At 37.5% G+C, this 129,890-nt stretch overlaps 1 protein-coding gene across 10 annotated transcripts; it reads right to left on the bottom strand.

Moving 5' to 3' along the window:
• Positions 1-11,195: 11,195 nt before the first annotated feature.
• CCDC150 (coiled-coil domain containing 150) lies at positions 11,196-109,400 on the bottom strand. Of its 10 annotated transcripts, XM_082467003.1 has the most exons (28): positions 109,294-109,400; positions 101,919-102,082; positions 100,571-100,791; positions 100,271-100,449; positions 98,595-98,663; positions 93,111-93,227; positions 91,940-92,069; positions 89,115-89,158; positions 87,518-87,610; positions 85,244-85,351; positions 83,083-83,207; positions 82,653-82,830; positions 82,023-82,091; positions 67,816-67,941; positions 60,711-60,794; positions 34,954-35,061; positions 33,560-33,703; positions 29,969-30,097; positions 28,903-29,072; positions 27,758-27,851; positions 26,795-26,964; positions 25,757-25,883; positions 22,242-22,436; positions 21,728-21,796; positions 21,474-21,635; positions 20,662-20,748; positions 11,899-12,009; positions 11,196-11,613 (listed from the first exon to the last, which is right to left on the bottom strand). In XM_082467003.1, exons 1-28 carry the CDS (start codon positions 109,303-109,305, stop codon positions 11,488-11,490), a joined length of 3,411 nt encoding a protein of 1,136 aa, XP_082323129.1. In that variant the 5' UTR covers positions 109,306-109,400; the 3' UTR covers positions 11,196-11,487. The 10 variants fall into 10 exon arrangements, with proteins under 10 accessions (XP_082323129.1, XP_082323120.1, XP_082323122.1 ...); XM_082466994.1 differs by lacking the exon at positions 33,560-33,703; XM_082466996.1 differs by lacking the exon at positions 33,560-33,703 and having other exon boundaries at positions 100,328-100,449.
• Positions 109,401-129,890: the final 20,490 nt, after the last annotated feature.

The raw sequence follows: 129,890 nt of genomic DNA, 5'->3' as shown, positions 1-129,890 counted from the left end.
CCAGGGCTTGAACCCATGTCCCCTGCATTGGCAGGCAGATTCTCAACCACTGCGCCACCAGGGAAGCCCTGATCTGATCTTTATGATTTTTTTCCTTCTGCTAACTTTCGGCTTTTTTTGTTCTTCTTTCTCTAATTGCTTTAGGTGCAAGGTTAGGTTGTTTATTTGAGATGTTTCCTGTTTCTTAAGGTAGGATTGTATTGCTATAAACTTCCCTCTTAGCACTGCTTTTGCTGCATCCCATAGGTTTTGGGTCGTCGTGTCTCCATTGTCATTTGTTTCTAGGTATTTTTTGATTTCCCCTTTGATTTCTTCAGTGATCACTTCGTTATTAAGTAGTGTATTGTGTAGCCTCCATGTGTTTGTATTTTTTACAGATCTTTTCCTGTAATTGATATCTAGTCTCATAGCATTGTGGTTGGAAAAGATACTTGATACGATTTCAATTTTCTTAAATTTACCAAGGCTTGATTTGTGACCCAAGATATGATCTATCCTGGAGAATGTTCCATGAGCACTTGAGAAAAATGTGTATTCTCTTGTTTTTGGATGGAATGTCCTATAAATACCAATTAAGTCCATCTTGTTTAATGTATCATTTAAAGCTTGTGTTTCCTTATTTATTTTCATTTTGGATGATCTGTCCATTTGTGAAAGTGGGGTGTTAAAGGCCCCTACTATGATTGTGTTACTGTCAATTTCCCCTTTTATGGCTGTTAGCATTTGCCTTATGTATTGAGGTGCTCCTATGTTGGGTGCATAAATATTTACAATTGTTATACCTTCCTCTTGGATTGATCCTTTGATCATTATATAGTGTCCTTCTTTGTCTCTTGTAATAGTCTTTATTTTAAAGTCTATTTTGTCTGATATGAGAATTGCTACTCCAGCTTTCTTTTGATTTCCATTTGCATGGAATATCTTTTTCCATCCCCTCACTTTCAGTCTGTATGTGTCTCTAGGTCTGAAGTGGGTCTCTTGTAGACAGCATATATATGGGTCTTGTTTTTGTATCCATTCAGCCAGCCTGTGTCTTTTGGTGGGAGCATTTAATCCATTTACATTTAAGGTAATTATCGATATGTATGTTCCTATTCCCATTTTCTTAAATATTTTGGGTTTATTATTGTAGTTGTCTTCCTTCTCTTGTGTTTCTTGCCTAGAGAGGTTCCTTTAGCATTCGTTGTAAAGCTGGTTTGGTGGTGCTGAACTCTCTCAGCATTTGCTTGTCTGTAAAGGTTTTGATTTCTCCATCAAATCTGAATGAGATCCTTGCTGGGTAGAGTAACCTTGGTTGTAGGTTTTTCTCCTTCATCACTTTAAGTATATCCTGCCACTCCCTTCTGGCTTGCAGAGTTTCTGCTGAAAGATCAGCTGTTAACCTTATGGGGATTCCCTTGTGTGTTATTTGTTGTTTTTCCCTTGCTGCTTTTAATATGTTTTCTTTATATTTAATTTTTGATAGTTTGATTAATATGTGTCTTGGTGTGTTTCTCCTTGGATTTATCCTGTATGGGACTCTCTGTGCTTCCAGGACTTGATTAACTATTTCCTTTCCCATATTAGGGAAGTTTTCAACTATAATCTCTTCAAATATTTTCTCAGTCCCTTTCTTTTTCTCTTCTTCTTCTGGGACCCCTATAATTCGAATGTTGGTGCATTTAATGTTGTCCCCGAGGTCTCTGAGACTGTCCTCAGTTCTTTTCATTCTTTTTTCTTTATTCTTCTCTGCAGTAGTTATTTCCACTATTTTATCTTCCAGGTCACTTATCCGTTCTTCTGCCTCAGTTATTCTGCTATTGATCCCGTCTAGAGTATTTTTAATTTCATTTATTGTGTTTTTCATCGTTGCTTGGTTCCTCTTTAGTTCTTCTACGTCCTTGTTAAATGTTTCTTGCATTTTGTCTATTCTATTTCCAAGATTTTGGATCATCTTTACTATCATTATTCTGAATTCTTTTTCAGGTAGACTGCCTCTTTCCTCTTCATTTGTTAGGTCTGGTGTGTTTTGACCCTGCTCCTTCACCTGCTGTGTGTTTTTTTGTCTTCTCATTTTGCTTATCTTACTGTGTTTGGGGTCTCCTTTTCACAGGCTGCAGGTTCGTAGTTCCCGTTGTTTTTGGTATCTGTCCCCAGTGGCTAAGGTTGGTTCAGTGGGTTGTGCAGGCTTCCTGGTGGAGGGGACTAGTGCCTGTGTTCTGGTGGATGATGTTGGATCTTGTCTTTCTGGTGGGCATGTCCACGTCTGGTGATGTGTTTTGGGGTGTCTGTGGCCTTATTATGATTTTAGGCAGCCTGTCTGCTAATGGATGGGGCCTGTGTTCCTGTCTTGCTAGTTGTTTGGCATAGGGTGTCCAGCACTGTAGCTTGCTGGTCGTTGAGTGAAGCTGTGTCTTGGTGTTGAGATGGAGATCTCTGGGAGATTTTCGCTGTTTGGTATTACGTGGAGCTGGGAGGTCTCTTGTGGACCAGTGTCCTGAAGTTGGCTCTCCCACCTCAGAGGCACAGCCCTGATGCCTGGCTGGAGCACCAAGAGCCTTTCATCCACATGGCTCAGAATAAAAGTGAGAAAAAAATAGAAAGAAAGAAAAAAGAGGATAAAATAAAATAAAATAAAGCTATTATAATAAAAAATAAGAACAAAATTAAATTTATTAAGAAAAAATTTTTTTTAATTTTTAAAGATAGATTTATTAATTTTTATAATAAAAAAATTAGAAAAAAATTAAGAAAAATTTTATTAAGAAAAAAATTTTTTAGTTGTTTAAAATAAAAAATATGAAAAAACTTATTAAAATCATTTTTTAATTTTTAAAAATAGAAAAGAAGGAAAAAATTATTAAGAAAACATTTATTACGGAAAAACAATTTAAGTAAAAAAAAAAAACAAAAAAAACCAGACGGACCTAACCCTAGGACTAATGGTGAAGGCAAAGCTATACAGACAAAATCTCACCCAGAAGCATACACATATACACTCACAAAAAAGGAAAAGGGGAAAAATTAATATATCCTGCTCCCAAAGTCCACCTCCTGAATTTGGGATGATTCGTTGTCTATTCAGGTATTCAACAGATGCAGGCACATCAAATTGTTTGTGGAGATTTAATCTGCTGCTTCTGAGGCTGCTGGGAGAGATTTCCCTTTCTCTTCTTTGTTCGTACAGCTCCCGGGGTTCAGCTTTGGATTTGGACCCGCCTCTGCATGTGGGTCGCCTGAGGGCGTCTGTTCCCCGCCCAGACAGAATGGGGTTAAAGGAGCAGCTGCTTTGGGGGCTCTGGCTCACTAGGCCGGGGGGAGGGAGGAGTATGGATGCGGGGTGAGCCTGCGGCAGCAGAGGCTGGCGTGACGTTGCAGCAGCCTGAGGCGCGCCGTGCATTCTCCCGGGGAAGTTGTCCCTGGATCACGGGACCGTGGCAGTGGCGGGCTGCAGCGGCTCCCGGGAGGGGCGGTGTAGATAGTGACCTGTGCTCTCTCACAGGCTTCTTGGTGGCAGCAGCAGCAGCCTTAGCGTCTCCTGCCCGTCTCTGGGGTCCGCGCTGATAACCATGGCTCGCGCCCGTCTCTGGGGTCCGCGCTGATAGCCGCGGCTCACGCCCGCCTCTGGGGTCCGCGCTGATAGCTGCGGCTCACGCCCGTCTCTGGAGTTTGTTTAGGTGGCGCTCTGAGTCCCCTCTCCTTGCGCGCCACGAAACAAAGAGGCAAGGAAAAGTCTCTTGCCTCTTCGGCAGCTGCAGACTTTTTCTCGGGCTCCCTCCTGGCTAGCTGTGGTGCGCTAACCCCTTCAGGCTGTGTTCACGCCACCAACCCCAGTCCTCTCCCTGGGATCCGACCGAAGCCGAGCCTCAGCTCCCAGCCCCGCCCGCCCCGGCGGGTGAGCAGACAAGCCTCTCGGGCTGGTGAGTGCTGCTCGGCACCGAGCCTCTGTGCGGGAATCTCTCCGTTTTTCCCTCCGTACCCCTGTGGCTGTGCTCTCCTCCGTGGCTCCGAAGCTTCCCCCCTCTGCCACCCGCAGTCTCCGCCCGCGAAGGGGCTTCCTAGTGCGTGGACACCTTTCCTCCTTCACGGCTCCCTCCCACTGGTGCAGGTCCCGTCCCTATTCTTTTGTCTCTGTTATTTCTTTTTTCTTTTGCCCTACCCAAGTACGTGGGGATTTTCTTGCCTTTTGGGAGGTCTGACGTCTTCTGCCAGCGTTCAGTGGGTGTTCTATAGGAGCAGTTCCACGTGTAGATGTATTTCTACTGTATCTGTGGGAAGGAAGGTGATCTCTGCGTCTTACTCTTCCGCCATCTTGCCCAGACCCCTAGTCTTGATATTTGAAGGACAATGTAGCTGGATATAAAATCCTTGGTTCACACACATTCTTTGAGGTGTTTTTTTTTTAACACATTCTTAGAGTTTTAAAAAAACGCTACTTGTATTAACTTTTTATTGCTGCTACCGTAAACCCTTAAAATAATACACACTTATTATTTCATAGTTTCTGTGCATCAGGAATACAGACACAGTGAGGATAGAGTCTCACTCAGGGTTTCACAGGCTGAAAGCAAGGTATCAGCAAGGCTGTGCTTCTCTCTGGAGGTCTAGGGAAGAATTTGCTTTGAAGCTCAACCTGGTTGTTGGCAGAATTCAGTTTTTTTGCAGTTTTAGGACTGAGGTTAACATTTCCTTGCTGGTTTTCAGCTGGGGGCTGCTCTCAGCTTCTAGAGGACACCTGCATTCTTTGCCATGTGGCCTTCTCCATCTTCAAGCCAGCAAGGGCACATGAAATCTTGTGCTTCAAATCTCTGAATTCCCCTTCTGTAACCAGGTGGGGAAAACAGTTTTTAAAAGACTCACGTGATTAGACCAGGATACTCTTCCTTTCTTAAAGTCAATTGTAACATATAATTGAATCATGAGTAAAATCCATTTTCACAGTCCCAGGGATGGTGTAGGCATGCATATCAGAGTGCAGGAAATCTCAGGGCCTTAGAATTCTGCCTACCACGCTGCTGCACTGTTGCTTTGCTTGGTGTGTTGGTTTTTAAATGACTGTTGCCAGTTTCTTTTGACTTTTAAGTTATTTGATCTTTTTGCCTGTAGACTTTGATAACATTTTGTCTTTGAAATCTAATAGTTTTTTTAGAATATGTCTCAGAGTTGATCAGTTTTTCCCAGGGTACCCGCAGAGTCCTTATAATGTAGATTCAGATATACATTTTTTTTTTCTTTTTTTGGAAAGTGTGCTTGGGCTGTAGGTTAAAATATTACTTCTATTCTACTGTTTTTTCTTCCTCAGGGCCTCCAATAACATGATTATTATTCCTTCTTTGCCTATTTTCCATTCCATTTACATTTTCTCTGACCTTCTTTATACAATTTTCATTTTCTTGGTTGTTTTCCTGCCTTTCTTCAATGACTGTTATTTTCATCCAAATCTGTTCTCCCTTGAGCATCTTGTAACTTATTCCTCATTTCTGAGACAATTTTGTCTTTTTCTTCCATTTCTTTACTGAGTTTAAACAACTCTCCTTTTACTTCTGATTTTTGTCCATTTCTGGTCTCAGTTTTTGAATTTGTTTCCCAGTGGTTTATTGTGTCCTCAAAAGTTTGTCTGAAATACATTTGTTTGGAATGTTCACTTTTCGTGTCTTCTCCTTCATGAATGTTTATTGGAAATTTTCCTCAGTTGAAATGTAGGGAATTTCACTTCCTGACTTTCTGCAGTAGCTCTGTACGGACTTAACTTTCCTCTTGTTCACAGGTATGGTATTTTATGCTTCTCTTTTTTCTTACTGGCCCTAAAATTTTCCTTTTTTCTCTTTCCCCTTAACAATTTCGAAAGAGGGCTTCTCCCTTTTGCCTTTTTTTTTTTTTACTCCTCCAGAAACTATGCATTTTGATGACTGCCCCCTTAAATCATGCCTGTACCTTTTAAATCATGTATGTACTTTGAAGTTCCTTTCCTGTAGTTCATGCTCTGATCTGCCTGGACACTTTTTAGTATTTCCAGATTTAGGGTGCATTTAGTCTTTGTGATGGCAGTTCCAGATCAACCTTAGACTCCTTCCCTAGTTTCCTTTTTCTGTCTTCACTGCAGTTATTTTGGTCTACCTTTGTCTGCCACAGAGCCTTTTATTCAGGGAGGTGGGGCAGAAGTGTGAGAGAGCCATGCATGGGGATTTGGTGATTTTTTTTTTTTCCCTCATTTTACTTATTTTGAAGATTTGACATTATCTGCCTTCGAGTTATATAGAGTATGGTTTTGTGTAGAATTTACTTTTTCTTTCTTGTTTCATATTGCTTGTGAAGGGAATATTAGGAGGCAGACAGCTAAGTAGCTGCCATGTCTTTAGTTACCTGAAAGCCCCTATACCTAGGTTACTAACGAAATAGTTTTAAAAGCTTCAGGAAGAACTTGACAGCTTGTGGCTGTCCGTTAGTGCTCTGGAGGAAAACGAGTGTCAGTATGAGGACCCTATCCGCTACTCAAAGCTCTCTGGCTGCAGTGTAAATGAAGTTCACTAGTGACCTTGGTGTATTTTCTCCACTTACAAACTTTTGACATCTGTGGTTTTGATCTGGTCCACCTCTATTTCCCCTTTCTTCTGGAAATATCATTTAGATTTCCTTTGGGGACCACCCTCAGTTTCAGAGATGGACACATCTCACATAGAGACCTAACCAGTCAGTATATAATTCATCTTTCAAGTCACAGTGATTGGTTGAGGGTGGAATGGAACCAATCCTTCCAGTGAGACTCAATCCTGACCTCTTATTAGAACTATATAAGAAAAGAAAAACACTCTGCTGAGGTTGGTAATCAGGAAATATTCCAGTCTGTTTTAGTCTTCTATATATTGTTCATCGTTTCTGACCATTTAGAAAAGGGATTACATTAGCAAATGGTTTACAGAGTCCCTATTGCCCAAGGAAATCCAAGGTGGAGAAAATATTATAGTGCGGTGCCACCGTAGAGCCATCTCGCTCAACGAAGTGAGAGATCACCAGAGATAAAAGCCCAGAATAAACACTCTTGAGAAAGATGTCAAATATTATCAAATAGTCAAATTTCTTAGAAAATCTCCGCTTTTTTCGAAAGTATTCTGGCGTAGACCCCACAGCTGAAGTAAAGGAGGACTAGTCCTCCCTTTTTGTTAACAGGCTCAAATATAAACTAGGGAACTTATTAAGAAAAAAAATTGAAATGTGAAACTATTTTTAGAAAATATATAATATGTGGCCAGATGTTTTTAGAGAGGCTTAGAGAGTAAACAAGCTATGGCTCTCTAGATAAAATTGACCCCTGAGATAAAAACTAGACCAAAAGGTCTTCTGTTAAGAATTGGAAGCTTGTAGGTAAAGAAGCCAGGAGAGTAGTGCAAGTGAAAGGAGCACTGAAATAACAGTTGTTCAATACTGGCTAAGAAGCTGAAGGACAATCCAAAATCTGTCTAATCATGGCCGCTCTGAGGGAGACCTGAGTCCACAACAGTTCCTCCTCCTTCCTCTAAACTCCCAAGTGGAACAATGTAGCATTCTTGTTGATATTAGTGTTCTCTACCCTTAATCCTGCTACTCTGGAACATCAGATCCTCAGATGAGTTTTGAAGTTGTCTAAAAAGCAAAATGACTTACAGTGAGAGTGAGAGACAGAGAGAAGAATTTTGTCTTAATGTAAAAATGACTGACATGATAAAAGATGATGAAGAATTTGAAAATGTATAGTAATCATAGAAGCTTGAGAAGAAATAAACTTTATTTGATTTGGTCTACTAGAACCACCCTAAAATAAACTTGATTTGGTCTACTAGAACCACTCTAAAAACTGAGAATTTACAACAATTCTAAGTCTCAACCCGTATCTGATACTTTGGGATCTCTGTTGGAGAAATATTCCTTTATTCTTTGTGGCACCTACAGATTTAATAGGCAGGATCAACTTCCAGAGAAAATATACTGCAGCCCTTTCATATTATCAGATTATAGCTGATGTGACATTAGAATACACTAGTCTAAAGAAATGACTCAAGGAATTACCAAAGATACTTACATGTGGAATCCCCAAAAAAAGGTCAAACTCATAGAAACAGAGATTAGAAAAGTGATTTCCAGGGGTTGGGAGGTAGAGGAAATAGGAAGCAGTTGGGAAAAGGGTACAAACTTTCAGTTATAAGATAATGTATAACATGATGATTGTGGTTGAAAATACTGTCTTGTATAACTAAAATTTACTAACAGAGTAGAAAGCTGACCAAAAAATTACCAAAGAAATAGCTATGGTCTCAGAATCCCCAAGGGTAAAATGCTTTACAGACAGGCTAACTGGAGCAAAGTCAATTAGAGTTCAGATTGATTCTTCCTAGATTTTCATAAATCTATTTTTGTACTAACATGAAAAGGTTAGGCTGTGCTCTAGGGGTGTTAAAAACATGGCATTGCCTGTCCCTTAAATCAGTAGAAGCCATGGCTTAGTTTCCTTGCTTCAGAACAATTACAGTCTTCAAGAAATTAGTCAAAGCATCTTCAGATCTTGTGTTAGGCTCACCTTTAAATCTGATGTTACCACATGCAGTAAATCTCTATTGCTAAAGGAAATCACTCATCATTTTTCTACTAGTTAACTAAATAATTATAAACTATTGCCACTTTCTTTTTCTCATATTACCATCTACTGGTATAATATTCTTTGAATATACAGAATAGTTACAATAATTGTTTTAATGTCCTTGCCTGTCAACTCTAATGTTTGTGTTAGTTCTGGGTCAATTTTGATTTTCTCATTATGGGCCCTATTTTCCTGCTTCTTTGCATGCCTGATAATTTTGCCAGAAATCGTGATTCTACCTTGATGGGTACCATACTTTTTGTATTCTTCTGAATATTCTTAAGCTCTGTTTTGGAACACAGTTACTTGGAAATGGGTCATTTGGGGCCATGCTGTTAAGACGTGTTAGGAGCAGAGCTGTGTTGACTCCAGGGCTCACTATTCGCTACTACTGAGGCAAGGCCCTGTTGTATACTACCCAGTGCCCGTAAATCACAAGGTTTCCAATTCTGGCTGGTGAGAACTGGTACTCAGTGTGTGTGTGTGTGTGTGTGTGTGTGCGCGTGCGCGTGCGCGCGTGTGTGCATGCATGTGCATGCTGGGCACTGTCACTTCTAACCCTTTTGGATGGTTTTTTCTCCAGCCTTAGGTAGATTCCTCAAAGGCATGTGCTGACCAGTACTCAGCTCAATACTCAGGACCTTGTGGACATCTGAGATGCTCCTCTGTGCAGCTCTCTCCTCTCCCATACTCTGTCCTGGAACGCTTGCAGCCTGTGTCTCCCTGGACTCTCAATTCTCATTCCTTAACCCAGGGAACCCATCCTGATTTACACTCCTTGCATCATAGCCTGAACTCCCTCAAGGCTGTAAGTTGAGGCAACAGTAGGGCTCACCTCACCTGTTCCCTTTCTCTCAGGGATGAGACTGCTTTGTTTCTTGATGTCCAGTCTCTTAAAAACCATTGTTTCATATTTTCTGTTTTTTTTGTTATTTCAAATGAAAGTAGAGGGTCACAATAGAAGCTAGTATATATGATAGACACTCTAAACGTACTATAGAAACACTTCTAAAGTATCATAGAAATACTTTAACAAATCATCACACTAAATAGGCCGTTTTAACTATAATCTTGACTAGAAATGATCACCAATCTAACACTATAATTCTCCTCTTGTTCTGGATAAGGATATTAATATTCTTGGCATGTGACGGTCATGACAACACTCATTTGCAGCCCATTAAGATTGATCATCTCTCCTGTGCAGCAACTGGGATCTTTGTTCCTATGCATAATTCAGGACCAAGGTTTTCAGTGCCACCCCAGGACCAAGGTTAATTGTTCTATGGGGCTCTTAGGCTGTTTCAAGATTCTGACTCCCCAATACCATCAAATTGACAATACCTCCTTATAAAGAGTCCAAAGGGATAACTACTATAGGAGTTAGACAACTTAAGGAGGCTTTTACCAGCCTGCCAATCAGTGAGTCCCTCACTCTTGAAAGTCAGACACAGAAATGGATGCCCTCCAGGAAACTTGCCTCTGAATGTCAATTAATCAACAATAGTCTCACTCAAGTACTAAACATCTACAGATGATGTCAACCCACTTAAACCTCTGACACTCTTCCAATGCTTCAACTCCATGCTTCCTCAAAACCCTATATAAGGTCAGCAGTTTGCTCTGATCAGTGAGGCCACTGTCTAACTTATCTCTCCCCTACCACAGTAAGCAATAAATTCAGCTGTGTTTTTTTATTTTTTAGTATTTTGTTCTATTTTATTTATTTATTTTGGGCTGCATTGGGTATTCATTGCTGCGTGTGGGCTTTCTCTAGTTGCGGAGAGCAGGGGCTACTCTGTTGCAGTGCGTGGGCTTCTCATTGTGGTGGCTTCTCTTGTTGCAGAGCATGGGCTCTAGGCGCGTGGGCTTCAGTAGTTGCAGCACGCAGGCCCTAGAGCGCAGGCTTCAGTAGTTGTGGCACATGGGCTTAGTTGCTCTGCGGCATGTGGGATCTTCCTGGACCAGGGATTGAACCCATGTCCCCTACATTGGTGGTAGGTGGATTCTTAAACACTGCACCACCAGGGAAGTCCCCAGCTGTGTTGTTTTTATATTAGATATTGAGTGGTGGGCTCATCGACCTCTGAGAGTCTTATATTTGATATTCTCTCTAATTTTATAATTGCTCACTTGATTTAGGTCCTAATACTATTATCAGCAGCTACCATTACTTGAGCATCAATTAAGCCAGGTATTATGCCAGCTGTTTACATACTTTAAATCTGGATTACTTAATCTGAAGTGAGAAGATAAAGCTGAATTTATTGCTTACTATAGTAAGGGAGAGCGCTACATTGGTCAGGCATAATCTCCTGGAACAGAGTTGAATAAACTTCTTCATAAATGTCCAAGGAAGCTGCAAATACAACCTCTGAGATATCTTACATACGAATAGAGATAGATATGGTCTTATAAAAGGTGTGCTAGTAATTACCCAGCATAGAAGGGTATATGTTTACTAGACAGTGGGAGAGTTTTTACCACTTTTCAGGTGATCGTATTATTTCCAGGGATTATCTACTAGATGTTACACTAGGACATTTCACTGAAATAAAGTATCATCATATCACTTAGTTGCCAAATCATCCAGTACCTCATTAAATGATTTTTGATAAAATTTCCTTAGAACAATAGCCAAGTATCATGCAACAGCATCTCCTATCATACAACACATTAATATAAATTTATTGGGTCGAAAATGGGGAAAGGGACAAAAAAGATGGGGTGGTTCCGTATTGATATCAAAGAGTTCATAAAAGGATAAACTCAGGTCCAAAATCTCTAGTCCACATCAAAGACTTCATGTCCTGATGACGGTGGAAACAGCCCAGCCCTAGTTGCTGGGCTCAGGGAATCAGGGTGATGTAGCTGTTCTAAGTGAAGAAGCGCCTCTGTCAAGGACACCACTTTCTCTTTAGTTCAGAATGACACTTCTTGGGCACAAGTCTAAGATTCTGTTTATTCTCCCATCGATGTAGAGCAGACTGATTGGATATGCCGTTGTGCCTTTTATCTTGGTCCTGTGGAAAGGAAACACACCCCAAACTGTTAGAAACTAACTGCAGAGCTGAGGACCTATTTTGTCTTTATGGATGTCATTTTTTTTCAAGATAGGTGGTTCTAAACTAGACAGCTTGGGAGAGGTAGAACTTTTAAGAAAGAAATTCGGTTCATTGGTTTTCCAAACAGTAGTTTAAAGAAATCTACAGATTAGTGGAGAGTAGCTGGATGAAGAGAGAACTTGTGTAATTAGAAATCTGAGAAGGAACAAATCCAGAATTGCTTAAGACATCCAAATATTCTACCTCTTCCCGCCACCTGTCTTCCCTCTGCAACCGGTTTTTGGTCAGCTCAAGTTGTAGGCCATCGAGTCTGCACTTAAACCAGCGCTGAGCTTCTTCCAGGTTAGCTGATACCTGCACATACAAATTTTCTCATTAAAATTTACAACAAAGGAACACTTAATCTTTTTGTGTATTAGTTCAAGAGACTCTTTCTTTTTACATTGTATAATTTAAAAGCTTTATTTCCCCCCACAATTAGCAAATGGGCTTCATATTAGTTAAACTGGAAGTTTTATTCCTATAGTTGCCAGTTCAAGAGACTTTACCTAGATATTAAAAGACTCAAATTCTAACTGCATGGTCTTTGCAACCTGTTTGCATAATACACATCCTCCTATAGAAGAGAGAAAAATTTCTAAATATGGAGTTAAAGAATGAATGCAAACCTGCTGATTTTCATGCATTTGTTAATATTTCCTGGATGTGAACTGAGGTGAGAGGGCTCAGGAGAAAGTTAAGAGTGAAAGTACAAGATGGTATTGAAAATTCATGTGGTAGTTCAAACCACACTTTGAGTTCTGTTCTCTAAGACTAAACACTTCTCCAAAGTCCCTGAACTGTAAAGCCTAGATTTTCCTGCTGTGCTTTATAAAAGTAATAGAATGAATTAGTAAAAACACTGGACCAGCTTAGTGTAAATGGTATCCTTTTTATTTCCTTTATCAAAATATTTTATACTTTAGCTCCTAAGCACAAACTTCCAAATGATCTGTTAGACTTGAAAACAGTCCCTCTAATAGTCTGCCTTTGAAGATGATCTAGAATCAGTATTCATTTACTTGACAAATATTTATTGAGTGCCTATATGTGCCTGGCACTTTTCTACGTATTTGGGATATTTTGCTATTTTGAAGGTAGAGCCAGCAGGTTTTTATTATATATAAAGGTTGCTTCAAAATAGCTGTAGAACATATCCTCTAGAATAAAAAGTAAAATGACTGGTTTTCCCCCTTTGATTATTTATGTTTCTTGGACAGCATTTACATGTTTTGACTCTGAGGTCTCAGAGACTAGTCTATTTCTCTCTTGCTTGGGAGAAGGCAAGTTCGATGAGAGCAGGGGCTTCGTCTGGCTTATTCACCCTGTATCTCCATCACCTAGCACAGCAACAGCCATATAATAGGTCCTTTATAAATTTGTGCTACTATGTACTTGTCCCATATTAACCAGGTCACAGTGTGGGTACAAAATAGTGAGATAAGAAACTAGAGCTCTGCTTGTCATTTAACTTTTAGAAAGCTACAAAGCTAAAGTATTTTCCAGGTCTGTTTGTGCATCCTGATGACAGACACACTCCCATCCACCCCCAAACCAAACCCCACTTTTCTCTTTATCAGAAGTGGAGGGAAAGATGCTTGAAATGACATTCATTGTACGTCATGTCTCCTCTTGAGAATGCAGCCAACATTTATTGAAACTTACTCCAAGCGATCTATCAGAGTAACAGTGGTAGGTAATAACTTCCTATTATGGAACTGGTAACTGATGAGTTACAGAAAGTAAATGTAACTTCCTTAAGGGCCCAGTAAGTGTCATTGTTGGCAAACTCACAAGAGAGGAGTCCATATTCCTTTTATTTATTTAATTAATTAATTATTTTTAACATCTTTATTGGAGTATAATTGCTTTACAATGGTGTGTTAGGTTCTGCTTTATAACAAAGTGAATCCGTTATACATATACATATGTCCCCATATCTCTTCCCTCTTGCGTCTCCCTACCTCCCACCCTCCTTATCCCACCCCTCTAGGTGGCCACAAAGCACCGAGCTGATCTCCCTGTGCTACGTGGCTGCTTCCCACTAGCTAGCTATTTTACGTTTGGTAGTGTATATATGTCCATGACACTCTCTCACTTTGTCCCAGCTTACTGTTCCCCCTCCCTGTATCCTCAAGTCCATTCTATAGTAGGTCTGTGTCTTTATTCCCATCTTGCCCCTAGGTTCTTCATGACCTTTTTTTTTTTTTTTTAGATTCCATATATATGTGTTAGCATACGGTATTTGTTTTTCTCTTTCTGACTTACTTCACTCTGTATGACAGACTCTAGGTCCATCCACCTCACTACAAATAACTCAATTTCGTTTCTTTTTATGGCTGAATAATATTCCATTGTATATATGTGCCACATCTTCTTTATCCATTCATCTGTTGATGGACACTTAGGTTGCTTCCATGTCCTGGCTATTGTAAGTAGGGCTGCAATGAACATTGTGGTACCTGACTCTTTTTGAATTATGGTTTTCTCAGGGTATATGCCCAGTAGTGGGATTGCTGGGTTGTATGGTAGTTCTATTTATAGTTTTTTAAGGAACCTCCATACTGTTCTCTATAGTGGCTGTATTAATTTACATTCCCACCAACAGTGCAAGAGGGTTCCCTTTTCTCCACACCCTCTCCAGCATTTATTGTTTGTAGATTTTTTGATGATGGCCATTCTGACCAGTGTGAGGTGATACCTCATTGTAGTTTTGATTTGCATTTCTCTAATGATTAGTGACGTTGAGCATCTTTTCATGTGTTTGTCGGCCATCTGTATCTTCTTTGGAGAAATGTCTCTTTAGGTCTTCTGCCCATTTTTGGATTGGGTTTTCTGTTTTTTTGATATTGAGCTGCATGAGCCACTTGTAAATTTTGGAGATTAATCCCTTGTCAGTTGCTTCATTTGCAAATATTTTCTCCCATTCTGAGGGTTGTCTTTTCATCTTGTTTATGGTTTCCTTTGTTGTGCAAAAGCTTTTAAGTTTCGTTAGGTCCCATTTGTTTATTTTTGTTTTTATTTCCATTTCTCTAGGAGGTGGGTCAAAAAGGATCTTGCTGTGATTTATGTCATACAGTGTTCTGCCTATGTTTTCCTCTAAGAGTTTGATGGTGTCTGGCCTTACATTTAGGTCTTTAATCCATTTTGAGTTTATTTTTGTGTATGGTGTTAGGTAGTGTTCTAATTTCATTTTTTTACATGTAGCTCTCCAGTTTTGTCAGCACCACTTATTGAAGAGGCTGTCTTTTATCCATTGTATATTCATTCTTGCCTCCTTTATCAAAAATAAGGTGACCATATGTCCGTGGGTTTATCTCTGGGCTTTCTATCCTGTTCCATTGATCTATATTTCTGTTTTTGTGCCAGTACCATACTGTCTTGATAACTGTAGCTTTGTAGTATAGTCTGAAGTCTGGGAGCTTGATTCCTCCAGCTCCGTCTTTCTTTCTCAAGATTGCTTTGGCTATTCGGGGTCTTTTGTGTTTCCATACAAATTGTGAAATTTGTAGGTTGCTTTGGGTAGTATAGTCATATTCACAAATGTTGATTCTTCCAATCCAAGAACATGGTATACCTCTCCATCTGTTTGTATCATCTTTAACTTCTTTCATCAGTGTCTTATAGTTTTCTGCATACAGGTCTTTTGTCTCCTTAGGTAGGTTTATTCCTAGGTATTTTATTCTTTTTGTCGCAATGGAAAATGGGAGTGTTTCCTGAATTTCTCTTTCAGATTTTTCATCATTAGTGTATAGGAATGCAAGAGACTTATGTGCATTAATTTTGTATCCTGCTACTCTACCAAATTCATTGATTAGCTCTAGTAGTTTTCTGGTAGCATCTTTAGGATTCTCTATGTATAGTATCATGTCATCTGCAAACAGTGACAGTTTTACTTCTTCTTTTTCGATTTGCATTCCTTTTCTTTTTCTTCTCTGATTGCTGTGGCTAAAACTTCCAAAACTATGCTGAATAATAGTGGTAAGAGTGGGCAACCTTGTCTTGTTCCTGATCTTAGAGCAAATGGTTTCAGTTTTTCACCATTGAGGACAATGTTGGCAGTGGGTTTGTCATATATGGCCTTTATTATGTTGAGGTAAGTTCCCTCTATGCCTACTTTCTGGAGGGTTTTTATCATAAATGGGTGTTGAATTTTGTCCAAAGCTTTTTCTGCATCTACTGAGATTATCATATGGTTCTTATCCTTCAATTTGTTAATGTGGTGTATCACATTGATTGATTTGGGTATACTGAAGAATCCTTGCATTCCTGGGACAAACCCTACTTGATCATGGCCTATGATCCTTTTAATGTGCTGTTGGATTCTGTTTGCTAGTATTTTGTTGAGGATTTTTGCGTCTATGTTCATCAGAGATATTGGCCTGTAGTTTTTTTTGTGACATCCTTGCCTGGTTTTGGTATCAGGGCGATGGTGGCCTCGTAGAATGAGTTTGGGAGTGTTGCTCGCTCCGCTGTATTTTGGGAGTGTTGCTCGCTCCGCTGTATTTTGAAAGAGTTTGAGAAGGATGGGTGTTGGCTCTTCTCTAAATGTTTGATAGATTTCACCTGTGAGGCCATCTGGTCCTGGGTTTTTGTTTGTTGGAAGATTTGAAAGCACAGTTTCAATTTCAGTGCTTGTGATTGGTCTGTTTATATTTTCTTTTTCTTCCTGGTTCAGTCTCAAAAGGTTGTGCTTTTCTAAGAATTTGTCCATTTCTTCCAGGTTGTCCATTTTATTGGCATTTAGCTGCTTGTAGTAATCTCTCATGATCCTTTCTTTGTATTTCTGCAGTGTCAGTTGTTACTCCTTCTTTTTCATTTCTAACTCTGTTGATTTGAGTCTTCTCCCTTTTTTTCTTGATGAGTCTGGCTAATGTTTTATCAATTTTGTTTATCTTCTCAAAGAACCAGCTTTTAGTTTTATTGATCTTTGCTATTGTTTCCTTCATTTCTTTTTCATTTATTTCTGATCTTTATGATTTCTTTCCTTCTAACTTTGGGGTTATTTTGTTCTTCCTTCTCTAATTGTTTTAGGTGTAAGGTTAAGTTGTTTATTTGAGATGTTTCTTATTTCTTGAGGTAGGATTGTATTGCTATAAACTTCCCTCTTAGAACTGCTTTTGTTGCATCCCATAGGTTTTGGGTCATCATGTTTTCATTGTCATTTGTTTCTAGGTATGTTTTGATTTCCTCTTTGATTTCTTCAGTGATCTCTTGGTTATTTAGCTGTGTATTGTTTAGCCTCCATGTATTTGTATTTCTTACAGACTTTTTCCTGTAATTTATATCTAGTCTCATAGCATTGTGGTCAGAAATGATACTTGATACGATTTCAGTTTTCTTAAATTTACTGAGGCTTGATTTGTGACCCAAGATATGATCTGAGTGTTCCATGAGCACTTGAGAAGAAAGTGTATTCTGTTGTTTTTGGATGGAATGTCCTATAAATATCAATTAAGTCCATCTTGTTTAATGTATCATTTGAAGCTTGTGTTTCCTTAATTCTTTCCAGTTTGGATGATCTGTCCATTGGTGAAAGTGGGGTGTTAAAGTCCCCTACTATGATTGTGTTACTGTCAATTTCCCCTTTTATGGCTGTTAGCCTTTGCCTTATGTATTGAGGTGCTCCAATGTTGGGTGCATAAATATTTACAATTGTTATACCTTCCTCTTGGATTGATCCCTTGATCATTATATAGTGTCCTTCTTTGTCTCTTGTAATAGTCTTTATTTTAAAGTCTATTTTGTCTGATATGAGAATTGCTACTCCAGCTTTCTTTTGATTTCCATTTGCATGGAATATCTTTTTCCATCCCCTCACTTTCAGTCTGTATGTGTCCCTAGGTGTGAAGTGGGTCTCTTGTAGACAGCATATATATGGGTCTTGTTTTTGTATCCATTCAGCCAGTCTATGTCTCTTGGTGGGAGCATTTAATCCATTTACATTTAAGGTAATTATCAATACATATGTTCCCATTACCATTTTCTTAATTGTTTTGGGTTTGTTTTTGTGGGTCTGTTCCTTCTCTTGTGTTTCCTGCCTAGAGAAGTTCCTTTAGCATTTGTTGTAAAGCTGGTTTGGTGGTGCTGAATTCTCTTAGCTTTTGCTTATCTGTAAAGGTTTTAATTTCTCTGTCGAATCTGAATGAGATCCTTACTGGGTAGGGTAATCTTGGTTGTAGGTTTTTCCCTTTCACCACTTTAATTATGTTCTGCCACTCCCTTCTGGCTTGCAGAGTTTCTGCTGAAAAATCAGCTCTTAACCTTATGCGGATTCCCTTCTATGTTATTTGTTGCTTTTCCTTTGCTGCTTTTAATAATTTTTCCTTGTATTTAATTTTTGATAGTTTGATTAATGTGTCTTGGCGTGTTTCTCTTTGGGTTTATCCTGTGTGGTACTCTCTGTGCTTCCTGGACTTGATTGACTATTTCATTTCCCATATTAGGGAAGTTTTCGACTATAATCTCTTCAAATATTTTCTGAGTCCCTTTCTTTTTCTCTTCTTCTTCTGGACCCCTATATTTCAAATGTTGGTGTGTTTAATGTTGTCCCAGAGGTCTCTGAGACTGCCGTCAATTCTTTTCATTCTTTTTTCTTTATTCTGCTCCCTGGCAGTTATTTCCACCATCTTATCTTCCAGCTCACTTATCCATTCTTTTGCCTCAGTTATTCCGCTACTCATTCTTTCTAGAGTATTTTTAATTTCAGTAATTGTTTGTTTGTTTGTTTGCTCTTTAATTCTTCTAGATCCTTGTTAAGTGTTTCTTGTATTTTCTCCATTCTGTTTCCGAGATTTTGGATCATCTTTACTATCATTACTCTGAATTCTTTTTCAGGTAGCTTGCCTATTTCATCTTCACTTATTTGGTCTTGTAGGTTTTTCCTTGCTCCTTCATCTGTAACATATTTTTTTGTTGTTGTTGTTTCATTTTTTTTTTGATGGGTGGTGCTGTATTCCTGTCTTACTGGTTGTTTGGCCTGAGACGTCCAGAACTGGAGTTTGCAGGCAGTTGGATAGAGCCAGGTCTTGGTGCTGAGATGAGGACCTCCAGGATGCCTCACTCCCATTAATATTCCCTGGGGTCTGAGGTTCTCTGTTAGTCCAGCGGACTTGGAGCTCCCACCACAGGAGCTCGGGCCTGACCTCTGGCCTGGGAACCAAGATCTCGCAAGCAAGCTTTGTGGCATGGTAAAAAAAAAAAAAAAAAGGAGCAGAGCAGCACAATATCAAAGAAAGAATAAAAAACAAAATAAAATTATTAGAAAGATAAAAAATATATTAGGAAATATAAAACTATAATTGAAACAACTGCAACAAGGTAAAATAAAGCCACAACAGAAAAAAGAAAAAAAAAAGGGGGGGGGGTACAAACCAAAAGGAGAGAACAATAACAAAGTATAAAGAATAAAAAAAAATTAGAAAAATAAAAGATTAGGAAATATTAAAATATAAGAGAATCAACAACAGTGAGTCAACAAGGTAAAACAGAACCCCAATCTAAGAGGAAAAAAGAAAAAAGAAAAAGCCTTGGCTATGGGGGGGTGGGGTTTAGGCAGGGGTGGAACTTAGGCAGGGTTTAAGGTGGGGCAGGACCTAGGCTCAGGACCCCCATAGCAGGAAAAGGCCTTGGGGGTGGGGCCTAGGTGGGGTGATGTTCAAGTGTGGGGCAGGGCCTCTGCTTAGGACCTGGGTGGAAGGAAAGGAGGGCCTCCGGAGTGTGGAGTTCTGGAGTTTGGAGGTAAGGCCCTGAGTGAGGGTGTGTGGGTGGGGTTTAGGCCCAGTGCCTTGGAGGGGGTCTCTGAGTGTAGAGGTGGGGCCCTGGATGGGGGTGTAGGGGCAGGGCTTGGGCTCTGCACAGTAGGAGGGAGGCTCCAAGGATTAGGCCCAGGAGCCCAACAGGGAAAGTGCTGGCCCTGTTTCCTTCCATTCCTCTGTGCCCTCCCCCACTGTCTCCTCCAGGGTCTCCCCTGTTGCTGCTGGACCCCTAACCATGGGTGGGTCCCGCTGGGTGTAGGAACTCCTCCCCTCCCCCAGCCACCCCTCAGGGGTGTCGGTCCCACAGGTCCGGCCTTTACCTTTGTTCCCCCTTCCCTCCCTCCCACTCCCTCAGGACCCACGCAGCTGGAGGGGGCCTTGGTGGGCAGAGGATCAGGCCCGGGATCTCAGCAGGCTCCCAGGGGCCCAAGTGGGCAGGGGAAACCTGGCCCTGCTCCCTTTTGATCCTCTGCCCTCCCAGTGGTCTCCAAATTTCCCCCTTTGGGCATGGGATCCCTTCCTTTCCCCCAGCTGCCCCTCGGGTGCCAGTCCCATCCCACCTCTGCTTCTCCTCTCCCTTCACTACCCCCAATGCCCCATGTCCTACCTGGTCGCTGGGGGTTCCTCCCATCCCCTTAGGTGTCCATGGTCCCCCACCAGTGCCTGGTAGGTGCCCTAGTTGTGAGGAGACGCGAATTCTGCGTCCTCCTAGTACACCATCTTCACTCTGCCCCCCCATATTCCTTTTAATATACCATTCTGACAGTCATATTATCATGTAATTTAATGGCTACAAAAGGGATAAACTGGCAGCAATGTCACTGTGATACCTTTAGCTTAAGAATCTCTTTTTTGAATTTTATTTGTTTATTATACAGCAGGTTCTTATTGGTTATCTATTTTATACATATTAGTGTATATATGTCAATCCCAATTCCAGGGATTTCTGGAATTTCAGGGACTTGGACTACCAAGTTAATATTCGTCAATATCAATCACTACTTTAGCATTCTATGATGTCTCATCAAGACACAGAATCTTAATCTAAAACTATTCTTTATAACAGAGGCTATACTAAGTAAGGTATTGGTTCTTGCCTTTTGCACTCCTGACAACTGTGTTACTGAAGGATTTTACACTGATTTGTGTTTCAGGGTCATCGTGTCTGAGGAAGCTTGTCTAAGTCTTCATGTCTGTGGGTCTGGCTCACCTGTTCTGATTCCACACTAGCTTCTTTCAGTTTATTCTCTGTTGCCTCTTTACATTTCTTCAGGTGTCTAACAGTTTCTTCCAATTCCTGAAAACGTGATACAAAGATTTTTTACAAACTCCCAATGTACTATATATGGAAGAAAAAGCTTCAATATTGTAATAAATGAGCAACCAAATTATGAAAGTATGATGGGGTACTTTCTAACTCCAGGCGCTACCATAGTATAAGATAAAAACTATTATTTTCAGTTTAACCTACAGTATACATTTGTGTATATGATTACAGATTTTGATTTACAGATTCTCCTGAGAAAAGGTAATTAACATCTCTTTCCAGAACTGGGGAATACTTTTCACAGCAGACAATCTCTGTTGGAAGGCAAGAGCTTGATGGTCTCTTGAAGTCCCTTTTCTGTAATAAAATGTGCTTTTCATTAGGTTGGGAGTAGATTAAAATCCTGTAACAGCAACAGATGTATCTGAGCTATGGGGAAGAACCAAGGGGTGTAAAGTTCCTGAAAGACTATGAAGTTCAGAAGTCTTACTTAGTAACTAGTACTTTGCATATGTGAGCTTTAGCCGTTCTTTAAAAATGAGTATCATTTTTATTAAGTTGAACAAGAAGACGAGGTGCCATAGTCAAAGCTCCAGGCTTCATTCCTAGATATGATTCTAAGGACTTAGCTAAGATGAACGACTTGTAAATTTGTCTTCTTCTATAGAGCCTAGAAAAGCTAGGTGCCCTCAAGCTGGGTTTTGCACATGGCCTTTGCTGGTAATCTTTGAGATCAATCTCAGGAACCCTTTTACCTGGCACCGATGCTCCAGCTCCTGCCTCCTTTGCCACTCTGCCTCAAGTCGCAGCTCTTGCTGTTTATTCCGTGCTGACATATCATATTGGCTCTTGGTCAACAGCTTCATCTCCTTCTGTAGGTTAGTCATTTCAGATACAAATTTCTGGATACTCAGTGACTGGTAGGGCACAAAGAGGGAGACAGTTGGTGAACCTGTCCAAGTTTGGGATTTCACGTGAATGGTAAACAGAGTGTGTGGAAATCATCTACCTGTTCATAGTTTTTTTTCTGATATTGATCCTTAATTAGCTCCATTTGCCTCAATTCTGTTTCTATTTGCTGAAAGTAGATGTGGAAATAACATAGAAAGATGATCAGTGGAAAAACTGGCTTGCTCTTTTTGCCTATAGGCTGACAGAAGGAATCCCACATGAGATCCACAGTTACCAGTTCCTGCTGGGCTCTCCTTCCCATCCAGCCCCCTGACCCCAAAAGAGCAAAGTCTTGTACAATCACTGTGGAAGAGACAGCTGGGGAGCCAGAATGTGACACTGGCAGCTAGTGAGAAACCAAACACTGATGCAGCAGTATCTCTGCGGGGGAAAAAGAGTCTCCCCCCACCTCCCCCCAGGCAATCTGCCCACTTCCCAGGTGTGGCTGTAACTCCCAGAGAACACATGGTGGTGGTAGTGCTCTGAAACCCTCTTCCCCCGACACCACTGCCTGCCTGGATCCTCATCAGATGCTAAGGAGGTGAGGGGAGATTTAGGGTTTCTCATACAACCTTCATCCTCTCTATATTCTGAGCATTATTCGCCTTAGCTGACAAGTGGAGCTTAATTTGGGCCTTTTGATTCTTTATTTTCTCCTTGCTGCTGTTCAGTATCTTTTCCAACTCTGTAAGTTTCTGCCGCAGCTCTCGGTTGCTCCGGGATACTTCCACTGATCTGAAGTTGGCTTCATCAAGGGCTTTCTTCAGCTGTGGGATACAAAGGGAAAATTAGAACATTTTAACCTTCCATTCAGTAAGAGAAGCTTATGTTTAGCTGTGTCCCTATATTTTGTTCTCTTTGGACCTTTCTTTTAAAAAGGAGGTTAAGTGATGGGACTTCCCTGGTGGTCCAGTGGCTAAGACTCTGCGCTCCCAATGCAGGGGGCCCGGGTTTGATCCCCGGCCAGGGAACTAGATCCTGTGTGCCACAGCTAAAGATCCTGTGTGCCGCAACTAAGACCTGGCACAGCCAAATAAATAGATATTTTAAAAAGGAGGGTAAGTGAGGCAATAATAACAAGTAGATTTGTGGAGAAACACTCTCAGTGATTTTCATAATTTTTAACACTAAAGAACACAATTTTTCTTAGAATAGATAACGTAAATGTATGTTCATCATTTGCTTTCTAAGAGCATGGCTTTGGAATCAGACAGAAGTTAAAATCTCAGCTTCACCACGCACTAGTTAAGTAACTTCAGATAATTAACTTCCCTAAGCCTCAGGTTCATCATTGGAAAAGTATGTGAATAGCCTACCTTCATAGGATTCATGTAACAGTTAAACAAGATGAGGCAGAGAAGGAATATAGAGCCTGGCACACACTAATTGCTCAGTGATCATTACTATGCTTTAAAGCTTTTTTTTTTTAAAAAAAAAAGCTTAAGCTCGTCTCTTTCTGTCACTTGCGACCTCATGTACAGAGAAGTGAAAATAAATTATATGGCAGTTTATGTAAATACACCTATCAGTTATTGACTATCCTTGCATGTATTTTTATAATATTGCTATTTTTCTATTGATGTATAGTTGATTTACGATATTATATTAGTTTTAGGTGTATGACATAGTGATTAAAAATTTTTATAGATTATACTCCAGTTATTATAAAATACTGGCTATATCCCTGTGCTGTAAAATATATCCTTGTAGCTTGTTTACAGCGTAGTTTATACTTCTTATTAATATTGCTTTTTGTTTAGAAATTTAAATAAACTTGTCTAGTGGAAAAATAACATAGTGATTACTATTAAAAACAAGACAACAGGCCCACAATGAAGTCACTTATGCTAAGCCTTATGTCACCAAACTGAGACTTAATTAGTTTTGGCTCTCCCAGAAAAGGACTCTTAAACCAGTCAATCAGGAATCGCCTGATCAGCATTAGTTGGGTAATCTGCCTGATAGACCCCTGCCATCCCTTAAAGGAAGTAACTCTGCTACTAGTAACTAATCTACTTTTTTGCCTAGTATAACTTCCTTGTTCCTGCTCCCCTCTGCCTATAAAAGTCTTTCATTTTATACAACTCCTCAGAGCGCCCTTCTATTGCAATCAATTGTATACTGCCTGATTCAAATTGATTTTTGTTCAAATAAACTCTTAATTTTATTATTCCTCAATTTATCTTTTAACATTACTTAAATCATTTTACAGAGTTCCCCCTCCTCCTCATATGCCCTTAAATGAGTACCACTTGATTTTTAGGAAGAAGAGACGGCAGCTGAGAAGGGAGAAGATAGGGGGGTGGTATTCTCTGTGGCTGGTAAGTATTTAACATGTCAAAGAAAAAAGTCAAAATTATTTGTTACCTTTTCTCTTTATACTAGCTCATTCCCTCAGATCCTAACCTCACACTACAGTGTTAGTCTTTTATTATCACCCAACTAAATTTCTGTTAGATATTCCACCATTACCTCAATCACAGCTTTGTCAAAACTGGGTAAGCCCTAAAAACTTAACCCTCAAAACCACCCTGGAAAGCAGTTGTGATGATTTCCATTTTGATTGAGGAAACTGAGACTCAGAAGTCAAGTCATCTGCACAGATAGTAAATTTACACGTTGCTAATAAGAGGCAGAGCTGGGAGTCTTCAACAGTGCACCCTGAGCCCACGCCTGCCACTAACTGCTCAAGACATCACACTCGTACTGTTCCTTGGTCTCTCCTGCACAAGTTCACCATCTTTACTGATCCCTGTTAAAAGGATTTAAACTTTTAAGTATTCTGAACAACTCTCTCTGAATAAAGGTACTTTTAATTTCAGTGCCCATTTTTGTTTCCCACAGAAATTATTTTTATAATATTTTTAATATTTATACAGTGCTTTTTCAATTTACAAAGCATCATATAAATAGTTGAATCTGATTTTGTGACTGTGCACTGTAAAGTGCAATTGCTAAATGCGCTAAATTTGGCAAAATACAGACCAGCCACCCCAACCAAGTCTTGGAATTATTTTTAATTACTCCCTCCCCTTTGCTTATGATACACTTAGTGTCTGTCTGATTTTTCTATTAATTAAAATGGATTTTTGATTTGATTGTTCTCTGTTTTCAACAGAAACACTTTGCTTGGCTCTAATCATCTGAAGCCCAAAGTAACTGCTCTAGTTCCCTTGAGCCTCCATGTTTCCAGTTTCTCTTCATTCTTACCTACTCTCCACTGCTAATCGACTAACCTACCTAAAATTGTGCTCATAGCCTTCTCAGAAACCTACAGTGCTCTACTTTTACCTAATACTTTCCATCCAACATTCTGGTAGTCAAGGCTGTCTACCAGCTGGTCTCATCTAAGCTAACCCCTTTTTCTCAGAAATTTCCTAAAGTCTCTGCTCTGATCAAGAGAGGCAAATCCTTTTTCTTTGCTCACATGTCCTATTTATTCTTGTAACTAAGCTTTATTCATCCTCTTACATAGATTGTCGCAGCGCTGTCAGCTCTGCCATTCTCAACCCTGTATAATTTCATCAAGGTTCCCTTCTTCTTCGATCACCCAACCAGCCTAAAACAAACTTTCCCTTACTTTTGAATTCCTTTAAAATTGTACACAGCTTCTAGCTATCCAAGAAACATCTTCTGATGTCTTCCTAGTTGTCTCATGTAAAGAGTGGAGATGACAATTAAATAAGGGGTCATTTAGCACAGACCACATCTTCTGCTGTTTTTTACTTGTGCCTCTCAGGAGGAGGTAGGTGCATTATGGATGCTAGTTAAGTGAATTGAGGAGACAGGTGATTTGCTATCTGTCTAGCAGATGGCAGTCTCCTCCTTCCTCTTTCCCACTCAGTTATTATTCTCCAGTGGGAAGGCTGTCATCAAGGCATTCCTTCATTGGGCAGATAACTGTATGTCAGAAACTTTGTGTGTGTTAATTTACAAACAAACAGCACAGAGATGTATCTGGCTTGCTGGTGAAAGAGGGATTAGAAGAGCCAAAGAACAACTGTAGCCATTCTTGGAAATCCTGTAGCTGGTTCTCCTCTTCAAAGGCATTCACCTAGAGAGAGACTTTTGTCACTTGCCTCCATACCTCAGTCACTTCCCGTTGTGCTGCTTTCTTTGCAGTTTCTCTCTCAATTTGAAACTGCTTTCTTAGAGCATCTATGCGTTCAGCATGCAATTCTGCTTCTATTTTGGATTCTTCACTCATCCGGTCTCTGTTTTGAAAAAGAGAGATGATAAATCACCTTTAGAAAACATCTTAGGAGGTGTCATTTACAAATGAGAAGCAGATCAGTCACCGGGTAAAAATCACTGATCTGGAACTCACTAACAGAAGAAGAAATAAGCATTTACCTACAGCATTAAAAAACAAAAAGTCATTCAATATAAAGAGATCCACCCAAAAGAGTGAAACACATACTCTTGTTTTAACCAATACTGAGTAGTCTTGAGCCAGCAACATTTTACCAGAATATAAAATTTGTACAGATTACAAATATGAAAAATACCTTCTTTGCTTTAGCTTATACTTGTCTGCTATATCAGTATGTTCACTACGTGAAAGGAATAAAGATCCATGTGCACAATGCATTTCCCTTGGGTATAAATTTTCATGGGATGTTATTAATATCTAAATCCTATTTGCCTAGGTACAGTTTAACAAAAAACTTTAGTGGCTTGACCTGAACTTGATCGACCTAACTAATCTCAGGACAAAATTGAAAACAATGAATGGTTTAGCAGCTGCTTAAATGGAATTATCCCACTCCTGGAGGGGTTATTCCCATCCATGCTTCTGTTTCTCCTTTTCCAAATCATGCTTTTAAAGGACACATAAGCTTCTGATAGAAAAGGTTTGGCAGAAACATGTAAGTGTCCCTTCCAACTTGGTTTAAACCTTCATGTACAGAAGAAGACCGACACTAAATGAGGGAAGAGCTGAAAAGGAGCGTACCCCAGCCAGCTAATACCTGCTCTGCTCAACTATGCCTGCTTCCTTCACATGGCTCTGCTGGGAGAACTAGCTCAAAGTAGGGAAAAAGGGTTTAACTGGTTTATGTGAATTAGCCAAACTTACTCTCCCAGAGGCTCTTCCCTAATTTCACTGCAACTATACTGCCCTTACCTGCAGGTTTCCAAATTCTTTCGCTCAAGTTCTTTGTTTTCCAATTTCTCTTGAACATGGTCAAGCTTTGTTTGCAGCTGATTATTTGTCTGGAGAGCTTGCTCCAGGCTCATAGCCAGTTTCCTGTTGTCTTCTCTAGCTACATCTAGAGCTTTTTGTAGAGGCTCCATCTGAAAGAGAGAAGAAAGAAGATTATTTTTAATTCCACTGTAACAGATACAAGAAGTCTATAACACTGTATATTCACTCTTTAAACTTTGAAACAATAATTATTTGGAACCAGAACCAAAGACTCCAGATGCCTGGAATATATATGTGAGAATTTATTACAGACAGGCCTTAGGAGACTCTTAGAAGGTGATGGGAAGGGTATGCTCCACTGGTCACTAGAGTTTTGGAAAATAGAGCCAACTTATTTATCCTAATTTCTAAAGTTTTAAACCAGTTAAACTCCCCTTCCTGATCCTATGACCCTCTGGTTTCACTGCCTAGAGAGATAAGAACTGGCAACTGTTCCTTGTATATCCTTCTAGAAAAAGCTTTTTATAGGAAATATCTCTATTTTATATATGTGCATACGTGTAGATACATATTCATGTGTGTATACACCTATAAACACATGTGAGTATGCCTCCTTATTTAATGGGATCACTCTAGCTACTTCTGACTAAAGTTATGTTGTTTTCTAAGCCCTTTATCTTCACTTATGCATTAATACATGAAAAGAATGCAGACCATATAAGACAAAGAGAGTTAGGCATAATTATGGTCCTGGGTTGCCAATAAATGGTTCACTGTAAGATCGCAGACCCATTTCCCATTTGGAAATATGTCGCTGTTCAAAACTCAGACTTGAATGGAAAGGAAATTTACCCGATTGTTTTACTCCGTTTTTCCAAAATAGCAATATCCCAATAAAATAAAAAATATCAACATTATCATCCATAAAAACCTGGCTTCTACCTCACTGCTGTGCTGGGCATCCACGACAAGGATTCTGGCCTGCCACTGGTCCACTTCTGCTTCCAGCTTCTGTACCCGCTGTTGATTTAGAGCCCTATAAATGAAGGGCACAGGGAGAGTGACCATAGAAAAGTACCACCTAGGAATGATACCACTGGGAGTTACAGGGCACCATCCAAAAAGCCCAAATGGCATATGTAGTGGGCTACAGATAATCAGAATATCTGAGAGTTGGCAGGTGACAATTAGTAGCCTCAGCTTCAGGTTAAGAAACTAATTTTCCTATGGATTAAAAACTTGCCCCATTTATGATTCAATTTGGCTTTATATATTAAACTATCAGTACATGTTAATGACTAACTTATGGGCCGGTAACTTTATACTATATATATTACTAGTACAAAAATATATCACCTCTATATGGACTGGCTTGCTGTTGAGATTTCTGTTTTTTACCTAGAATTTTATTGTGAATAGTAAACTATTTTTAATACCATCCCCTTGACTTTTTTTAAGTTCAGAGGTAATACAGATTCATAATATGTAAAAAAACAAGCACAATGAAGAATATAAAACTCACTCATTCTCCCATAACATAGAGGCAATATGCACCACTAATATATTACAATATGTCTTAGAGGTCTGATTAAACTCAAACCATTTGTTCATTAACCTAAAAGGGAAACTATTATGTAATTTTTGAAACATTCAAAGGAGTTCACTTATAAAACATGGCTAAAAGTAGTTCTCAGAATGATTCATGTAAAATAAATAGGATACTAATAAATGGATAATTAATTCAAACAGAAGTAGACACTTGGCTTTAATCTTGACAATTACCGTTCTGTAGACCCAAGGGCAGGTATAAATGGTGTAGAAAACAGCAAGGATAAAACAGCATATATCACATGAATTTCTAGAATACATACTTATTTACATCACTACAAAATATGAGAATTTTTGGATATCATTTTTATTTATAATTCCAGATTTTCCTGAATTTGCTACTTCTTTAAATACCATTTTACTACTTTATTTTCACAAGGGAATCAATATAAAGTGACTGTTTCTTGACTGCACACTGTTCTTTACTACAAGGCAGCAGAAAAATACAAGTACAAAGACAGAAAAATAATCTCTGGTACCTTTCTTTCTTGAGGCCTGCAATCTCTGAATCCCTCCGCCCAAGCTCTATTTGCACTTTCTCCAGAGCGCCTTGCATCTTACTGTGAGAAGCCAACACATTCTCCAACATGATTGTAACTTTGCAGTTGTCTTCTTTAGCTTCTGCCAGTTGTCGCTGGAAGTTTCCCACCTAATAGAAAATGAAATAAGACAAAGATATTTGATCCTTTCTGGTTATTCTTCTGCTGAGTCCCATGACTTCTAGAAGAGTATGGAAACCAGGTCTGGTAGAATGCTAAGAGGAATAACTAAAGTATATTTTATATTTATTTTGTTTCTTAAGTTATTCTGACTTTGAGAAAAAGAAAACTAGACCCTAGATCATATGGATCCTATGAAGAACTCTGCAGTGCGTCCTAACTATTGTCATGTCACAGCACATATATTAACTAGAGATATAAGGACCAACAGCTTCTTGGGTCTAGAGGTGGTCCCAGACTGGCCTGTGCTAGCCCTCCTCAGCTATCTTACCATGGGGTCAGAAGACGATAACACATCTGAAGCCATCAGAATTATCTGAGGAAAAAGGACCATAAGAGAAAGTGGAAGCTGCTGAAGAATGATGTAACTCACAGCCCTCTTCAGAGGGGCAAACTAGCACATGCTGTCAAGAAGTTTGGGATGTTACCTCTCTTCCCACTAAGCACACACACTGTTAAGCAGAAAGCATTTGGTAATTTTATTTAACATAAAATCTTAACAGTGTTATATCACATTAATAAAACATAAGTAGGTGGTTATTATTACCAAGGTCAGATGTGTTTCAACAGAAAAAAATAGGACCTTTGATTATTTTAAGACAGGAAGAAAAAAAAACCATTGGGAGTTAAATCATGTATTTTTAAGGGAAATATTTTAGAGCTCTTCTAAAGTTACCCTTTCTTTAGGGGAAAAAAAAAAATCCTCCTCTGATCAATCCTCATTCTTTTTTACTAAAGGTAACAAGAAAGGAAAGAATATGGCTCATGAAAGATTTCAGAAGCGCTTCATTTCAGTAACAGACTTCAGAAAGGATTGATGTCTTGCCTTCTTGTTCTCCCTGCCCTCCAAAGCTTCGAGGTCACCTTTCAACTTCTGACTCTCTTTCAGGGCTGCAGCACGACCCTTCACAGCTCGTGAGAGCTCCTCTTCATTCTTTTCAAGAATGGATTTCACCTTAGTAGAAAAAAAGAAATGATAAATGATTCTCCCAAAGCACAATCAGCAATTAGAATAAGACACAGCAATTTAGAAACCAAATTTAAAATGTTTAATTAAATATGCTTATATATTATTGTAAATAAAAACTAGCTTTAGTAGCTGTTTTTCCCCTTAAAACTACAAAGCAAAAAAAATCTGTTAATAAACATGGGCAAATCTCTAATATATGTCAATCTCTATGAAAGCGCAGAATGAAGGTAAGGGAGATAAGACAATGATGCTAAGATGAAAAACGGGGGAGAAACTGATTATCACAGAATTTGAAAATACAATGTAAATTAATATCATAAGAGCAAAGGTGAATAAGTACTAAATAGTGTCAAGAAAATAGTGTTACAGAAGTGTTCTAAATAGTGTCCTAATCCTAATTAGAAGTATTAGAATCTTACATCTCTGAAATACTTTTAGTATATCTACACAGTTATTTCAGATGATCATCATACTATTTTAAATACTACTCTTTTAAAAAATACTTTATCTTGAAATACAGACTCACAGGAGGTTACAAAATTAGTGCAGAGTCCCCATGCACTCTTTTCCCTGCTTCCAATGATGACAACTTATATTGTTGTAGTTCAACATTAAAACCAGGAAGTTGACTTTAATGAGATTAACTAGACTACAAAACTTACAATTTTCACCATTTTTTTTTAACCTGCATTCATCTGTGTATGCACACATGCACATAGCTCTATGTAATTTGATCCCATGCACGTATTCCTGTGATCACGACAATCAAGATACAGAACCGCTCCATTGCCGCAAAGAACTCACTTGTGCTACTTCTCTGTGTTCACACCCTCCCCCAAACTCATCCCATGTCCCCTGGCAACCACTTATTTGTTCTCTATCACTACTGTTTTTGTCATTTCAAGAATGTTATTTTAAACATTTAAAAATGATTAATTTTAGTATAATACATTCACATTTTTTAAAACAGCCTTACTGAGATATAGTTGACATACAATAAGCTATGTATACTTAAAGTGTACAATTTTGATATATGTATAAACCATAATCATGATAATGAACACTTCCATTATCCCAAAAGTTCCCTTATGCCTTTTTGTAATTTCCCCCACTTCTATCTCTCCCTGTTCCTACACATCCACCCAAGGCTACCACTGACCTGTTTTCTGTCACAATCAATTCACTTTTATTTTCTAGAATTTTATGTAAGTGAAATCATATTTTATGTACTCATTTTTGAATGATTTTTCACTCAGCACAGTTAGTTTGAGATTCAATCAATCTTCTTTATGTATCAATACTTCTTCCTTTCTGTTGCTGCATAGTATTCTGCTAAACACTTGAGTTGTTCCAGTTTTAAGCTATTACAAGTAGAGCTGCTCTGGGCAGTTGTATACAGATCTTTGTGTAGATATATGCTTTCATTTATCTTTGGTAAACGCATAGGAGTGGAATGGCTGGGTTGTATGGTAGTAATACGTCTTACTTTTAAAGAAACTACCAAACTATTTTCCAGAGTGGTTGAGTGATTTTACATTCCCTTCAGCAATGTATGAGAGTTCCTCCACATCTTCGCTAACACTTGGGGTAATCAGTTTTTCAATTTTAGACATTCTAATAGTGTGTGGTAGTATCTCACTGCAGTTCTAATTTGCATTTCCCTAATGACTGATGTTTAACATCTTTTCAAGTGCTTAGTTATCATCCATATATCTTTTTTGGTGAAACGTGTGTTCAAATACTTTGCGCCTTTTTTTTTTTTTTGGATTGTTTTTCCTTCTTAGTGAGTTTTGAGAGTTTTTAATAAACTGTGGAGACAAGACCTTTATCAGATATGTGATTTGCAAATGTTTTTCCCCCCCAGCCTGTAGCTTTTCTCTTCATTTTCTTAACAGTGTCTTTGAAGAGCATACGTTGTCAATGTTACATTTTTTCCTTTATGGATCATGCTTTTGATGTCAAATCTAAGAAATCTTTGTGTAATCCAAGATCACAATGGTTTCATCCTATGTTTCAGAAGTTTTACAGTTTTAGGTTTTACCTTTAGGGTTTTCATCCATTTTGAGTTAATTTTTATATATGGTAAGAGGTATGGATCAAAGGTATTTTGTTTTTTTTGTTTTTGCATATGATACCCAATTGCTTCAGCACATTTGTTGAAAAGACCATCCTTTCTCTACTTTTACTTCTGTTGAAAATAAAATGTTCATAAAATTATTCTGGATGGGTAGCACATTCACATTACTCTTAAGGTACAAAAGGATAAAGTGAAAAATCTCCCAGCCACTCAGTTTCCTTCCTCGAAAATAATGTTGCCAATTTATTACGATTCATTTTAGAGAGACTCTATTCAAAAGTGAATACGTATGTATACTTCATCGCCCCAACCCTTTTGCACACAAATAGTAAAATACTCTGTATACTCTTCTGAACCTTGACTGTTTTAACCTAATAATAGATATGTTATGATTAAGATAAATATATCTTCAAACAGTATTCCAAACTATGGATACACCATGATTTATTTAGCCAGCCTCTTACTGATGGAATTTTGGTTTTTTCTAGTCTTTTGCTAATAACAAACAATACTTCAGAAAGTAACCTTGTAAACATGTCTTATGTACAAGCTAGTGTATCTGTAGGAAAAAGTACAACTGTGGGCATAAAGTGATAAACAAAGCCAAATTGCCCTCCACAGGAAAAGGGCACTCCAAACAGCAGCAAAGAAGAATGCCTTTTCCCCACATCTTCCTCAATATTATACTTCCTTATAACTTTTAACCTGTAACATTAAAAATACTTTAACTTCTTCTGTAAGGATTCAAGAATAGTACAAAAGATGCTAACTTATAAGGTTTTGAAAACCTATTGGATTTTGTTCTAGAAAAGTACATTAGGAAGAATACAGTTTTTATAATTTTACCAGTGTTTATAAAATATTTATAAATACGAAAAGGCCACTAGCAAAAGTGCTTACAAAAAGGGTCTAAATAGTAGTTAACTCTAGAAGACAAGCTATAGTACTTTCTATTTTTAAATACCAAACAAAGATGGATGCTCTAGTAAGTTTTCTTTGGAAAGTATTTTCCAGTGTTCAAGTTCTCAGGGCTTCTGTTTATGTATTTCTACTTTAAAATCACGCTTTACCCATTTTACTGTAAATGTTAAGACTATTAGCATTAATTTTTGAAGTGAAAATTAGATTAAAAATCTCAATGGTTACTCTTAAGCCAAATATGACATTTCTGTGTCCAAAACAAAAATTAAGTATGCGATCGCCAGAATGATGGTTTTGATCTACATCATCAGTTTTTCCTGTTTGTGAAGAAGTTCTTTCCTTGTTGTGACTCACACCTCCAAACGTTATCTTTCTAGATGTTACTACTTTTCTTCACTGTTGTATAAATCTGAAATTTCCTTATGATTTAATTTGTGGCCTTTACTTACCGAATCCCGGTAAAGAACATTTGGTGGCTCATCATTTATTAATGGTCTTGAGGCAAGAATGTCTATTTTACCTTCCAGTCTTCCCTCCATGGTTTTAATGGCATTCAAAAGAGTCTTTAGAGAGATCCTAGAGTCTCCCATCTCCTGAGAAGACCTCACAGAAGTCAGGGTAGGTGCAAAGGTCACGTGGCGTGTAGAGTTTGGCGTAACACTGGGCAAACCAACTGATGGAGTTCGTTCCTTTACATTGTTGACATGGGGCCTATAGCCTTCAAGGAATCTTGAAGACGCAGGCCTCTCTGGAGACTTCCTTTTTCTTGGAGGCATCACCAATTTAAAAAGACAACATCAACTAAACCTAGAATTATTTTTCAGTGAGTGCCCCCTTTACTATGAGGAACAACACAACGTTCTAAATGAAGCTGGGATGGAAAATATACTTAAAAATGTGTTCCTTTGCTTTCAGAATGAAGAAAATACTAGTGTAAAGTATGTCCTACGGAAGAAACAAAGCGTTTCTAACGAGGTCCCCTTTACCAGTATAGTCAGACTGTTAGAACCCTAGCAGCATTCCATTTGAAGACACATTCTAGCTCCTTGGTTACCAAAGGTATACATACACAAACGTTATAGTTGAAGAAGTTACACATGCTTACACTGAGTGTTAAAAATTAAAAATAAATAATGTGATAAATTTGTAAATCATTGAAATGAATCACTTTCTTTTAGTAACATATTCCTGGATTATTTTCTTCACTAAATGTTTTATATATCTTCTTCATCTAATTTTCTCTGTTCATATGTTAAATTGTTATGTGACCTACGAATGGTTTTCAGTCTCAATAGCCACCATGCTAACAAGTAAGCACCTTCACTACTAATACCTCTTTCAAGTGTGCTACTGCAGGTGTATCTTGTTGGCAACGAGTTCTGCGTTTGCCTGTAATTAAAAACCCAAAGATACTTGGTTCCTCACGTCTGCCAAAAGTTTTAAGGCTCAAATTAAAAAACCACTTCCTCTATGATAGAGATTCTTGATGTTTTCATCATAATGATGTTCCCTATGCATGCTCACAATACAATCTCTTTTGTTTCTGAAAGGCATAACCTTCTATTCTATAATAAAGTCTGCGGAGTACATTACTAATCCTGCAATTAGAGCATAAGCAAGTTGAATGTCCCAATACTGCTTCAGGCATCTTTATGCATTCTTCTGTGGTTGAGTGGAACCTTGTGCATCGAGGGTGTTTAAAAATTTTTTTGATAAATTGAGTCAAGTGAGAGAATATTCATCTTTCTGGGATCATATGGTGAGGTGGGGAGAAAGGCACCAATTTCTTAAAAGCTAATTAAAACAACATAGAAGCAATCTGTTTTATAGCTATTAATCACACCTGAGCATATCTGCCCTCTAGTGCCTTATTCAACTTGCGTAGATGGTCATTCTGTGAACTGGTTTCAGTAAAAGAATGTAGTTGTTCTTCTAGCTGCTTAACTTTTATCTAGAGGAAAAACAGAAGAATAAAGAAACAAGTCTCATTAATGAAATATATATATATATATACTCCAAAACAGAAAAAAAAAGATGTCACAAGTTTTGCAAAAAAAAAAAAAAAAAAATCACAGAAAATCCTTAAAACTTGTAAAAAGCAATCCTAAGTTTTTCTAATGATGCTATTTCAACTAAAATAGCTATTTCAACAAATAAAAGTAGACTATAGCCCTATACATGTACTGAGATAATTCATTTGGTTTATAGCATTTATGGAAACTCCAGATTAACATGACTCATGAATATTAACAGTGAAACTTTGTGGGTAAAATATTTCAATTTTAAAGGAATTGTGGTATCTAGTATTCAAAACCCTTTCTGAGTACGGATAATTAGAATTGTCAATATGTAAGGAGACAAGAGTCTTGTGTTTACCCACAAAGAATTACGAAAGTTGAATTAACAGAATTCTTATAGGCTGAATTATACTTGAAAATTAACTCATAAAGCTGACTACTCACATCCTGCACTTTAAAGAAAAGATGATTTGGGGGAATAAAATCATTAATATTTACTCACAAATCTCCAAATTGTGTGTTTTTCTACATTTTCTTCCTCTTATTCCCAATCCTCTCAATACAAATCAACAATTAACATTACTGAGCCTATCTCTGAATCAGAAAAAATTTCATCCAAAATTTTTAATTTAAACCAACTTTTTCCTCTCTCAGTATCTTTTCTTGTTTCCCACCTCTGAAGGGCAAACTCCTCTTGGTTGTAGCCACTGATTGTTTTTCAAGAACTGTTAAAATCTGAGTGCTAATATTTAGTTTTTTTTAGAAAGGCTACATGAAAACACATTTTGTCTCAGGAAATCTCTCTTCTTCCATCAGCAGAATCCTTCTTTTTCTCATCTTTGCCTGTTTCTGGTGCTCTTTTCCAGTGTACAGTATAAAACATGTTCCATGGCTCCCCCTTAAGTGTATTCACTTAAGCTTCAGAATTAGAATGGCTGCCTCTAAAGGGAGGTATTGATTCAACAATTATGCTCATTTTAAACGTAACCTTAACCTTAGAACTCCATGGAAAATACTAATGAACACTCAAGAATTTTAGATTTGCCTCTCTTCAAACAAAACACAGAATATCCTTATTCCACAATATTTCTCAGGTAATTTACGCTACCCCCAGTCTCAGAGTACTCAATAAAATGCCCTGAAACTTGTCAGATGGCATGTTCTCATCTATAAAGCACTTTAATTTTTATACTGGGTTTCTTTTTTGGAAGGATTTCTAATTCAGGACATTGAAATGGGGAAGAACACAGAAGCAAATAAATCCTGCTGCCCTCAGAGATCTGATGTTTCTGTGTCATTAAAATCCAAGTAGCTTCCATAGCTAGCTTACCAGGCAGTCCCGGAAATACCGGTATTTAGGTCAAGGTCATATCCTCCTATTGTTTCAAATGATCTAAATATATATAGATACATATTTTAAAAAATTGAGGTATAGTTGATTTATAATATTATGTAAGTTTCAACTATACAACATAGTGATTCACAATTTTTAAAGATTATACTCCATTTATAGTTATTATAAAATATTGGCTATATTCCATGTGATGTACAATATATCCTTGTAGCTTATTTTATACACAGTAGTCTGTACTTCTTAATCTCCTACCCTAATATTGCCCCTTACATATATTTTCTAATATAAAACTATAAAAACATAACACTATAGAAACTGTGAGATACCTAAGAAATGGATGAAAAGGAAAACTTATTTTTATGTGTTTTATAATGCAAGTATTCTAAATTAATGCTATTAATAAATTTCCTAGGTTTTTTCTTCTTCGATACATATGATAAGTTGGAAATAAAGTGGGACAAGCCTACAACGTTACCCCAAAGTTTGAAATGAGCTACAGAGTTGAAACAACCTAAACTGCCAGAGTTATGTATTTTGACTAGAAGTATGAAAATACATTCATAAAACTGATAATTTCAGCACAGCACCCTTAATAATATTCATATAATTCCATGCAGCAATTCAAACCAAAGAAGTACAACAACAAACAACATGGATGAATCTCTCAATTATAATGCTGGGTGAAAGAAACAAAACACACAAAAAGTATATACTGTATTATTATATAAAGTTCAAAAATTAATCTGGGGTATTAGAAGTCAGGATGATGGATAGTAACATCATGGGGGATAGTGACTGAAAAAGGCTATGAAATGGGTTCTGGGTGCTGGGAATATTCTGTGTGCTGGTCACATGGGTACCTCTACTTTGTGAAAATCCATTAGCTGTACCCTGTGTACTTTTCTGTATAATATGTTATAGTTCAATAAAAATTTACTAAAAAAAAAACAAACAAAACCTTTAAATAATCTCTAAATTAAGGTCACAAATGCAGCTGCTCCTAAGGGGCTAGGCAGCTAACATAATATTTGAGTCCAGTTGGTATAAGACTGATGGGGCCAGTGGTAGATTAAAGTGAGCATAAAGCGCTAACTAACATATGTTTAAAGACAAGAAAAAAGTGTTGGGCTTCCCTGGTGGTGCAGTGGTTAAGAATCCTCCTGCCAATGCAGGGGGCACGGGTTCGATCCCTGGTCCAGGAAGATCCCCTATGCTGCGGAGCAGCTAAGCCTGTGCGCCACAACTACTGAGACTGCGCTCTAGAACCCGCGAGCCACAACTACTGAAGGCCGCGGGCCTAGAGCCTGTGCTCCGCAACAAGAGAAGCCACCACAATGAGAAGACCACGCACCGCAACGAAGAGTACCCCAGCTCACCGCAACTACAGACAGCCTGAGTGCAGCAATGAAGACCCAACGCAGCCAAAAATAAATAAATTAATTAAATAAATTTATTAAAAAAAATGTTGGAAATCTTTCAGGCATATATAGTAACATCCTTTCTATTCATCACTCAACTTAAAAAAAAAATAAAACATTACTAATATAGTTGAAACCCTCTGTGTAGCCTAATCCAACTAAATCTCTTCCATCCTGGAGTTAACTACTATCCTGAATTTGGTGTTTTATCATTCCTATTCCTTTTTAATAATTTTACTATAAATGTATCCCTAAACAGTATGTAGTATTATTTTATGAGATTCATCCATGTTAACACATGACACTATACATCCTCTTATATAGACTGCTTTCTAAACTGGTATAATTACTTTTAGGAGAAATTTGACAAACTCTAGTAAATTTCAATTTATGTACATCGTACAACCCAGCAATTCTCCTCCTAAGAATTATACCTAGAATAGAGAATATTTTGGATGAGTACAAAGACATGTGCAAGAATTCATCATATCAGCATTATTTGCAAACAATTGAAAACTGCCTAAATATCCATCGACATAAGAAAGGATAAATTGAGTAGGAACCAAGATGGCGGAGTAGAAGGATGTGCTCTCACTCCCTCTTGCGAGAACACCAGAATCACAACTAGCTGCTGGACAATCATCGACAGGAAGACAGTGGAACTCGCCAAAAAAGATACCCCACATCCAAAGACAAAGGAGAAGCCACGAGATGGTAGGAGGGGCGCAATCAGAGTAAAATCAAATCCCATAACTGGTGGGTGGGTGACTCACAGACTGGCGAACACTTATACCACAGAAGTCCACCCACTGGAGTGAAGGTTCTGAGCCTCACGTCAGGCTTCCCAACCTGGGGTTCTGGCAACGGGAGGAGGAATTCATAGAGAATCAGACTTTGAAGCCTAGTGGGAATTGATTGCAGGACTTCGACAGGACTGGGGGAAACAGAGACCCCACTCTTGGAGGGTGCACACAAAATAGTGTGCGCATTGGGACCCAGGGGAAGGAGCAGTGACCCCAGGGGAGACTGAACCAGACCTACATGCTAGTGTTGGAAGGTCTCCTGAGAGGCGGGGGGGTGGCTCTGTTTCACCGTGGAGACAAGGACACTGGCAGCAGAAGTTCTGGGAAGTACTCCTTGGTGTGAGCCCTCCCAGAGTCTGTCATTAGCCCCACCAAAGAGCCCAGGTAGGCTCCAGTGTTGGGTTGCCTCAGGCAAAACAACCAACAGGGAGGGAACCCAGCTCCACCCATCAACAGTCAAGTGGATTAAAGTTTTACTGAGCTCTGACCACCACAGCAACAGTCAGCTCTACCCACCACCAGAGCCTCCCATCAAGCCTCTTAGATAGCCTCAACCACCAGAGGGCAGACAGCAGAAGCAAGAAAAACTACAATCCTGCAGCCTGTGGAACAAAAACCACATTCACAGAAAGAGACAAGATGAAAAGGCAGAGGGCTATATACCAGATGAAGGAACAAGATAAAACCCCAGAAAAACAACTAAATGAAGTGGAGAGAGGCAACCTTCCAGAAAAAGAATTCAGAATAATGATAGTGAAGATGATCCAGGACCTAGGAATAAGAATGGAGGCAAAGATCGAGAAGATGCAAGAAATGATTAACAAAGACCTAGAAGAATTAAAGAACAAACAAACAGAGATGACCAATACAATAACTGAAATGAAAACTACACTAGAAGGAATCAACAGCAGAATAACTGAGGCAGAAGAACGGATAAGTAACCTGGAAGACACAATGGTGGAATTCACTGCTGTGGAACAGACTAAAGAAAAAAGAATGAAAAGAAATGAAGACAGCCTAAGAGACCTCTGGGACAACATTAAATGCAACAACATTCGCATTATAGGGGTCCCAAAAGGAGAAGAGAGAGAAACGACCAGAGAAAATATTTGAAGAGCTCATAGTCAAAAACTTCCCTCACATGGGAAAGGAAATAGCCACCCAAGTCCAGAAAGTGCAGCGAGTCCCATACAGGATAAACCCAAGGAGAAACACGCCAAGACACATAGTTATCAAATTGGGAAAAATTAAAGACAAAGAAAAATTATTAAAAGCAGCAAGGGAAAAACGACAAATAACATACGAGGGAACTCCCATAAGGTTAACAGCTGATTTCTCAGCAGAAACTCTACAAGCCAGAAGCGAGTGGCATAATATACTTAAAGTGATGAAAGGGAAGAACCTACAACCAAGATTACTCTACCCAGCAAGGATCTCATTCAGATTTAATGGAGAAATCAAAAGCTTTACAGACAAGCAAAAGCTAAGAGAATTCAGCACCACCAAACCAGCTCTACAAGAAATGCTAAAGGAACTTCTCTAAGTGGGAAACACAAGAGAAGAAAAGGAGCTACAAAAACAAACCCAAAACAATTAAGAAAATGGTCATAGGAACATACATTTCGATAATTACCTCAAACGTGAATGGATTAAAAGCTCCAACCAAAAGACACAGGCTTGCTGAATGGATACAAACGCAAGACCCATATATATGCTTTCTACAAAAGACCCACTTCAGACCTAGGGACACATACAGACTGAAAGTGAGGGGATGGAAAAAGATATTCCATGCAAATGGAAATCAAAAGAAAGCTGGAGTAGCAATTCTCATATCAGATAAAATAGACTTTAAAATAAAGAATGTTACAAGAGACAAGGAAGGACACTACATAATGATCAAGGGATCAATCCAAGAAGAAGCTATAACAATTATAAATATATATGCACCCAACATAGGAGCACCTCAATACATAAGGCAACTGCTAACAGCTATAAAAGAGGAAATTGACAGTAACACAATAATAGTGGGGGACTTTAACACCTCACTTACACCAATGGACAGATCATCCAAAACGAAAATAAATAAGGAAACAGAAGCTTTAAAAGACACAATAGACCAGATAGATTTAATTGATATTTATAGGACATTCCATCCAAAAACAGCAGATTACACGTTCTTCTCAAGTGCGCACGGAACATTCTCCAGGACAGATCACATCTTGGGTCACAAATCAAGCCTCAGTAAATTTAAGAAAATTGAAATCATATCAAGCATCTTTTCTGACCACAACGCTATGAGATTAGAAATGAATTACAGGGCAAAAAACGTAAAAAACACAAACACACGGAGGCTAAACAATACGATACTAGATAACCAAGAGATCACTGAAGAAATCAAAGAGGAAATCAAAAAATACCTAGAGACAAATGACAATGAAAACACGACGATCCAAAACCTATGGGATGCGGCAAAAGCAGTTCTAACAGGGAAGTCTATAGCTATACAAGCCTACCTCAAGAAACAAGAAAAATCTCAAGTAAACAATCTAACCTTACACCTAAAGAAACTAGAGAAAGAAGAACAAACAAAACCCAAAGTTAGCAGAAGGAAAGAAATCATAAAGATCAGAGCAGAAATAAATGAAATAGAAACAAAGAAAACAATAGCAAAGATCAATAAAACTAAAAGCTGGTTCTTTAAGAAGATAAACAAAATTCATAAGCCATTAGCCAGACTCATTAAGAAAAGGAGGGAGAGGACTCAAATCAATAAAATTAGAAATGAAAAAGGAGAAGTTACAACAGACACCGCAGAAATACAAAGCATCCTAACAGACTACTACAACAAACTCTATGCCAATAAAATGGACAACCTGGAAGAAATGGACAAATTCTTAGAAAGGTATAACCTTCCAAGACTGAACCAGGAAGAAACAGAAAATATGAACAGACAAATCACAAGTAATGAAATTGAAACTGTGATTAAAAATCTTTCAACAAACAAAAGTCCAGGACCAGATGGCTTCACAGGTGAATTTTATCAAACATTTAGAGAAGAGCTAACACCCATCCTTCTCAAACTCTTCCAAAAAATTGCAGAGGAAGGGACACTCCCAAACTCATTCTATGAGGCCACCATCACCCTGATACCAAAAGCAGACAAAGATACTACAAAAAAAGAAAATTACAGACCAATATCACTGATGAACAGAGATGCAAAAATCCTCAGCAAAATACTAGCAAACAGAATCCAACAACACATTAAACGGATCATACACCACGATCAAGTGGGATTTATCCCAGGGATGCAAGGATTCTTCAATATACACAAATCAATCAATGTGATACACCATATTAACAAATTGAAGAATAAAAACCATATGATCATCTCAATAGATGCAGAAAAAGCTTTTGACAAAATTCAACACCCATTTACGATAAAAACTCTCCAGAAACTGGGCATAGAGGGAACCTACCTCAACATAATAAAGGCCATATATGACAAACCCACAGCAAACATCATTCTCAATGGTGAAAAACTGGAAGCATTTCCTCTAAGATCAGGAACGAGACAAAGATGTCCACTCACACCACTATTATTCAACATAGTTTTGGAAGTCCTAGCCACGGCAATCAGAGAAGAAAAAGAAATAAAAGGAATACAAATTGGAAAAGAAGAAGTAAAATTGTCACTGTTTGCAGATGACATGATACTATATATAGAGAATCCTAAAAATGCCACCAGAAAACTACTATAGCTAATCAATGAATTTGGTAAAGTTGCAGGATACAAAACTAATGCACAGAAATCTCTTGCATTCCTATACACTAATGACGAAAAATCTGAAAGAGAAATTATGGAAACACTCCCATTTACCATTGCAACAAAAAGAATAAAATACCTAGGAATAAACCTACCTAGGGAAACAAAAGACCCGTATGCAGAAAACTATAAGACACTGATGAAAGAAACTAAAGATGATACCAACAGATGGAGAGATATACCATATTCTTGGATTGGAAGAATCAATATTGTGAAAATGACTATACTGCCCAAAGCAATCTACAGATTCAATGAAATCCCTATCAAATTACCAATGGCATTTTTTACGGAACTAGAACAAAAAATCTTAAAATTTGTATGGAGACACAAAAGACCCCGAATAGCCAAAGCAGTCTTGAGGGAAAAAAACGGAGCTGGAGGAATCAGACTCCCTGACTTCAGACTATACTACAAAGCTACAGTCATCAAGACAATATGGTACTGACACAAAAACAGAAACATAGATCAATGGAACAAGATAGAAAGCCCAGAGATAAACCCACGCACCTATGGTCAACTAATCTATGACAAAGGAGGCAAAGATATACAATGGAGAAAAGACAGTCACTTCAATAAGTGGTGCTGGGAAAACTAGATAGCTACATGTAGAAGAATGAAATTAGAACACTCCCTAACACCATACACAAAATTAACTCAAAATGGATTCGAGACCTAAATGTAAGACCGGACACTATAAAACTCTTAGAGGAAAACATAGGAAGAACACTCTATGACATAAATCACAGCAAGATCTTTTTTGATCCATCTCCTAGAGTAATGGAAATAAAAACAAAATAAACAAATGGGACCTAATGAAACTTCAAAGCTTTTGCACAGCAAAGGAAACCATAAACAAGATGAAAAGACAACCCTCAGAATGGGAGAAAATATTTGCAAACGAATCAACGGACAAAGGATTAATCTCCAAAATATATAAACAGCTCATTCAGCTCAATATTAAAGAAACAAACAACCCAATCCAAAAATGGGCAGAAGACCTAAATAGACATTTCTCCAAAGAAGACATACAGATGGCCAAGAAGCACATGAAAAGCTGTTTGACATCACTAATTATTAGAGAAATGCAAATCAAAACTACAATGAGGTATCATCTCACACCAGTTAGAATGGGCATCATCAGAAAATCTACAAACAACAAATGCTGGAGAGGGTGTGGAGAAAAGGGAACCCTCTTGCACTGTTGGTGGGCATGTAAATTGATACAGCCACTATGGAGAAGAGTATGGAGGTTCCTTAAAAAACTAAAAATAGAATTACCATATGATCCAGCAATCCCACTACTGGGTGTATACCCAGAGAAAACCATAATTCAAAAAGACACATGCACCCCAATGCTCATTGCAGCACTATTTACAATAACCAGGTCATGGAAGCAACCTAAATGCCCATCGACAGACTAATGGATAAAGAAGAAGTGGTACATATATACAATGGAATATTACTCAGCCATAAAAAGGAACGAAATTGAGTCATTTGTTGAGACGTGGATGGATCTAGAGACTGTCATACAGAGTGAAGTAAGTCAGAAAGAGAAAAACAAATATCATATATTAACGCACGTATGTGGAACCTAGAAAAATGGTACAGATGAGCCGGTTTGCAGGGCAGAAGTTGAGACACAGATGTAGAGAACAGACATATGGACACCAAGGGGGGAAAACTGCGGTGGGGTGGGGATGGTGGTGTGCTGAATTGGGCGATTGGGATTGACATGTATACACTGATGTGTATAAAATTGATGACTAATAAGAACCTGCAGTACAAAAAAACAAACAAACAAAACAACTAATACTAAACTTTCATTGGGTTATTTGTATGGAAATATGCTAATATAAAGGTTTCAGACATTACATGAAATTTCTAAAAATCTTATATGTTCTGGTATAATGTTATAAGTCATAATTCTAGTTATCACTTTAAAATGTATATCTCAGAAATAACTAAATTTCCTTGTCAATTGCATTATTATGAACTTTCATCAAATCTTTAACCGTGGTCATTTTTAAGTCTTTTGTCATTTACAGACAGTCCTGGGTGTACTCTGATGCTTTTGCAAATATGTTCCTATAAAAGGGTTTCATCTTCAAGGAATTCATGGAAAAGACTCTGACAAGTACAGGTTTCTGGTAACTGACTGTACTGCTGAACTGAGTGAAAAAGCATTTTCAGAACTCTAATGAAAAACTGATGAACTCATAAAAGTGCTAACAAAAGATCAAGATGAAAAAAAAATTAATTACATGGGACTGAGTGAACTGATGAGGATGATTATAATTTTTGTGACTTTCTGTTTGAATTTAAAATAATAATAATAATAATAATTTTCAGTGAAAGATACAAATGCAGGTAGAGGGAATAAATTGAGTTCCCTGTAAAAAAAAAAAAAAAAAAGAAAGGATAAATACATTTGGGCATATTTAGATAATGCAATAGTATACAGCACTATATATGAAACTGAAATCATGTTTGTGAGGTGACAGTTTCTGACAGTCTGCATTAAAACCTAAAACCCTGTATTTACATCATTAAGTCAATTTTGACAATGTAATATTTTATCTAATATGGTTCATATGTGATATTTTAATCGATTATAATCCAATTGAGAGAACACACAGCAGACTATTGTTTTGATTATATTTAATATGTAGCTCTTCTTTTAGATTACCTTGTGAGAGTAATATGGTATACATTTACAATAGCCAAGACATAGAAGCAACCAAGATATCCATCGATAGATGAATGGATAAAGAAGATGTGTGTGTATGTATATATATATGGATATATATACACACACACACAATGGTCTATTACTCAGCCATAAAAAAGAATGAACTAATGCCATTTGCAGCAACATGGATGGCCCTAGAGACTATCATACTAAGTGAAGTAAGTCAGACAGAGAAAGAAAAATACCATATGGTATCACTTATATGTGGACTCTAAAATATGATACAAATGAACTTATTTACAAAACAGAAACAGACTCATAGGCATAAAAAACAAACTTACGGTTACCAAAGGAGAAAGTGCGGGGGGAAGATAAATTAGGAGTTTGGGAGTGGCAGATGCAAGCTACTGTGTATAAAATAAACAACAAGGTCCTACTATGTAGCACAGGGAGCTATATTTAATATTTTAAAATAAAGTATAATGGAAAAGAATATGAAAAAGAACATATATACACACACATATATATAAAATTGAGCCACTTTGCTGTACACCAGCAACTAACACAAGATTGTCAATTAAAAAAAAAAAGAATAATGTGCTATATAAGAGCACTTTCCCTTGGGCTGGTGAGGTCAGTGCCTTTTGGAATGTGCCAACCCAAGGCATGACATAAAAACACCAGTGAATCAATAGTTTCAAAAGTGTTTCACCTTTCAAAGGCTATCAAAAAGCTTCAGCCCTTATTACAGGAATATGGGCAGAAAAAAAGGCATGTATTTTCCTTAAGATTATAAGGATGATCTCTAACATGTAATCAAGGTTTAAAAGGTTAGATAGGTAACATCAGACTCACTAATAAATCTTAAAATGTATTCCACTCCCAGCTAAAATTTGGCTTCAAGGGTTTAAGATTTGGCTATGAGTATTTAAGATTTTTCCCACACACTTAGAAATATACTTCATTTCTCTTGGGAAAGCTAAAAGCAGGTCAAAATCATGGGCCACAGCTTCTATGAGATGATTAGTGTCACAAAGGAGAAAGTATATACCCAGCCTATTACACTGATCACCTTTCCCAGTGAGAAGTAAATAAGAGAGGTGTACTTCCCCAGCTCACTTCATAGGTGAATAAGATGAAACAAGAAAACTAAGACTTGTGCAAGGTTACAAAAGAAAGATGATTATACTTAAGTGCATCGCTGCCTCTGGAAAATATTAATTAAAAGCACACAAATAGTGGCCAAATAGCTTTATCTTTTTATTGGACAACATACTGTTTCACAACCATGGTTTATCAACTGCGTTTCAGATCACCTGCCATTTCTGGGCTGGATCTTGTCTGCTAACCCTATGGTAAGTCCCTTGGGCAGATGAGATAAGATTAACACTAAGGTGTTCAGCAAATCTCTAGGGAGATTACTTATTCAGTCAGCTCTATAGCTGCCAAGCCTAACCAGACTTCACTTCATACCATTCAGTCCAGTGGTGCGCAACTATGGTTGCACATTGGAATCACCGGGGATTTAAAAAGTATTGAAGCCTACGACTTACTCCCTGAGATTCTGATTTAATTGCTCTGGGGTGCAAGCCCGGTCATGGGAAGTTTTCCCTTTATATTTTATTATGAAAAAATTTAAATATACAGAAAAATTGAAATGTGCATACACCTGCCATTCAAATTCAACCATTAACATTTTTATACTTACTTATCATATATCCATCCATCATTTCCTCTATCGATCTATCAAACTATTTTCTTTTTTCTTTTTTTAATGGTTCGTTTCAAAGTAAATGGCAGACATCACATACTTCCTGGCATAAAGAGTTTTTAAAATTCCCCAGGGGAGCCTACTGTGTAGCTAAGGCTGAGAACCACTAATTTAGACTTCAGTGTTTCTACTGAAGTTGGTTTAAGGCAGGTCTAGCCTTATTAGTGGCAAGCTTCCTGCTCTGAGGACCCACATGGAGTGAAAGAACAGTATCATCTCATGCACAAGTCAATTCTATTGCCTTGCATCTCAATTTCCAGGGTTATTTCTTTTTAGGAATGTTATAAAAATTCTGCAAAAAGGAGAACATGTGCAATGGAGGGAGTCAAGATGGTGGAGTAGGATGATGCTGAGTTCACCTACCCCTAAAAACAAATCAAAAATACATCTATATGTGGAGCAGCTCTCAGTGAAAACAAACTGGGGACTGGCAGAAAGATGTCTACAACCAAGGCTGCAAAGAAAGATCCACAGAGTTTGGTAGGAAGGGAGAAGTGATCAGGTCGGGACCTATGTCCCTAGTAGGGATACAGAAGAGGAGGGGATATCACAGGTTCAGAGATCCTCCCTGGAGATTTTGGGGCTTGAACCACATATTAGGAACCCCAGTCCTGGGGACCAACAATGGAAAGATGAATCCCACTAGCTGGTTTGAAAATCAGTGGGACATACCAGAGAGCTGTAAGAAACTGAGACTCTGCTCCTGAACAGTGCACACACGCTTGCTTACTCCCAGGAACAAGGTAGAGGAAACAGATTAAAAATGGCCTGGGGCTCTGGTCGGTTTCCCAAGACCACCCCAACAGCTGCCCTAGCCTGCACGGATGCCAGCTCCAGCCCCTCTTGCTCTGGAGCAGCTCCCCACTGCTGCCACTGTCAGGGAGGATAAGCACTTGGGGGAGATGGAGCGGTTCAGACTGGGCCCTGCATCTGAATAGGGTGAGGGCAATCATTACCAGTGTGTGCAGAAGTGGTGGGGCAGGAGCTACTTGTAACTCCTACTGATGTGCTGGGACCGTCCCAGTGCATACCCCAGCCCACACCAGGCACCTACTCTGGACCCTTTTGCCCTGAAGGAGCTGCCCACTAGGGCGAAGGCTGCCATTGCTGGAGGGGAGGGGGAGTGCACACTTAAGAGGGAACAAAACCACCCTGGACCTGACCCTTAGGGCTTCTGCTCCAGCACCTTGATACCTGGCCCTACACCTGATAGGGTGGCTATAGCCAGTGAGCATAGGAGAAGTGCCAGCTCACACCTGGCTCTGGCTCTAGCCCCTTCGTCTCTGGTCCTACCTCCCACCAAGGTGGTAACTGCCAGCACACCCTGGGGGAAGATGTACCCTGTGCTCACTTCAGATTCAGCTCCCCCAACAAAGCCACTGGACACGAGCAGACTGCACAGGGACACTCCCACACAAGGACACCCCTTTAAGTTTGGGATAGGTAACTTTTACCTAGAGATACAGAAAGTCAAACAAAGTGAAAAGATAAAAGAATTTATTTCAAACAAAAGAACAAAAAACACCACTGAAAAAACAACTAACGAAATAGAAATAAATAATTTACCAGATATAGAGGTCAAAGCATTAGTAATAAGAATGCTAACTGAACTTGGGAAAAGAATAGATGAACAGAGTAAGAATTTTAACAAGGGACTAGAAAATATAAAAAAGAACCAGTTGGAGCTGAAGATCATAACTGAAATGAAAAATACACTAAAAGGAATTAATAACAGACTAGGAGATACAGAAGAATGCATAAGTAATCAGAAAGATACAATATTGGAAATCACCAATTCAGAAGAGCAAAAAGAAAAACAAATTAAAAAAAATGAGGATAGTTGAAGGAACCTCTGGGACAACATTCCCACCTTAGGGGTCCTAGAAGGAGAAGAGCAAGAGAAGAAGGTTAAAAATGTATTTGGTGAAATTATGGCTGGAAATATTTATTCCTTAGGATGAAAAAAGAAATGGATTTCTAGGTATAGGAAGTACAAAGAGTTCCAAATAAGATGAACCTAAAAAGACCCACACCAAGACATATCATAATTAAAATGGCAAAAGTTAACGAGAGAATTTTAAAGGCAGCAAGAAAAAAAAAATAAAGAGTAACATACAAAGGAACCTCCGTAAGGCTATCAGCTGATTTTTCCATAGAAACTTGGCAGGTCAGAAGGGAGTGGCATGATATATTTAAAGTATTGAAAGGGAAAAACCTACAAGCCAGAATACTCTACCCAGAAAAATTATTATTCAGAATTGAAAGAGAGATGAAGAACTCCTCAGAGAAGCAAAAACTAAGAGAGTTCATCTAACTAATGTTACAAGTGTTAAAGGGTCTTTTCTAAGTGGAAAAGGCTACAACAAGAAGAATTTATAGGAAAGAAAAATCCCACTAGTAAAGGCAAATATAAGGTAAAGGTTGTGGATCAACTACTTAAAAAAGCTAGTACAAGATTAAGAGACAAAAATTATAAAATCAACTATAACTACAATAAAAAGTTAAGGGATAGACATGAATATGTAAAATATGACATTGAAAACACACAATGTGGGGGAGGGGAATAAAAAATGTAGCTTTTTAAAAGTGTATAAATGTATCTGAACTTAAATGACTAACGGTTTAAAATAAGCACATAAAGTTCTAGGTCAACATATATGAACTCCACAGTAACCACAAATAAAAAACCTACAATAGATACACAGAAACTAGAGAAAAGAATACAAGCACACCACTAAAGAAAATCATCAAACCACAAGGGAAGGAAGTAAAAGAAGAAAATAACAGAGACAAACTATAAAAACAACCAGAAAACTAGTAACAAAATGGCAATAAGTACACACTTATCAATAATCACTTTAAATATCAATGGACTAAATGCTCCAGTCAAAAGACATAGGGTGGCTGATTGGATAAAAATGAAGACCCATCTATATGCTGCCTGCAAGAGACTCATCTCAGAGACACAGACACAGCCTGAAAGTGAGGGGATGGAAAAAGACAGTTCATGTAAATGGAAGAGGAAAAAAATGCTGGGGTAGCAATACTCATATCAGACAAAGTAGACTTTAAAATAAAGTCTATAACAAAAGACAACAAACAGCATTATATAATAATAAAGGGATCTGTACAAGAATAGGATTAACTTTCATTAACATATATGTACATAATATAGGTGAACCTAATCAGGAGCATCTAAACATATACAGCAAATATTAACAGACATAAAGGGAGAAAATGACAACAATACAATAACAGTATGGGACTTTAAAACTCCACTTGCATCAATGGACAGAAAATCAATAAGGAAACAGTGGTCTTAAATGGCACATTAGACCAGTTGAACTTAACAGATATATACTGGACTTTACATACAAAAACAGAAGAATACACATTCTTTTTAAATGCATATGGGGGTTTCCCTGGTGGCACAATGGTTGGGAGTCCACCTGCCAATGCAGGGGACACGGGTTTGAGCCCTGGCCTGGGAAGATCCCACATGCCGCAGAGCAACTAAGCCCATGCGCCACAACTGCTGAGCCTGCGCTCTGGAGCTCGCGTGCTACAACTACTGAAGGCCGTGCACCTAGAGCCCGTGCTCCACAACAAGAGAAGCCACTGCAATGAGAAGCCCATGCACTGCAACGAAGAACAGCCCCCGCGTGCCGCAACCAGAGAAAGCCTGCGCACAGCAATGAAGACCCAATGCAGACAAAAATTTAAAAAAATAAAAAATAAATAAAATTTAAATGCATATGGAATGTTCTCCAGGATAGATCACATGCTAGGCCATAAAATAAGTCTCAACAAATTTAAGAGAACAGAAATTATATCAAGCACTTTTTTCTGAATGTAATGGTATGAAACTAGAAATCAACTACAGGAAGAAAAATGGGAAAACACAAACATGTGGAGACTACACAACATGCTATTAAAACCTATGGGTAGGTAAAGAAATCAAAGAGGAAATCAGAAAATACCTTTAAACAAATGAAAATAAAAACACAACTTTCCAAAATCTACGAGATACAGCAAAAACAGTCCTAAGAGGGAAGTTTATGGCGACACAGGACTACCTCAAGAAAAAAGAAAAATTTCAAATGAACAACCTAACATACCATCTAAAGGAATTAGAAAAAGAACAAAGCCCAAAGTCAGCAAAAGGAAGGAAATAATAAAGATCAGAGAGGAAATAAATGAAAAGGAGGCTAAAAAAAAACACCAATAGAAAAGATCAATGAAACTAAGAGCTGGCTTTTTTAAAAGATAAATAAAATCAATAAGCCTTTAGCCAGGCTCTTTAAGAAAAAAAGACAGAAGACACAAATGAACAAAATAATAACTGAAAGAGGAGAAATTGCAGCTTATATCACAGAGGTACAAAAAAACATCAGAAGAGAATACTATGAACAGCTATATGCCAACAAATTGGACAACCTAGAAGAAATGGATAAATTTCTAGAAACATACAATCTTCCAAAACTGAATGAGGAAGAAAGAGACAATCTGAACAGACTGATCACTAGTAGTGGAATTGAATTAGTAACAAAAAAACTCCCAGCAAACAAAAGTCCAGGACCTGACAGCTTCACAGGGAAATTCTATCAATACCAAAAATATAAAGAGGAGCTGATACCTATCCTTCTCAAACTACTCCAAAAAACTGAAGAGGAGGGAACACTCCCAAATTCATTCTATGAGCCTATGATTACCCTGATACCAAAAATCAGACAAAGACACCACAAAAAAAGAGAAAATTACAGGCCAACATCTCTGATGAATATAGTTGCAAAAATCCTCAACAAAATATTAGAAAACTGAATTCAACAATTATAAAAAGGATTATATACTGTGATCAAGCGGGATTTATTCCAGGGATGCAAGGATGGTTTAATACCTACAAATTAATCAATGTGATACACCACATTAACAAAAGAAAGGATAAAAATCACATGATCTTCTCAACAGATGTAGAAAAAACATTTGACAAAATTCAACATCAGTCCAGAGAAGATGGCGGAAGAGTAAGACGCGGAGATCACCTTCCTCCCCACAGATACATCAAAAATACATCTATACGTGGAACTGCTCCTATAGAACACCCACTGAATGCTGACAGAAGACGTCAGACCTCCCAAAAGGCAAGAAACTCCCCACGTACCTAGGTAGGGCTAAAGAAAAAAGAACAAACAGAGACAGAAGAATAGGGACAGGACCTGCACCAGTCGGAGGGAGCTGTGAAGAAGGAAAGGATTCCACACATTAGGAAGCCCCTTCGCGGGTGGAGACTGCAGGTGGCGGAGGGGGAAGCTTCAGAGCCATGGAGGAGAGTGCAGCAACAGGGGTGCAGAGGGCAAAGTGGAGAGATTCCCACACAGAGGAGCGGTGCCGACCAGCACTCACCAGCCCGAGAGGCTTGTCTGCTCACCTGCTAGCGCGGGCAGGGGCTGGGAGCTGCGGCTCCGGCTTCGGAGGTCAGATCCCAGGGAGAGGACTGGGGTTGGCTGCATGAACACAGCCTGAAGGGGGAAAGTGCGCGACAGCTAGCCAGCAGGGAGTCCAGGAAAAGGTCTGGAGCTGCCAAAGAGGCAAGAGACTTTTTCTTGCCTCTTTGTTTCCTGGTGCGCGAGGAGAGGGGATTAAGAGCGCTGCTTAAAGGAGCTCCAGAGACGGGCGCAAGCCATGGCTATCAGCGCAGACCCCGGAGATGGGCATGAGACGCTAAGGCTGCTGCTGCAGCCACCAAGAAGCCTGTGTGCAAGCACAGGTCACTATCCACACCTCCCCTCCTGGGAGCCTGTGCAGCCCACCACTGCCAGGGTCCCGTGATCCAGGGACAACTTCCCCAGGAGAATGCAAGGCACGCCTCAGGCTGGTGCAACGTCATGCCAGCCTCTGCTGCCGCAGGCTCGGCCCGCATCCGTACCCCTCCCTCCCCCCGGCCTGACTGAGCCAGAGCCCCCTAATCAGCTGCTCCTGTAACCCCGTCCTGTCTGAGCAAAGAACAGACACCCTCAGGCGACCTACACGCAGAGGCAGGGCCAAATCCAGAGCTGAACTCTGGGAGAGAAAGACAAAGAAGAGACAGGGAAATCTCTCCCAGCAGCCTCAGGAGCAGCGGATTAAATCTCCACAATCAACTTGATGTACCCTGCATCTGTGGAATACCTGAATAGACAACGAATCATCCCAAATTGAGGTGGTGGACATTGGGAGCAACGATATATATATATATTTTTTCCCTTATTCTCTTTTTGTGAGTGTATATGTGTATGCTTCTGTGTGTGATTTTTGTCTGTATAGCTTTGCTTTTACCATTTGTCCTAGGGTTCTGTCTGTCCGTTTTTTTTGGTTTGTTTTGTTTTTTCTTTTTTTAGTATAGTTTTTAGCACTTGTTATCACTGGTGGATTCGTTTTTTGGTTTCGTTGCTCTCCTCTTTCTTTCTTTTTTTTATTACTTAAAAAAATTTTTTTAATAATTATTTTTATTTTATATTTTAATAACTTTATTTTATTTTATTTTACCTCTTTCTCTTTCTTTCTTTCTTTCTTTCTTTTTTCTTTCCTTCCTTCCTTCCTTCCTTCTTCTTTTTCTTTCTTTCTCCCTTCCTTCCTTCCTTCCTTCCTTCCTTCCTTCCTTCCTTCCTTCCTTCCTTCTTCTTTTCCTTCCTTCCTTCCTTCCTTCCTTCCTTCCTTCCTTCCTTCCTCCCTCCCTCCCTCCCTCCCTCCCTCCCTCTCTCTCTCTCTCTCTCTCTCTCTCTCTCTCTCTCTCTTTCTTTCTTTCTTTCTTTCTTTCTTTCTCCCTTTTATTCTGAGCTGTGTGGCTGACAGGGTCTTGGTGCTCCAGCCGAGTGTCAGGCCTGTGCCTCTGAGGTGGGAGAGCCAAGTTCAGGACATTGGTCCACCAGAGACCTCCCAGCTCCACGTAATATCAAGCGGCAAAAATCTCCCAGAGATCTCCATCTCAACGCCAAAACCCAGCTCCACTCAACGACCAGCAAGCTACAGTGCTGGACACCCTATGCCAAACAACTAGCAAGACAAGAACACAGCCCCATCCATTAGCACAGAGGCTGCCTAAAATCATAATAAGGCCACAGACACTCCAAAACACACCACCAGATATGGACCTGCCCACCAGAAAGACAAGATCCAGCCTCATCCACCAAAACACAGGCACTAATCCCCTCCACCAGAAAGCCTACACAACCCACTGAACCAACCGTAGCCACTTGGGGCAGACACCAAGATCAATGGGAAATACGAACCTGTAGCCTGTGAAAAGGAGACCCCAAACACAGTAAGTTAAGCAAAATGGGAAGACAGAGAAACACACAGCAGATGAAGGAGCAAGGTAAAAACCCACCAGATCTAACAAATGAAGAGGAAATAGGCAGTCTACCTGAAAAAGAATTCAGAATAATGATAGTAAAGATGATCCAAAATCTTGGAAATAGAATGGAGAAAATACAAGAAACGTTTAACAAGGACCTAGAAGAACTAAAGAGAAAACAAAACAGTGATGAACAACACAATAAATGAAATTAAAAATTCTCTAGAAGGGATCAATAGCAGAATAACTGAGGCAGAAAAACGGATAAGTGACCTGGAAGATAATATAGTGGAAATAACTACTGCAGAGCAGAATAAAGAAAAAAGAATGAAAAGAATGAAAAGATCCAGAGACCTCTGGGACAACATTAAATGCACCAACATTTGAATTATAGGGGTCCCAGAAGAAGAGAAAAAAAAAGGAACTGAGAAAATATTTGAAGAGATTAAAGTTGAAAACTTCCCTAATATGGGAAAGGAAATAGTTACTCAAGTCCAGGAAGCACAGAGAGTCCTATACAGGATAAATCCAAGGAGAAACACACCAAGACACATATTAATCAAACTATCAAAAGTAAATACAAAGAAAAAATATTAAAAGCAGCAAGAGAAAAACAACAAATAACACAGAAGGGAACCCCCAGAATGTTAACAGCTGATCTTTCAGCAGAAACTCCGCAAGCCAGAAGGGAGTGGCAGGACATACTTAAAGAGATGAAAGGGAAAAACCTACAACCAAGATTACTCTACCCAGCAAGTATCTCATTCAGATTTGACAGAGAAATTAAAGGCTTTACAGACAAGCAAAAGTTAAGAGAATTCAGCACCACCAAACCAGCTTTGCAACAAATGCTAAAGGAACTTCTCTAAGCATGAAACACAAGAGAAGGAAAAGACCTGCAATAGAAAACCCAAAACAATTAAGAAAGCGGTAATAGGAACATACATATCGATAATTACCGTAAATGTAAATGGATTAAATGCTCCAACCAGAAGACGTAGACTGGCTGAATGGATACAAAAACAAGACCCATATATATGCTGTCTACAAGAGACCCACTTCACACCTAGAGACACATACAGACTGAAAATGAGGGGATGGAAAAAGATATTCCATGCAAATGGAAATCAAAAGAAAGCTGGAGTAGCAATACTCATATCAGATAAAATAGACTTTAAAATAAAGAATGTTACAATAAACAAGGAAGGACACTACATAATGATCAAGGGATCAATCGAAGAAGAAGATATAACAATTATAAATATATATGCACCCAACATAGGAGCATCTTAATACATAAGGCAAATACTAACAGCCATAAAAGGGGAAAACGACAGTAACACAATCATAGTAGGGGACTTTAACACTCCACTTTCACCAATGGACAGATCATCCAAAATGAAAATAAATAAGGAAACACAAGCTTTAAATGATACATTAAACAAGATGGACTTAATTGATATTTATAGGACATTCCATCCAAAAACAGCAGAATACACTTTCTTCTGAAGTGCTCATGGAACATTCTCCAGGATAGATCATATCCTGGGTCACAAATCAAGCCTTGGTAAATTTAACAAAATTGAAATCGTATCAAGTATCTTTTCTGACCACAACACTATGAGACTAGATATCAATTACAGGAAAAAATCTGTAAAAAAATACAAACACATGGAGGCTAAACAATACACTACTTAATAACCAACAGATCACTGAAGAAATCAGAGGAAATCAAAAAATACCTAGAAACAAATGACAATGAAAACACGACGATCCAAAACCTATGGGATGCAGCAAAAGCAGTTCTAAGAGGAAAGTTTATAGCAATACAATCCTACCTTAAGAAAGAAGAAACAGGACTTCCCTGGTGGTGCAGTGGTTAAGAATCCACCTGCCAATGCAGGGAACATGGGTTCAAGCCCTGGTCCAGGAAGATCCCACATGCTGCAGAGCAACTAAGCCCCTGGACCACGGCTACTAAAGCCTGCATGCCTAGAACCCATGCTCTGCAAGAGAAGCCACTGCACTGAGAAGCCCATGCACAGCAACAAAGAGTAGCCTCCTCTCACCACAACTAGAGAAAGCCCACCTGCAGCAAGAAAGACCCGATGCAGCCATAAATAAATAAACAAACAAATAAATAAATAAAACCTTCCTTCCTTTAAAAAAAAAAAAAAGAAGAAACAAGAAACATCTCAAGTAAGCAACCTAACCTTACACCTAAAACAATTAGAGAAAGAAGAACAAAAAAACCCCAAGTTAGCAGAAGGAAAGAAATCATAAAGATCAGATCAGAAATAAATGAAAAAGAAATGAAGGAAACAATAGCAAAGATCAATAAAACTAAAAGCTGGTTCTTTGAGAAGATAAACAAAATTGGTAAACCATAAGCCAGACTCATCAAGAAAAAAAGGGAGAAGACTCAAATCGATAGAATTAGAAATGAAAAAGGAGAACTAACAACTGACACTGCAGAAATACAAAGGATCATGAGAGATTACAAGCAACTTTATGCCAATAAAATGGAAAACCAGGAAGAAATGGGCAAATTCTTAGAAACGCACAACCTTCCGAGACTGAAACAGGAAGAAATAGAAAATATGAACAGACCAATCACAAGTAATGAAATTGAAACTGTGCTTAAAAATCTTCCAACAAACAAAAGTCCAGGACCAGATGGCTTCACAGGCGAATTCTATCAAACATGTAGAGACGAGCTAACGCCCATCCTTCTCAAACTCTTCCAAAAAATTGCAGAGGAAGGGACACTCCCAAACTCATTCTATGAGGCCACCCTGATACCAAAACCAGACAAAGATACTACAAAAAAGAAAATTACAGACCAATATCACTGATGAATATAGATGCAAAAATCCTCAACAAAATACTAGCAAACAGAATCCAACAACAGATTAAAAGAATCATACACCATGATCAAGTGGGATTTATCCCAGGGATGCAAGGATTCTTCAATATACACAAATCAATCAATGTGATACACCATAGTAACAAACTGAAGAATAAAAACCATATGATCATCTCAATAGATGCAGAAAAAGCTTCTGACAAAATTCAACACCCATTTATGATAAAAACTCTCCAGAAACTGGGCATAGAGGGAACCTACCTCAACATAATAAAGGCCATATATGACAAACCCACAGCAAACATCATTCTCAATGGTGAAAAACTGAAAGCATTTCCTCTAAGATCAGGAACAAGAATGTCCACTCTCACCACTGTTATTCAACATAGTTTTGGAAGTCCTAGCCACGGCAATCAGAGAAGAAATAAAAGAACTACAAATTGGAAAAGAAGAAGTAAAACTGTCACTGTTTACAGATGACATGATACTATATATAGAGAATCCTAAAGATGCCGCCAGATAACTACTAGAGCTAATCAATGAATTTGGTAAAGTTGCAGGATACAAAATTAATGCACAGAGATCTCTTGCATTCCTATACACTAATGATGAAAAATCTGAAAGAGAAATTAAGGAAACACTCCCATTTACCACTGCAACAAAAAGAATAAAATACCTAGGAATAAACCTACCTAGGGAGACAAAAGACCTGTATGCAGAAAACTATTAAGACACTGATGAAAGCAATTAAAGATGATACCAACAGATGGAGAGATATACCATGTTCTTGGATTGGAAGAATCAATATTGTGGAAATGACTATACTGCCCAAAGCAATCTACAGATTCAATGCAATCCCTATCAAATTACCAATGGCATTTTTTACAGAACTAGAACAAAAAATCTTAAAATTTGTATGGAGACACAAGAGACCCCGAATAGCCAAAGCAGTCTTGAGGGAAAAAAACGGAGCTGGAGGAATCAGACTCCCTGACTTCAGACTATACTACAAAGCTACAGTCATCAAGACAATATGGTACTGACACAAAAACAGAAACATAGATCAATGGAACAAGATAGAAAGCCCAGAGATAAACCCACGCACCTATGGTCAACTAATCTATCACAAAGGAGGCATGGATATACAATGGAGAAAAGACAGTCTCTTCAATAAGTGGTGCTGGGAAAACTGGACAGCTACATGTAAAAGAATGAACTTAGAACACTCCCTAACACCATACAGAAAAATAAACTCAAAATGGATTAGAGACCTAAATGTAAGACCGGACACTATAAAACTCTTAGAGGAAAACATAGGAAGAACACTCTGACATAAATCACAGCAAGATCTTTTTTGATCCATCTCCTAGAGTAATGGAAATAAAAACAAAATAAACAAATGGGACCTAATGAAACTTCAAAGCTTTTGCACAGCAAAGGAAACCATAAACAAGGCCAAAAGACAACCCTCAAAATGGGAGAACGAATCAACAGACAAAGGATTAATCTCCAAAATATATAAACAGCTCATGCAGCTCAATATTAAAAGGACAAACAACGCAATCCAAAAATGGGCAGAAGACCTAAATAGACATTTCTCCAAAGAAGACATACAGATGGCCAAGAAGCACATGAAAAGCTGCTCAACATCACTAATTATTAGAGAAATGCAAATCAAAACTACAATGAGGTATCACCTCACACCAGTTAGAATGGGCATCATCCGGAAATCTACAAACAACAAATGTTGGAGAGGGTGTGGAGAAAAGGGAACCCACTTGCACTGTTGGTGGGCATGTAAATTAATACAGCCACTATGGAGAAGAGTATGGAGGTTCCTTAAAAAACTAAAAACAGAATTATCATATGATCCAGCAATCCCACTACTGGGCATATACCCAGAGAAAACCGCAATTCAAAAAGACACATGCACCCCAATGTTCATTGCAGCAGTATTTACAATAGCCAGGTCATGGAAGCAACCTAAATGCCCATCAACAGACACATGGATAAAGATGTGGCACATATATACAATGGAATATTACTCAGCCATAACAAGGAACGAAAGTGGGTCATTTGTATAGACGTGGAGGGACTTGGAGACTGTCATACAGAGTGAAGTAAGTCAGAAAGAAAAGCAAATACCGTATATTAACACATATATGTGGAACCTAGAAAACTGGTACAGATGAACCGGTTTGCAGGGCAGAAACAGAGACACAGATGTAGAGAAAAGACGTATGGACACCAAGGGGGGAAAGCATCGGGTGGGGAGGGGGGGTGGTAAAAAAAAAAAATTCTTTTTTACAGTTCAAGAAGTTAAACATGGTCCCGAATAGGAAAATCTACAGAGACAGAGAGTAAATTAGTGGTTGCCAGAGGCTAGGGGAAGGAATGGGGAATGACTGCTAGTGGGTACAGGGTTTCTTTTTGGCACGATGAAAATGTTCTGGAATTAGACAGTGGTAATGATTCCACAACTTTGTGAATGTACTATAAACCACTAAATTGTACACTTTAAATGTGAATTATATCTCAATAAACCCATTATTTTAGGAAAAAAAAACCCCCAACATTCATAGCAGCATTATTTACAATAGCCAAGATATGGAATCAACCTAAGGGTATATCAACAGATGACTCGATAAAGAAGATGTGAGAATATATATATATATATTCTCTCTCTCTCTCTCTCTATATATATACGTATATATATGTGTGTATGTATATATACACACACACATATATATATATATATAGAGAGAGAGAGAGACAGAGAATATTACTCAGCCATAAAAAGGAATGAAATCTTGCCATTTGCAATAACATGGATGGATGTGAAAGGTGTTGTACTTAGTGAAGTAAGTCAGACAAAGACAAATATTATATGTTAGCACTTATATGTGGAATCTAAAGAATAAAACAAAGCAATGAAAATAACAAAACAGAGACAGACCCACAGAAATAGAGAATAAACTATTGGTTATCAGTTGGGGGAAGGAAGGTGGGAGGGGCAAAACAGGGGTAGGGGATTAAGAGGTATAAACTACTACGTATAAAATAAACAAGCTACAAGGACTGATTGTTCAGTACAGGGAATATAGCCAATATTTTATAATAACTTTAAATGGAATATGATCTATAAAAGTATTGAGTCACTCTGTTGTACACCTGAAACTAATGTAATACTGTAAATCAACTATACTTCAATAAAGAGAGAGAGAACATAGGCTTTCTACATTGGTAGCAAATGACCATGCATAAAATAATTATAATAAAGTTTATACTGTCACAGAAATGAGCCTTGGCTTCACAATTTTAGGTTTCAGTATTATATTATAGGTGTGTAAATAGGAGTCACCTGGATTTGAATGAGGGACCAAACTTAGGGAGGCTTAAAAACTTGTCCAAAGTTATAGAATTAGTAAATGACAGAGCAAAGTCCTCTCAAAATCCAGCAAAATTTAGCTTGACAACTGGCATTAAAAAATAAGAAAACAAAATTCAAAAAATGAAATCTCATACCTGTAGTCTTCCCTTTTCATAGGCCAGTTTATTTTTACTCTCAGTAATTTTTCCCAAGACATTTTCCACCTGCTGTTGGGAAAGCTGATAAAGCAAACACAGGTACCAGTACCTCTAGGCATAGAATGAATAATCATTTTCTTTCTTAAACAAGTATTTATACCCTTACTATTTCTAAAGTAATGAATCCAGGATTCATATTTATTTGCTACTGCTACCTCTTAGTCTGTCTTTAGACAGCTGATCATAGTATAATATGAAACATGTAGAGAGACTGTTAATGAAAATATGAGTGCCTTAGGACTCACAGTTGTTCTTTGTTTCCTAATTCTGTTTTTGTTATGTCAAGTATTCCTCTGTAGCTGCAACCTAACCCAGATGTGGGGTGGTTTTATCAGTGGTTGCAGATATGCAGTTTGAGGATTATATGCAGTCGGCCCTCTGTATCCACAGGTTCCACATCCACTGGTCAAACCAACTGTGGATCAAAAATATTCAGGAAAAATAAATTTCCAGTAAGTTCCAAAAAGCAAAACTTGAATTTGCCACACACGGGAAACTGACAACTATTTAAATAGCATTACATTGTGTTAGGTATTATAAGTAATCTAGAGATGATTTAAAGTATATGGAAGGATGTGCATAGATTATATGCAAATATCACACCATTTTATATAAGGGACTTGAGCATCCACAGACTTTGGTATCTGGGGGGTCCTAGAACCAATCCCCCACTGATACTGAGGGGTGATTGTAGTTATTTAAGACAATGGGAGCTACAAATGATCACAACCATTTGGTCAATAGCAGATACTTCAGTTACCATAGTAAAAGACAGTAAAAAAAGAAAAAAAAAACTGAAAAAAAAAAACAAAAGAAATGTTTGTCGGAAACTCCAACATTGTTTGATCAAGTACTCAACACAATGTTATCTAGGACAAACATTACTGAAGTCTCTATATTTCATGAAATTACATATTTAATCATTCAAACAGCCTTTAATAATGAGTTATTTTCTTTTCCTCAGACTTTGTCAGAGGAAATAACTATAAAATAGTTTTCTCTTGACTAAATTTTGAACCTTACTGGTACTTCAGGAACACTATTAGTGACTGAATATAGAAATTTTCACCTTCCATAATCAATTTCAGTGTTACATCTTAATAACAGGAAATACTGATATTTGCCATATGTCAAAATCATCTTCATAAGTCCATTGTAGGAATAATACACACACAAGCAAATGTGACTAAGAACACAAATTCTTAATCACGTAGGCCAACCAGCTGCACTATGGGTCATTTCCAGTAAATTTTAAGTTCAAAGTCTTAATAATGTTGGTAAATATCCTATGTTGACATAATCACTATTTCTGGTTTACGTTTGCTTAATCTGTGAATAATAGAACAAAAGGACCTTTTCAGCATTTAAAGCCAAAGAATTTAGATTTTTGTTTTATATTCAACTTTAGGCTAGTCTGTAAAGATGAAACCATATATGTTGGGATATTAATTTACACAAGAGACATTCCTCACTATCTCCAACATTGTTACAGCTATTCTTTACTCGTCTCTTTGTAGTGCACTTTATTTCATTTTAAATATTGTGAATATTTTCCAAATAAAAGTAAAAACACATTCCAAACTAGATTACTGTATAACATGTAACTCATTTCTTCCCCTGTTCAAAATATTTTCATGATAGCATATATTCTGTTAAGAGGTCACATTAATCTGGAGCATAGTTTTCTCCTTGGTAGTTGTCTTGGCTAGAAGAATTAAGCCATTTTAGACATTCTAGACTTGATAAAAACCTATGGAAAAATTATAAGTAGTGATTAGTCCTACTGTAAAATTTTGCACATTCAATATAAAAATTTATACCCAATATTAGATCGGTGGGTAATTAACTATTATGGCTATCTAGGCATTTGTCCTATCAGATCAATATTTATTTCATACCTACTTATACATATTCATACTTTGTTTTTTAAAGTTTCACTTTTTAAAAAAATTTTTTTAAAATAGATCCTTATTGGAGTATAATTGTTTCACAATACTGTTAGTTTCTGTTGTACAACAAACTGAATCAGCCATATGCATACATATGTTCCCATATCTCTTCCCTGTTGCGTCTCCCTCCCTCCCACCCTCCCCATCCCACCCCTCTAGGTGGTCACAAACCACCGAGCTGATCTCCCTGTGCCATGCTGCTGTTTCCCACTAGCTAACTATTTTACATTTGGTAGTGTATATATGTCGATGCTACTCTCACTTTGCCCCAGCTTCCCCCTCCCACCCTGTGTCCTCAAGTCCATTCTCTATGTCTGCATTTTTTTTTAAAAGGAACTAATTTATTTATTTTGGCTGTGTCTGGTCTTCATTGCTGCGCGCGGGCTTTCTCTAGTTGCGCTGAGTGGGGGCCACTCTTCGTTGCGGTGCGCGGGCCTCTCATTGTGGTGGCCTCTCCCGTTGCGGAGCACAGGCTCCAGGCACGCGGGCCTCAGCAGCTGTGGCCTGCAGGCTCCAGAACAGGGCCCAGCTGCTCCACGGCATGTGGCACCTTCCTGGACCAGAGCTCAAACCTGTGTCCCCCACGTTGGCAGGCAGATTCTCAACCACTGAGCCACTGGGGAAGTCCCTCTATGTCTACATCTTTATTCCTGTCTTGCAACTAGGTTCATCAGTACCATTTTTTTTAAGATTCCACATATATGTGTTAGCATATGGTATTTGTCTTTCTCCTCCTGACTTACTTCACTCTGTACAATAGACTCTAGGTCCATTCACTTTCAATCGTGTGTTGCTCCCACTAAAGCAAAGGAAAATATTTTTTTAAAGCATTCAGACCAATAAAGTATTGGTTTCAAAATAACCTAAGGAAAATGTAGACTGCTATCAATAAATAGGAGGCTAGTAATAATATATTATCATAACATTAGTCATCAATTAATTTTCTGTCTGTGGAAGACATACAGTCCTCCTTTACCACAATATTTTTCATTTTGGAAACTATGATGTAAAATCATCCCATGAATGCAACATTTGGGATTATGTTTTGATCAAGCCTTCAGCAGAAAATATATCACAAGGATGGCCAATAATGCTACAAAAACAAAGCTACACCATAACCATAAAAGCTGAATTATTTAAAACTTAAAATTCAGTTCCAAGTCCTATAAATCAAGGTGCCCAATGTGTTGCAAAATGTAGGTTAGCTTATAAAAAGTCAAGAGCTAGATTTAACCAAAAATATGCTAGCTATTACAAATAAAAACACTCAAAAATAACTTTGCTTGCCTTCTTGGAATGTGGAAGGCTTTTTATTTTTTTAAATAACTTGGATAGTCTGGGTCTCTTATAAAATGTGTCCAAGAATTTTTAAAATAATGGCACTTTTTTCCTCAATAAAATTCCCTCTTTTAGGCAAAGGCATAAAGAATTCTATTACTCTTTCAAATACACTTTTAAAATAATTTCCCCTTTTTGCCACCAAAGAGAACACTAATGCACTGATAAGTGAAAACTAAGAAAAATCAAAATGTGATACTGTTTGACACAGTCACTTATTTAAATTTATGACAAACAAAAATAAATTGTTCCAGTTGCTAAAGGAAAGTAGATGTTAAGGCAGTAACTTAAATTACTGTTTTCAGATTATTTAAATAGGCCCTGTACGTAAGAAAATTGATGGAACACCAGAAATTAGAGAGAGACCACTTAAATGAGTGAATGTCTCAGATTCTGAGTTGTGGAATGCAGAACTCAATGCAACCTTTGCTTAAATAATCTTGGCAATATACTATAAAGATTATTAATATACAGAGCAAAACAGAAACTGGAGAATCACCTGAGAAACAGGATACAAAGAAAAATGCTAATGGTTAGAATATACATTTTAACTCAAGCACTAAAACATCACTCCTTGGAAAAGCAGGAAGCTAACACAGAAAGAATTATCTTAAGATATGAAAGGTAGGCTGACAAGGATCAACAGTAAGCCACAAAGTGATTTCTAAAATAATTTTAAAAATCTGGGTAAGCTCTAAAAGTTAGCAGAAGCTGTTAGAAGGATACATAAAACCAAGAGATAGTAGCATCTTAGTAAAGCTGTTTTATAAGTAGATTCTTAAGTAGGAATTTTATTCAAAATGTTTAACAACCAGTATGACATGGGCCCTCGCAAATGGAACCAACTCTGTCACCCTCACAAGTATACACTGACTGAATGTCATCCTAGTTTTAAGAAATACTACATTTAATACATTGTTTAATTTCAAGTCATTATAATCCTAGTTGTGTGTGCAACTAATTCTATTTCTGTCTGGTGCTACCATTTGAAAATGTATGTTTAAAATACAAATGAGAAGTGGGGCAAATAGTCATTTAACTTGAACCCAGGAATAGTAACCTTCTCACATTTGGATCTTTTCTCATTGTGTTTCCCTGCATGACTGCCTGTGGTAACAGACTTAAATTACACCATCATTCGTAGCAAACAGACTTGTGGTTGCCAAGGGGGAGGGGAGAATGGGGGAGGGATGGAGTGGGAGTTTGGGGTTAGCAGATGCAAACTATTATATATAGAATATATAAACAACAAGGTCCTACTGTATAGCACAGGGAACTATATTCAATATCCTGTGATAAACCACAATGGAAAAGAATATTTAAAAATATAAAAGTATAACCGAATCACTTTGCTGTACAGCAGAAATTAACACAACATTGTAAATCAACTATACTTCAATAAAAAATTTTAAAAATTACACAGTCATTAAAGGCTGAAATGGCAAACATAAACCTAAAATTAGAAAGTGTGAGAAAAAGAAGAAATGATATTTATACAAGTATACTGTATATGTTGGCCCTGTGAGGGGCACTTTACTCACAGTATGACATTTAATCCTCACAGCCTGGTAAGACAGACATGACCCTCTTTGTGCTCTACCCAATCGACGTTTCTTAAACACCTATTATGTATTAGGCGCTATGGTAGGCAAGGGAGTATACAGATGAGTAACTACTCTTCTTGCATTAGAAGAGAGTGAAGGCAGATGCATAAGCAGGTCAATTTCTAACTTACGTAGTAACTATTTTGACATGGGTATGCACAGTAGGCTGTGGGAACCCCACAGTTAGGGGAGATCCCCTTGGTGCTGAAGGCCATAGAGGTTAAGAACTTGCCCAGGTCACACAGTAAATGGAGCCAAGTACTGTAACTAGGTCTGAATTTTAATCTGTGGTGTGGCATACACAACACACATTCATATGTATATCTCTAAAAATCAGTAAGAGGTTATACTAGAGGGTAGTTTTTATTGAGAATTTTAAGTGTTAATTCTCGAAGAACAAAAATATACTGCCGGCATTGAATGGCAATAGGTTTAATGACATTGCTCGGATTGAAAAAAAAAAAAGTTCTTAGCCTCTTTCCTCAAGACTCATACAGCCAAGTGAAGCACTTCCAGGCAGGCTTGGTCAGAGAAGATTCTATGCATAGACATATAAGCTGGAATTGAGGTATGGGATATCACTGGGAGACCTTAATCAAGAGGTGCTGTGGGCAGGCAAGAATCAACATTGACCAAATCACTTGCAAGACCCGTCAAAGTCACTAGTAGGATAAGGCCAGAGGCCTGCTCACTGGCAGTAGAGGCACAAAAGAATCACGCAGACTGAGATATGGTCTTCCAGAGAGACCCAAACCAGGTGGGTGGATAAGCCCAGCTGAGGCCTGGCCAACAGGAAAGGACATGGATGAACCTTTAATCTCGGGGGAGGGAGGCGTGGTTTGAGACAGTACCAGAAATTAGAGCTAATGCACCTTGTTGCTTTGATAGGAACTTACAGGCTTTCTTCTGAGACAGTTGAGATACTAAGAATTCAATAAATGCTAGCAATGTTGTACATGCTTTACATGTATTAACTTACTTAACCTCAACAACCTCCTAATAATAGTATGATTATCCCCATTTTGACAGATTAAGAAACTCAGGCTCCGAGAGGTTAAGGATCACACCCAAGGTCACAGCCAAAACTGAAACATAGATAGTCTGGCTCTAAAGCCATGAAAATGTAAGAGGATTTATACATATATTTTTAAGTTTTATTTATTTACCAATTTTTGGCTGTATAGGGTCTTCGTTGCTGCGCACAGGCTTTCTCTAGTTGCAGTGAGCGGGGGCTACTCTTCACTGGGGTGCATGGGCTTCTCATTGCAGTGGCTTCTCTTTGTTGCAGAGCACAGGCTCTAGGCATGCGGGCTTCAGTAGTTGTGGCACGAGGGCTCAGTAGTTGTGGCTCACGGGCTCTAGAGCGCAGGCTCAGTAGTTGTGGCGCACGGGCTTAGTTGCTCCGCGGCATGTGGGATCTTCCTGGACCAGGGCTCGAACCCATGTCTCCTGCATTGGCAGGTGGATTCTTAACCACTGCACCACCAGGGAAGTCCCAGGATTTAGATTTAGTCTCTGTAATTTTTTATAGTTGAAGCAATGAGCAGCTTATGACAGAGTTTGAAAGAATTTAGTTCAGATTAAGGCAGACTTCACATCAGGGCCTTCTTTGGAATTTTGAAAGATGATTTGCATGTTATAGAAGCAATGGCTAATTCTTTCTCAAGCATTCAGAAGCACATGGAAAACTTATTAGCTGTTTAACATAACAATCATCTCTTTAAATCTCTTTCACCTGGAGATGTTTTAAGAATTCTACCATTTATTTGTAATGGATTGACCTTGTCAAATAGCTTTTAGAAATCGAACTTACTGATTTCCTAATGGATGGAACTGTCAGAAAGAGAAAAAAAATACAAGTTCGTTCCTCACAATTTATGGAAAAGAAAATATTTTAAAACGTTAGAAATACTGGTGCTTTTCAGCATTATAGATCATCTGTGTAGGCAGACATTTAAAGGCTGTCTTAAACTCTTGTTTTCCTAAATCCTCTATTGTCTGAATACCGTAGGGCTCTCTGACATATTTAGCCTGCATTATTCAGACTTGTGATAATTATCAAAAAAAAAAAAAAAAAATGAAGGAAACCCATCTCCTGATTTCTGATTGGTTTTTAAAACTCATAGTCATTAATTGCTACTTTAGACTGACCTTTTTATACCCCCAATGGTAATCAGAAGTTGCTTGCTCAAGTTCTAGGGAAGCAATTTGATCTGCCAGTTGCTTATTCTTTTCCTCTAGAGTCTGCAGGTTGCAGGTTAATGCATTTATGTCTACCTTTAGAAAAAATAGAGAAAAGAAATCTATGCCAGATCCAAGAATATTATCTTGTTTTTAAAATGACATTTTTAACTGTAAAATAAATGGTATCTTATGAACATGTTTCCCTGCTTTTTAGTTGTCTTTAGCAGGAGAGTTATTACAAATTGCATAGTGTACATTTACTAGAAGTGAAAGTCCTTCTGGTACTTAATACTTCTTTATATATTAACTCAAGCATATAAATATAGATGCAAAAATACTCCAAAAAATATTAGCAAAATGAATCCAGCAATATATAAAAGGATAACAAATCAGGACTAAGTGTCGTTTATTCTGGTAATACAAGCCTTGTTCAACATTCAAAATTAATTACTATAATTCACCCCATCAATAGACTATAGAAGAAAAACCATATGACCATCTCAATAGACACAGAAAAAGCATTTCACAAAATTCACATTAATTTATGATAAAAATCCAGTAACCTAGAAATGAAAGGGAACCATCTCTATGTGATAAATTATGTCTGTAAAAACTTACAACTAATATCAGTATTGGTGGAAGACTGAATGTTTTCCCCTAAGACTGGGAAAAAGGCAAGGATATCTGCTCTTGCCATTCCTATTCAGTATCATACAGGAGGCCTTAGCTGGTGCAACAAGGTAAGAAAAAGTAATAAAAAGCATAGAAATTGGAAAGGGAGAAATAAAACTGTCTCTACTTACAACAGACATGATAGTCTACATAGGAAATCCCAAAGAATCTACAAAAGAAATACTAGAATAAGTGAGTTTAGTAAGGTTGAAGGATACAAGGTCAAATCAATTGTATTTCTATATATTAGCAACAAACAAGTGGAAATTGATATTTCTTAAAAGTCCCATTTATAACAGTTCCAAAATCCATGAAATTCTTAGGTACAAATCTAAGAAAAAATATGTCCAATATTTGACATGCTGAAAATCACAGTATGCTGACAAGATAAATCAAAAGCCTAAATAAAATGAAGAGACATACTGTGTCCCTGTATTAGGAAGATACAATATTGCTAAGATGTCAATTCTCTCTAATCCCAATTTAAATTGTGTGGGATAATTTACCAGTGTCCACCCTTTGGTGGGGTCTAGACTGTGAGGCTAGAAAAAAATGCCCTGTAAGAAATGCTAAAGGGAGCTCTTAAGGCTGAAATAAAAGGGAATTAGATAATAACTGGAATCCACATAAAGAAATAAAGGGTACCAGAAAATGTAGCAACATAGGTACATGTAGAAGACATATAAATATGTAGTTTTTGTTTGTAACTCTCTTTGTTATCTATAAATCAAAAATATATAGTAAAAGAAAGGTTAAGGGAATTAAAATAGTGCACCAGAAATATCTACTTAACACAAAGGAAGGCAGTACTGGAGAAAGAGAGGAACAAAAATCACATAAAACATATAAAAAAAATAGTAAAGTGGCAGATGTAAATCCTACCTTATGGGTAATTATGTTAAATATTAATGGATTAAACACTCTAACTAAGAAGCAGAGACAGGGAGAATAAGTTTTTTAAAAGACCCAACTGTATGCTGTTTATAAGAGACACACTTTAGATCCAAAGACACAAATGGGTTGAAAATAAAAGGATGGAAAAAGATATATGATGTAAACAGTAATCTGAAAAGAGCTGGAGCTGGATAGTGTTCCCTCTCAAAATAGGAGAGGGAACACTATCAAATCATTTTAAGAGGCCAATATTATTGAATACCTTGATACCAAAACCAAAGATGTCACAAGAAAAAAAAAAACAAAAAACTATGGGATAACCCTTATTAATATAGATTTTTAAATCCTCAACAAAATAATAGCAAGCCAAATCAAACAACATATGAAAAGGATTATACACCATGATCAAGTGAAATTTATCCCCCAAAGGAAAACTTGGTTCAACATTTGAAATCAATCAATGTAATACACCTTAGTAATAGAATAAAGGCCAAAATCCACAAGATTATTCCAATAGATATAGAAAAAGCAACTGACCAAGTTCAACATATTTTCATGATTAAAATTCTCAACAAACTAGGAATAGAAGGGAATTTCCTCATCCTGATCATGGGCATTTAGGAAAAGCACACAGCTAACATCATGCTTAATGGTGACAAACTGAAAGCTATCCCTCTAAACTCAGGAACAAAACAAGGATGTCTGCTCTCATCGATTCTATTCAACCTCTCATGGCTGGAGGTTCTAGCCAAAGCAATTACACAAGAAAAAGAAACAAAAGGCAACAAATTGGAAAGGAAAAAATAAAACTATCTCCATTTGCAGGTGGCACAATCTTATATAGAGAAAATATATACTCTATTGTTAAGATCACAATACTCTCCAAATTGATCTGCAGGATCAATACAAACCCTATCAAAATTCCAGCTCCTCTTTTTTTGCAGAAATGGAAAATCTGATCCTGAAATTCATATAGAAATGCAAGGATCCAGAATAGCCAGAAAAATCTCAAAAAAAATAAAGTTGGAGGACTCACACGTCTCAATTTTAAAACTTATTACAAAGCTACAGTAATCAAGATCATGTGGTACTGGCATACGTACAGTCATATATATCAATGCAATGGAATTGAGAGTCCAGAAATAAGCCCATGCATCTATGGTTAACTAGATTTTGACAAGGGAGCCAACATTATTCAATAGAAAGAACAGTCTTCCAACAAATCGTCCTGGGATAACTGGATATCCACAGGAAAAATAATGAAGTTAAACCTCTACCTGATACCATATATAAAATTTAACACAAAATGGATCAAAGACCAAAATGTAATCTGTAAAACTATAAAATTTTTAGAATATAAAATGGGTGCAGGATGACAGTTGCAAGAAGGTTGGGGAGTAGAAGGACATGAGCTCACTCCTTCATACAAAAACACCAAAATCACAACTAACTGCTGAACAACCATAGACAATAAAACACTAGAACCTACCTAAAGAGATACCCTACATCCAAAGACAAAGAGGAAGCCACAACGAGATGGTAGGAGGGGCACAACTGCAATAAAATCAAATCCCATACCCACTGGGTGGGCAACCCACAAACTAGAAAGTAATTATACCTGAAAAGTTCTCCCACAGGACTGAAAGTCCAGAGCCCCATGTCAGCCTTCCCAGCGTGGGGGCCTGGTAAGAGGAGGAGGAGCCCCCAGAGAATCTGGTTTTGAAGGCCAGCGGGGTTTGATCGCAGGAATTCCACAGGACTGGGGAAACAGAAACTCCACTCTTGGAGGGCACACACAAGGTCTCATGTGCACCAGGACCCAGGGGAAAAAAGCAGTGACCTCATAAGAGACTGGGCCAGACCTACCTGCTAGTATTGGAGGGTCTCCTGGAGAGGCAGGGGAGGAGCTGTGGCTCACTGCAGGTACAAAGACACTGGCAGCAGTAGTCCTGGGGAATAATCATTAACATGAGCACTGCTGGAGGCTGCCATTTCCTCCCAATGACCTAGCCCCACCCAACAGCCTGTAGGCTCCAGTGCTGGGACGCCTCAGGCCAAACAACCAACAGGACGGGAATACAGTCCCACCCATCAGCAGACAGGCTGCTTAAAGTCTTCCTGAGCATGGCCCTGCCCAGAGGGACAAGAACCAGCTCTACCCACCAGTTGGCAGGAACCAGGAAGCCTGCACAAGTCTCTTAGACAGCCTCATCCACCAGAGGGAAGACAGCAGAAGCAAGAAGAACTACAGCTTGCGGAATGGAAACCGCAATCACAGAAAGTTAGACAAAATGAGACGGCAAAGGAATATGTACCAGATGAAAGAACAAGATAAAACACCAGAAGAACAACTAAGTGAAGTGGAGATAGGCCATCTACTGGAAAAAGAATTCAGAGTAATGATATTGAAGATGTTCCAAGATCCCAGGAAAAGAATGGAGGCACAGACCGAGAAGATACAAGAAATGTTTAAAAAAGACATAGAAGAACTAAAGACCAAACAAACAGAGATGTACAATAACTGAAATGAAAACTACACTAGAAGGAATCAATACCAGAATAACTGAGGCAGAAGAATGGATAAGTGAGCTGGAAGACAGAATGGTGGAAATCACTGCCATGGAGAAGAATAAAGAAAAAAGAATGAAAAGAAATGAAGACAGTCTAAGAGACTTCTGGGACAACATTAAATGCACCAACATTCACATTATAGGCCTCCCAGAAGGAGAGTAGAGAGAGAAAGGACCTTTGAAAATATTTGAAGAGATAATAGCTGAAAAATTCCCTAACATGGAAAAGGAAACAGTAACCCAAGTCCAGGAAGCAAAGAGACTCCCAGGTAGGATGAACCCAAGGAGGAATATGCCAGGACACACAGTAATCAAACTGACAAAAATTAAAGACAATGAAAAAATATTAAAAGCAACAAGGGAAAAGCAACAAATAACATACAAAGGAATTCCCATAAGGTTATCAAGTGATTTCTCAGCAGAAACTCTGCAGGCCAAAAGGGAGTGGCAAGATCTATTTAAAGTGATGAAAGGAAAGAACCTAAAACCAGGAATACTCTACCCACCAAGGTTCTCATTCAGATTTGAAGGAGAAATTAAAAACTTTATAGACAAGCAAAAGCCAAGAGAATTCAGCACCACCAGACCAGCTTTGCAACAAATGCTAAAGGAACTTCTCTAGGTGGAAAAGAAAAGGCCACAACTAGAAACAAGAAAATAATGAATGGAAAGCTCACCAGTAAAGGCAAACATACAGTTAATGTAGGAAATCATCTGCACACAAATATGATATCAAAACCAGTAACTGTGAGAAGAGGAGAGCACAAATGCAGGATATTGGAATTGCATTTGAAATTAAAAGACTAGCAACTTAAAGCAATCTTCTTTATATATAGACTGCTATATCAAAAGCTCACGGGAACCGTAAACCAAAAATCTGCAATAAATACACACAAAAAAGAAAAAGGAATCGAAACACAACATTAAAGTTAGTCATCAAATCACAAGATAAGAAAACAAAAGAGGAAGGAAAGAAAAAAGACCTACAAAAACAAATCCAGGGAATTCCCTGGTGGTCCAGTGGTTAGGACTTGGCACTTTCACTGCCATGTCCCAAGTTCAATCCCTGGTCAGGGTACTAAGATCTCACAAAACAAGGGGTACGGCCAAAAAAACCCACAAAAAAAACCCAAAATTCAAAACAATTACGAAAATGGCAAGAGGAACACGCATATTGATAATTACCTTAAATGTAAATGGATTAAATGCTCCAACCAAAAGACATAGACTGGCTGAATGGATACAAAAACAAGATCCGTATATATATTGTCTGTAAGAGACCCACCTCAGATCTAGGGACACAGAGACTGAAAGTGAGAGGATGGAAAAAGGTATTCCATGCAAATAGAAATCAAAAGAAAGCTGGAGTAGCCATACTCATATCAGACAAAATAGACTTTAAAATAAAGACTGTTACAAGAGACAAAGAATGACACTACATAATGATCAAGAGATCCATCTAAGAAGCTATAACAATCGAAAACATGTATGTACCCAACATAGGAGCACTCCAATATATAAGGCAAATACTAACAGCCATAAAAGGAGAAATTGAAGTAATACAATAATAGTGGGGGACTTTAACACCCCACTTTCACCAATGAACAGATCATCCAGACAGAAAATCAATAAGGAAACAAAGGCCTTAAATGACACATTGGACCAGATGGACTTAACTGATATTTATAGAGCATTTCATTCAAAAGTAGCAGAGTACACATTCTTCTGAAGTGCACATGGAACATTCTCCAGGACTGATCACAAAGCAATTCTTGGTAACTTTAAGGAAATTGAAATCATATCAAGCATTTTTTCCAACCACAATGCTATGAGATTAGAAATCAATTACAAGAAAAAACTGTAAAAAACACAAATATGTGGAGGCTAAACAATATGTTACTAAACAACTGATGGATCACTGAAGAAATCAAAGAGGAAATGAAAAAATACTAACAGACAAGTGAAAACCAAACCACAATGATCCAAAACCTATGGGATGCAGCAAAAGCAGTTCTAACAGGGAAGTTTCTAGCAATAAAATCTTACCTTAGGAAACAAGAAAAATCACATATAAACAACCTAACCTTACACTTAAAGCAACTAGAGAAACAAGAACAAACAAAACCCAAAGTTAGTAGAAGGAAAAAAATTATAAAGATCAGAGAGGGAAGAAATGAAATAGAGATAAAGAAAACAACAGAAAAGATCAATGAAACTAAAAGCTGGTTCTTTGAGAAGATAAACAAAATTGATAAACCTTTAGCCAGACTTATCAAGAAAAAAAGGGAAAGGGCTCAAATCAGTAAAATTAGATATGAAAAAGGAGAAGTTACAACAATCACCATAGAAATACAAAGGATCATAAGAGACTGCTACAGGCAACTATATACCAATAAAATGGACAACCTAGAAGAAATGGACAAGTTCTTAGAAAGATATAATCTCCCAAGACTGAACCAGAAAGAAATAGAAAATATGAACAGACCAATCATAAGCACTGAAATTAAAACTGTGCTTTAAAAACTCCCAACAAACAAAAGTCCAGGACCAGATGGCTTCACAGGTGACTTCTATCAAACATTTAGAGAAGAGTTAGCACTTATCCTTCTGAAACTATTCCAAAACATTGCAGAGGAGGGAACATTCCCAAACTCATTCTATGAGGCCACCATCACCCTGATAACAAAACCAGACAAAGATACCACAAAAAAGGAAAATTACAGGCCAATATCACTGATGAACACAGATGCAAAAATCCTCAACAAAATACTAGCAAAACAAATCCAACAATACATTAAAAGGATCATACACTATGATCAAGTGGAATTTATCCCAGGGATGCAAGGATTTTTCAGTATCTACAAATTAATCAGTGTGATATACCACATCAACAAATTGAAGAATAAAAACCATATGGTCCTCTCAATAGATGCAGAAAAAGCTTTTGACAAAATTCAACACCCATTTATGATAAAAACTCTACAGAAAGTGGGCATAGAGAGAACCTACCTCAACATAATAAAGGCTGTATATGACAAACCTACAGCTAACGTCATACTCAACTGTGAATAGCTGAAAGCACCTCCCCTAAGATCAGGAACAAGACAAGGATGTCCACTCTCACCACTTTTATTCAACACAGTTTTGGAAGTCCTAGTCACGTCAATCAGAGAAGAAAAAGAAATAAAGGAATCCAAACTGGAAAAGAAGAAGTAAAACTGTCACTGTTTGCAGGTGACATGACACTATACATAGAAAATCCTAAAGATGCTACCAGAAAACTACTAGAGCTCATCAATGAATTCAGTCAACTTTCAGGATACAAAATTAATACACAGAAATCTGTTGCATTTCTATACACTAACAATGAGAGATCAGAAGGAGAAATTAAGGAAACAATCCCAATTACCATTGTATTCAAAAGAATAAAACACCTAGGAATAAACCTACCTAAGGAGGCAAAAGACCATTATTCTGAAAACTATAAGATGCAGATGAAAGAAATCAAAGATGACACAGATGGAAAGATATACGATGTTCTTGGATTGGAAGAATCAATACTGTCAAAATGACTATACTACCCAAGACAATCTACAGATTCGATGAAATCCCTACCAAATTACCAATGGAATTTTTCACAGAACTACAACAAAAAATCTTAAAATCTGTATGGAGACACAAAAGACCCTGAAGAGCCAAAGCACTCTTGAGAAAGAAAAACGAAGCTGGAGGAATCAGGCTCCCTGACTTCAGACCATACTACAAAGCTACAGTAATCAAAACAGTATCATACTGGCACAAAAACAGAAATATAATTCAATGGAACAGGATAGAAAGCCCAGAAATAAACCACACACCTATCATCAATTAATCTACAATAAAGGAGGCAAGACTATACAATGGAGGAAAGACAGCCTCTTCAATAAGTGGTGCTGGGAAAACTGGACAGCTACATGTAAAAGAATGAAATCAGAACACTCCCTAACACCATACAGAAAAATAAACTCAAAATGGATTAAAGACCTAAATGTAATACTGGACAGTATAAAACTCTTAGAGGAAAACACAGGAAAAACACTCTTTGACATAAACCACAGCAAGATCTTTTTTGACCCACCTCCTAGAGTAATGAAAATAAAAACAAAAATAAACAAATGGGACCAAATTAAACTCAAAAGCTTTTGAACAGCAAAAGAAGCCATAAACAAAATGAAGACAACCCACAGAATGGGAGAAAATATTTGTAAACAATGCAACCGACAAGGGATTAGTCTTCAAAACATACAAACAGCTCATGCGGCTCAATACCAAAAAAACAACCCAATCAAAGAATGGGCAGAAGACCTAAATAGACATTTCTCCAAAGAAGACATACAGATGGCCAAGAGGTACATGAAAAGATGCTCAACACTGTTAATTATTAGAGAAATGCAAATCAAAACTACAATGAGGTATCTCCTCACACCAGTCAGAATGGCCATTATCAAAAAGTCTACAAACAATAAATGCTGAAGAGGGTGTGGAGAAAAGGGAACCCTCCCACACTGCTGGTGGGAATGTAAATTGGTGCAGCCACTGTGGAGAACAATATGGAGGTTCCTTAAAAAACTAAAATTAGAACTACTATATGATCTAGCAATCCCACTCCTGGGCATATATCCGGAGAAAAACATGGTTTGAAAGGATACATGCACCCCAATGTTCATTGCAGCACTGTTTGCAAGAGCCAAGACATGGAAGCAACCTAAATGTCCATCGACAGAGGAGTGGATAAAGAAGATGTGGTACATAAATATAATGGAATATTACTCAGCCATTGAATACAATGAAATAATGCCATTTTCAGCAACATGGATGGACCTGGAGATTATTATACTAAGTGAAATAAGTCACACAGAGAAAAACAAATATCATGATATCACTTATATGTGGAATGTAAAAAAAAAAAAAAAAGATACCAATGAACTTATTTACAAAACAGAAACAGACTCACAGACTTAGAGAATGTTCTTATGGTTATGGGGGGAAGAGTGGGGGAGGGGAGGGATTGGGAGTTTGGGACTGACATGTACACACTGCTATATTTAAAATAGATAACCAACAAGGACCTACTGTGTAGCACAGGAAACTGCTCAATATTCTGTAATAACCTAAATGGAAAAAGAATTTGAAAAAGAATAGGTACATGTATAACTTAATCACTTTGCTGTACACCTGAAACTAACACAACATTGTTAATCAACTATACTCCAATATAAAAACAAAACAAAACAAAAAGGTGTAAATCTTTGTGACCTTGGATCAGGCAACAGTTTCTCAGATGCGACACTTAAAGCACACGCAACCAAAGAAAAAATTGATAAACTGGACTTTATAAAAATCTAAAAATTTAAAAAGAACCCAAAGAATGGGAGAAAAATATCTGCAAGTCACATATCTGATAAGGGTCTACCATCCAAAATATATAAAGAACTCTTACAACTCAACAATTAAAAGACATTAAATAACCCACTTTAAAAATTGGTAAAGGATCTGAGTAGATGCAGCTCTCCAAAGAAGATATACAAATGGCCAATAAACACATAATAAGATGCTCAACATTATTAGCCATTAAGGAAATGCAAATCAAAACCAAAATGAGGTACCACTTTCACACTTACTAGGATGGCTATTATCAAAAAACAAAAAATAGGGGCTTCCCTGATGGTGCAGTGGTTAGGAATCCGCCTGCTGATGCAGGGGACATGGGTTCGAGCCCTGGTCCAGGAAGATCTCACATGCCGCGGAGCAACTGGGCCCGTGCGCCACAACTACTGAGCCTGCGCTCTAGAGCCCACGTGCCACAACTACCGAAGCCCATAAGCCTAGAGCCCGCGCTCCACAACAAGGGAGGCCACTGCAATGAGAAGCCCGCGCACCACAAGGAAGAGTAGCCCCCGCTCGATGCAACTAGAGAGAGCCCACGTGCAGCAACAAAGACCCAACACAGACAAAAATAAAATAAATAAAATAAAATAAAATAAATAAATAAATAAATAACGTGTTGGTGAGGATGTGGAGAAACTGGAGCCCTTCTACACTGCTGGTGGGAAGACAAAGTGGTTCAGCATTGTGGAAAACAGTCTGGTTGTTCTTCAGAAAGTTAAACATAAAATTACCACATGACCCTGCAATTCCACTCATAGCTATATATCTTAACATATCTTTAAGATATATAAAAAAACAGGTACTTACAAATACACATACAAATGTTTATAGCAGCACTAATCACAACAGCCAAAAGGCAGAAACAATGCAAATATCCATCAACAGATAAATAAATTGTGGTATGTGTATGTGTACATATATATACATGTGTGTGTGTGTGTGTATGTATACACACACACATATATATTTAGTTGGTTAAAAAAATTCTTTTGGGTTTTCTGTAAGATCTTACAAAAAACCCAAACGAACTTTTTAGCCAACTCAACACACACACACACACAAACACGCAAACACACACAAAATGAATATTACTCAACCATAAAAAGGAATGAAGTACTGATACATACTGATACAAAAACATGGATGACCCTCAAAAACATTATGCTAAGTGAAAGAAGCCAGATACAAAAGATCACATATTGTATGATTATATTCATATGAAATATGTATAATAGGTAAATCCATAGAGACAGAATGCAGAGTAGTGGTTGTCAGGGGCTGGGGGAAGGAGGGAATAAGGAGTGATTGCTTAATGGGTATGGGGTTTCCTTTCGGGGTACTGAAATGTTTTGGAACTAGACAGAGGTGGTGGTTGCACAATATTGTGAATATTGTACTAAATGCCACTGAACTGTTCACTTTTAAATGGTTGATTTTACAGTATGTGAATTTCACCTCAGTTAAAAAAAAAAAAAACCGCAGTGAGATACTTCACACCTACTAGGATGGGTGTAGTTTTTTTAAAGAGGACAATAACAAGTTTAGGTGAGGACGTAGATAGTGGAATGCTCATACATTGCTAGTGGGACTGTAAAATGGTGCAACTACCTTACTTGTAAAACAGTTTGGCAGTTTCTCAAAATGATAAACAGAGTTATCACATGACCCAGTAGTTTTGTTCCTGGAGAAGTGAAAACATATGCTCACAAAAAGAATTGTACACAAATGTTCATAGCATTATTCTTAATAGCCAAAAAATGGAAACGGCCTAAATGTCTATCAACTGATGAATGGATAAATGAAGTGTGTTATATTCATGCAATATTATTCAGCCATAAAAGAAATGAAGTAGTTATATACACTACAATATGGACAAACTTTGAAATCATCATGCTAGGAAGCCAGACCCAAAAGGCCACATACTGTTTGATTCTATTTACATGACATATCCAGAACAGACAAATCCATTGAGGTAGAAAGTAGAATAGTAGTTGCCAGAGGTGGGCAGGGGTAAATAGGGAGTGACTCCTAATGGGTACTAGGTTTCTTTTTAGGATGATTAAAAAGGTTCTAGAATAAGATAGTGGTGGTATTTGTGCAAACTTGTGAATATACTAAGAAATCACTAACTTGTATATTTTAAGAAGGTGAATTTATGGTATACTAATTGTATCTCAATAATAAAAGGTACTAAAACAATCAGATGATCCACCTAAAAATAAATGAACCTTGGACTACATCTTGCATGATATACAAAAATTAACTTGAAGTGGATCATAGACCTAATATTGAACGTAAAGCCAAAAAAGTTCTAGGGAACAAAGGAGAAAATCTATGTAATCTTAGATTAGGCAAAAATTTCTTAGCTACAACACAAAAAGTATCATCCATAAAATTTGAAAAATTGATAAACTGGACTTAATCAAAATATAAAACTTCTGCTCTTTAAAAGAGCATGAAAAGGCATAATATAGAAGAAAAGTAGGTAAAGCACATATAAAATTTGTTTATATACAGATAGTAATAACTATTACATGAGAATTAATATGACACTATTTTTAAAGCTCTGAAAAATAAATTATGAGAAAACAAACAACTGAATTAAAAATGGTTAAAAGATTTGAAGAGACACTTTAAGTTGTTGATGGCAAATAAGCAGATGAAAAGGTACTCAATATTACTAGTCACTGGAGAAAAGCAAAGTACACCACAGTGACATACCCCTACACACCAATCAGAATGGCTGAAACTAAAAGAATTGACAATGCCAAGTGCTGGTGAGAGTGTAGAGAAACTGGAACTCATATATTCCTGGTAGGAATGCAAGATGGCACACATCCTTTGGAAGACAGTTGAACATATATTTACTGTAGGATCTAGAAGTCCAATTCCTGATATGTATCCAAGAGAAATAAAAATACATGTTCACATATGAATATTTATACAGGTTTTTTTCATAACTGCCAAAATCTGGAAACAACCCAAATGTTCTTCAATTGGCAAACGGGTAAAGAAACTGTGATATAACAGAACATAAACCACTGATACATACAGTAACATGCGTGAATCTCAAATCTCAAATGCTTTATGCTAAATGAAAGAAGCCAGACTTATAATGCTACATATTGTATGATACCATTTGTATGATATTCTGGAAAAGATATAACTACAGGGGTAGAAAAACAGATCAGTGGTTGCCAGGGGATGGGGATGGAGGAAGAGGCTGACTACTAAAAGGCGCAAGGGAACTTTCCGGGGTGATAGAAATGTTCTATATTTTGATTGTGGTGGTGGTGGTTACATGATTGTGGTTGTCAAAGCTCACAGACCTGTACACTAAAAAAAGGGTGAATTTCACTCTAAATTATAACTCAATAAGCCTGACTTTAAGAAAACATAGCTTTACAGTGAGTACACATGTAAAAAATATCAAGTTAGACCAAAAAACGGAACTCTGTAGAAACACTGTCATTTGGCTTAATAGAACCTCTCTAACGAGCAAGTATCTTTCAGCCCCATGAACATACACTTAGTCTACATTAAAACAAATGAAATCAGACAAGCAAAATAATAATACCATGTTTTAATCGCAAATAGCATTTGCCTTAGCCATGAAATATTCACTAGCATTTTAAAGCAAAAAGTATTAATGAATTTAAAATAGTAGCCACCAACTTCCCAAATTAAAAAAAACATATTTGAGGCCACATTGATACCAGCAAAGTCCTTGCCACAGGACGTCAGCTTTATTTAAAGATTTTTTGGGTGGACTGTTTTCAAATCACTAGATATGAGTGACTAAAACACAGAAGGTACCTGCCAGCTTAGTGAACTGTCTTTGAGCTCCAGCTCAGAATTTAGCTTTTCTTCTCTCCCCAGTTCTTAAACTAAGAGTTCACATATATGGTACTAAGAATGCTATTTAGTTGAGCCAAGTAACAGTCAAGGCTTGATGCCTATATCTGACACCTGTTGCTGGGTTTATTGAATGGGGATGGGCTGATAGTCCTTGATGCTCCAGATATATTCTCTAGATGATAGTGATACATAATCTTTACTCTTCAAATCTTGAAATGCAAACAGCAATGTCTTAAAGATTTTTTTTGTTTGAATGAGGATTGTGTTTGTTTCTCTGGCCATGCTACCTTCATAGAACCCAGAAAGGGGTATCTCACAAATAAAGTGTCAAGTGCTAACAAGTTAGGAAGCTTAAATTAGTTTTTTAAAAAAACCCAAAAAACAAACCAAAAAAACCACCAGCATCGTCAGCAATCATCCCTTTGCAGCCCACAGGCTCATTAGCTGACTCTCAGGGGAATCCCTGGCTAAACTACTCGGTGAACACTAGGGTCCGAGGCAGTGATGGCTCACTGGCAAACACGAGATGCTTAACAAGCAAACATTCCCCAGACGCAGCCTTATGCTGAAGTGACTGGAGTGCTCCAAGTGCATCCAGCTTCGTGGCTTCTCTATTCTCCCCACATTTTGGGGGAATAGAGAACAACAAACAACAAAATAGCCCATCTCCTCATTAAGATAAGCTGATATAGGAAGCAGCAATACAGAAGGAATTAAATATAATGACATAACAACAAATAAAATGTGGAATACCTTGCTTTTAGCTAATTCCTTTTCCAAGTTGCATTTTTCTTCTGCTATTTCTTTCTCGGTTTTATTAACCTGCCCAAGAGGAGGGAAAAAAAGAAATGGGTCAATTTAAAAACAGCTGACAGGCTCTACTATAGCAGATACACCCTGCATGTCAATTAATACCTACACTGCAGAGATAGCACATCCTCTCAGAAAAGGGGCCACTCGGGGAGTCTCTGAGGCAGAGCAGACTTCACAAACAGCCCTGAAATTAGAAAGACACGTCTGCATGTCAGACTCTGCTGGTTCCTTCCTAACGAGGAAGACAGGGCTGTTTCCCCTTACACTGTTTCCACTACACTGTCCCACTCCTACTGGGAAAATCGAGTTTTAAATCTGACTCCTTAACTAACATGAGGATGTGTTAATGGTTAGTTAACATTCACTCATGCTTTATAAGGGTAACTATTTGGCACAGTGCACTCACATGCTGAAAGACACAGATTAGCCACCCAAAGATTTCTTTCATGGGCAACTCAGACAAACTGCATCTGGGTTGTATTTCTTTTCTTGTCTTTTGCACTTACAATAAAATTTTAAAACAAGATCACCACCACAACCAGGAGGTAACATAAATCTGCCTCTACCTACCTCTCTCTGAAGTCCTTCTTTCTCCTGTAGCAGAGAGGTCTTCTCTTGCATTGATGCTTCCAGTTCCCTTCGCAATCTTGCAATAGTTGATTCTAGCAGCTCTTTTTGCACAGCTGCCCTCTTCTCAGCATCCTGTGCTTTCTGGATACACTGGTTATGCTCAAGGACTAAATGGTCCCTGCAGGAAGAGAACAAGGAGATATGAAAGCTGAATGAGAGTTCTTCTTTAACAGAAAGACTAAATGTTCTTACAGAACATATCTCCTGCCTGAGAGCAGTTACCGAAATGTTCTAACAAAACTAGTTCCTTTAGGGCAGAGTCTTTATTTTTGTGACTGGCCCAGCAAATGCAGAATTAAACATTTTCATTAAAGATAAGAAATACAAATACAAAAACAAAAGATGCAAAAGTTGCCCACAGTTTACTTACAGATGCATTTGGAGTTGTGTTTTCTCATTCTGAACAGTCTGTAGCTCACTTGTGATACTGGCATGGGCTACATCCAGCAGTAAGTTTTGTTCTTGAAATGTCTGTGTCATCATTTTCTGTTCTTCCTGAGTGTTAGAAGCAATATTAAAAGTTAAGATGCCAGAAGTCATTTGATAGGGTATCACTCTAAACAACTGATCAAAGATACTGATACTTACAAAAGACAAATTTAATTTATATAAATAAAACCCCTTTTTAAAAGAATTTATCTTAATGTCCAGCTTGCTCTTTGTACCTACCCTGACCTGACCACAATTCTATCATTTTATAGCTCTTCTAGCCAACAATCAAGATGCATTATTTATCCAGCTTGCTGCAAAATTTATAAAACTCCTAACATGGACAAATTTTTAGATACCATGTATAAAATAGACAACTGATAGGAACATACTGTATAGCACAGGGAACTCTACCTAATGCACTGTGGTAACCTAAATGGGAGGGAAGTCCAAGAGGGAGGGGAGATCTGTATGTGTATGGCTGATACATTTGTTGTGCAGTGGAGGCTAACACAACATTGTAAAGCAACCAGACTCCAATAAAGATTTTTAAAAAACTATATTAAGTATGTTTTGGTACTTTAGAATTTCAACATGATACTATATTTTAAAAAGTAAAACAATATCAACGTATATAAAGTGAAATGATCGCTCTACCTCTATCTCCCCCACATTTCTTCCAAATAATTCCATTCTCCAGGGACAATCATGTTTCATAGTTTAGTGTAAATTCTTTTGACAGTATCTGAAATTGCACTCAGATACTGCTACAGCAGAAGTCTATAACTGTTTTGCACAATTTTCTCTGGCTTACTATTATCAATTATCAAAACAGCATTTTTATGCACACCTCCTCTACCTACAATTTATAAAGCTTTTGTAAATATAGTACATATTAATAATTATATTTGTAAACATATTTTAAAACACTTTTTGAACAATATTTGATGCAAGGTAAGCCTTCACACCTTCATACTTGGTAAAATGGGATCTCACTTGTGTCATATTCCAAAGTTTTAAAATGTTTGTGAAAGTGTTACATACATAAGTCACATTATTCAGTCTACTAAACTGTAAGTTCCATGAAAGTAGGGACTTGTCTTGTTCACTGCCATAATTCTATCTAGATCTAGCAACATACTTGCATGAGGTAAACACTAAATGCTTTCTGAATTAATAAAAAATACTTATTGAGTACCTGTTACGTGCAAAACACGCTTAGCCCTATGGGTAATAACAAAGATATGTAAGACAATGTCCTAGGAATGTAGTACAGGAAATGAGCCATGCATATAAACTACTACTATAGAATGCAGAACAAGAGAAGCAACATAACATAAATGATTAAAAACACTGAGTCTGGAGTCAAATCTAGATTTAAATCTGGCTCCACCCTATACTAGCTGGGTGATTTTGGGCAAGTTGATTAACTTCTCTAAATCTTATTCTTATTATCTGTAAAATGAGGATGACAAATATCCCTTTATGTAACAGCTGCTAGGATTAAAGGAGGTAATATATGTAAAATCCTTAGCACAATGCTTGGTATATAGTAAGTATGCTCAAAAAAAAAAAAAAAGAGAGAGCCTTATTATTACAGCCTGTTTAGTGTCCTAGAAGTAGAAATTAAAAGACAAAACTGATTCTTTCTGATTGGAGTGATCAAGCTTCTGGGTGAAAGTGAGTCTTAAAGACTGAACACAATCTCAAACAGTTGAAAATGAAGTAAAGACCATTCTCAGCAGAGGGAATGGCATAAGCAAAATGGGAAAGCACAGGTCTTTGGGGAAAAGGTAAATACTTTAGGGTCAGTCATAAGTATTCTCCATGATTCTATCAATACTGGGACAGGTAATTACTTTTCCTAAAGTAATGATATTTGAGAAGAAACCATTAAGAAAGCACTGAGTGTAAGGCCAAATGACCCCTCTGATGAAAACAGGAAACAACTAATTAAAAAATAAAATAATTCAGAAAAATCCTTGAAATTAATTGCTACAATATTTTATGTATCCAGTTGGCTATTTGTATTTCCTGATCTCTTAGCCAAGGAGGCTTCCTGATGACTCTACCAGAAATTGACTAGTGTTAAAAATGAATACCTGCAGAATGGCTTGGTGGTCAGCAATGATTCTGGTATTTTCCATTCTAACAGTCTGAAGCATTCTGTTCAGCTCTGAACACTTTCTAGTCAGTTGGTCATTCAAAACCTAAGACAACATATACAGCAAATCACAGATCTCTCCAATAAATAAGTCTTTTTACTTACATATCATCATTTTTAACAATGGCCTAGTATTTCACCATACATGTGAACCTAATTTATTTAACCTAATCCCAATTGATATTTCATTAGATTATAAAATACTTTCAAATATTTGGAGTCATCATCCTAAACAACTGTAAATTAAAAGGGGAAATTTGCTGATACAGAGGAGCAACTGAAGCATTTGGCAGTTTACCAATCTTCCATTCTTCATAATTTTGAATGCTGGTCAATTACAGCAAGACATCTACAGAATGGAATTTACAATGTAGATGCATGGCCAATGTTACAGAAATCCATTCTCAAAATTGGATGATGAGCTTTCAGAATTGTTTAGCTGATAACAAAATACCTAAGCTCTTTCATCACCAATTACAGTATTCAAAAAAGCAAAATACAGATGACTGTGCCATTTCACAAGATTAACCTTCCAAAATAAAACAAAAATCTTTTCTGTAACACATCTATCATACATGTAGTTAGTTTATAATTCTCTTGTCCTTTTGGTATTTTGAAATTTGTATTCCTGTGGAAAATATTTATCTTAATTCTCAGCTATTTTTGCAAAGTATATTTGGTAAGGATCTTATGTTTTAATGTACAAACTCTTTAAGGATGGGGCAAATAACTCTGAAGGGTTAATAGAAAAAACACTCAAAAAACAGTAACAAGAAAGGACAGATAAACTAAAGATTATCTGGACAGCATCATAAGTGGGACAGCATCATAAGACAGGAATTCATTCAGGGGCATTTTAAAGTTATAACCAGATGCACAAACTATTTATCAAGGAATACTTGGGGATAAGACAGAGGAGAACTCTTGCTCCTTGAAAAGAAATAGCTAATTTTCTTTACAGCTAGATTGCTGGGCTCAAATTCCAACTGTGTCACTTACTAGCTATATATATATATATATTTTTTTTTAATTTATTTTTGGCTGCGTTGGGTCTTCATTGTTTCATGCCGGTTTTCTCTAGTTGCGGTGAGCAGGGGCTACCCTTCATTGCAGTGCGTGGGCCTCTCATTGCGGTGGCTTCTCTTGTTGCAGAGCATGGGCTCTAGGCTCGAGGGCTTCAGTAGTTGTGGCATGCGGGCTCAGCAGTTGTGGCTTGCAGGCTCTAGAGAGCAGGCTCAGTAGTTGTGGCGCACGGGCTTAGCTGCTCCGCGGCATGTGGGATCCTCCCGGACCAGGGCTCGAACCCTGTTCCTTGCATTGGCAGGAGGATTCTTAACCACTGTGCCACCAGGGAAACCCTAGCTATATTATTAAACCTCTCTGTATATCAACTTTCTTATCTTTAAAATGGGAATAATAATAGTTCTAAAGAAGTCCTATTGAGAGGATTACAATGTTAGTAACATAAAGTGCTTAGAATTGTGCCATTACTGTAGTATGGATTCAGTAAATGTTAACTACCATTTATAGTAAGAGTAGTAGTAGTTACTGTTATCATTATTTTATGAAAGATCACATTTTGTATTTTCTTTATCATAAAGAGAGCATAACAACACTATGATCCTAACACTGAAATAATCAAATTGTACTAACAAAAAGTTCTTTTAAATGATCGATACTATTTCATTGGGCCCTATGAGAAATAACTCGGTTGCTTGCATATGTGGTGACTCCTCTCCATATACATGCATATACAGAAAACATCAGCTGAATGTGGGAACCACCATCCCACATAAAATGATTACACATAACTCCAATATCAGCAAGTATTTATTAGGTTCCTACTGTGCTTTGCCATAGAAGATACAAAGAAAGTATAAGATAGCCCTTGGCATTGAACTGCTTAGAGTTTCATAGGGGGAAATAAAAGGTATAATTTAGTGAGTAGATTAGAAAACAAACAAGGCAAAGTTTAAACTAGTGCATGGTTTAGCAGTATATCTCAAATACCTACGTATCACAGGAATTTAGAGGGTGAAATGGGAAATGTAGTTAATCTGATGATGTTTCACAAATGAAGTAAATCTTATGGAAATAAAAATTTTGGATGATGGCAATGGTATGAATTCACGTAACCAGGATTAATCTTGGTTCTTGGTTCTTTAACTGAACAAAATTAACATCTAAACACTAGAGAAATGGGAAGATTTACCTGTGCTTTTTCTGATGCTTCATGAAGGAATATTATTTCAGACCTCAAATATGCATTTTCTTCATGTTCCTTGTTGAAAGACATCTGTATATTCTACAGGAAAAAAAAAAAAAAAGAATTTCTCTTTTTCTACATGTAAGAGCTATTACATGTATCTCTTTCAAAATACCTGTTCTGTATTGTGGCTAGTACCAGTTCAAGTTCTAATATACATAGATAAGTGTCTTATAAAGGATTTTTTTAAATCTTGATATATCCAACTCCCAAACTTCTCTTAATTTATAAATTTATCAAAACTATTTATTAAAAATATTCTCATACTGGGACTCCAATTAGAAAGAATTTGCCTAAAAACAAACCTCGATATTTACCTAGTATCCTATGTCAAAAAAATTCTACTCTCTAAGATGAAATATTTTTACTTTATGTTACATACACATTTCTTCCTATTAGCAGTATGAGCTTATTATTTCAAAGAAACACATGCAAGGATCTTTTAAAATTATAAGTAGGGGAAGAGATTTTCATCAAGGAATACCTGAGGGTGGAGCAGAAGAAAGCACCTTTGTTCTGTGAAAAAAAAATGTTCTCTTTGAGATGAGGAAAAGGTGATAGGGATGTTGAGTTGTGGGCTGGGTTTTTCCTAATAGGTACTTAGTCAAATGGGGAAGAACAAAGTCTAAGTCCTCTCCCTTCAGAGAGAGAACCACTTTTCTAGCTTTCCAGAAGAAGCATCTCAATAAAAGTCAACATCATATAACATCTACATCATGAGATTAATTTAGAAATGTCTTAAGATATAAAAGTAGTAACATTTATTCTATTTTTTATTGTGGTAAAATACACATAACAAAATTTATCATTTTAACCATTTTTAAGTCTTTTTAATGAAATGTCTTTTTTATTGAAGTATAGTTGATTTACAATATTGTGTTAGTTTCAGGTGTACAACACAGCGATTCAGTTATATATAATAATATTAATATTATATATTATATACAAATATACATTATATTATTATATAATTACATCTAATAATATGTATTCTTTTTCAGATTCTTTTCCCCTGTAGGGGAAAGGGGTGGGGAAGGATAAATTAGGAGGTTGGGATTAACATATGCACACTACTATATATAAAATAGATAACCAGCAAGGGCCTACTGTATAGCACTATACTCATTTTAACTATTTCTAAGAGTACAGTTCACTTAAAACTATTTAAGTGTTAAGTGTTAAATTCAGTGGTAGTAAGTACATACATTCATGTTGTTGATAAACCATCACCAAAAATAGTTAATATTTCTTACATTTCATAAAAAAAGCTTCACAACAATTCATTTGCAATAGGTATAAAATGCAAATAAGTCTCATTAGTTTTGCCAAGGCACCTTTTTTCAAACTATAATAATCTGCATGAAATGATTTATTTCCTAATATCCAGTTGACAATAGTTCTGGATATACACTCATTTACACTGAAACTTTTTTTAATAAAGATTTTAGGAGAATCAGAAGGACTGTAAACAAACATGAGTGAGGAAATACTACTTAGTGAAGAGATGAAAGAAAACCTCTGTACTCAAAACCTCAAAACCTACCTTATTTTCTTCAACCAACTTGGAAATGAGGTCATCTCTAGAAACTAAAAACAAAAAAAGTCCACATAACTATGATGATAATAACTTACAACTACATTGAAAACACATGGTATTTTCCCTGAGAAACTTTGATTTAAAAAAAATTTGTTTTAGTCTGTATTTTGCAGAAATAAGGAGAATGGAAGTATTTCTATCATATTTTTATAGACTGGAAACTAAATCCTGAAATTATCAAGAAACTAGTCCACAGTCATGTACAATGGTAAATGAGGTCACATTTTACTCAATGCACAGATGATGATGAGTCTGAGGGATTTCAAGCCAGAGAGGCACACAATCAAAAAGATCAAAAAGCGTTTTGTTAGATTACTCTGACAAAGGCTCAGTAAAGACAGGGAGATCAGTTTAGTAGCTGTTGCAGTAACCCAAGTGTAAAACAATGAGAGCTGGCTCTGAGGTAATGATGCGGAAGGAAAAGACTTGTGAAAAGCAAGCAGGGAGAACTGTCAGGACTTGGTGACCCACCGGTGGGGTAAAGGCAATAGATGAGTCAAGGAAAATATCTAGTGTACAGACCTGGACAGTGGGGGTGGTTGGTGGATTCTAACAGGGAATTCAGGGCAAGGAGCAGGTTTGGGGGATATAATGAGTAAAAATGACTGCAACACTTAAGCTTCCATCATGTGTTTTGAGGTATCTGCAAAGCATCTAAATATAGATGATTAGTTGGCAGTAAGATACCATCTGGAGCTCAGGAGGATGATTTGGTGTGGGAAAAAAAAGAGATGTGAAACCACTCAGAGTATGTATATACAGTGAAAATAAAACCAAAGGCAGAAATAGGAGAACAGTTTGGCACTGTATACTAGTAGCCAAGAGATATAGACTTTTCTGAGGTTAATGTTTGGCTTCATAGACAATTCATAAAGATCTATTAGTTTTGTTTCACTTAAATATTCTAAAGCCAGAAAATTACAAAACACATAAAAACTCACATTTTATTTATGATATACTCAGAAAAACTGTACTTCTTGAAAATGAGTCCAAGACTCATTTTAAACAAATTCTAATTTAACATATGTGAAGGAGCAAAAAGATAAACTACATGATCTATTTTGAAAATTCCACTAATCAAAGAAAGACTAAAAGGGGAATGTTTATCCTACTTAGGAGAACAATTTAATCACTTTAATTAATGTGTGTGTAATACACACACATATACACATATATATACATAATGTTTATTGCTAATGAATAAACAATTATTAATAAATAAGTGCACTTTAAAATTCATTGAAGCAAATATCTAAAGGCATTCCTTTTATTAATCTAGTTAGAATAACTATTTGTACCTTAAAGTAATAAAATTGCATGCATGTAAAGCATCTATTATTCAATATGAAGCATATAGCTGGTATTCAGACAGGTTTCCTTTTTTTATGTTAATTTGAATTACTGTTATTCTAATCTCAATGTTTTTAATGGTCTTCCATATATTCTTACAAAATTCAAAACTAAAGCATTAATCCATTAAGAAAGTAACATTTTAAAAAATCACTTAATCAGAAGGACAACTAGTATAATAGAAAGAGCTGTGTTTTAGCCCCAGCTATTCTATTTACTGTGGGTCCTTCACTATAGATCTTTTTATCCTTCTGTAGAATGGGGTATATTTTCTTATCTTTCTCACAAGTTTGCTGTAAGGCTCAAATGGGATAATGTGGTAGTACAATAAAATGTAACATGTATTTTTGTAGGCATGCAGTCACAGGAAGACAGAAAATTATTTAGGGGCATTATCAGTGAGAACTTCACAGAATAATTCATTACTCAACAACTATATGGAAAAAGAATACTTTCTGCTAAAAGCAGTAAGTAAAAGTATTGAATGGATTACTCTTTATGTTTGTTTTTTTTTTTTAATTTTCATTTCCTTTTTGGTATTCCCTGGCCTCATTACAGCCACAGAGCAGGAAAGCCTCACTGGCAAGAACACTGGGTTTGGAGTTAGAAGATCCAGTTTGAGGCCTCACTTCACCATTTATTCATTTTGTAACTTTAGGAATTACAGATAGTTTTTGTGTATTACATGAGATAATGTATGTGAAAGCCCTGTGTAAACCATGAAGCGTTATTCATCCGTAAGGCACTGCACTGGAACTCTGGGTGATCTCTATAGTGAGATCTACCTGAAAATTGCTGTTACATTATATATTAACAAACAGCAGTCTGATAAGGGCTGTTGGGTTGGAAGAAGCATGTCTCTGAGCGACCTGGGATCAAGTCTAGACACTTCCATTTCCTAGCTCTGTCACCTTTTAGGACTTTTTTTTTTAAAACAGATGTTTTTTCCTCAAACGAGTAGTTAATCTAACCTCTCTCTATGGTACCTTACAACTATTCATTTCTACAAATACAAGTTGACCAAAATAGGTTGATAACCTGAAGAATGGAAAGTCTGACATGATAAATGGTTAGAATCAGTAGGATAGCAAGGATTAATGACCTCATTTCCTTATTAGCATTCTATTATCCAATATTCAATCTAGATTTATAGAACCCAAATGTTCCCAAGTCCACAGTTAAATAAACCTGAAAAAAATCTACATAAGTTTACAATTAAGAGGGTCAAATTCTATTTTATTACCAACATTCTCTGTCTTTCTCAGTGCCACAGATAAAAAGGAAATCAGCAATTTTTTACATCCAGGTCTGTGGGAAATACCAGTAACACTGGCCACTTCGAGAATTTGGAATCTTAAGAGTTTTCGCATGAAATCTCAAAAAACTAACAAAAGTGTAATTTCTAGCATCTGTTTTCATACCTAGATCAGACTTGAGCTGTGAGGTAGCGGCCTCCAACTCTCCTTTCTGTTGTCGCTCCTGTGCCAGTAGTTCTTGGGTGGTCTGAATAGAACTGCGTAGGGCAATGCAGTTTTGCTGCAAAATTTGCACCTGAAATCGTATAAGAAAAACTCCTTTTCTGTAAGGTAAAGATTTCTACTAAGCTAACTTATAGCACAGGCGTAAGGCAGATTTTTCTGATCTTAATGTTCCTGGAGGAAGAAGCGGTGTTTATGTGTTACAGTTAAAGATCTCAACAGAGTGCAGTGTCTTCCAGCAGTGCTGTCCAGGAGAACCTTCTGTGCATTCTTCAACAGCACTCAAAATGTGGCCAGAGTGAGCGAGGAATTGAATCTTTAATTTTGTTTAATTTTAACAAATAAAATTAATTTTTATTTAAATAGCCACATGTGGCTAGTGCCTACTATACTGGCAATATAAGGTATAGCAATAAAGGATCATTTGCCAATTCTTTAAGTAGAATCCTCTTTATAATTCCATTGTGAAGGACAGCACTCGTTAAAATAATAAAAATTATGTAATCTAATAATAGGTATTATGATTTGAAACTACTAATTGCCTTGGTACTTAGCATTTAAAATATTCTAAATTACATATAGATATTTCAAATAACAACTTTGATGAAAGCAAAAATATTATGCTAAAATAAATGAGACTTGAAAACAGCAATGCAAACACATTCCTGATTATTTGACTTACTCCTTGCTTCAAATGTCAGCTCAGTTTAATCTTTCTTTTTTATGCACGTCATATACAATACATATAACATGAGACTAGGTCAGTGCGTTCCAAAATCAATTCCTGTAACAGAGATTATATGGTGCAGAGGGAAGGATTCCCTCCCAGGAGCTAAGAGTTCACTTCTGTAAAGCCTGAGACAAAATAACCTCTCAGTCCTTAGCTCCCTCATTCATAAATTAAGAGCGTTGGGCTAAATGGCGTCAGAGTCCTTTCTTACTTTGCACTAAAATTTTTAAAATTGTAGTAAGAATGTTAATAGAGGAATACCAAAGAAAAGAATTTAATAAATCTAGAGGAAATAAGCAAAACTATAGGTTTGTAGGTAAAACATTAGCTTTTCCCCTTTGGTTTCACTTTCCCAACATAAACAAGGAGAGAAAATCTCTCTACCTGTTTCCGTTCCATCTCCACTGTTGATCCCATTTCTTGTATTTTGAGTAGCAAGGCTGATCCAGATTTCTCAAGAGATTCCCTTAGGTGCTTCTCTTGAGACAGTTGTCTCCTTAGCTATAGAGCAACATTGCAGTTAGGCAAGACCAAGGGAACTTCATAGCAGTTTAACAAAGATCAAAGTCACCATGAAAAGTTTACCAGACATGCCATCTCACCCCCATTCTTCGTTCATTTATGACTACTCAGAAACATGTTTTTGTTTCTCCCTAACGGATAACCTTCTAAGAAATGCAGAGTCAAATTTGTTACCCTCATCTTCCTACTGTGTAAGTCTGTTTTCCAAATTGTGGGTCAAGACGCATTAGTAAGTTGCAAGAAGTACTTGAAAAAGGGGGGAGAAAAGAATAGAAAGAAAATGTCAGAGCACATAGCAAGTAGTAAGGAAGGGTAAGTACTGCTTCATGAAATGTTTGTGTATATGCATGTATGTATGGTGTTGCAGTGTAAAATATGTCTTACAATGTATTGCTGTCAAAAAGAAGTTTGAAAAACACTAATATGTCTTAGTATACGTATTTTCTGTATTTCTCTATTTTCTAACTTTATTTTTTAACTCTTTATTTTCCTGTATTTTGATTTCTTCACCTATATATATATATATATATATTTTTTTTTTTTTTTTTTTTTATCCCATAGTATTATAAACATTCCTCTGAAAGCTGTTTCAATTATGTATTGGAATTTTTTTTTTCATGTATTGGAACTTAAAGATCAAAACAAATAATGAAGTAGTTGTTAAGCAGCAGACAAAAACAACACTCAAGAATTTGGGTACACTGACCTTATTTCTATCAATAAATGACTATAAAATGAGTTAGGTAAAGATACAAAGAAGGTTAAGAGTCTCTTTTATCATGAAGTAAAGAAATCCTTTCCAATTTAAATGGGAACTGAAAAATGCTGTTCCTTTTATGAAGTGATGTTAAATTGAAAGAATTTTTTAATTTTTTTACTTATTTATTTTTGGCTGCGTTCGGTCTTCGTTGTTGCGCGTGGGCTTTTTCTAGTTGCAGTGAGCGTGGGCTACTCTCCGTTGCGGTGCGCGGGTTTCTTGTTGTGGTGGCTTCTCTTGTTGTGAAGCACAAGCTCTAGGTGAGCGGGCTTCAGTAGTTGTGGCGCACAGGCTTAGTTGCTCCGCAGCATGTGGGATCTTCCCGGACCAGGGCTCGAACCCATGTCCCCTGCATTGGCAGGTGGATTCTTAATCACTGCACCACGAGGGAAGTCCCAGAAATTCTATTTTTAAACCCTAGTAAAGATGACATAAGAGTACACTTTATAATTCTTCTCTACATTGTACATATGTACTTTATATGTGTTTTCTTGAAGGATGATATATTTAACAACTTTTAAGAAGTTTTTTTTTTAAATTAATTAATTTATTTATTTATTTATTTTTGGCTGTGTTGGGTCTTCATTTCTGTGCGAGGGCTTTCTCCAGTTGCGGCAAGCGGGGGCCACTCTTCATCGCAGTGCGTGGGCCTCTCACTATCGCGGCCTCTCTTGTTGCTGAGCACAGGCTCCAGACACGCAGGCTCAGCAGTTGTTGCTCATGGGCCCAGCTGCTCCGCGGCATGTGGGATCTTCCCAGACCAGGGCCCAAACCCGTGTGCCCTGCCTTGGCAGGCAGATTCTCAACCACTGCGCCACCAGGGAAGCCCAAGAAGTTTTTAAAAAGTGAAATGAGATGAGAAATATGTTGACATGAAATAGTTACAAGATAGCCCGTTTTGGAAATGTTCTATGATTTTCTTAACCATACACCTAATATTGAACATTTGGATATTTCCAGTGTTTTGCTATTCTAAATACTGTTCTGCTGAACATGCTTGAGAATAAATCTTTCATTGAATTTCTGATTATTTCCTTGGGATAAATCCTACAAAAGGAATCACTAGGCTAAAGGTATAAACATTTTTTAGACTTTTGATACATTTTACATTTCTCCTTCCAATTTTAACTTATCAGTAGTATTTGAATAAATCTCATCAGCACTACAGATTATCACTTTCTTAAATCTTTGCTAATAAATGAAAAACAACACCTTAATATTTTTGCATTTCTTTGGTTCCTAGTGAGATTAAACATTTTCTAATATGGTTATTAGTTCTTTGTATATTTTCTGAACTGTTCTTATCCTTTGCCCACTGTTTTTTTCAAGTCAATTTAAGTTCTTTAAAAGGGAAGATTATTGTCTAGTTTTGTTATGTTTTATTAGTTTTGCTTTTTTTATACATGTATAAGATTTTAATTTTTATATGGTCAAACTTACTGAGCTTTTTATAATCCTGTTCCTTCTTTTCAAGCTTAGAAATTCCTTCCTTATCCAATAATCAGTTAAATATTAATATTATAATCTTATTTAAGAATGAGCTATAGTTTTCGTTTTGGGCTATATTTTTCAGGTTTTATTTTAGTATCAGATTATAATCACTTAATAATTTAGAGTAGCATAATATACTTTTCTAAGCTCTACATCGAATTATATAGTATAATTTGCTCAAGATATAATTTAAGTGCCTTATAAAGGGAATCTTTATTTGATAATTATACTACTAAGATATTCAGCCCTAAAGCATTATGAAGGGCTATCAGTTAATCTATTTCATGTTCATCAGAACCAGATTTTATATATATATGTATTTCTTATCTCTTAGAAAGATATATACTGCATTTTCTTTATCTTTGTATAGTCCTTTGTTATGGGCTGAATTGCATCCCTCTGAAATCCATATATTGAAGCCCTAAACTCCAGTATCTCAAAATATGACTGTGTTTGGAGATAGGGCCTTTAAAGAGTTGTTTAAGTTATGAGGCCGCTGGGGTGGGCCTTAATCCAACATCACTGTTGTCCTTATAAGAAGAGGAAATTTGTACACAAAGAGACACCAGGGATGTGTACACAGAGAAAAGACCATGTGAGGACACAGAAAAAAGGCAGCCATCTGCAAGCCAAGGAGAAAGGACTCAGGAAAAAACCAAACCTGCTGATGATATCTTGATCTTGAACTTTTCACCTCCAGAATGGTGAGACATAAATTTCTGTTGTTTAAGCCACCAGTCTGTGGTACTTTGTCATGGCAGCCCCAGCAGACTAATACATCCTTCCTGCTCCACATACCCTCAGTGCGTGGGCCTCTGTGCTACGCAAATGTCCCTATTTGACTAGCACAGTCCTTCTTCAGGTCCTTGACAAGTTCAATGAAAATTCAACATTTTATTACAGCACCAAGAATTAAGACTTCCCCAATAAAAAAATAATGTTAAGTGGCAATCCAAAGAATAGTCTTTTCAATAAATGGTGCTGTAACAACTAGATATACACATACACAAACTCACCCAAACAATCTAGATACAGACCTCACACCTTTCACAAAAAATAATTCAAAACCTAAATGTAAAATGCAAAGCTATAAAACTTCTAAAAGATAACATAGAAAAATCTAGGTGACCTTGGGTTTGGCAATGATATTTTATTAATAGATATAATACCAAACGTACAATCCATGAAAAAAAATGGATAAGTTGGACTCCATTAAAATTAAAAGCGTCTGCTCTGCAAAAGACACTGTTAAGAGAATGAAAAGATAAGCTACAGATTGGGAGAAAATATTTGTAAAACACATACTGGATAAAGGATTGGTATCCAAAATATAAAAAGAACTCTTAAAAACTCAACAATAAGAAAAAAACCCAGCTGCAAAGTGGGCAAATGATCTAAGATACCTCACCAAAGAAGATAGACAGATGGCAAATAAGCATATGAAAAGATGCTCAATATCACGTCCGTAGAAAACTGCAAATTAAAACAAGATACTATAGATACGCCTATAAAATTAGCAAAAATTCAAAACACTGACAACACCAAATGCTGGTGAGGATGTGGAACAACGGGAACTCTCATTCACTGCTGGTGGGAACATAACATGGCATAGCCACTGCAACAGGTTGGCAATTTCTTAGAAAACTAAACATAAGCTTATCATATGATAAGTATGAATCGTACTCCTAGGTATTTATCCAAAGGAGTTGAAAACTTATGTCCATACAAAAAAACTGCATATGAATGTTTACAGCAGCTTTATTCATAACTGCCAAACTTGGAAGCAACTAAGATGTCCTTCAGTAGGTGAATGGATAAACTGCGGTACATCCAGACAATGGATTATTGTTCACTGATAAAAAGAAATGAGCTATCAAACCATGAAAAGACATGGAGGATTAAATGCATATGCTAAGCGAAAGAAGGCAGTCCAAAAAGGCTACATGCTGTATGATTCCAACTACAGAGACAGTGAAAAGATCAGGGGTTGCCAGGGGCTTGGGGAAAGATGGGGGGTGGGGGAGGGAGGTGCGAGGTGATGTGTATGTAGAGCACAGGGCATTTTTAGGGCAGTGAAACTATTCTGTATACTGTGATGACCAAAAAGTAAAACTTAATCTAAGCTGTGAACTTAGTAATCGTGTATCAAAACTGGTTCATCAAATGTAACAAACATACCACACTAATACAGAATGTTAATAATAGAGGAAGCTCTGGGGGTGGGGAGAAAGGATATATGGGAACTCTGTTTCTGTGCAATTTTTCTAAAAACTTAAAACTGCTCTAAAAAGAATCTATTAAAATAGCCAAAATATTTTTTTAAAGCATGAAACAATATACTCCAACTAACAATGAACGATCATATGCTTTTATCAGTAACTAATGGTAAATAAAATACTCTACATGAGAGAATGTCCCAGATAGCTACACTTACTACCCTAAACACACTGAAATTCATAATTTTTAAAATAGTATATCTATTTCTCTGTTTTGTATAACAGAATATTTTAAATATAACTTGATTCTTTTGATTTGGACTAATGTCAATTATTATTCTGTCAGGGAATATTGAGGTTTTTAGGCCACTGTCAAGGTGTATTGAATTGGTAATTCTTCTGACTCTTCCACTGTTTTCAGCTGCAAATTTTTAGTCCAACAACTTTTAGCAGCCACCTACTCCATAATTCCAATCTGTTATCTACTTAAATTTAGACTGAAATGAAAGTTTTAAGGTAAAATTAGATGAGCAGACTTATTAAAAGCTTCTTATTTTAAACACAACTTCAGTGTAAAAGGTCTTTTTATGTCCACTTAACTCTAGTATATGGGCAACTGCATGAGTTTCATGGTAACTGTTTCCCTCCCGGCTGAGAGCATTTATTTTTTATTTCTGGTTTTGTGGCAGTATTGAGGTGAAGGGAAGTCTTAATGTCACATACGGGCAGGTGTAACTTCATGTGGCATATTTTTAAAATCTTCCTAATAAACAGCCACATATTTTCTTCTTCAATGGTTTCTTTTCATTCTATCCACTTCCTTGACTTCCCCCTCTGCAATTCCAATGCCCCCTTCACCTTCCAGCTTCCTTTTTATCTTACCTCCTGAATTTTAAGATTCATTTTACGTTTTGTGGTCTTCAGTTCCTCTTCAATAACGGCTGCATTCTTCTAAAAATAGAAGGAGAAAAGGTTCTAAATAATCTGAAATGACAGGAAGAAACTGTCTATGGTATATCACAGTTCAAATCTAGACTTTTTTGGGGCAACCTATAAATGCTATTCTGAATACAGTTATAAACACTTTTTATGAGTCTAAAGTAATTATTACAATGAGATATTTAAAGTTATTTTATTACTTTGATTCATGACTTCTATCATTTTCCCTTTCAGATAATTAAAAAATGATTAGTCACATGTACCTTATATGTAAAATTCAATAATCAGAGGAAAATCTGGTAATTGCTAGACATTTTTCTTACAGGGTATATTCCTATTTTTTTAAGTACTCCATTTTTTCTAGCCTCAAATATTATCTATGCTTAGGAGTTGAGGATGAAAAACACAGTTTTCACTATTCATTCTCTTTTATATTATTATTAATGGCACTACAATCTAAGATGTAAAAACTCAAAGCTGTCTTTGCCTTCTTCTCTACCTTCAGCCCCTATCCAATACCACATTCTAAAATATCTTTCCTCTCAAAATGCCACAACCGTAATTCAGACCTAATAAGGTCTATGTCTCAAATAAGGCAATGGATTCCTAATTAGTTTTCCTATCTCCAATCTCTTCTTCTATAATTGATAATCTACACTACTGCTGGATTAGTTTTCTTGTTTTCATTATGTCACTTTCTTATCAAAAATTTAATCACTCCCCATAGGATCAAGCCCAACTACTTGATTATTCTTGATTTTGAGATCCTCTATGACGTTATCCCTAGCCAATTTCCAACTTATTTTACACAAACAAATCCTCACTCCTGTCCAGCTAATTTATGCATTTCCTCCTAACTGCACCCAAGGGAAAGATCTAGGTTCAAATCTGAGTTACAGGAAGAAAACAGGCAAGTGTGATCTCGGAGAGGTGACTTCTCTTTGGCCCCAGTACACTTATCATTAAAATAGAGACAATAATATCCTACATCTTGAGGTTTTGCAGAGATTAAACAAAACATGTTTTAAACAAAATAACATCTGTTATACTGCCTGGCCTGTGAAGGGAAAACAAAATCATTAGTTTTTTTCCCTAGTCTTATTTTTTTGCTGCCTCTGTGTGTGGTCTTTTAAATGTCCTCACCTCACTGCTTTGCCTTCTAAAGGTTCATCTCAAGTCCTGTCTCTTCCTTGAAGCCTAGTCTAATCTATTCTAGACAGGACATGCGCACCTTCTCAAACCCACCTGAATACAGAACACTTAGTTGGCAATATTTGCTTATTGTCCTATACTGTCCTTCAATATTTCTTATACCCTTATTTTTTCTCTTTAGTTTTTCCTGCTACGCCTTGTTCTCCCAGCTAGCATATAAGCTCTTGAAGAGCACAGACTCCCTCGTACCTCTGGATCCTCACAGTCACATGTAGAGGGTAGGAATCTATAAATACTCAATTACTGACAGCACACAATGTTATAGGCTATCGATGTAGATAAATTTCAGATGTCAAGAATCCTCACACCAACATCACCTATTTTTAAAAGGCAGTTTTATGGGTCTGTTGCCTCCTCCAGATAACACGTTAACAGTGAGTTGGTATTCCAGAACTCTGGACTCAAACCTTTGTCTCTGAGGCAAGCTGCAGAGTCACAGTCAACCTTTGCACCTCATCTTGTACCTTATCTTCTTTCTCTTTTACATCTCTTAGTTGCTGGCGCAAATTCATCACTTCCAGTTGCAATAGCTTCAGGTCCTTGGAATGCTCCTCCTGTATTGTATTCAGTCTTTCCTTCAGCAAATCTACCAGACAGGACAGGAAGGTCATCAAGCAGTTTAAAGAAGGTCAGGAAAGGAAAAGAATCATGAACTCATCAAGCACCCACACAGGACCGAATTTCTGGTGATTCTCTTCTCTCTATACCTGTTTTCTGTGGGTTCAAATCCATTTCAGTTTGCAGACGGAAGATGTTCATCTTCAAGGACTGGATGAGGCTTTCCAGACGGCACATTCGACTTACCAGAAACTCACAGTTCTTCCATAAAATATCTCTTTTTCCTGAACAAATTATTTCATTCTGGATAGGGCTAATGATGTTCTGGCTCACAGGCTCTTCTAAACATTTTGGAGTTTCCAAGTGGCCTCTGGACAAAGATCCCAATATAACAATATTATAGGGTAATCCCAACTATCGAATCAATGTAACACTTCTACTGAGTATAAAAACTATATTCTTTAGTTAACCAGTATCTGATAGCCCCTGTAGATTTAAACATAGAGAGCACTATTAGGTAAAGAGGATGAGACCAATGTGGGATGGGTAAGGACCACTGATTTTCTAATGGTTATTTTAATCGGAATTTTTTGTAAACTTACTTTGTATGTAAAAGCAAGTGACATATAAAACATGTTAAATGCTAATTCTATAATGGTAAACTAAGAATTAAAGTTAGCATGGAGGCAGTATTTCACATCCTTTTTAGAAAATTTTTTAAACAAGGTGATAATAAACATTCCCATTTTGTTCTAACATACTCAACACTGGTACAAATTTAATCTTTCCTGAAGAGTTATTTATTCTATGTGTGCTATAATACCAACTATACTAATTTTAGGTCTTCATAAGAGACATTCAGGAAATACATGCGTAATTTTAAAGAAAATCACACCAGTAAATTCAACATTGGCCACTTAAGCACCCAGATTCCTCAAGGCCTTTGACAATCTAACTTTTAATGGCAATAACTTCTTCAGGAGCACAAAGGAAAAACACAGTTCTTCTTTTGAGTACTTCATTCTAAACTATGAATTTTTTTTAAGACTTATAACCTCTCTTTTAATTTACAATAAATCTGGAGAAAGAAAATACAGACCATATTAATGACATGAATCAAGTTGTAGATGTTCACCTTAACTAATATCAAAGTTTATTTTTATTTTTAAAAAAGGACCAAATTTTTTTTCTAATTATGTAAAAAATTACATTTGTTTTTAATCAAGTATTGAGGGAGAATAGGATATCAAAGTTTGTGCACCTAATTAACACAATTTAAAAATCTGTTTAGAATAGTGGTAGTAGCTCCATTACAGGAGGACAACTCTTTATCTTGCAAATATTTTCTAATTAATATTCTAATGTTATTTCTCAATTCTTCTCTAAGTACCTATTTCACCTGCCAAACCACCCACACTGTGACTCCTTATTAGTAACCAGTGAGGCAAAATTCTTCAACCTACAAAGATACTGTAACACTATTTTTTCATTTGTTACCTTTTTTCACCAAAGTCCAACATTATTAGGTCATCCCTCAGAGAACTGGTCTGCTCCTCAACTATTCTCATCCTTTGCTGAAGTACCGTGAATGTTTCAGAAGCTGTAGCATTGATGCGGGCTGGAGAGAGGACTGGTCTGGACATTGTAGTTTCCATATGCACCTGAGATTAAAGTCACAATATTAGTGTAGTCGGTTCTATTATTGTTCAAAATAGCCACTGCCCCTTCCTGTGGAGGATTATACATCCCTGTCCTGTTGAGCTTGGAAATGGCCATGTGTCCTGCTTTGGTCAGTTAAATGTGGGTAGAAGCTTTAAGAGCCAACTTGTCATTCATCATCTCTTTTCCCTTCTCCATGCGATGAGCAACATCCCAGATAGGGCCTGCTCCATGTGCCAAGATCCCAGAGTAAAGATTACATGAGCAGAGCCATGGCCCATCCATGGCATACAGTGTGAGTGAGCAAGAAACTAATGTTGTTATAAGCCGCAGATTGTTAGGTAGTTTGTTATTGCAGCACGATCTAGTCTATCCTGTCTGCTACTATTAGACATACACTAGGACCTATGACTTGGCTGAAGGAGTTATTACCTCTTTTCATTGCCAGCCATTTTCATTTTAACATATTCCCATCCAACCTTTCTGAAAACAAAACAAAACAACACTCTACAGTACTTGGATCTCTGAGCAGTTGTCATAAAATAGATTTACCAACTACCTTGCAGCAGTGACTTTTAAATATAACTTGCAAACATAACTTCATAGCAAAGACTCTTTTACACCTACTGACATCAAATTTCCAGACTCCTCCTGCGAGACCACATGAGAGTAAATGGGAGTAGTGAGACTACTCTTTCAGGTATTAGTGACAGAAGCAGAATCAGCTTATAAGCAGTCCCAACATTTAAACGAATCATGTGCCCGAAGTTCAATGACAAGATCACTGGTGGAAACTTTAAGGACATTCTCCTGCAATTCTATCCTGTACAGACATTTCTATACTAATCAAACCATAAACCTTAAGCATCACTAGCAGTAGTGTATCTGTGGGAATGTGTTCACAAAGGCCCCACCTGGAATATTCGTAATACACCTTTCTCTCCCACTTGCTGTGTGATTAGATACCTCCCCGAGGTATCCCAGGCAATGGAAGTGGGGACTCCCTCAGGTTCAAGTCACTGAAGGTGGTCCCCAGGACCCAGGGAAGGAATTAAAGAAGTCTTAAAACTGGTGGCAGGATTTAAGGGGGCACCAGTGGAAAGGCTGAGCTTCTTGCCAATGTAACACTGTTACAGCCACTGAGGACAGCTCTTTAACCACCTTCTATCTTTCCCCCACAGGTCCCAGAGAATGGCCTATTTCTCTCTTTTTACTTAAAACAAAACAAAAAAAACCCCAAACAAACAAACAAATACTTTACTGAGGAATAGTTGACAAATATAATTGTATACATTTAAAGTGTACAACATGATGATTTTATATACATATACCTTGCAGAATGGTTACCAAGATCAAAATAATTAACACATCCACATAATTAACAACCTCACATAGTTAACATAAGTAACTTTTTTTCTTTGTGGTAAGAATACTTAAAGATCTACTCTCAGCAACTTTCAAGTATACAATACCATATTATTAACTATAGTCACCATGTTATACATTAGATCCTCAGAATGTCTTATTTGAAAAGGCAAGCTACAGAATGGGAGAAAATATTCGCAAACCATATATCTGATAAAGGGTTAATATCCAAAATATATAAAGAACTCATACAACTCAGTAGCAAAGGAAGAAATAATCCAATTAAAAAATGGGCAGAGGGCCTGAATAGACATTTTTCTAAAGAAAATATACAGGTGGCCAACAGGTACATGAAACGATGCTCAACAACACCAATCATCAGGGAAATGCAAATCGAAATCACAAGATAGCAGCTCACACCTGTTAGAATGGCTAGTTTTAAAAAGACAAGAGATAACAAATGTTGGCAAGGATGTGGAGAAAAGGGAACCTTATGTACTGTTGGTGGGAATGTAAACTGGTACGGCCATAATGGAAAACAGTATGGAGGTTCCTCAAAAAATTAAAACTTGAACTACCATATAATCCAGCAACCCCACTCCTGGGTATATATCTGAAGGAACTAAAATCAGTATCTTGAGATATCCACATATCCATGTTCACTGCACCATTATTCACAATAGCCAAGAGATGGAAACAACCTAAACGTCCTTCAGTGGATGAATAGATAAAGATGTGATTTATATATATATATATATATAATGTTATTCAGCCACATGAGAGGAAATCCTGCCATTTGCAGGATGAATCTGGCGGGCATTATGCTAAGTGAAATAAGCTGGACAGAGAAAAAATAGTGTGTGGTATCACTAATATATGGACTCTAAAAACCAACCAAACAGAAAAATCTGATTTCATAGAAACAGAGAATAGAATGGTGGTTACCAGGGGCTGGAAGATAGGGGAAATGGAATGATGTAGGTCAAAGGGTACAAATTTTCTTTTTATTCTTATTTTATGCTCCTGACCAAGATTTCTCTTTGTGCTCCTCTATAAAACAGAATGCATTTCTGACACACATAACCTTTTTGAGTTCTTTAGATTTTCTCTTAACAATCAGCTTAAGGACAGGGGGTAAAGAAGTTCTCTTCTATTAACTGCTTTTCATGCTTCATTCTTGAAGGGAATGACAAAAGTAGACGCAGATATTAATAGAGTCTCTGGATACACAAAGATGTGAAGTAAGGTTCATCTACATTTCTGAAAAAGCCAGGTTTGGAGTTTCCTGCTCAGGTTACCACATGGGCCAGGATAGTGTCCCTCAGGTAATAGAAAGAAGAACCTCGAAGACAAACCTTAGGGCTGGTTCTACTGCCATGAAACCAGGGCTAGGGTTGGGGGAACCACCAATAGTGTGGTGTGGGAAGAAAATAGAGAGGTAACAGTGAAGAAACACCAGATGGGTTTACCCTCCATTCCATTTTCTGTCACCTGCTGTCTGGCTACTGCCAACATAGAAATAAACCAGGCCTCGGATTGGGAGAAAAAGTACGGAAAGGGTGTTTAATGGGGTTTGTAACAGGCAGTTGGCTCCTTTGTCCTCCCTCCAAAAGAAGTTGAAAAGTTCACGTCTCCACCCTCCCTTACAGCTGGCACATCCATGTGACATATCCTGGCCAGTGAGACTTTAGGCAGAAGTTTGCAAGAAGCTTCTGGGAAGACTTTTCTTTTTTTTCTGATAAAAAGAACAGAAATGAGGGCACCTGTCCTTTCCTTCCCCTGTGTGATGCCCGGGGCTCTGAGGGCTCTCTTGAAGTCAGCCATGCAGTATCTCACTGTTAAATGTAAACAAAGAGTCGGGGATCACCAGCATCTGAGAAACGAGGGAAAGGCCAGAGAAGCTCAGATTAACCTGACATTTTAAAATAAAACTAGTAACCTCCAAACTTTGCTTATGTGAGAAATATAAACTTTTGTTTAGTCACACTTTCCTGTTGCTTGCAACAAAAGCAGTCCTGGAATACATAGTAGTCCCAGATAATAGTTGGTAGAGAAATGAGAAGAAGAAGGAGGTAAAGAAAATGACAAGCGGTGCCGGAGGTGGGAGGGGAAGGCAATTTCTGTGGCAACTTGTTAGGCCCAGGGAGCTGGTTATAATATAAAGAACTGTCTAATTAATTTATGTCAGAAGTCAGATACATAATACTAACACAAATATAAAAGTTCATTTTTGGAAAAAAATACAGAAAATGGAGGACAAGTTTCCCACATATTTTTAATAAGATGCAGATTCCCACCTAAAATTTTTTCGTGTAATTGTCGAAATGGCATAGTTTTGCTGTTATTTCCCCAAGGTACCCAAAATAGATATAAAATGCTTACATAACCTTACAGGGTATGTGTGCGCATTCAGCCATAAAAACAAGATGGAAACCAACACAAATTAAATTGCTTCATTTTCTCAGAAAAGAGAAAGTAAGTCTATATATGTTTAGGTAAGAATTTACCTAGATCAGGTTCACACCCACCTGAACCTGATCTATACTGGAGCGCCTCAGGCTTCTGGAGAGGAAAAACACTCTCAGACAAAGAAGAAGAATAAACTTGGCCCCCAGCCTCTGAGGGCGAGGAGGTTTATAGAAAATTCATCCTCAGCAGGGAGAGATCGAGGTGCCTGGGACACTGGCTGACGGTGGGCAGAGGATAAAGCTTTTGAGTGAAATACATGGTGTTGTCCTTGAAATATCCTCTTAGTCAATCACTGAGGTTCAGGTCATCAAAGAAGTGGATTCAAAAACTAAACAAGACAATCTACCTTTTGAGGATTTATTACAAACAGGTCTCAGGGTTAGCTGAAAATTCTTCCCTACCCCCTCTCCAAATGGGGAGAAAAACAATGTCAAGGTCAGGAGAGCCCTCAGAAACAAAAATGGAAGCAATGGTGGCCCAGTGGCAAGAGCAGGACAGCCTTAATATCCACCAGGAAGTCCCTGAGCACCTGCGAGCCTGTTAAAGGAAAAGTAAGAACTTGAGATCCAGTGAATCCGTTGGGCTGAGGTTTAGAGTCAGGAGAGATTCTCATTTTCGCTGCGGTTGCTCATACCCCTGCCTCTCCTCCCTTATCCGGCACGTCCAAGCAAGGGTAACAGAAACACCATGCCTCCACACACAATCTGCAGGCCACCTGGAGGCCAGTGGCCGTAACTCTATGACTTCCATGCTCAGTAGACTTATAACTCTGTATGTTATTAAGAAGTTACAGACTCTCAACTCTATCTATAACTTATGGGGATAGAAGCCATAAGTCTTCTTACAAGAAGAGAACTTAGCTCTAATTGCTAATATTCCAGCAAAGAGACTACAGCTTGAACATATCTGTGCTTTGCTGTTTTTGAAAAGGAGTAAATATCATTGAATGCAGCCTTGAACCTAAGCCCTGATGCTTGATAGCAACGATAATAAAAAAAAAACTAAGATATAAGCTTTTATTTTTAAAAAAGTTAATTCACAATTACTTTCATAAATATATCATCATCAAATTAATACAGTGCTGTCTCTATGTTTAGGGAAAGTATTTCCAGAGAGCTCAGGTTACCTCACTGAAAGCATGGCATGAATAAGACAAATGTCGTTAAGTAATAATATACTAGTAAAAGCCAGGTGGCTTTGAAAAGGCAACACTGGCTTCTGTAGACACAGGCTCCATTCTTATATCTGGCAATAGCTACAACTATATGCTGTTGGTTCCAAAGTAACAGGCCAGGAACTCAGTGTAGCTTATCACAACCACTGGAAAATAATTTGGTCAATAAAATTTTCTTCATTTACTCATATGTCCAATAAACATTTCCTGAATGCCTACCACGAGCCAGAAACTGTTTTGACGCCAGGGAATACAGCAATGATCAAAAGAGACAAACTCCTTGCCCTCCTGGAGCTTATATTCCAGTTGAGGAAATAAGTAAAATATATAGTTTGTTCACTGGTGATAAGTACAATGGAGAAAAAGTAGGAAAGAGGATGGGAGGGAGGCTGTGGGGCAGGCTTCCATTTTAATCAGAATGGTCAAAGGAAACCTCACTGAGATGATATTTAAGCAAAAGACCTGTGAAGGAGGTATAGGAGTGACATCTGGATGGGACAGAAAGGTCCAGAAAGAGTGAACAGAGAGTGCAAAGGCCCTAAGTCAGAAGGCCTGATGGGTCCACAAACAGTAAGGAGGTCAGTTTGACTGGGAAGCACAAAGTGAAGGCGAGAATAGTGGGAGATAAGGTCAGAGAGTAATAACAGGACAGGTTACATACAGCCTTAAAGGCTATTGTAAAGGTCTGCCTTTACTTTCAGAGCTGTTGGAGGGTTTAGAGTGGAGAAGTGTTGTGATCTACCTTAACTTTTAACTGGATCACTCTGCCTAGATGGTAGCCAGGCAGAGATGGTAGAAAGACAACAGCAAAGTAGGAAGACCAGTTGTAAAGGTACTATGATAACCCAGGGGAGATACCGCTGGCTAGGACCAGGGTGCTAGCAACGGAACAGTAAGAAGTGGTCAGAGTCCAGACATATTTTAAAGATAGGTTTGGTTGATAGATTAGATGAGAAAGGATGCATTGGAAGCACAGTGTTGCCATTAACTGAGACAATGAAAGCCTATTAGGAAGAAGAAGTTTCAGGGGGAAAGATCAAGAGTTGTTTTGGAAATGTTAAATTTAAAACAGGAAAGATGCCCAATACCTGATTGAACTTGTAGATTTGGAGTCAGGGGAGAAAGGTGGACCGGGGATATAAATTTTGAAGTTGTCAATATATACATGGCTTTTAAAGCCGCGGAGAGTGGATAACAGAACAGAAAAGATTCAAGGACCTAGTCCTGGGCGCTCCAAGATCAGTGTGGAGCACTCAAGCCAGACTAACCCAAGCTTCACCCCAGTAAGGTCATATTCTTAATCATTTTCTATCTTCAGAGCCCAGACAGTACATGGGACATTGTGGGTGGCAAACTGCGGTATAGTTCAACAAAAAGTTAACTTTGTTCCAGCCTAATTGGTAGGAGCTGGGGAAACAGCAATGAACGAATGTAAATTCCTGACACCTGCATTCTAACGAGTGGGCCAGGGAAGATAACCGGTGGCAAAACCAGAAAATTAATGAAATGGCTTTCCCAGGAACCTATAACGCCAACCTAACATATAAATAAAGAAAAGTCGGACTGGGGCTTATGCGCGGCCCTCTCTGGTGGCTATCCTTCCCCCGCTGAAGCCAGGTCAATGCAAACCTCGCTCCTGGGCTTCCCTGGTGGCGCAGTGGTTGACAATCTGCCTGCTAATGCACAGGACACGGGTTCGAGCCCTGTTCTGGGAAGATCCCACATGCCGCGGAGCAACTAGGCCCGTGAGCAACAACTACTGAGCCTGCGCGTCTGGAGCCTGTGCTCAGCAACAAGAGAGGCCGCGATAGTGAGAGGCCCGCGCACCGCGATGAAGAGGGGCCCCCGCTCGCCGCAACTAGAGAAAGCCCTCGCACAGAAACGAAAACCCAACACAGCCAAAAATAAATAAGTAAATAAATAAATAAATAAATTTTTAAAAGAATATAAAAAAAATCTCATCCCCTTCACTTTGACCATCACTTTAAAAAAGAAACAAAAATTTTAAAAAAGCACCTCGCTCCTAAACAGTTTTCACCGGCATCCAGCGCAGAAGCGCCATAAATCACGGTCCTGAGCTCCAGAGGGCAAGAGTAAACTCCGCCAGCTAGGGGAGAGGGCGGCAGGGAGAGATGACTGGGACCTTATCTGAACCGCCGACCCGCCCCCGCGGACTCCGGACCTCCCAGGGTCCCGCAGCCTCACCCCACAGTCCATCTGTCCTCCTGTGGCTCTGTTCGGCAGAAGGTGAGCTGGTTTCTATGGCACTAAGACAGCGCTTTAAACCTACCCGCCCCCGGCGCGGGAGTTCCCGTACGCAGGCGCACCCGTGGCAGGGCATGCCGGGAATCGCAGTTTTCCCGGCCCTGGAGGGCCCTCCGCCCCGGGCGGGACCCAGGCCGGTATCCGGAGGCGCACAGGGAACGCGCAGCCCCATGACCCGGACGACGACAGATCTCCATCGTGCTCGCAAGCGGGGCACGCCGGGATAGGTAGTTTCCGCCCACTCATGTCCCGGAGGTCCTGCGGCGTCCGCTTTGCGGAGTTACCCATCCCACGCCGGTGAGCGTGCGGCGTTTGGGTCATTTGACACATACCCTGCAGCAGGTCAGAGTCCAAGAGAAGAAAATGTTTTTAGTTTTAGAAGGATGAAAGTATCAAGTAACTTCTGAACGACAGGAAAATAAGATTTTGTTAATGAGCATAAAAAATGGTAAAAATACCGAGCTCAAACATTGTTCTCATTGAAGAAATAAACAAGCAAGCCCCTCTTCATCCTCGTGCATCATGGCCAGACCGAGAGTAAAACACATGTCTGCTCCCTGGTTTTTTGTCTCTTCAGCGTAATTTATTTCTTGCTTTGTCTACAGGTGAGTAGGTATTTCTCAGTTTGACTGTAAGTAGCTGCGAAACGAGAGAGAGCACCGAGAATAAAACTGCAGTCGTTTCTGAGTTTTGCTGTAAGACTGGGAATTCACACTTACCGTGAAGTCTTCTACAGTGAAAAGGCAACACGGCTTTGCTTTAGGTAGCTGGACAGAACACCTTTTACCAGCACCAGGGCAATTAATGTATTCTTCTCGTCTCTCTGGGGTTGCAGCTGACAATAACTTTAGCCCTCAAATGAATGCTGTCAGATCCGAGATGAGTCCTCCCTTGCTTAGCGAGTGGCGGCTGAATTGATCTGGCTGTTCTTATTCTGATAGCCGAGACTCACGTGAGATGGAGAGAATGTCAAACCACAGCTGTAAGGCATATTCATCAAACTGTAGGGCCATCCGGTGAAGGAGAAATGAGCACCGCAAACGTTATTCAGGTGAAGGGGCCAAATAAAGCTTTTAATATGAAAAGTGGAAGAGTATTTTAGAGCGTCAATACAAAGAGCCAGTTACTCGCAGGTTTTCTCTTGCAGTGACCTCTGATTTATGGATGAAGATGAGGGATATGTGTATGCACTCCGTAGATAATCTGCACACTTAAGTGTAATGAGAGTTTTCACCTTCTCCTTGGCTCTCCATATTAAACAGCAGTCAGGGAGCCAAATTGATTAAATTTAGTGTTTTTAATTTATTTTCCTCTGTCTACCATTTGGTAAACCACATTAGAACTTAAGTCAGGCAATTACAGAGTTAGAGAAAAGAATCTGAAGTCGTCAATAAACTAATTCATCTGTTAGAGAAGGGGTTTCTGGACACCTGAGAATTTACTATATTAAAAGTCTGTTTTTATTGTAAGTGCCTGAATGTATTGATTTTTTTTCCTGATTTCCCTCTTGATTTTCAGTTGATAAATAGTTTCACACTTGTTGGCCCCACTCAAAAACAAGGTCTTTTCAGCCATGGAAATCCTAGGGATTCCATGAGGACCATCCTCTCTCATGACTACTATGATAGCCTTCTAACTGGTTTTCTGATCACTCTTCCCAAAGCATCCTTCATATAGCTACTAAAATGATCTTTTGAGAAAGTAAATCTGATTATCTTATTCCTTTGCTTAAAAACATTTAATAGTTCCCCACTTGAACTTTTAGTTTTCCATTGAACAGTATGAAGCCCAAATTTCTAATGGCTTCAGCCTAATCTACCAGCCTCATCTGCACCTGGCCCCCCAAGGGAACCTTGAATTCAAGCCTACAGGCACGTCTTTGTGCTTGCAGGCTCTGCACCCTCTGCCAGGCATGCCCTCCCTCTCATCAGTCTGGTGAATTCAATGGAAATGTAACCTCTTCTGTAGAGCCATTCTATTCCCTCCCAAAGTATTTATTGTACAGCATAATTGTCAGTGTGCCTTACCTCCCCTTGATTAGGCTGTAAGCCACTTGAGGACAGGCCCTTTGTTCTCTTTATTTTGATTTTTAAATTTTCAGCTGCAAGCACAATGCCTGGCAGACAGTAGAGGCTTGGTAAGTCCCTGTTTAGTGAATGAATTAATGAATAAATTTTGAATGCTTCTACAGAGGCTATGTCTCACTCTCGTGACTATACTATTTGTAGGCAGGAAAAGGCATCTGCTTTTTTCCACAGCTGGGAATGATTTGACATTGCAATTACACAAATGACAGCAAAGTTACCTGCAACCACTTCCCCTTGGAGGTGGAAATGTATTCTGTGGATAAAGAAATGCAAATGCACACAAAAAAATCAAAGTTTTCATATATGGTTGGTACAATGGAGGGATGAGAATGGCAAATTCACTAACTGGTTCCTTACCTTATGTGGGCAGTCCAGACCTTTTGGTAAAGTATTGGCTCTGGGTATAGAGATTAAAATTTGGAGGAGTCTGACTTTTTAATGAACTGATGAGTCAGCCCAGGGCTGAAAAGATAGATCTGTTAGCTGAATCAGTCTAGGGTAACAGCGCTTCTTACCAGGTCTCTGTCATTTAGCTTTACCAACTATTGATAAATTGTGTGGTCAAGTAGATTTTCACATTGTTCTGCTGATCAAACTTAAGAATAAGGTCAAGGTTATGGCGATGTTGCTGGGCTCTGTTTTACATTTCCTAAGATAAGAGTACTCTTTTGGTCTTAATAGGATGACTCATAATCAGCAAAAGGAAGGGACGTGGGTGGTCTTTAAGTTGGCTTACACAAATCAGCTGCCAGGTATTTCTGAAATTTTCTGATTGAATAATAGTAACAGTATATATTATCTGTTGAATCATCTATTGAATTGGATGTTTTATATACAGTCATCCCTCCCCATCTGCAGGGGATTGTTCCCAGGACTCCCCCACCCACCAGGATACCAAAATCCAAGGATGCTCAAGTCCCTTATATAAAATAGCATAGTATTTGCATATAAAGTATGCACATCCTCCCTAATACTTTAAATCATCTCTGGATTACTTATAATACCTAATACAATGTAAATGTTATGTAAATAGCTACCCACTGCAGCAAATTCAAGTTTTGCTTTTTGGAACTTACTGGAATTTTTTTTTTGAATATTTTCTATCTGAGGTTGGTTGAATCCGTGGATGTGGAACTCATGGACATGGAGGGCCGACTGTATATTGCCTCACATGATCCTGACTGTAACTTTAAGATGTAGTAGTTATATTCCCATTTTACTGATGAGGCAGCTGAGATTCGAGGAAGTTAAGTAACTTGCCTAGGACCATATAGCCAGTAAGTGACAGAATGGTTATTTGGACTTGGGTTTATCTGGCTTCAAAGCCCATGCTTTTCAATTTGATTCCATCTCCTATCCATTTTCTACTCCATTCTGACAACAGTGGGTCAAGACAGAAATTTCAGCATCTAACTATGAGATGAGAAATACATGAGTTAACCCCACACAATGGAATACCATATGTTTATAAAAGAAAATGAGGAAATACAGGTGATGGTATGTGAGTGTTTATGCAATTCTTACCAGTTTTCTGTATGTTTAAATTTTTTTTCATAATAAACTGGAAAAGAAAAGAAAATATCTATGTACTTATATGGAAAGTCTCCACTATATATATTAAGTGAAAAAAGCAAGGTGTTGTGGGAAAACAGAGGGGATAAGAATTTTATATTTGTATAAATAAGCACTGGGAGGATACATAAGGAACCAATAAAAGTAAAAGGGAGACTGTATAATTTTCCATCCTAAACAAGATAATTTTTTACAAACTTTGTGTTATCAGTTAATTTTATATTCACAGAAGAGTTGCAAAAACAGTACATAGAGTTCCAATATACCCTTCACCCAGCTTCCACTAATATTAAAATCTTATATAATCATGGTACAGTGATCGAAACTAAGAAATTAGTACTGGTATGATACAGTTAATGAAACAACAAACTTCATTTGGATTTCATCAGTTTACCCACTAATGTCTTTTTTCTGTTTCAGGATACAATCCAGGATCGTACATTGCATTTACTTGTCCTGTCTCCTTCCTCAGTCTTTGTCTTTCATGACCTTAGGATCTTTGAAGACTACTGGTCAGTTATTTTGTAAAATGTCCCTCAATTTGGGTTTGTCATGATTTCTCATGACTAGATCGTGGTTATGCAATTTGGGAAAAATACCACAGAAGTGATATTGGGTACTTCTTGGTGCCTCATATTCGGGGGTACATGATATGCCTGCCTTATTACTGTTTAAGTTAATATTCATCTCTTGCTTAAAGTGATGCCTGTTAGATTTCTCCAGTAATCTTACTGTGTTCTTCTCTGTAACTAATAAGTATTTGGGGAGAGATACTTAAAGGCTGTGCAAATATCCTGTTTCTCCTTAAACTTTCACCCACTAAATTTAGCTGGTTTTTCTTGCTAACAGCTTTTATGGTGTGTTAATGGTGGCTTTCTATTTTCCTCATTTACTAGCTGGAGTTCTTTTGTAGAGAGGTGTTGTATGTTTTCTCCCATTTATTTATTTATTCAGTTATTTACATCAGTATGAGCTTATGGATATTTATTCTTTGGCTTATAATTCAATATCATTATTCTTTTATTGCTGAAATTGTTCCAGCTTTGGCCATTCAGAGACCGTTAAGCAGCCACTGTGTCTCTTTTCTTTTTTTTCTTTAAGCCCTTCCCTACTTTCTATTATTGCAAGATTTCCAGGCTCATCTTGCATTTTCCTGGCCCAGCCCTAGATTCGAACACTTCTCCAAGGAGCCCTGTTTCTTTTTATTAAAGAATGGTATTTAAAATCTGAATGCTAGGCTATCACTGCTTCTAGTTCCTCTCAGAAGGCAGAGATAGGAAATATATGTATAAATACCACCCCATGCATATACATTAATATATCTATATTTCTGTATCTATCTGTGTATATATATATATGTTTTACATGTATATAAATGTGTGGCTATATAAACAAGACATGAGTTCATACTGATATTCCCACTCAAATCCAGCACCACAGTTTATTCTAACTTTTGCCCTTTTCTTTTAACTTCTTTCTGTGACTGTGGGAAACCTGGCTCTCATTATCCACAATATATCTACTTGTTTGTTTAAACCCAGTACACATATAAAGCAGTTTTAAAAATTGCTAATCCATACCGGATAAGAAACACATTTAAAACTAGAGCATGTTGCTTGGGCACAGATCTTTTTGTCTTTAGCCTTATAGCACCCAGTCCAAACACCATTTTCCAAAGTTACTTGGGTCACTCCTTTCTTCTCCACCTGCTTCAGGGCGGCTATTTGATTTATTTGTAATACAGTTAGATTTATATGTCCCAGTCTGCATCCCAGCTTGTGTTCTGTCCAAATCCTTGTTGGTTTTATCTAATTTCCATATGGTAAAATGTACTATTTGTGGTGTACAGTTCAACGAGTTTCAACAAATTATTAGAGTTTTCTATCTCCCACCACAGTTGTATACAGAAGTTTCCTCACCCTCAAAATTCCATCATTCTACCCCTTAATAGTCAATCCCTCCCCCCCACCTCCCAGCCTCTGGCAACTACTGATATGTTTTCCATACCCATAATTTTGCTTTTACAAAATGTCATGTTAATGCAGTCATACCCTTTGGGTCTGACCTCTTTCATTTAGCAAATGCATTTAAGATTTATCCATGTTGTTGCATGAATCAATAATTCATTTTTATAGCTGACTAGCATTCCACTGTATTGATATATCACAGTTTGCTTATTCATTCACTGGTTGAAGGACATCTCAGTTGTTTCCAGTTTGGCGGGGTGGTTGCTAATAAAGCTTCTATAAATATTTGCATAGAAGTTTTTGTGTAAAAATAAATTTTTCATTTCTCTTGGATTAAACACTCAGCAGTGGGATTGCTGGATTATATAGTAGGTATATGTTTAAATTTGTAAGACACTGCCAAACTGCTTTCCACAGTGGCTCTACCATCTTGCATATACATCAACAATGTATGGCATTCCCAGTTGCTTGTCATCCTTATCCACACTTGATAGTGTCAGTATTTTTTTTTTCTTTAGCCATTCTAGTAAGTGTGTAGTGATATCTTGTGGCTTAATTCACATCTCCTCAGTGACTAATGATGTTGAACATATTTTCATATGCTTATTTGACATGAATGTATCTTTTATAATAATGTATCTGTTCATACCTTTTGCCCATTTTAAAAATGGGGTGTTTTTTTCCTGGTAAATTTTTTGAGATACAAGTCCTTTATCAAAATGTGATTTGACAACATTTTCTCTTAGTCTGTGGCTTGTCTTTTCATTCTCTGAACAGTGTTTTGCAGAGCAAAAGTTTTTAATTTTGATAGAACCAACTTACCAGTTTTTTTTCTTTTATGTATTGCTCTTTAGGTGTCATACCTAAAAATTCCTTGCCTAACCCTAGGTCATGCAGATTTTTTTCTTATGATTTCTTCTGGAAGTTGTACCATTTTGTGTTTTACCTTTAGGTCTATGATCTAGAGTTATTTTTTAAAATAAGGTATGAGGTATAAGTTGTTTTGTTTTTGGTTATGGACATCCAATTATTCTAGCACTATTGTTGGAAAGATTATCCATCCTTTCTTCTAGTGCAACACTGTCTTTGGTTAGTGTAGTTTACAGTATTTCTTGAAATCAGAAAGCATAGTCTTCCAACTTTGTTCTTCTTTTTCAACTTTATTTTGGCTATTCTAATTCTTTTGCCTTTCCCTAGAAATTTAAAAATCAACTTGTTGATACCTACAAAAAATTCTGCTAAGGTTTTGATGGAGAATATGCTGAATCTGTATATCAAGTTGGGGAGAATTTAGGATTAATATTATTGAGTCTATCAATCCACAAACATGATATATCTCTCTACTTATTTAAGTCTTCTTTGATTTATTTTATCAGTATTTTGTAGTTTTCAGCATATAGATCCTATTCATAGTTTGATTTATATCTATGTTTTCTTTTTTTTTGGTGCTATTGTAAATATTGTTTTAAAAATTTTTAAATCCAAGTTAGTTTATAGAAATGTAATTGACTTTTGTATTTATCTCTTATCCTGTGAATTTGGTAAATTCACTTATTAGATTTAGGAACTGTTTTTGCTATATTTGGGGGGATTTTCTATGTAAAAATTCTGTCATCTGTAAATAGAGTATTTTCCCGCCTTACAATCTGAAATGACTTTATTTTTCTCACCTTGTTGCACTGGCTAGGACTTTCACTGTGGTGTTGAGTAGGAGTGGTGAAAGGAGATTATCTTTACCATGTTCCCATTAAGTTTGATATTAGTTGTAGGTTTTTTATGGTTATCCTTTATCAGGTTAAGGAATTTTCCTTCCATTTCTAGTTTGTTGAGAGTTTTTATTATGAAGAGGTGTTGAATTTTGTCAAATGCTATTGAGATAATCATGTTTTGTTTTTTTTGTTTCTTCTTTAGTTTGGTAATCTGGTGAATTACATTGAGTTTTCAAAAGTTGAACCAACCTTGTATTCCTAGGTTTTGCCCGACTTGGTCATTTTGTATTATTTTTGTTATATATGCCTAGATTTGATTGGCTAATAGTTTTTCTTTTAATTTTTATTTTATATTGGACTATAGTTGATTTACAATGTTGTGTTACTTTCAGGTGTACACAAAGTGATTCAGTTATACATATACATATATTTATTCTTTTTCAGATTCTTTTCCCATATAGGTTATTACAGCATATTGAGTAGAGTTCCCTGTGCTATACAGTAGGTCCTTATTGATATCTATTTTATATATAGTAGTGTGTATATGTTAATCCCAACCTCCTAATTTATCCCTCCCTGCAACCTTTCCCCTTTGGTAACCATAAGTTTGTTTTCTAAGTCTGTGAGTCTGTTTCTGTTTTGTAAATAAGTTCATTTGTATCATCTTTTTAGATTCCACATATAAGTGATATCATATGATATTTGTCTTTCTCTGTCTGACTTACTTCACTTAGTATGATAATCTTTAGGCCCATGCAGGTTGCTGCAAATGGCATTATTTCATTCTTTTTTATGGCTGAGTAATATTCCATTTATATATGTACCATATTTTATTGCTAATAGTTTACTGAGGATTTTTGTATCTATGTTTGTGGGGGGATACTGGTATTTATTTTCAGTTTATTATAATGTGTTTGGTGTGATATTAGGATAATCCTAGCAGTATAAAATACATGAGAAGTGTTTCCTCTTCTTATATTTTCTGAAAGGGATTATTTAGAATTGATATTATTTCTTCCTTAAGTGTTTTTTACAATTTGCCAGTGAACATTTGGGCCTGGAGTTTTCTCTGTTGAAAGGTTTTGAACTATAAATTCAGTTTCTTTAATAGTTATAGGACTAGGTTTTTTTGTTTGTTTGTTTTTGGTATTGCAGTGTTTTTTAGTGAGTTTAAGTAATTTTTGTCTTTTAATAATTGGTCTCTTTTATCTGAGTTGATTTATGTGCATAGAGTTGTTTGCAGTCTTCTTTTATTCTCCTTTTATTCTCTATGGGATCTGTTGTGATAGTTCCTCTTTCATTCCTAATATTGGCAATTTTTGTCTTCTGTCTTTGTTTTCTTGGTCAGTATGGCTAGAGGTTTATCAATTTTATTGATTTTTTTTTTTCAAAGAACTAGCTTTTGGTTTCATTGATTTTCTCTATTGAGTTCCTGTTTTCAAATTTATTGATTTTTTTCTCTCATGTTTATTATTTAAACCAGAACATTTTCAAGAATAAAAAGGGGGCACTATTAATAATTAAACCAAGACGAAAAGCACAAACTGGAAATGTTCCAGGAAAACCAGGGTGTATGGTCACCCTACCTATAGGATATGTGGGATGGGGAAAATGGTAGCTGGGAACCTCTGTGGGAATAGAACTTTACAGTGTATACCTTTTAGTATTATTTTCATTTTTAATCATTTGAATGTATAACCTCTTAAAAATAAAATAAATATACATCTTTAAATATCTGGCATAATTCCTGGCATAAAGTAAGATCTCAGTGTATGCTGTTGAATAAACGAATGAATCAGTCGATTAGTTAGCATTGGTGATTACCTGAGTTTCATTGGAGAAAATGGGATAATCATTATATATCCAACTCTGAAAGTCTACAACATATGTATCAGAATTGAATGATTAGTTTGCTCTGTATTCCTAACCTGCAGGTTTGGTGACATGAATATTATTATCTCAGACTTGGTTATATTGTTCTCATTATTTATATCTTTCTTTGCCTGTTTTTTGATTTATTTGAAGCATCTTACATATGAAGAAATAGTAAACTGCAACTTACTGTAGAAAATCAGGAGAAAAGAAAGGGACGTCATTGAGGTCCTGTAGAGGGCATCATTGAGGGTTTCCTCAGCGCTGTTCCTTTTCCTCAGAACCTGTGCCTCATCTCCATGGTTACTGTGGAGATATCCATTTTCATACATTGTTCTGTGTATATGTCTCCAGCACAGCCAGAGTCTTTTCCACATAATTTTTGGCCAAGAGAAACTGCACAGTAATGGGAAAATTGATGAGAAATAAAATTCATAAAGTGGTTGTTTAGAATTCAATGGGTGAAATGTTATAACTGCAGCAAGGACCTTAGTTCAGTTGTTTCTGAAATTTAGCTGCATTATTGTATATTCAGTACATCCTTGAGTTCCATGAGTCAATAAATCATATGAATAGAATAAAATTTTTATTTATGGAATGAAAAAAGGTTCTTAAAGAACTGATCTGATGATAAGTTAAATGTAAGTAATGAATTCAAATAAGTGTTCCTATAAATAATAAGAATGCTCCTATTTTTAATAATCAAAGATTAACTCAGCCCTTCAAAACACAAGGCTCTGGAATAAGCTACAGGTCAGTATTACAACAGGAATGTGTCTCATCTAAAATGTAGGAAATTTCAGGTGGGTGAAAAAGGTGGAAATCAAAATAATATTTTACCCAGACATTGAATTCTAAACAGCCAATTTATAGATCTTATTTCTCAGAATCTGTTCCATTATTGCTAAGGTTCTATGATCCCTTTATAGACCTCTTATAATTATATTTGGACCTTGTTACAATAGTGATAATCCCTACAGAATATAAATATATGTATTCCACTAAAAACATTCAAATCGAGATCAAGGTATCACTTGGATATCTTGGTGAAACAATGATCAAATGGTAAAAGGTTAAATCTTTATAAAACATTATTTAATAAGATTATATGACAAAGTAGAACTGTTTCTCCTCTGGCACTCAACAAATAGAAAAATCCATATTCACATTGCTTTCTTCTTTGTTTCCTCCATAACAATCAGTACTGAAAACCCACAAAGATAGTAAATTCAGTCAAACATACTGATGATAAAATCAAGCTTCTACATTAGCTCTGAAGTGCATACTGTCTCTTGAAACCTTTGACAACTTGGCTGGTTTCATTTTCTACCCCCGTGTATTCTCTTCCTGGAAAGCGTCCTGGCTTCTTAAAATAACTGTTCGTGGAAAACATTCTCTCTAGATACAGTGCTATGAAGATATAATATTTTGCCTTATATAAACTCAACAGCTTAATAAAGTCAAAAGGACTACTATTTAATATGATAATGAAGAAATTGAGTTCATATATTCCTTATTCTAGAATTACAGTATTAAAGATTTTTCTTAAACAGAAATCTATCTTTGTTCTAGAAATAATAACCAATATGCCTGACTCTTTAGCTGTATGATCTTGGGAAAGTTACTAGACTCTCCACACTTTAGTTTCCATATTTGTAAAGTAGAGAGGATTAAGTAAGTTAATAACACCACCAGGAGACAATTGTCTATAGGTCTCTCACATTTCTCTGGGACTTGTGAGGAAAGGCACTGATTGCCCTTTCTCTGGACTCTCTTTTCAAGAATATTTTTAGAGGGAAAATAGAGATAGAGTCTGCCTCTGGAGCAAAGGGAAGGCTTGCTTACCGTCCATTATAAAAGATTTGGATTCCCTAAGCTCAGGGATCCCCTCCTGTAACACCATCCACTTCATATGCAATGAGGCCCCTCTGGTAATTTGAGGAAAAGGGAACTAATGCAAACATGCTGATCCTTATGCTGTTTGCTGTGTCCTGAGTAACAAAGTCCTTTGTCTCTTACCCAGGAGTCTTGTGTCTCTGTCAGCATCCATGGAACTGTGACAGGATAACTTGTTAGCTTGAAAGTAGGGTAAAATCTGAGACCCTTTACAGTTTTTGGCACATATGACAGTCTTGGAGTCTGGAATGTAGAAAATGTTCAACAAATATTAATATTTATCACCATCAGCATTATTTAGCATCAAAAATACTAAGATTTGACCTAGCAATTATACTTCTGGGAATTTGTCAGGCTGAAAGTTGTGAGGTATGTGTAAAGTGCTAGATATTAATTGTAAATTTTTAATAAAAATTGGAATAAACATAAATGACCATCCTATAAAAATGCTATCACCACAGTAATACCATCAAACACAGCCATTCTAAAACTCAGTGTCATAAAGCCAAGCATTTATTTTCACACTCGTGATGTCTACAAGTTGGCTGGGAAAACTCTGCTCCATGTGTCCCCTTCTGGGGCCCAGGCAAAAGGGAGCAGTGACTAGCTGGGGCATACTCTTCTTGGGAATGATGGAAGAACAAGAGGGCAAGCCCAATTGCACAAGCACATTTCAAGCCTCTGCTTGTGTCACATCTGATAATATCTTAATGGTCAAAGCAAGTAACACAGCCAGGCCCGAAGTCAAGACATGGGAAATTATACCAAGACCACCAGAAAGCCATGGTAAGGATGTTCAATGTACTATAGAAGAGTGAAGAATTGGAATCCACAATTTACTCTACCATAATCAATAGGAAAGTGGTTAACTAAATACAGTGTATTCATACTAAACAGCCATCAGAAAGAATGAGTGAATCTGAATGTTCTAAAATGGAAAATGTACACAATACATTACTGAATGAAAAGAACAAATTGTGAGACATGCATACGATCCTATATTCATTTAAAAGAAAAACCTTTGAATACATGTATTTATTTTATATGGACAATAAAGAGCTTGAATAGATACACAAACCGTTAGTATTTTTTTTTAATTAATTAATTTATTTATTTACTTTTGGCTGTGTTGGGTCTTCGTTTCTGTGCGAGGGCTTTCTCTAGCTGTGGGGAGCGGGGGCCACTCTTCATCACGGTGCGCGGGCTTCTCACTATCGCGGCCTCTCTTGTTGCGGAGCACAGGCTCCAGACGGCGCAGGCTCAGTAGTTGTGGCTCACGGGCCTAGTTGCTCCGCGGCATGTGGGATCTTCCCAGACCGGGGCTCGAACCCGTGTCCCCTGCATTAGCAGGCAGATTCTCAACCACTACGCCACCAGGGAAGCCCAAACCATTAGTATTTATCTTCAGGATTGGAATTGGGAGATGAGCAATAAATTCCTTCCACTTTATGCTTTATGTACTTTTGTATTATTACAAAAAATGATTTATAAATATGTATTTCTTTTGTAATAAAAAACCTGATAAAGATAAGACAAAAAATACTAAAAGAAAATGACAAAAATGTTTCTATCTTCCAGGTATTTTTTAGTTGACGACTCATTTTCCATTCCCTTTCCCCAGTATACATAAGAATAAAATAATTCTAATACCTAGAAGATTTAGGTCTTAGATCCTGCCCCTACAAAACTTCATTCTGCTTCAGAAATATGATTTGTTTCATTCCACATAATCACCCTTACAACTACGTGATACACTTTGATCCTGTTGGGTCTCTCGGTAGAGCAGAGAATTCCTTATTTAAGGATTTTCTGAGTTTCTTGACATTTATTTCAGATATGTAGCTTTTCTGTTTTAAAATTCCCATTTGGTTCTTTTTTATTATTACTACAGTTTCTATTTCTTAGTTGAGAAGATCTCTATCTTTTCATCCATTTCAAGTGTTTACCTTTACCTCATGGCGTATTGTTAAAATTACTTTAGAATCTTTGTCTGATGTTTCCACCGTCTGTATCAAGAGCCAGCAAGCTAAAGCCTGTAAACCAAATCCAACCTACTGTCTGGTATTGTTTGGTTCATGAGCAAAGAACTGTTTTCACACTACAGTTTTAACCAAAGCTAAACTTTTAAATGGTTGGGGAAAAAGTCAAAAAAAGGCTAATATTTTGTGATGTGAAAATTACATGAAATTAAAATTTCACTTTCCATAAATACAAATTTATTGGAACACAGCCATGCTTATTCATCTACATATTGTATGTGACTGCTTTTGTACTACAATGACAGAGCTGAGTTGTTGTGACACAGACCATATGGCCCAAATAACCGAAAATATTCCTTCCATTTGGCTGTTTACATAAAAAGTTTGCACCTGATCTGGGTTATCTCAGGCTTTGCATCTGTTGAGTGTCTTTTCCGTTAAGAATTGGCCACATGTTCCTAGTTTTTTTGTATGTTGAGCAATTTTGGATTGTATTCTGGACATTTTGAATAATATATAGTGAGACTCTGGGACCTGTTAAAGTCCTCTGGACTTTAGAATGTTGATTACTTTTTGATTTAACAGAAATCAACCTAGTTACGTTCACACTTTAAGCTCTGTCTCAACTTCTGTGGGAGTGGCTCCAATATCATTTCAATTTTCAAAGGCTTTTCTATGCTACTTTACATCTATTCGGTGTGTGTACAGCTCGGTGGTGAGCTCGTGACTTATGTTGGTTCATACACAGAACCAAAGGATCTCCTTTAGCTCTCTCCTCTCTGATATTTCCATCATTTTCTCCAACTTTTTAGGGCCCCTTTTCCCAGTCTTCTGGCTAGAAAGATGGTATTTCTCTCAGAGTTATATAGTTGCCCATGGTACTGCACAGTTACACACAACTGGAGTTTTCCTTAGGTTAACACCAGCAGATAAAAGAGAAAAAGAAAAAAAGAAAAAAAAAGGGAAATTAACCCCTGCACAGGCCATTCTTCAAGTTTTGAGTCCTCTCCATGGTCCACCTGTTATTTTTCTCCCTGAAGTCCCCAGGTAGTTGCTATTCATGTACTGTCCATGGTTTATATTTGTATAAGGTTTTAGCTCCTGCATGGAATTAAGGGGTTGAGATTTCCAGGGCATAAACACATCCTAAGCAATATCTTAATAATCCATATAGCACTATTTGGTAATAATTTTGCTCTAAAATTTTGGACTTCTTGGGATTCAGAATATGCAAAAGGCAATATCATGTTTGATTTACCCAAGACCATCAATCCTCATGAATCCTGAGAATTTATACTAGAATGTAACAGGTGAATGAATTCCTATGATGAATCCTCATTGACCTGGGTGAAGAGGTTTACAGACCATGATAAATCCAAGTGGACTCAAACTATTTATTCTGTAAGATTTAATATGAGGAGTTTGTGGTCAGTCAGTGAGGCCAGGACTCTTATTTGCAAGTTACAGGAGGAAGAGAAGAAGAAAATAATTTTTTACAAGTCCAGGGGGGATTTAGTGTGGTAGAAAGACCAATGGCCCCCCAAAGATGTCCACATCCTAATCCCCAGCACCTGTGGGTATGTTACCTTGCATGGCAAAATGGACTTCACAGATGAAGATCTTGTCATGGAGAGATTCTCCTGGATTTTCTGTGTCCAAGTAATCACAAGGGACTTTATAAGGGAAGGAGGAAGGCAGGAATGTCAGAATTGTAGAAGAAGATGACCTAATGGAAGCAGGGGTCAGAGAGAGAGAGAGAGCTTTGAAGATGGAGGAAAGAGCCATGAGCCAAAGCATTCAGGTAGCCTCTAAAATCTGGAAAAAACAAGGAACCAGATTCTCCTCTAGAGTCTCCAGAAGGAATAAGTCCTGTCAATAACTTGACTTTAGCCCAGTGAGACTGATTTTGGATTTCTGCCCTCCAGAACTGTAAGGTAATAAATTATATTGTTTTAAGCCACTAAATTTGTAGCAATTTGTTATGGCAGCAATAGGAAACTAATACAGTTAGCTCAGCCAGAAAATGGATCCATTGACTTAAATTATTATTAGCAAGGCTAGGGCCCAACTCCTCCCTCTCTCTCCCTCCCTCCCCCCCAACTTCCACCAACTTACTCTTCCTTCTGTTTATCTCTACTTGACCTCATTTCTATTGCAGATACAGGCATTTCCCACATGGTAAGGAACATGGCTGTAAGCAGCACCAATTTCACCTCTTTCTAGCCCTGTGTCTTCGGAGTCAAATGGGACTTTATGCCCTAGAGCCATTTAGAACGATCTCAGAGGAGGACTTTAATTGGCTTGGCTAGGGTCAGGCACCCAACCATTGAAACAATTATCCCAATAAATAGAAGAGGGAATAATGATAAGCCAGAACTGCCTGAGTCACCTGCAGACCCCTCCCCTGCAACTATGTGGAAGGTAATGAAATGGCAGTCCCACTAGAAGCACGTGGAAAAAGTAACAAATTCTCCGAAGGAGAAAGGGGTGTATTCAGACAAAGTGAACAAATGTCCACGACAACTAGTCATTTTACTAGCTAGACCCAGCACAGCCACAGCAAGGATAATGTCAATACATAAACCTGAATTTCCATTGAGATTACCAACTAAGACCACAATCCATCTCCTTTTCTATCAACGTGGCTGCACTCACTTGCTCACATCCCCAGATGCTCAGTTAATATTAGATTTTGCGTTAAGTGACAGTAAACTGAAAATAACAGTGGCTTAAATAAGATGGTGTTGGGGGAGGGATTGTTTCTCTGTCATGTAAATGAAATCAGGAGGTGGACAGTTCAGGGCTGGCAGATGCTCCTTGGTGCCAGGGTTCTAGACATTTCTTGTCTACCATCCTTAAAAGGGACTTCCACTTTATGGTTCCAGATGGCTCCTCAGGCTCTAGCCATCATTTTTGTACCGCAGAAGGCAGAAAAGAATAAATAAAGAGGAGCACCTCTCCTTCCTAAAGATATTCCCTGGAAGTTAAACACATCCAGTTGATCAAAATATAGTCACATAGCCTGGTTCTCAAGACACAGGCTTATTTCCTGAAAGCTACTGGAAAATATTTTTTTTAACATCGTTATTGGAGTATAATTGCTTTACAATGTTGTGTTAGTTTCTGCTGTATAACAAAGTGAATCAGTTACATGCATACATATATCCCCATATCCCCTCCCTCTTGCGCCTCCCTCCCACCCTCCCTATCCCACCCATCTAGGTGGTCAAAAAGCAAGGAGCTGATCTCCCTGTGCTATGCAGCTGCTTCCCACTAACTATTTTACATTTGGTAGTGTATATACATCAATGCTAATCTTTCACTTCGTCCCAGCTTACCCTTCCTCCTCCCCGTGTCCTCAAGTCCATTCTCTATGTCTGTCTTTATTCCTGTCCTGCCCCTAGGTTCATCAGAACCTTTTTTTTTTTTTAGATTCCATATATATGTGTTAGCACACGGTATCTGTTGTTTTTTTTTTAACAACTTTATTGGAGTACAATTGCCCCAAAATGGTGCATTAGTTTCTGCTTTATAACAAAGTGAATCATCTACACCTATACATGTATCCCCATATCTCCTCCCTCTTGCATCTCCCTCCCATTGTTTTTCTGTTTCTGACTTACTTCACTCTGTGTGACAGACTCTAGGTCCATCCACCTCACTACAAATAACTCAATTTCGTTTCTTTTTATGGCTGAGTAATATTCCATTGTATATATGTGCCACATCTTCTTTATGCATTCATCTGTTGTTGGACATTTAGGTTGATTCCATGTCCTGGCTATTGTAAACAGTGCTGCAATGAACATTGTGGTACATATCTCTCTTTTTTTTTAAAAAACATCTTTATTGGAGTATAATTGCTTTACATGTTGTATTAGTTTCTGCTGTACAACAAAGTGAATCAGCTATACGCATACATATATCCCCATATCCCCTCCCTCTTGTGTCTCCCTCCCACCCTCCTCATCCCACCCCTCTAGGTGGTCGCAAAGCACCAAGCTGATCTCCCTGTTCTATGCAGCTGCTTCCCACTACCTATCTATTTTACAGTTGGTAGTGTATATATGTCAATGCCACTCTCTCACTTCGGGTCAGCTTACCCTTCCCCCTCCCCGTATCCTCAAGTCCATACTCTAGTAGGTCTGTGTGTTTATTCCCGTCTTGCCCCTAGGTTCTTCATGACCTTTTTTTTTTTTTTTAGATTCCATATGTATGTGTTAGCATACGGTATTTGATTTTCTCTTTCTGACTTACTTCACTCTGTATGACAGACTCTAACTCCATCCACCTCACTACAAATAACTCCATTTCGTTTCTTTTTATGGCTGAGTAATATTCCATTGTATATATGTGCCACATCTTCTTTATCCATTCATCTGTTGATGGACACTTAGGTTGCTTCCATGTCCTGGCTAATGTAAATAGAGCTGCAATGAACATTGTAGTACCTGACTCTTTTTGAATTATGGTTTTCTCAGGGTATTTGCCCAGTAGTGGGATTGCTGGGTCATATGGTAATTCTATTTTTAGTTTTTTAAGGAACCTCCATACTGTTCTCCATAGTGGCTGTATCAATTTACATTCCACCAACAGTGCAAGAGGGTTCCCTTTTCTCCACACCCTCTCCAGCATTTATTGTTTGTAGATTTTTTGATGATGGCCATTCTGACTGTTGTGAGGTGATACCTCATTGTAGTTTTGATTTGCATTTCTCTAATGATTAGTGATGTTGAGCATCTTTTCATGTGTTTATTGTCCATCTGTATATCTTCTTTGGAGAAGTGTCTCTTTAGGTCTTCTGCCCATTTTTGGATTGGGTTGTTTGTTTTTTTGATATTTACCTGCATGAGCTGCTTGTATATTTTATTTTGGTTAATCCTTTGTCAGTTGCTTCGTTTGCAAATATTTTCTCCTATTCTGAGGGTGATCTTTTCATCGTGTTTAAGGTTTCCTTTGCTGTGCAAAAGCTTTTAAGTTTCATTAGGTCCCATTTGTTTATTTTTGTTTTTATTTCCATTTCTCTAAGATGTGGGTCAAAAAGGATCTTGCTGTGATTTATGTCATAGAGTGTTCTGCCTATGTTTTTCTCTAAGAGTTTGATAGTGTCTGGCCTTACATTTAGGTCTTTAATCCATTTTGAGTTTATTTTTGTGTATGGTGTTAGGGAGTGTTCTAATTTCATTCTTTTACATGTAGCTGTCCAGTTTTCCCAGCACCACTTATTGAAGAGGCTGTCTTTTATCCATTGTATATTCTTACCTCTTTTATCAAAAATAAGGTGACCATATGTGCATGGGTTTATTTCTGTGCTTTCTATCCTGTTCCATTGATCTATATTTCTGTTTTTGTGCCAGTACCATAGTGTCTTGATTACTGTAGCTTTGTAGTATAGTCTGAAATCCAGGAGCCTGATTCCTCCAACTCCATTTTTCTTTCTCAAGATTGCTTTGGCTGTTCGGAGTCTTTTGTGTTTCCATATAAATTGTGAAATTTTTTGTTCTAGTTCTGTGAAAAATGCCATTGGTAGTTTGATAGGGATTGCATTGAATGTGTAGATTGCTTTGGGTGGTATAGTCATTTTCACAATGTTGATTCTTCCAATCCAAGAACATGGTATATCTCTCCATCTGTTTGTATCATCCTTAATTTCTGTCATCAATATCTTATAGTTTTCTGCATACAGGTCTTTGGCCCCTTAGGTAGGTTCATTCCTAGATATTTTATTCTTTTTGTTGCAGTGATAAATGGGAGTGTTTCCTTAATTTCTCTTCCATATTTTTCGTTGTTAGTGTTTAGGAATGCAAGAGATTTCTGTGCATTAATTTTGTATCCTGCTACTTTACCAAATTCATTGATTAGCTCTAGTAGTTTTCTGGTAGCATCTTTAGGATTCTCTATATGTAGTATCATGTCATCTGCAAACAGTGACAGTTTTACTTCTTCTTTTCTGATTTACATTCCTTTTATTTCTTTTTCTTCTCTGATTGCTGTGGCTAAAACTTCCAAAGCTATGTTGAATAATAGTGGTAAGCGTGGGCAACCTTGTCTTGTTCCTGATCTTAGTGGAAATGGTTTCAGTTTTTCACCATTGAGGACGATGTTGGCTGTGGGTTTGTCATATATGACCTTTATTATGTTGAGGCAAGTTCCCTCTATGCCCATTTTCTGGAGGGTTTTTATCATAAATGGGTGTTGAATTTTGTCAAAAGCTTTTTCTGCATCTATTGAGATGATCATATGGTTTTTCTCCTTCAGTTTGTTAATATGTTTTATACATTGCTTGATTTGTGTATATTGAAGAATCCTTTCATTCCTGAGATAAAGCCCACTTGACCACGGTGTATGATCCTTTTAATGTGCTGTTGGATTCTGTTTGCTAGTATTTTGTTGAGGATTTTTCATCTATGTTCATCAGTGATTTTGGCCTGTAGTTTTCTTTTTTTGTGACATCTTTGTCTGGTTTTGGTATCAGGGTGATGGTGGCCTCATAGAATGAGTTTGGGAGTGTTCCTCCCTCTGCTGTATTTTGGAAGAGTTTGAGAAAGATAGGTGTTAGCTCTTCTCTTGCCTTGCCGGAGCACCAAGACCCTGACAGCCACATGGCTCAGAAGAAAAGGAGGGGGCTTCTTAGTGTGTAGAAACTTTTCCCTCTTCACAGCTCCCTCCCAGAGGTACGGGTCCTATCCCTATTCTTTTGTCTCTGATTTTCTTTTTTCTTTTGCCCTACCCAAGTACATGGGGATTTTCTTGCCTTTTGGGAAGTCTGAGGTCTTCTGCCAGCGTTCAGTAGGTGTTCTATAGGAGTTGTTCCAAAAGGAGATGTATTTTTGATGTATTTACGAAGAGGAAGGTGATCTCCACGACTTACTCCTCCGCCATCTTGAAGGTCTCCAGCTGGAAAATAATTGAACTTGAGGGAGAAAAACTTTCTAGATTTGTAACTTTGGGAAGTCATAATCTAAGACTCAGTTTGAATTTGAGGGTGTGACAGTTAAAATAATTTTTAACTAAAAAAACACATTATTTCTCTTAGTTTGTAATGGAAAGAATGTTCTGAACTGATTGTTTTCCGTTTCTCTTATCTCTCTTTAGATATTGTAATTGGGTGACTAGCTTCAATACTTTCCTGTAATGGCCATTTGAAATGGCACTGTTGACCTCCATTTTGCAGAATCCCAATGGCTTTTATTTGCCTCCATTCCTCCTGACCTCTCTGCAGATATGACCCCATTATCACTCTTATCATTTTGGACATACTCTCTTCACTTGAATTTTAGAATAGAGCACTCCAAATCAAGCACAAACTTAAATCCTCAAAGCTGAGCTTGAAGCTAGACTGTATGCTGTAAAAAAAACTTGACTGAAGTCTCAGAGGATATGGAAGGGAAACCCAGTACAGACTACTGGCTACCTGGTGTGGCTGTTTTTTTAACCCTGGTTCATCCATACAGC

This window comes from Balaenoptera physalus (assembly GCF_965194825.1).
Source record: "Balaenoptera physalus genome assembly, chromosome: 6".
Lineage (NCBI taxonomy): Eukaryota > Metazoa > Chordata > Mammalia > Artiodactyla > Balaenopteridae > Balaenoptera > Balaenoptera physalus.
This window is presented reverse-complemented; position numbering and strand designations above follow the sequence as displayed.

Bases quoted from the DNA above. Each gene is read 5' to 3' on its own strand.
- CCDC150 (XM_082467003.1), bottom strand. The intron at 100,792-101,918 runs GTAACAAATGAA...ATCTTTGTCCAG, and splicing joins TTGGACTTTGGTGAAAAAAG to AGGCCACTTGGAAACTCCAA. The intron at 27,852-28,902 runs GTACCAGAGATT...CTTCATTTATAG, and splicing joins GCAGGCCTCAAGAAAGAAAG to GGCTCTAAATCAACAGCGGG.